The sequence below is a fragment of the Martes martes genome (genome assembly GCF_963455335.1).
Source record: "Martes martes genome assembly, chromosome: 15".
In the NCBI taxonomy this organism is placed as follows: domain Eukaryota; kingdom Metazoa; phylum Chordata; class Mammalia; order Carnivora; family Mustelidae; genus Martes; species Martes martes.
This window is the reverse complement of record NC_137903.1, coordinates 46,013,277-46,135,172: the sequence shown is the minus strand read 5'-3', so window position 1 is coordinate 46,135,172 and position 121,896 is coordinate 46,013,277. Positions and strand designations below refer to the sequence as shown.

The window sequence follows — 121,896 nt, the reverse complement described above, 5'->3', positions numbered from 1 at the left end:
TTTATAGGGGACACATAGGAAACTTAACATATAACATACAATATTATCCTTCAGGTTCATTAAGGCTTCTGTCTCACACCACAGACTTCTACCCCAAGTATAAGGATATACTTATTTTATTGTTTTATTTTAACAATAAAATCAAAAATAAACTATTGAGAGTATAACAAAATAAAAAGCTTTTGTGAAGGACACCATTAACAAAATGAAAACCATCAACTGAATGGGAGAAGATATTTGCAAATTATACATCCAGTAAAAGTTTCATATCAAAAATATATGACAAACTTATGTACTTCAACACAAAAAAAATACCCAATTAGATTAAAAATGGACAGTAGACATAAACATATATTTTTCCAAAGACATACAGATGGCCAACAGATACAGGAAAATTTGCTCAATATTACTCATCATCAGGGAAATGTAAATCAAAACCACAATGAGATATCACCTCATACCTGTCATGATGGCAAAATAAAAAATACAAGAAACAAGTGTTGGCAAGGATGTGGAGGAAAAGGAACCCTCATGCACTGTTAGTGGGAATGCAAACTAGTGGAGCCATTATGGAAAACAGTATGGAGGTTCCTCAAAAAATTAAAAATAGAACCATATTATCCAGTAATTCCACTACTGAGTATTTACCCAAAGAACATGAAAACACTAATTCTAAAAAAGTACATGCACCTGTATGTTTATTGCAGCATTATATACAATAGCCAAACTATGGAAGCAACCCAAGTGTCCAGCAGTAGATGAATGGATAAAGAAGGTGAGTGTGTGTGTGTGTGTGTGTGTGCACGTGCATGTGCGCATTGTGCGCATATAAATGGAATATTACTCAGCCATAAAAAAGAATGAACTCTTGCCATTTGCAACAACATGGATGGATCTAGAAAGTATAATGCTAAGTGAAATAAGTCAATAAGAGAAATACAAATGTCGTGATTTCACCCATATGTGGAATTTAAGAAACAAAACAAAGAAAAGAGACAAACCAAAAACAGACTCTTAACTATAGAGTGGGGTGGTGGGTGGATGAACTAACTGAAGGGGATTAAGAGTACACTTATCATGGTGGGCACTGAGTAATGTATAGAATTGTTGAATCACTAAACTATACACCTGAAACTAAAATAACACTATATGTTAACTATATTGGAATCAAAATAAAAATAAATAAAAGGATTGGTTGATATGTGGAATACACTTAGTGCAGTCATAATATTATGCAATACTGGCTGCCAGAGATAACAGAAACCCAAGCAAAAGTAAGTAGGTGCCACATCCTAATGGCTGTGATTTCTGGGCAGTGGAATTAGACCATTGGCACTTAAAGGAGGGAACATGACATTGGGTCACCACACTTTTATGTCTCCCCAGTATCAGCAGGGAGAGCATAGCCTACAGAAGATATACAACCAACTTATGATAGAAGGGAAACATATTCCTAAGGATATTTGTTGGAATGAAACCAAAATACCTTTATTACTACTAGACTTTGGCTACACCTATGGTACAAATCTATGACTATGCCTATGGCTTTGATACTTCCTCAACCAGTTATACGTAACATGGACAACTGGACCAGGATAGTATGTTCTAAGCCAAACCTTGCCCTAACCTACTGGAGTCAAGGGGAAAATAAGGAACATAAAACATGATGAGTTGTGTACAAGAATAGGCAATAAATATAAAAAGAGAAGGAAAAAGAGGTTACCATGGTCAGCAGAAGAGAAAGGAACTATTAAAACAACCAGGGAAATAATTCACATTGACCCTCCTAAAAGTAATCCAGTAAATGCAAATCATACATTAGAAAAGACAAGTAATGGCACATTTGGAAGATGAGACTAATAAAGTCAAAATAATTTTGCAGGAATTGAAAAGAGAACAAAAACGTGCATCCCTAAACTAATGACAGGCTTGAATCCTGATGTTATGGCAACTGATAGGTCTGCGCAGGTCTGTGTCCCCTGGAGTTTTGTAGAAATGATCTCTACTTAGGACTGTATTTGTGGGGGCGCCTGGGTGGCTCAGTTGGTTAAAGCCTCTGCCTTCAGCTCAGGTCATGATCTCAAGGTCCTGGGATCGAGTCCCATATTGGGCTCTCTGTTCAGTGGGGATCCTGCTTCCCCCTCTTTCTCTCTGCCTGCCTCTCTGCCAACTTGTGATCTGTCAAATAAATAAATAAAATCTTTAAAAAAAAATCTAATCCTTTAAAAAAAAAAAAGGAATGTATTTGTGAAGGAAGTTAAGCTGAGTGGTCTAAGAAAATTTTTTAGTTATTTGGCAACTGGATATGGTATCATGGTAGAGAGTTCTTTAGGTTTATGTTGATAATATTAGGAATATGGTTGCTTAAACTGGTCATTAAACTATGGTCTAACAGAATGTGTGTCGAGCAAAAAATACTCCCCAAAGATGAATGAGTGTGATGAAGATGGTAAGTGATGTAGAATCACAGGCTGGATTGATATTTTTGTGAACTTGATAGACTTGTACTGGTCGTTAGACCTTTCATATTAATTACTGTAGACATGAGAAATCACCAGGTGGTGGTTGTGAGTTGGTCTGATAGGATTTCAGATCCACTTGCTTACGTCAAAGACCAAAAACACTTGGTTAAAGCTGTTCTGATACAAGAATGAAGTAAGTTGTGTCAGAATGTCATCTCATATGTTCTCAGCCCTCAGAACTCCGTGGTTCGGCTCATAGGGATCCTGCTGGGAGATTATTAATAAAAACCTGTGAGGAAGCAATTGTGCAAGGGGCCATCAGACTGTAAATAAGAGTTCCTGAGGATGAGGAGAGCGTGCTCCGTCTGTGCAAGGCTACATTTCTCCCACCTAAAATAGCTCTCTGAAGGCCAGGGGGCGATTAGCTCCTGCCTGGTAAAGATAACTCCTTGACCTACAGTGGCAAGAGCTACGCAGTCACCCCTCCAAAAAGACGGTCATCTTGTCTGTCTACACCAGCAGCGTCACTCCTTAGCAACGTGCTCTAGCAAGGGGAGGCTCGCACTCTTGCACTGTCAGCGGGACATCAGCTCTCCCTTGGCTCAGCCCAGATCCCCAGTGCCAACTTCTATAACCATACCTATCCACTAAGACTCATTCCTTTCATTTCCCCTTGCTTGGAACAAGAGCGTGATTAATCTAACACTGTTTTTGGAGTATGTCATTTCTTTAATGGTTAATTAGAAGAAACTGTTCCACAAGCTGTTGGCTCGCCAAATTCTCACAGTGAGGGCGCCTGGGTGGCTCAGTGGGTTAAAGCCTCTGCCTTCAGCTCAGGTCATGATTCCAGGGTCCTAGGACCAACCCCCCCCCACCCCTGGCTCTCTGCTCAGCGGGGAGTCTGCTTCCTCCTCTCTCTCTCTCTGCCTGCCTCTCTGCCTACTTGTGATTTCTGTCTGTTAAATAAATACATAAATAATCTTTTTAAAAAATTCATACAATGAACCAATGCAATGACATTGCTGGCCAAGTCACGGGGTGCCTGGCTGACTTGGTCGGTGGAGCAGGTGACGCTTGACCCCAGGGCTGTAGGTTCGAGCCCCATTATGGGTGTAAAGATTACTTAAAAATAAAAATTAAAGAGGTGCCTGGATGGCTCAGTCGTTAAGCGTCTGCCTTCGGCTCAGGTCATGATTCCAGGGTCCTGGGATCGAGCCTTGCACTGGGCTCCCTGCCAGGCAGGAAGCCTGCTTCTCCCCCTGCTTGTATTCCCTCTCTGACTTTCTCTGTCAAATGAATAAAAAAATAAAAAAATCTTTTAAAAAATTTAATTAATGAAAGTTAAAATTAAAAATCTTATAAAAAAAAAAAAAGACATTGGAGTCCCTGAGCATTATTTGCTTCTCTATATCCATAGGGGGAATCTGCATTTGCGTAGAATTGGCAGGGGCCAGGCACCAACAACAGCCTGCTCCTGTGACCCGGCCTTGCCTGCCATCGCCTTAGCTCAAGTCTCTGGCTATCCTCCACTACACACTGGGCATGAGCTGTCCTCACTCTGTCGGCCACCTCGACCAGCTTGAGCCCATCCCCAGCAAAATGCACTGCCTCAAAGGTGGAGGGAGCCTACCCCCCCCCAAAATTCAGCCGACACCTCTTCAGCCAGTCTTTGGCTACAGGGATCCTTCAGATCTGTGGAGCTCAGGCTCTTCCCAACCACCCACTTACCCTCTAGGGTAGAGAGTGCCAACCCCCAAAAATCTTTCTGAGGCTAAAGCTTTAAACTGGAGACTGTCCGTCCCCATTTGGACTGGCTGCCTGATTAGATCCAGCCTCCCCCCACAGTGGAGGCACCCAGGTGTCTATTGTGTCTAGGAACCAGGACCCCCAGATTTCTACAAATAGAGAGTATCCCGTCCTGCCAAGGCAGCCTCTACCCTGAGCTACACGGGCCCACACATGCACAGTCCACAACCTGTCATCCAACATGGATGACTGGGACATTCCACTCCTATGAAGCTCCAGCCAAACACTAACCACCTGAGCCCACCCACCCCTCCCGAAAACCTTTGATACTCCAACTTCCACTGGCAACTGTCAGTCCCCTTCTGGACCGGCTGCCTAATGGGGTCCCAGGCCTCTCCAGGAATCAAGGCACCCAGGTGTCTCCATTGAGGGTACTCCCGCCATCCCACCTGCCCCTGCTGGCAAGGCAGTCCAGGTCCCTCCAGCTCTGCCTTCCCAGAAAAATCTATGCATTTGTGGAGGTTAAGTCCTGGAATTAGGTACCTATGTGCTACTCCCGGTAGCTCCCTCCTGTGACCTGAACTTCCCCCCTAACTGCCCTGTTTAAGGTCCCTGTCAACTTTGACCTGCATGGCTCATGCATATGCAATCCTTACCCTGTCACCTGGCCCTGGGCTAGAGGGGGTACTCTGGATCCCAACCACCCAAATGGCCTCAGGGTGGAGGGTCCTCACTTTCCAAACATCTTCTGAGGCAGCTGCTGAAATGTGAGCATAGTTTGTCCCCATTCGTACTGGCTGCCTGATGAGGTCCCAGAGTTCTCCAGGAATCAGGGCTCCAGGTGTCTCTTATTAAAGGACGTACCACTGGCAAGCCTTCCAGATCCAGCCCGGGCAAGGCAGTCCGAACTCCTCCAGCTCTGCCTCCCTGTGAGCCACTCCACCCTGAAAATTATTCTGATGCAGCCACTGCAGTGGGCGATGGGCGGTCCCCGCGTAGACTTACTGTGTGCTGTTGTCCCAGGCTTTAGCAGCAACCAAGTTTCCCAGATGTCTCTTATTGGAAGATTCCCAGGCCAGGCTTCCTGATCCAGCCCTGGAAAGCCAGTTCAGATCACTCCGGTTCTGCCTTCAGGGAAAATACGCTCATGCGTGAGTCGACCTTCCCCATTCCCTGGATACTCTGAACTTTGCAGCCTGTGTGTGCAGTCCACACCCTACCAGCCCGTTCCAGCCCTTGTCAGTATGGGCTCTGCAGGCCTGCGGAGCTCAAGCAGATCTCCGAGCCTCTGCAAGCCTCCGTGGAGAGCCCACCACCTGAACATCTTTCTGAGGCTTCAGCTTAAACTGATATCAATCAGTCCCTGTTAGGTCTGTCTACCTATTAGGGCCTCAGGCTCCTCCAGTAATCAAGGCTCCCACGTGCTCATGCTGGAGGGAACTCCAGCCATCCGACCCAACCTTGGCCAAACAAGGCAGTCCAGATTCCTTCGGCTCTGCCTTCAGTGGGAATGTGCATGTTTGCACGTGTTACTCCTTGAAAACTGACATATACCAAGTCCCCCAAGAGCTCCTTCCTGTGACTTGGTCTTGCCCAACTAGCCCTGTTCCAGGTCGACGGCTGCCCTGACCTGTGAGGCCCGCACATGCGCAGTCAGCACCCTATCTGCCAGCTCTCTAGGCCAGGGAAGCTAGGGTCCATGCTCAACCATCGCATAGCCTCAAAGGTGGAAAGTGCCAAGCATCCCCTAGTCGCTGAGACACCTACTGAGAGGGGCGACCGTCAGCCCCCATGTAGGACTTCATGCCTGCTGAGGTCCTGAGCTTCTGCGGCTGCCAAGACTCCCAGGTGTCTCTTTCTAGAGAATTCCCAGGCTAGCCCACCGCACCCAGCCCTGGCAGGGCAGTCCAGGTTATTCTAGGTCAGCCTTCCGCAGAGGTATGTACACTTGTGTAGGCTAGGGTTTGATATTAAGCAGAGGCCTTGTAACCCCAAGAGCTTGCTCCCAAGACCCGGCCCACCCAGACATCTGCCCTGCTCTGGGTCCCTGGCTATCCTGACCCGGGAGGCCCGTACTTGCACAGTATATACCCCCAAAACAAGCCTGGGGCAGGCTGGGCCTCCAAGCCTGTGAAACTCTGGTCAGACTTCCAGGTCTCTCCAAATGGAGGGATACACTGTCTTGCTGGAATGCCCCCTTTCGTGGCAAGGCAGTGGAAAATTCTCCAGCCCTGCCTTGCGGGGGTGGGGGCGGGGTGGGGGGCGGGCAGAGGATATGCGAATTTGTGAAGGTTAAGTTGGGATTAGGCAGAAGCCAGGCATCCCAGTATCCCCTTCCTCTGACTGAGAGTCTCCTGGCACTTGAGCTCTCCACGTCCGTCCCTGGCTGTCCTGACCTGCACAGCCTACAAGTGCACAGTTTTGAAAGCCCTTGGGCAGGTGCCTTGGACCACCACCCCCCACACCCACAGGCCTGTGCCATTCCGGCCAATCCTCAACCACCTGCATGAAGTGTGGAGGGAGGCCACCCTCTGAAAACTGCTCTGAGACAGCCACAAAAATGAGCGGGAATCGGGCCCCACATACTTACCATCGGCTATTATCTGGGGCTTCTGCAGCAATCAAGGCTCCCGGCTGTCAGATATTGGAGGCTCCCCTGGCCAGCCTAGTGGATTCAGCCCTGGCAAGGCAGCTCTGTCTTCAAAGGAAATGTGCACATGCGTGTTGGATAGGGCTTGAAATCAGGCAGACGCCTTGTAATGCAAGAAGCCCGCTTTCATGAGCTGCCACCGTGTTCCAGAACTTTGGCTACGCCGACCTGGAAGATCCGCGCATGCGCAGTATGTACCAGTAAGCCACGCTGGGCGGACTAGACCCTCCACCTGGGAAACCCTGACCAGACCCCAACCACCTGAATATTGTTATAAACTAAGAGATGCAAATGGGCCACAGGATTTACAGCCTACTGGCATCCTGCACTCCCGTAGGAACCAGGACTCCCACTGGTCTCCAAATGGAGGATAGACTGCTCTCGTGACCCGACAGCTGGGCCCTTCCTTGGCAAGGTAGTTGAAAAACCTCCAGTTCTGCCTTCAGAGGGAATATTCCATAATGGGTGGGTAGGCTTTGCTTATCAGATCAATTCCTTTCTCCCTGATAGCTCTCTCCCGTGACCCAGCCTCACCCAACATTGCCTTGTTCCAGGTCGCTGGGTACCCTGACCTATGGAGCTCACACATGGGCAGTCATGTCCCATCGCCCAGACTTGGGCTACAAGGGACATTTCGGGCTTCTTCAGGGGTGGGCAGTGGCATCTTTCTGCCCTGTAGGCTGCATGTATTTGGGACCAGCAAGAACTCCGCAGGCATGGAGGGCTCCAGCTGCCTTAAGTTCTGCTGATGGGGTGCATACTAGTCATAGGCAGGCTCCAGAGCTCAGGGATCCAGAACTGGTCAAGTGTTGGGAGAGGCCAGGTCTCAAGAGTGGGCCCCTGGAGGTCCATGACATCTGCCTGATCGCAAGCCCTGACCTACACAAGTGCACATATTCCTCCTCAGAGCAGAGGTGTAGATAACGGACTGCTTCGACAGGGCAGGCTGGGTAGGCTGGCCGAGGGATCCTTCAGTGAGAAACACCTGGGAGCCTTGATCGCTGGAGGATTCTGGGACCCCATTAGGCAGCTAGTCCAAACGGGACTGACTGTTCCCAGTTTAAAGCTGCCACCTCACAAAGACTTTCATGAGTGGTCTTCCTTTGCTCTGGACCGTAGCAGCTGGTTGGGGAATGGTGCAAACTCCACAGGCCTGGAGAGACCCAGCTGCCCAAGGCCTGTGGATGGGATGCATAGTATGCATGCTTGGGTCCCAGAGGTAGGGAAGCCAGGGACTGGGAACTTAAGTGTCAGGAGATACCAAGTCTCAACAACAGGTTCTTGGGGGGGGGGGGAGTGGGGCGGTTGACATTTGTATAATTCCAAGCCCTAGCCCCCAGAAATGTACATATGCTCCCTGAAGACAGAGCTAAAGAACCTGACTCCCTGGCCAGGGCAGGTCTGGGAAAATTGGTAAGAACATCCTCCACTGAAAGGCCCCTGGAGCCTGGGGCACTGAGAAGCCCAAACCCCATCAGGCAGCTGCTCCAAATGGTGACTGAACTGACTCTTGGTAGGATAAAGTAGCCATCTCACAAAGACGGTTGGGGTGGGCTCCCTTCACACTGGAGGCAATGTGAGTGGTTGGGGACCAGTGTTCCGCATGCCTGGAGGTCCCCCCAGATGCCTCTGGCTGACTGGAAGGGTGCAAATTGTGCAAGCATGAGCCACCCAGGTCAGGAGAGCCAGGGAACTGGAACAGGGTATGGGTCTTGAAAGGCTGGCTCATGGGAGTGTTCCGTCTGGTGCACAAGGCATCTGTGTAATTGCAAGCCTTAACAGATATAAACCTGCGTAAAACCTCTGAATATGAGAGATTCTGAGAGGCCAAGTCACAGACCTGGGTCTTGAGGGAACAACAGATCTGTCTCATTGCAAGTCCTCACCCACCCTAGGCTCCCATTCCTCCTGAAGAGATGATGGCAGGAACTGGATTGCCTTGCAGCGGAGAATGTTCTAGGAGAAACCCTGGGTCCCCATCAGGCAGCAAGTCCAAGCGGGGTCACTGTCAGCTTCGCAGCGACTGTCTCAGGAAATTTGCAAAGGGGTGGGCTCCCTCCATCTGAAGGGGTATGTTATTTGTTATCTGTAATAGTAAAACTCAGAATGGTCTGAGTGAGATACATTCTAAAATGAAAATAGCAAGGGATAGATAAATGCGTAACAATCTGAGGGTTTTGAAGGGGCAGGGGGTAAAGTTGGGCCAGCCTGATGGTGGGTATTGCAAAGGGCACGTATTGTATGGAGCCCCGGGTGTGGTGCATAAACAATGAATTCCAGTACACTGAAAAGTAATGAAAAAAATAAAAATTTTTTTTCAAAAAGAGAGACTGGGGCGCCAGGGTGACTTAGTCAGTTAAGTGACTGATTCTTGATTTCAGGTCAGCTCATGATCTTAGCATTGTGAGACAGAGCCCTGCGTTGGATCCCACGATGAGCGTGGAGCCTGCTTAAGAGTCTCTCTCTCCCTATCTCTCTCTCTCTGCCCCTCACCACCCACCTACTTATGGACTCTCTCTGCCTCGCTAAAAAAAAAAAAAAAGAGAGAGAGAGAGAGAGAGCAATGGGCACTGGAAGAATGTCAGAAATTAATAAAATTGTAACCTTATTCAGTGAGGGAAGAGCTATGACAGAAGGAAGACTACTCAACATGAAGACCCTTCTCGTAGTAGTCTGCCTTCTAAAACATGTAGATGTTTTCCATTTTTTTCAAGTTAGATTAGAAAAATAAGCAGCAAAATCTAAAATTGAAAAAAAATATGAATGCAAATAAACGTAAAACTTAATCTGTTAAGAGAGTCAATCAGATAAGAATCACTTTAAGTTAGGGCATCTGGGTGGCTCAGTGGGTTAAAGCCTCTGCCTTCAGCTCAGGTCATGATCCCAGGGTCCTGGGATCGAGCCCCATATCGGGCTCTCTGCTCAGCAGGGAGCCTGCTTCCCCCTCTCTCTCTCTGCCTGCCTCTCTGCCTACTTGTGATCTCTATCTGTCAAATAAATAAAATCTTTAAAAAAAAAAAAAAGAATCACTTTAAGTTGCTTTTTAAGAAAGTACTTACACTCAGAGTCAAGCATCCTGGGACAAAATAAACACATGACATTTTAACCTTCATTTGTTAGTTTAACTGGTAATAGTAATGTTTGCATGGCACTTTTGATATTATTTTCATGGATATTGAAATATAAGAATATATACATAAAGAGGAAAGGGGGAAATGTGTTAAAAAGAATTTTTTAACCCTATATTGTCATACTTGAATTGGAAAATCCAGTAAGAACTAATGAATTTGAAAATTCATTTCTATTTCAAATTTCTGACAACCAGAAGACCCTGAAAGTAAAGACACTTCAACGGTATTGAACACTTCCAACTAGCATGAATAGTACAACTTGGATTCTAAACTCTGTGCTCTGATAAAAGGGAATCAGAACTTCTTGGAAAAATGTACGGTTATGGGTCTTGTGCGGGGAAGTAGACAGTGAGCCTGGAATGTCATGTTGTACTAAAAAGAAGAGAAATACTCAGACTAATGGGGATATAACAAAGCAATCAGGAGCCAGTTGCAAGACACTCACTAGCCAAATTTGGGATTATTTATGCTTCAAAGAATAATGATTACAATTGATTGCAACAAATTGAGTAAATAAAAATTCACAAATCCAGGCCAATACCATGTTTAAAAAGTCTTTAAAGCAATCACAGAAGGTCACTATTACATCAAGTCCTTACTCCAAAAATTGAAAATAAATAACAAAAATAAAGATTTACCAAATCATACTAGGTGAAAGTTTAAACAGAGTTGATAAATTAGCACTCACCTTTACACAAGAATGACAAAAAGTGCAAAAAAATGATACAATTGATCTTAAAGATCACTATTTTGAAATAACTGGTTTTATACAAGTATCATATATAGATTTTATAAACATTAGGTGAGAGGTTTTGGAGAATAGTATATATACACAAGCGCTAACGTTAACAGCAAAGATAACTTGCCAATTCGAACAGTGTTTCCTTATATGTGAGCAAACTGGCTGTCACCAATGATTCACATTTAGATAAATTGACTCCACTGGTGACAGGTTTCCCATTCGAAGCAGGAATGCACTTGATTTGATGCAATGCAAAGTTACAAGATATCACCTTAAAATATTTTTATCTTAATTATGTATATCTTTATTTTCACCTTAAAGTTGTGTTTTTATAGGAATTTAAAATGTTTCTAGTCAACTGATACTAACTAATTATGTTGTTTGAAATGTATGAACATAAAAATCGTATTTCAGACTCTTGTCATTGATTGTTTCCAAAGCCCTCCATACCAGCAAAATCATGAAAATATTTTTATATCTAAGGATAATCACCAGAGGTCTTTATAGTTCGCAATGTATATTGTCTTACTTTTTATATATCTTTATTTTAAAATTAGGTATCCTATGGTTCAAAGGTGATATATATTAAAGATAGAAAAATTGGAGAATATAGGTAAGTATAAAGGAGTTAAACAGCCCCTCTTCCCTCTATTATCTCTAAATTCAATTACAGTTATAAATTTTTGTGCTTTCTGCCAGCCTTTATTCTAGAAACATTTATTCAGTATTCAAAGCAGTGTGTGTGTGTGTGTGTGTGTGTGTGTGTGTGTGTGTATACTTGATATTGGACTTTTGAAGTCACTTTTAATGTAATAATAGTTATGCCCCTAATTAGATTTGAATTCCTCTTTATGATTTGTTTGAATTATTATGTGTGCTAGATATACATAAGAGATCATGCATTTCATCATTTTTTGGCATATCTGTCTATCGAGAGATATAGCAAACTAAATAACTTCTTACATCTTATAAATAACATAGGTATGACACAGTTAGGTTTCTATGTGTTGTGAAGTGAAATGACTTTGAAGATGAGTGCAAGCATTTCCCCCCCATTTTCTCTGAAATAGCCTCAGGAAGCCTCAGGAATTATGGAGAAATCTTTGAGAAAGTTAGGAGAAGGATGGAAAGGAGCAGGCATTGAAGTGATCACAATTAATTTCTTGCCACAGATATTCTATAACTAGGACACATAGCATTTTAGTTCACCAAGTTTTAATGTGTTTTTAAGAAGTGATTCATTTGTCCCTCAGGTTATGTCTATCATCCACATACTGTTTAACACAAATTCTGATTTATGAATAAAAATGAGTAATAGTTGAAAAAATGAGAAGAACTGGATTCATAATGGAAACTTTAGAATAAATGTACACATTTTAATTTTAGGACTGTATCTTAGTCATTGCTTTATACACAAGTGGGATACACCAGTTTCCCTTCCTGACAGGTTGTTCGAAATGAGTCATCTTGTGACTTTCGATGATATCCAAATTTACACGTAAATTCAATAATATCCCCTGTACTAGAATAAAATTTTTTGTCATGTCTCCATCGCAACTGTATGTTATGTTTTTCCATGATTTCTTCTGATACCACGCATGCATCTGAAAGTACAAAAATGAACATAAAACATTAGGTAGCACGCAAATATTTGCCACAGAATTTCAGATTTTCAAGTAGAATATTCTAAACTGGCCTAGCACTTCATTCTCAAAAACTTTTCCAAACTAACTAACTGAAAATCCATCATGTAGACTTAAATCATTTTAAACAAAGGATGTAAAAATGAGGTCCTGTGTTTAATGTGTAATAATTAGGTATTATAATCAAAGATACAAAATGTCAGCTATCACATGAAGAGCTTTTATTAAAGAATCTTTCACTGCTGTTATTGCTTGAACAAGAATTTTTCCAACTTGATTTCCTCATATATTAATATTTGGTAGTCAAGAATTCAACAGAATTGTTGTTTGTTAATTCATGAAAATTCTATAAATAGGAAAACATCATATTCATTATATAAATTTTCCCAGGATCCATGAGAATATTAAAGTATTTACCTAAGCATTTTGGTGGTTCTGACCACTGTCCATTACTACATATTATAGTCCTGTTTCCCTGAAGCGCATAGAAGGTCTGGCATTGGTACTCAACTGATGATCCCGGAGCATAAACTTTTAATGGGAATGAGGTAATGTCTCCATTGTCGATGGGCGGAGGGGGCCCACATTTTCCTTCAGGGTCTAAAAAAACATTATCTGACTTATTGGAAGACCAAAGAAAAATACAGAAAAGCAATAAAAATATAGCACAGTCCTTAATATTAAGACATGTGATTTCTACTAGCATAAAGGATTCATTGAAGGAATTTTAATCACTTAAAAGGAGAGTTACATTTTTAAGCCCTTCCTTTCACCCCACGTGAAAGCACCCATAAGATATTAGCAAATATATCTGCTTTGCCTTATTTCAGTATTAAAAAATGCTTTTCTTGTGTAAACCTGGCGATTCACAGACCTGTACCCCTGGGGATAAAAATACATTATATGTTTATTAAAATAAATTAATTAATTAATTAAAAATTTTAAAAAATGCTTTTCTTAGAGAATATAAGCTGAACAGATGGATAGCTTAGATACAGAAATGTCATTATTTTTATATACAACATTTTGTAGTGTCTATTGGATCTCTAGTCATTTTTTTTATTATGTTCAGTTACCCAACATATAGTACATCATAAGTTTTTGATGTAGTGTTCAACAATTCATTAGTTACACATAACACCCCGTGCCCATCACAACACGTGCCCTCCTTAATACCCGTCACTGGGCTACCCCTTCCCCCGGCCCCCTCCTTTCTGTAATTCTCAGTTTGGTTCCTAAAGTCCAGAATCTCTCATGGTTTGTCTCCCTCTCTGATTTCTTCCCATTCAGTTTTCCCTCCCTTCTCCTGTGGTCCTCTGTGCTATTCATATGTTTCACATATGTGTGAAACCTTATGACAATTGTCTTTCTCTGCTTGCCTTATTTCACTCCATGTATCCATGTCAAAGCAAATGGTATGATCTCTAGTCATTTTCTATTGATTTTCATTTTTATTACAAAATAAACATCCTCCCCTTTAGTAAAATTCAAAGAATTGCGAATTTGTATAACATGAAAGGGAACTGCTGGCTTCCTGTTCTGACAAGATGAGGTAGAAACATTTCTGCTTCCAACATAAAAAGAGATGCCCAGGCCTAGCAAGACAGAGGTATTTCTTACGGTACCTGAATTACTCCAGAGAAACACCAGAGAAGAAATCTAAGACCACCCTTTTCTCCACCTTGATCGAAAGAGGCCAGATGAAGAAATCAGAGAGGGAGACAAAACTATATCACATGACAAAGTATGTGGAGGAAATACTTAAGAGCTTTATGTTAAAAATGTGGGGAGAGTAAATAGACCTAAATGGAAGCAAGTTTCCCGTATTTCACTTGATGTGGTAAAATGTCAATACGGGAGGGAGTGATAAGCTGTATGTGTGCATCTTCATACCTACAGCAACACTAATAAAACTATACAAAGAGAAACATTCAAAAACAATATAGATATATAAAATAAAATTATTTTTAAATGTTCCAAAAATCCACAGGGAAGGCAAGAAAACAGGAATGAGAAACAGAAGAAACACACCCAAAACAAATAATAAAATTGTCGTCACAGCCCCTAATCTATCAATAATTACTTTAAGAATAAAGGGTTTAAATACTTCATTTAAAGGCTGAAAATGGCAAGGTGACGTATAAACAAGACCCAACTATACAGCATCTGTAAGAAACTCTCTTCAAACATGAAAACATAGGTGGGTTCAAAGTAAAAGATTAGAAAATATATATGCCAGCCAAAAGTTGACTTGAAATACTAGAAGGGGCCAATATAAAAGCACCTTTATTGGGTCTCTCTTTATTTCCAGAACTCTAAATACTAGGTACTTCTATGACCAAATATTTGGACTTTTTTTTTCTGTATTCACTAATCCCCTGGATAAACCCAGCTAGTAAGCTACCTTGAAATATAATCCACATGCTGAAGAAGCCCCAATTTACATCACCTTCTATAATCACACCCCAGCTGCCTAGTCCATGTCTCAAAGCGGAATTTCATAGAGCTGTCAAATGTACTTAATGTAGCTTTAATACATTTGTTCCTCCAGAAATAACTGAGTGTCTTAATGTTTGGGACAGGGAATTCTCCGTGATTCCAATTTTTCTTTTAATCTGGCCAAATCCCTCACTCATGAAACAAATATACTACATTACAGTTCAGCCTGCCCCCCCAAAATTGAATTTTAAGTACCATCATTTTATTTGTATTTTTAAAAATATTCCATAGAAGAGAAATGGCAGCTGATGGTGATGGTGGTTCAGACAAGACTGAGGACCAGAAAAGGAATGTGACCTCCCCAAAGTCACAGAGTAATATTTGGTAAAGCTGGACAAGAACCCAAGCCTGTAGCTGAAGAGACCAGAGGTCTTTCTGTTACACTCTTGGGAAGTGGACGATCTTTGCAAATCATCTTGTGGGGAAAATGCCTAAAGTCAAAAGAAGCCAGAAATCTCCTCCAGATGGTTGGGAGTTGATGGAGCCAACACTGGATGAATTAGATCAGAGGATAAGAGAAGCTGCCAGAACCTCATGAGGGAAAGAGGAAAGTGCAATCTCTGTGGTCTATCTTCAGGATCCACCACCAGAAAACCTACTATATTTTTGTCCTCTTTTAGAAGCGGAAAGCCATAAGCAGAGAACAATATGAATATTGTATTAAAGAAGGCTATGTGGATAAAAACCTGATTGCAAAATGGAAAAAGCAGAGGTATGAGAATTTATACTGCCTGTGCTTCATTCAGACATGGGACACCAATTCTGGGGACAAACTGCAATTACTGGGTCCCCAAAAGCAAGCTGGAAGTGGGCCAGATCAACACAGGTACACACTGTGCTGCCAGGGCCACTGCTGCTCTGGCTGAGGGCCTGAAGCTTGAACCCTCTTGACCCTGAACTTTGGACTTCCCAGGTTTCAGCCTCTTGCACCAACCCCTCTCCGGGAAGCCCAGCTCTTCTCCCAGAGTGGTGCTCCCAGCCTGAGTTGGAGCATAGTCTCTACAGGTAAAGGCCTTCGTGCTTATCAGCTGTGATTTGTAGAAATAAAACTTTTAACTTTAAAAAAAATCCCAAAGTACCACTTCATGTCATATTTATAGCAACATAGTTTATCTTCAATAAGTTCTCTAAAACTTGAGGGGAAATGAGATAATCTTCCTTCACACTGAGGTGGTTCTGTCCAGGTTCCATTTAAACATATCACTTTGGGGTCTCCAGGGTGGCTCAGTTGGTTAAGCATCTGACTCTTGATTTCAGCTACAAAAACAGATTTTTTTTTAAAATAACACCTAACTTATCATAGAAAAAATACTATGAAACACTGCAGACTGCCTATCAATCAGCAAAGGCTAAGTGGGTAGCTTTGATTTTCAACCAGCCCTAACAAACCAGGTAGGGCTTGCCCTTCCCACGTCAGCAGGGGCTGATTGCTTATGCTATTCTTATGTCTACAGTTGCAGCAATAAATTATCCTCCTCTCCCATGGTATCAGTGGAAGCCAAGTGCATAGTTGGAAATGCACCTTGCTTGGTACTCCCAGTCCAGGGAGATGTCAGCAAAGACAAGGGATAGGACTTTTACTTCTGTCCAGCACTAATAATGCATTGCCTCCTTTACCTGCAAGAGTTTTATCTGTGGAGGACTGATCAACTAGAAGGTTTAAATAAAATCCTAATTCTCATTACATTATATCCCAATGGTCCAGGATACAACTGGAAATTACTCATCAGACCAAGATTCAGGAAAGTCTCAAAAGAGAAAAGAAAATGAATATATGCTAACTCCAAGATCATTCAGATTGAGGAACTCTTTGATATCAAATTTAAAGAACCAAATAAGAATTATATGTTGAAAAATATGTAAGATAACATCTAAAAAATCCTCACTGGAAGGAGCTCAGTAGTAAGTTAGAGATAATGGAAGAATGAATCATTGATGTTGAAGATAGATGAATAGAAATTATCTAATCTAAAAATAGAATGGAAATGTACAAAATTAACAGACTGCAGGGACTTGTGGGAAAATAAATAAGACTGGCATTCTCTAAAAGGAAAGGATGTAGAGCTAAAAAAAAAAAATACTGAAATAAATGTAGTCAAGAATTTCCCCAAATGTATGTAACATATAAATATACTTATTTAGGAAACTGTGCAAGCTCTACTCCATATTGAGACACATCATTATCAAACTGCTGAAAATTAAAGAAAAAGAAGAAAAAATCCTAAATGTAGCTGGAGAAAAATAATGCAGAACCAATAGGCAAACAATGATTCAAATGTATCCAAAACTAACAAAGCCAGGACAAGTGACCCAAGATTTTGAAAGTGGTGGAATAAAAGAACTCTCAACTTCAAATTCTATATCCTTTAGGAATATAGGAAAATAAGATAGTCTCAGACAAAGGAAAACTGAGAGAATTTGTTGCCAGCATAAATACCCTAAAGAATGACTGAAGGAGAAATCTCTAAGCAGGAAAGAAAATATAACAAAAGAGAGAAGGGGAGGAGGGCAAGATGGCAGAGGAGTAGGGGATCCTATTTCAACTGGTCCCCTGAATTGAGCTGTATATCTACCAGACCACTCTGAACACTCATGACTTCAGCCTGAGATGTAAGAAGATACATCTGGAAAACTGTCAGTTTTCCACTTGACATTATAGTCTGTGAATAAAGAGACACTGACTCTTGTAGAGCACTGATCTCCCATTGTTATGGTCCTGCTTGCATATACAAGTTCACAATAAATATTGATTAGATGAATTAATAATTAGGGGGAAAATATGAAAGGCTAGAATAGACACAGTTCCTTTGGAGGTTTTGATTATTCTTTAGGAATCTTATTATTCCTTACTCACATCCAGTAACTTCTTTGTTTCCATTAAAAGTATGAGAAACTCCAGCTCAACTTCAGTTCCAATAGATTCCTGTTTTTGATGTAATTTTTTTATGAAGGAATTTTCCATGTTCTAAATTATATCCTGGAAACCTGGATTTCAGAAGTATAAAGTTCTAACAATGTGGAAATTATCAATATGTTTGTGCTAGTCTTTAAGTGAGATCAATTTAGCACTTGCCAAAAAAGATAAGTGCCAAGTAGCTATGTTCCCTGGCAACAAGATTGTGCACATGTGGTATTTTAACTATTACACTATGTAAAATTTAATTTATCCTCATGCTGTGTCAACTGATTTTGCATAATTTCATCATAAGCATCAAGTTTGTGTTACTAAAACATGCAAGGGTCTTTCAAAGATTTTCATTGTGTTCTTGACTACTGTTTTCTAATATTACCAATATTTAACTCATGTAAGTAGACAAAATGTTTTCCTAGTGATTATCCAGAGACTTTCGTATCTACTCAGATACAATTGGAAGCCTAAATCTAAAAGGGGGGACAATCACAACTGCAATGTTGCATATCTTTCATGCTGCTACATCTTTATAAAATAAAAAAGAATACAGGATCCCAAAGGACAGTATTTTACTTACCTACTTGATTGCATTTAGGAGGAAAAGACCAGCCACGTTCTGCACATCGGATACTCTTCTGATTATATGGAAGCCTGTAACCCTTATTACAGACAATTTGTACAGTGTCACCTTCCTGGTGTATCCGTCCTGAAGATGCCGAATGACCATTTTCCACCCAAGGGAAAAAGCACTGCCCTAAAAATCCAAAAGGTGGTGAATATAAATCTTGTAATGAAAGAGTATTACATTTTGCAAGCTTCAAAAGAGAAATCAAGAACAAAAAAATCGATTTTTAAAAATTAGTTCACGCAAGTTTAAAAGAAAAAAATATGTAACATCAGCAATCGCCACGTGCATATATAAAACTTCTTACATTTGCAAAATTCCTCTAGATATCAGAAAAGTTCATTTTTATTTTTCATTTGATCGTCTAAATTGATTTCTGGAGAAGGAGATGATTTTTCTCTCCTTTGCCTTTGTTACTTTTCTCTTTCATGACACTGCCTTCTTCATGTCTGCTTTTTCTCTATATACATTGAGAGGGTGAGACGGACATAATTTTAAAAACAAAGATGTAATCAGTAAAAACCACAAAATTAAGGAAAGTAGCTTAAAAATGTTTCTTGAATTTTCGAAGGAACAGCACATTTTGAATCTGTTATTACACATACAAATAAACTCTTTTTTTATTTTTTATTTTTTTATCTGAGAGAGGGTGTGTGAGCACACAAGTGGGGGAGCAGCAGGCAAAGGGAGCGAAAGAAGCAGGCTTCCTGTTGAGTAAGGAGCCCCATGCAGGGCTCGATCCCAGGGCCCTGGGACCATGACCAGAGGTGAAGGCAGATGCTTGAGCAAATGAGCCACCCAGGTGCCCCACAAATAAACGCTCTTGAGAAAATCTACATTCATACAATTACCAAATGAGTGTGTTTAAATTAAATTGTAGCAGTTAACAGTATTGACTATTAATATTTAAAATGAAAGATCAGATATTCCACAAAAGTTTGTTCTCGTTTTTTTTCTGATTTGATTCCACAACCAGCTTCTTATAAATGAGGAATGACTATTTTGCCTTTGCTGGCTCCTCCAGCCTCCAACTCTATGACAGTCTAAACTCTGTGAGCCCCCCCACCCCAGCATAGCCCTCATCCCCATCTCCCCCACTAAATGCACTGAATAATTCATAGAGATAGTGACCAGGTATTTACTCACTGATACACTTTGGTGTTGGTGACCATCCCTCCTCTGTGCAGATTATTTGAGTCCAGAGTGATTGTGAAGGAGATGCAAAACTGTGATCACAGGAATAGTAGAAATATTTTCCTACAGCAACTGGGAATCTGTATTTATATCTGTCTTCATCATATATGTTTCCATGTTTTATTTCTGGGAAACGACAAGTTCCTCCTTAAGAAAAAAAAATAGTATCATACATGAATAATTATATTTTATTTTAATAATATTGATGAATTTATTATTCTATTTAAATTAATCGTTCCACTTATGTTTGTGATTCAAGAACTGGGACAATCTATAACTAAGAGTACAAAGCTATATCCAAGATTAAAATGTAAACACTGAAGAAAGAATAAAAATGGTTCTATCCAGTAAACTGCTCAGATTTAAGAATTTCACTTGGGATGGGATGGTCAGGCTATTGATAGTTCTCTATTCACTTCCTGTGTCTCTTCTTCCTGTGTCTTCTGCAGATCTCCCCTCAAAAATCTTTGCTCTTTCTGTCCCTCTTCTCCTACTCTAGGCAACACATTACATAGGATATATGAGCATATACACATACGAAACTGCAACTGTAAAACGAGTGGCTTAAATATCAGGAATTAATTTTCTTGTAATTCTAGAGGCTAGAAATCAGAGATCAGGTGTCAGCAGGAATGGTTTCTTCTGTGACATCTTTCCTTGGCTTGTAGATGACCTCTTCTCCCTCGGTCTTCACATCGTCTTCCCTTTATGCATCTGTGTCCTAAATTCCTCCTCTTATAGGGACACCAGTTTTATTGGGCTAGGATCCACTCTAATGACCTTGTTGCAATTTAATTTCCTCTCTAAAGACCCTATTTCTGTATACAGTCTCACTCTTGGGTCCTGGGAGTTAGGATTTCAGCATTTGAATTTTGCAGGAACACAATTCAACCCATGCCAATAAACATGCAAAGATGTTTTCTGTATATAAAACAGTGTGCTTCCACTGAGCTAGTTCATTTCTCCTTTGAGAAACATTGGTGCAAACCAAACTTATAGGGCATTCATCTCAAAGGCTACTTTCAGAAAGAATTGACTGAGGGAGGGTAGTTTTAAACTAGATGAGATGTTTTGTTGTCTTTTTTTTACTGTTGCTAGTAAAGGGAATTGTCTGGATATGGTCTTCAAGAGCACATAAAACTCTGTGTACAGCAAATTACCAAAATGAATTTTAGTAAATTCAGGAGTAAAGCATTGTGATTTATAGTCTATTCAAAAATGGTGCAATGGAGTATCCTAAAGCACTTAAGAGTTTCATTTATAATAATTTGGAAATGAGAGTTTTTTATTTTAAAAGAAAGAGCCTTAAAAAGATATTATAATGAAGAATTTATAAAGACATTAAGGAAAGAAAAAAATGTAATTTTTATAAATAAAAATCCTAAAGATTTTCGTATGCAGTGAAAGGCTATTAGAACTAGTACAAAAAATTGCTCTCTAAGGTTTAAAAATCTACCAATTATATTTATTGTGTCATGAGATAAAATTTTTAAAAGCAGACCTCATTCTAGAGATTCGATTTTTTTTTAACATTTTTATTTACTTATTTGACAGAGACCACAAGTAGAGGCAGACAGAGAGAGAGGAGGAAGCAGGCTCCCTGCTGAGCAGAGAGCCCGATGTGGAGCTCGATCCCAGGACCCCGGGATCATGACCTGAGCCGAAGGCAGAGGCTTTAACCCACTGAGCCACCCAGGCGCCCCATGTCATGAGATATAATTTTTAATATACAAGGACTGAATTCAGAGATATAATCTAGAAAGTATATTACTTGAAAGATGAAAACAAATTAGTAAACAATGTGCTACATTTAATTCTCTGAAAATTAGTTATGTACTCAATATTTACCAGTGGACTCAGAAATGTAAATTAAAATGTACTGTTTTGATGCTAATTTTATTGAAAATTAAATTGATCATAATTGTTTTTAATAGCTTTAGTTTTGTTAAAGATTTGTTTATTTATTTATGAAAAAGAGTGCAAGCAGAGGGAGGGGGTAGGGGAGAGGGAGAGAAGCAGACTCCTCACTGATCCCAGAGCCAGACATGGGGCTTGATCCCACCACCCTGAGACCATGACCTGAGCTGAAACCAAGAGTCAGAATGGAGAAAGCAGTTTCACCAAATAAAACATAAATTACTTTATTTAACTAAGCTACTAGCTTAGGACAAATACATATTCTGTACTATAAAGATAGATATTTTTATATTTTATATTTTAAGTAGTTTTTATTAAGTGATAAGTATATAAAGGTATACTTAAAAAATATATACCTACATATTATGAATAATAACACAGACTTTAAACTTATTCAAATCCACAATATTTTTTTAAAGATTTTTTATATTTATTTGAAAGAGAGAAAGGGAGTGAGAGAGAGCATGAGCAGAGGAGGGGGAGAGGCCGATTCCCCCACTGAGCAGGCAGTCCAATGTGGGACTCAATTCCAGGACCCTGGGATCATGACCTGAGTTGAAGGCAGTTGCTTAACCAACTGAGCCATCTAGGTGCCCCCACAAATCCAAAATATTTAAGAAAGACTTTATCTCAACCAAAAAGCGTCCTCTTGCATTAACAGAAATTACTATTAACTGCTGATCATTACTGATTAATTCAGATTTTTAAGTGACTTTCAATAGTTAAAAATATGACAAATATTACACTTCTCCTAAACGTTAAGAAGTTTTGAATTATGAATTCATAAAACTATCACCATAACAAGATTATGTAGATATCCATTTCTTGCATTAAAAATAAGAAACCTCCATATATGTTGAGGTCAGAATATATATTTCCAAAGGTTGTGTGAGCATACTCACACATCTCCATAATCAGCCTTGAGTGTCCTTTTCCTGTCACATTTAGGAAAGAGAAAACAGAATTTATTTTATTTTCCTGTTAGATAAACACAAGATAATTTTCCTATAAAGTTATGCTCTATTATGATGCCACAATACAGACTATTTTTACTAGTAAATTCATTAAAAAAATAGACACATGAAAGTAGATATGATATGAAGTTACATTTAAGAAAGAAGGTAAGTGTTCAGATCTGTTTTCAACTTACGTTGTCCATGAGCACAGGAAACCCACAAGATGAGAATAACACTGACTAGTAACAACATGTTCATAATTCCAATGCTATATTAATATAAATATTACAGTTGTGCTGTTTGGAGTTGCAAATCTCGTACATTAGCAGTTATCAAGTGTGATCCTGACTTTAAGTATGCTAGCATGAAGCTCGTTAGTTGTGATTGCTCAGTAAATATCAAAGTTCAAAGAAGTTTGCAAAGTCCCTCAGTTTCTATTGGTTAATTGTTTCACAATGATTTCTTGAATTCATTTCCAGCTACACACTGTACAACTTTCTTTACAGACAATAATAGACTGGCTCCAAAAGTGATGTAAAACATGAAACTTTGAGTTAAACACACATTGAAAATCAATACGGCTCTGTTCTCAACCGGGTGAATTATATGCAAATAACTGAGTCCCTGTCATTGTATTTTTCTCTTGTCCTTTACTTACCTTCATTACTTCATTACTTAGGGGTCTATGAAAACCAATGTGTATATTTGGACCCCATTCCATTATCTGTATTTTCTTATGCTTAGGGAAATACTGTTTCACTCTTAAACTCACATTAGGTTATGCTACTAAGTATAAGAGCTTCAGCATATTCTTGGCACTGAAACATTTTTTAACTAATGTGCTTTAAGTCACCTTTTATTTAGGGTACAATATGTTCAGATGCATGTAATGATTTCCCTTTTCATGTAGGAATATAGCTCAAATGTCCTCACAGCTGTCCTTTCACTGATTTATTAATTGCATTCTTTATTTTTTAGATATATATTTACATGTATATAGCCAATTATATTTGTCATCTTCTAAAATACAATTATTTAATATAAGAGAATTGTTTTCAAGCAGATAATGAATATGGAAAATACAATATTATTATAAGGGAGGAGAAAATAAATCATTCATCAATGTCATATAGTTAATGCATTGAAATTTATTTACTTCCTTACTATAACTACTTAGCTTGAAAATATTAAATAACTTAGTAATATAATAATTAATACTTCCAGAATAGCAAAAGAGCTTAAAGTAACAGATATAAACTTACCATAAATTTCAAAAATGAACTGATTAAGTGAGTAAATGCAAGCAGAAAATGGATAGTTTCCAATCTTTGAAAGAATGGAATTAAATTGTAAACCATATTTATCCATTTCATGAATTTAGAACACACCCACATCTGTTTGATACATGGATGACAGAGCTAAGGCAGAAAGCAGGAGTCTCACTTGTGGGACAACTTAGTGATCTGAGTATGGGGCTGAGAGAACCTCTGCCAGGTGAAGAGAAATGTATGGAGCCCCATCAGGGAAATCCCTATTAATCTCCATAAGTCCCCTTAAATTATTTCCTAATCTACATGAGCTTGAATGGGGCAAAACTCCAAGCAGCCAGTGGGAAGAAATTGCTGCAAGGATGAAAACTTTGAAAAATTCAAGTAGTACCTAGTGTAGAAGAGAATGAGTTTGGAGGGGAAGGTTTAGGGACTCTGGTTGGTTAGTTTGTAGATCAAAAACAGGCTTCTGGCTGGGCTCCTTGCTATCTCTAAGATTTAGTAGTCTCTCCTTAGCCAGAAGGCTTTGTAAGATCTCAAACCATCATAATATACAGAAAATGTTTGGTTTTGTTTTTTTCTGGGTTGGTCTTTTTTTTTTTTTTGCTTTTTTATTTAATTAACATATAATGTATTATCTGCTTCAGGGGTACAGGTCTGTTAAATTCATTTCTTCCAATAGTTACTCTGAATGTAAATGGATTAAATGCCCCAATCAAAAGACACAGTGTATCAGAGTGGATAAAAAAGTAAGACCCATTCATATGCTATGTGCAAGAGACTTATTTAAACCCAAAGGCAACTCCAGATTGAAATTGAGGGGGTGGAAAACCATTTATCATGCTAATAGATATTAAAAAAAAAAAGCTGGGTTGTCAACCCTTATATCAGACAAATTAGATTTAAAACCAAAGACTGTAATAAGAGATGAGGAAGGATACTATATCATAATCAAATGGTCTATCCAATAAAAAGGCCTAACAATTATAAATATTTATGGCCCTAACATGGGAGCAGCCAATTATATAAGCCAATTAATAACAAAATTAAAGAAACACGTTAATAATGAAACAATAATAGTAGGGGACATTAACACCCCCAACTCAAAGTAATGTACACATTATCTAAGCAGAAGATCAGCAAGGAAACAAGGGCTTTGAATAATGCACTGGACCAGATGGACCTCACAGGTATATTCAGAGAATAGAACACACATTCTTCTCGAGTGCACATGGAATATTCTCCAGAACAGATCACATACTGGGTCACAAATCAGGTCTCAAGTGGTACCAAAAGATTAGGATCATTCCCTGCATATTTTCAGACCACAATGCTTTGAAACTGGAACTCAATCACAAGAGGCAATTTGGAAAGAACACAAATCCATGGAGGCTAAAGAGCATCCTACTAATGAATGAATGGGCCAACCAGGAATAAAGAAGAATTTTAAAAATTCATGGAAACAAGTGCAAATGAAAACACAACTGTTCAAAACCTTTGGGATGCAGCAAAAGCAGTACTAAGAGAGAAGTATATAACACTATGAGTCTTTCTCAAGAAACAAGAAAGTTCTCAAATATACAACCTAACCCTACACCTAAAGGAGATGGAGAAAGAAAAGCAAAGAAAGCCTAAACCCAGGAGAACAAGAGAAATAATAAAGATCAGAGCAGAAAACCATGAACTAGAAACCAAAAGAACAGTAGAACCCATGAAGGTAACTAGGAGATGGTTCTGTGAAAGAATTAATAAGATTGATAAACCCCTGGCCAGACTTACCAAAAAGAAAAGAGAAAGGACCCAAATAAGTAAAATCATGAATGTAAGAAGAGAGATCACAACCAACACCAAAGAAATACAAACAATGATAAGAACATGTTATGAGCAACTATATGCTAACAAGTTAGGCAATCTGGAAGAAATGGATGCATTCCTAGAGACATAAAAATGACCATAACTGAACCAGGAAGAAACAGAAAACCTAAACAGACCCATAACCAGTAAGGAGATTGAAGCAATAATCAAAAATCTCCAAACAAACAAGAGCCCAGGGCCTGACAGCTTTCCAGGGGAATTCTGCCAAACATTTCAAGAAGAATTAATACCTATTCTTCTGAAGCTGTTCCAAAAAATCCAAACTGAAGGAAAACTTCCAAACTCTTTCTGTGAGGCCAGCATAATCTTGATCCCAAATCCAAAGACCCCATCAAAAATGAAAATTAAAGCCCATATCCCTGATGAACATCCTGATGAATATGAATATAAAAAATTCTCATCAAGGTACTAGCCAATAAGATCCAATAGTATATTAAAAGGATTATTCACCATGACCATTCCTGGGCTGTAAGGGGTGGTTCTACAACTGCAAGTCAATCAGTGTGATACACTACATTAATAAAAGAAAGGACAAGAACCATATGTTCCTCTCAATAGATGTAGAAAAAACATATGATAAAATACAGCATTCTTTCTTGGTTAAAACTCTTCACAGTGTAAGGATAGAGGGAATACACCTCAATATCATAAAAGCCACATACAAAAATCCCACAGTGAATATGATTCTCAATGGGGAAAATATAAGAGCTTTTCCCCTAAAGTCAGGAACATGTTAGGGATGACCAGTCTCACCATGATGGTTCAACATAGGACTAGCCTCAGCAATCAGATAACAAAAAGAAATAAAAGACATCTGAATTAGCAAAGAAGAAGTCAAACTCTCACCCTTTGTAGAGGACATGATACTCTATGTGGAAAAGCCAAAAGATTCCACCCCCAAAATTGCTAGAACTCATACAGGAATTCAGTGAAGTATCAGCATATAAAATCAATGCTCAGAAGTAAGTTGCACTTCTATACACCAACAACAAGGCAGAAGAAAGAGAAATTAAGGAGTTGATCCCATTTGCAATTGCACCCGGAACCATAAATTACCTAGGAATAAACCTAACCAAGAAGGCAAAGAATATGTACTCAGACAACTATAGAATACTCATGAAAGAAATTGAAGAAGACACAAAGAAATGGAAAAACATTCCATGCTCATGGTTTGGATGAACAAATATTGTGAAAATGTCTATGCTACCTAGAGCAATCTACACATTTAATACAATCCCTATCAAAATATCATCAGCTTTTTTTGAAGAAATGGAATAAATAATCCTAAAATTTATACAGAACCAGAAAAGACCCTGAATAGCCAGAAGAATGTTGGAAAAGAAAACCAAAGCTGGTGGCATCATAATTCCAGACTTGAAGCTCTATTACAAAGCTGTAATCATCAAGACAGTATGGTCCTGGCACAAAACAGTCACATAGATCAACGGGGCAGAATAGAGAGTCCAGAAATGGACCCTCAACTCTATGGTCAACTAATCTTTGACAACGCCAGAAAGAATGTCCAATGGAAAAAAGACAGTTTCTTCAACAAATGGTGATGGGAAAATTGGACAGCCACATGCAGAAGAATGAAACTGGACCATTTCCTTATACCACACACAAATATAGACTCAAAATGAAGGAAAGACCTTAAAACGAGACAGGAATCCATCAAAATCCTTAAGGAGAATAGAGGCAGCAACCTCTTCGACCTCAGCCACAGCAACTTCTTTCTAGAAACATCGCCAAAGGCAAGGGAAGCAAAGGCAAAAATGAACTACTGGGACTTCATCAAGATCAAAAGCTTTTGCACAACCAAGGAAACAGTCAACAAAACCAAAAGACAACGGACAGAATGGGAGAAGATATTCACAAATGACATATCAGATAAAGGGCTAATATCCAAAATCTATAAAGAACTTATCAAACTCAACACCCAAAGAACAAATTATCCAATAAAGAAATGGACAGAGGACATGAACAGACATTTCTGCAAAGACATCCAAATGACCAACATACACATGAAAAAGTGTTCCACATCACTCAGCATATGGGAAATACTAATCAAAACCACAGTGAGATACCACCACATACCAGTTAGAATGGCTAAAATGAACAAGTCAGGAAATGACAGGTATTGGCGAGGATGTGGAGAAAGGAAAACCCTTCTACACTATTGGTGGGAATGCAAGCTGGTGCAGCCACTCTGGAAAACAGTATGAATGTTCCTCAAAAACTTGAAAATAGAGCTACCCTACGACCCAACAATCACACTACTGGGTATTTACCCTAAAGATACAAATGTAGGGATCCGAAGGGGCACATGCACCTGAATGTTTATAGCAACAATGTCCACAATAGCCAAACTACTGAAAGAGCCTAGATGTCCATCAGCAGATGAATGGATAAAGAAGATGTGGTATATATATACAATGGAATATTATGCAGCCATCAAAAAACCCCAAATCTTGCCATTTGCAATGACATGGATGGAACTAGAGAGTATTATACTAAGCAAAGTCAGTCAATCAGAGGAAGACAATTATCATATGATCTCACTGACATGAGGAATTTATAAACAAGACAGAGGATCATTGGGGAAAGGAGGGAAAAATGAAACAAGATGAAACCAGAGAGAGAAACAAACCATAAGAGACTCTTAATCTCAGGAAACAAACCGAGGGCTGCTGGGGGGAGGGAGGTTAAAGGGAAGGGGTGACTGGGTAATGGACATTGGAGAGAGTATGTGCTATGGTGAGTGCTATGAATTGTGTAAGACTGATGAATCACAGACCTGTACCCCTGAAACAAATAATACATTATATGTTAATTTTTTAAAAAAGAAAAATTATACCCTATTCATCAATTACTTACATAGGATGAATAACAGCTATTATAATTTGTAACCCAACTATAGCAATCCTAAATTTATTAGGCTACATTATAATAACACATACTATATTTATATTACTTAAATATAACTTACCTACCACAATACTATTGCTCTCATAATATGAAATAAAATGCCTTGATTATCATATTTATTCTTCTCATTATATTAGCATTAGGAAGCCTCCCACCACTTTCAGGATTCTTACCCAAATGAATAATTATATAAGAAATAAAAAAATTAAAAATACATTATTTTGTCAACATTAATAACTATCATCACAGTACTTAATCCATATTCCTATATACAATTAATTTACTCCGCATCACTAACTGTATTTCTAGCAATAAACAACATAGAACTAAAATGACAATTAGAAAACATGAAACAATCTTTTTATCACCACTAATAATAGTTTCAACATTATTTCTCCAACACCAATATTATCAGTGCTGGACTAGGAATTGAGTTAGTATAGACCGAGAGCCTTCAAAATCCTAAACAAATATAATTTAATTCCTGAAAAATAAGGATTGCAAGACTTGATTCTGCATCAATTAAATGCTAATCAGACACTTATTAAGCTAAGTACTTGCTAGATTAGCAGGCTTTCACCCCAAAAATTTTTAGTCAACAGCTAAATGCCCTAGTCAACTGGCTTCAATTTACTCTCCCTCTGTTAGGGGAGAAAGCCAGAAGGAGTCCAGCAGAACTGAAGCTGCAATCCTCCATGGAGATAATATTATATGACCACCTGCCATACAATGAGTCTTAGGTTTTATTTTCTTACCTAGAATAGGAGATCTAACAGGGATTGTTCAGCTAATTCATCCTTGGGTGTTGTTCTCCACAACACATTTTATGTAGTAGCACATTTTTGTTATGTCTTATTGATAGGAGTATAGGAGGATTTGTTCACTGATTCCCATTATTCTCAAAATATACACTCAAGTCAACCTGAGCAAAAATCCACTTCATAATTATATTTGTAGGTATTAACATAACTTTCCGTAACACTTTCTTTGCTTTTCAGGAGTACCAAGATGTTACTCTGATTACCCAGGTGTATATATACAACAAAAAACCCCATATCATCTGTAGGTTCATTTATCTCATTAACAGCAATAAATGAATAATTTTCATAATTTGAGAAGCATTTGTATCTAAATGAGAAGCAGCAATAGAATTAACTACTTAATCTTGCATGACTTCATGGAATTCCCGCCACCCCCATATCATACATTTAAAGAAACTAATAACCTACTTACATAAACTTTAAATACGAAGAGAATCCTCCAACTGGTTGCAAGCCAATATTATAACCACTATTTGTTTCCTAAATGAGAAATTAGTAAAAATAGCATAACTTTGTCGAAGTCAAATTATAGGTTCAAACCCTATGACATTCCAACTGAGTCTTCAAGATGCAACATGACCTCTCATAGAAGAACTTTTAAACTCTTGTGATCATACACTAATCATATTTTCCTAATTAGCTCTTTAGTCCCTTATATCATTTCCCTAATATTAACAACTAAATTAACTCACATAAGCACAATAGTTACACAAGAACTAAAAAATAGTCTGAATTATCCTATCAGACATTATCTTAATCCTAATTGCCCTACCATCACTACAAATTCCTTACATAATAATTAATAACCCTTCCCTGATTATACATTAAAGCTATAAATATATAAATTATGAAGACTTATATTTCAATTGCTATATAATTCTTATATCAGGCCTAAAATAAAGAGAATTATAACTATTAGAAGTTGACAATTGAGTAGTTTTACCTACAGAAATAACTTAAGTATTCATTTCATCCAAAGACTTCTTACATTCATGGGCTGTCCCCTCTTTAGGCCTAAAAACAGATGACATCCCCAGACATCTAAATTGAACAGCCAGCATATCTACAGAACTACATTTATACTATAGACAATGTTCAGTGACATAGCCATATGTCTATGTCTAGACATATGCTTGGCATATGTCTAGACACTGGTTTGACTGTAGGTCAAACCAGTTTTATTCCTATCTTTGAACTAGTTCCAATAAAATATTTCCAAAAATGGCATGCATCTATACTGTAAAGTCATTAAGAAGGTAAATAGCCTTAACCTTTTAAGTTAAAGACTTAAAGTTTAAACCTCTCCTTTAATGATATGCCACAACTAGATACATCAACATAATTTATTACCATTATATTAATAATTATAGTATTATTATATTTCAACAAAATAAATCAAAATATCTCCATCCTTCAAACCCAGAAGTAAAAGCAATTAAAACATCAGAACATTTCACCTCTTGAAAAACAAAATAAATGCAAATGTATTCACCTCTTTCACTACTCCAACAGACTACATTATTCTATTAGATCCCTAAGCATTTTGTTTCCCATACCTAGTCAACTAATTTATAACTAATTTCTATGCAACCATGATTAATTCAACTTATATTTAAACAAATCATAACCATACACAATCATAAAGGACAAATTTGGACCCTAATACTTACATCATTTATTTATCAGCACAACAAATCTCTTAGGCCTTCTACCACACTCATTTATACCTATCACACACTCCCAATACATTTAGGAATGGCTATCCCTCTATGGGCAGGAACAATAAATACTGACCTCCACCATAAAACAAAAGCATCTTTAGTTTATTTCCCACCCAATGGAACACCTATTCTACTTATTCCTATACTAGTTGTCGAAATCATTAGCCTGTTTAGTCAACCAGTAGTCTGGCCAAACGATTAACAGCTAATATTACTGCCAGATATCTAATTCACCTAACTGGGGAAACAACTTTAGTCATTTTATCATATTTATTATTCTTATCCTACTTACCATCTTTGAATTCACAGTAGACTTAATTCAAGCTTATGTATTTATTCTATTAAGCCTTTACTTACATGATAATACTTAAAGATCCACAAATGTATGCATATCACATGGTAAATTCCAGTCCTCTCTGGGACCCCTCTCTGTTCTTCCCATAACTTCTGGTCTGATAATATTCCATTTTAACTCATTCCTATTATACTTAACCAGTATACTAACCATTTACCAATACTGACAGGACATCATTCGAGAAAGTGCATTTCAAGGCCATCACACACCAACTGTCCAAAAAGGACTATGATATGGAATGATCCTGTTTATTATTTCAGTAGTCTTTTTTTTTTACTGGTTTCTTCTGAGCTTTTAATCTTTCAAGGCCAGCTGCAAAACCTGAATCAGGTTGTTGCTGACCACTCCTAAATCTCCTGGAAGTATCACTTCTTAATACTTCAGTTCTATTAGCTTCTAGAGTCTCCATTACTTTAGCTCAACACAGGCTAAAAGAAGGAAATTGAAAATGTATATCCCAAGCCTCTTTGTTACAGTTTTCCTAGGAATTTATTTGACATTACTGCAAACCTCAGAATATTATGAAACACCATTTATAATTTGAGATGGAGTTTATGGCTCACTATTCTTTATAGCCAGGTCAGACAGATTGTATGTAATTTATCAATTCTACTTATGTCATTGTCTGCTTTATATGTCAACTAAAATTCCATTTTACATTTAATTACCATTTTGATTTGAAACAGCTTCCTGGTACTACATTTCACAGACCTATATGTCTCTATCTACTGATGAGGATCTTATTCTTTCAGTATTAAATAGTAAAATTAACTTCCAATCAATTAGTTTTTGTATAACCTGAATACAGATTAAGGATTCTTACAGAATAAGGAATACGGATTAACAAACCTTATACTGACACTATTTACCAATGCACTATTAACTTTATTACTTATATTTATTGCATTCTGATTTCCTCAACTAAATGACTATTGACTATGTAGAAAAATCAAGCCCATAAAATGTGGTTTTGACCCCATAGTTCAACACAACCACCCTTCTCCACATAATTTTTCTTAGTAGCCATTCCATTTCTATTATTTGATCTAGAAATTGCCTTCTTCCTACCCCTACACTGAGCATCCCAAACAAACAACCTAAAAATTATACTTATTGTGATGTTACTTCTGATTTTATTACGAGCCATAAACTTAGCTTATGACTTCAAAAAGTTTAGGTGAACTGAATATGATAATTTAATTAAAGCAATTAATTTTGACTCACTAAATTATGATTAATTTCATAAGTACCAAATGTTCTTAGCTTTTAATATTATTTTAGCATTTGCAGTATCTTTTAAAGGACTACTAATATGTTGATCCCACTGAATATCCTCATTATTATGCATAGAAGGTATAATATCATTATTCATTATAGCAACTGTAATAATGCTTAACATTCACTTTACATCAGCTAGCATAATGCCTATTATCTTATTAACATTCACAGCGTATGAGTCTACACTAGGACTGTCATTATCAGCTACAGTATCCAATATCTATGGTATTGACTTAGTACGAAATCTTAACTTTCTTCCATGCTAAAAATTATTATTCAAACCATAACGCTGGGGCGCCTGAGTGGCTCAGTGGGTTAAAGCCTCTGCTTTCGGCTCAGGTCATGATCTCAGGGTCCTGGGATCGAGCCCCACATCTGGCTCTCTGCTCAGCAGGGAGCCTGCTTCCCCCTCTCTCTCTGCCTGCCTCTCTGCCTACTTGTGATCTCTGTCAAATAAATAAATAAAATCTTTAAAAAAAAAAAAACCATAATGCTAATGTCATTAACATGATTATAAAAAAACATAATCTGAATTAATACTGCAACTTAAGCCTGTTAATCAGCTTTATCAACTTATTCTCCTGGATCAACTTAAGGATAATAGCCTTAACTTTTCACTAATCTTCTATTCTGACTCCCCATCAGGAGCTCCGCTAACATGAATAACATGACTTCTCCCATTACTACTTACAGCCAGCCAATGTCATCTGTCCAAAGAATCACTAACCTGAAAAAATATATATATCAAATACTAATTATACCACATTCCTTCTTTTATTATGTTCAGTTAGCCATTGTATAGTACATCATTAGTTTTTGATGTAGTGTTCAATGATTCATTAGCTACGCATATTACAAAAATTCTTAATTAAAACTTTCACTGCTAAAGAATTGGCCCATTTTACATTTTATTCAAAGCAACATTAGTCCCAACCCTAACATTATTACCAACTGAAGAAATCAGACAGAACGATTAAATGAAGGACTTTATCTCTTATTTTATACACTAGTAGGATCACCTCCACATCTCATCATGCTAATTTTAATCCAAAATCATATAGGTTCATTACATTTTCCAATACTTCAATACTGAAACCAAACAATACTCAGTTCTTAATTCAACATTTTCCTATGACTGGCATGCATTTTTGTAAAAATATCTCTTTATGGCCTGCACCCCTGATTACTAAGACCACATGTAGAAGCCCCAGTTGCTGGATCCATAGTATTTGCAGCCATACCACTCAAACTTAGGTAGTCAAATTACACTACAAATTACAATACTAAACCCCTTAACCAATTACATGTCTTACCCTTTCCTTATGAAAGGGTGATGAATAATACAACCAGCTTCATCTATTTACATCAAACAGGCTTAAAACCACTCATTGCATATTCCGCTGTCAGCCATGTAGCCATGTCAGCCATTGTAGCCATTCTCACCCATGAGTTCACAGAGGAGCTACTGTCCTAATAACTGCCCATGGCTTTACCACAACAATACTACTTTGTCTAGAAAATTCAAACTATGAGTTATTTCACAACTGAACTATAATTCTAGCTCATGGACTGCAGATACTCCTTCCACTAACAGCAGAATGATGACCACTAGCAAGCCCTACCAGCTTAGCTTTACCTCCAACAATAAATTTAATTAGAAAACTATTCATAGTAATACCATCATTCTTGAACATTACTATAATACTACTAGGAATCGATCTTGTGATTACTGCCTATATTCCCTTTATATATTAATCACAAGGCAAATAAACATATCATATCAATAATATTAAACCATCATTTAGGGGCACTTGGGTGGCTCAGTGGGTTAAAGCCTCTGCCTTCAGCTCAGGTCTTGATCCCAGGGTCCTGGGATCGAGCCCCAGGTCAGGCTCTCTGCTCAACAGGGAGCCTGCTTCCCCCTCTCTCTCTGCTTCCCTCTCTGCCTACTTGTGATCTCTGTCTGTCAAATAAATAAATAAAATCTTTTTTTAAAAAAAACATCATTTACACAAGAATATGCCCTCATATCCTTATTTATTGCCCCTTCCACTTTTATTGTTTAATCCCCAAATTATTTTGGGACTTATGTTTACTTAAAACATTAGATTGTAAATCTAACAATAAAAATTTATCTTATTTTATCAAGAAAGTATGCAAGAAGTGCTAATTCATACCTCCATATATGATAATATGGCTTTTTCAAGCTTTTAACCAACAGAGGTATTCCACTGGTCTTAGAAACCAAAAAGTGGGTGCAAACTCCAAATTAAACTAATAAATCTATTCACCCCTTCTATATTAACTTTACTATTTATGTTAATTTTACCAATCATAGTAACCACCTCTAACATCTTCAACAATCTATATCCATACTATGTAAAACCTATGATTTCATATGCCTTCATTGCCAGCTTAATTCCCACAATATTCATTTACTCATGCCAAGAAATAATTATTCCAAACTGTTACTGAATAAATTCAAACCCTAAAACTATCACGTAGCTTTAAATTAGAGTATTTCTCTGTAATATGTGTATCAGTAGCTCCTTTTGTTACAGGGTCAGTTAGAATTCTCAACAAGAGGAGTGCCTGGGTGGCTCAGTGGGTTAAAGCCTCTGCCTTCAGCTCAGGTCATGATCCCAGGGTCCTAGGATCGAGCCCCGCATTGGACTCTCTGCTCGCCAGGGATCCTGCTTCCCTGCTTCCCCCCTCTCTCTCTGCCTGCCTCTCTGCCTGCCTCTCTGCCTACTTGTGATCTCTCTCTGTTAAGTAAATAAATAAAATCTTAAAAAAAAATTCTCAACAAGATAGACACATTCAGACTCCAATATTAACCAATTTTTTAAATACCTACTTATATTCCTTTTAAGTATACTAAACTCAGTCAATGCCAACAATCTTTCTGGCTTTTCATCAAATGGGAAGGAGCTGGAATATATCATTTCTACTAATCAGGTGATGCTATGGGCCAACATGATACAAACAGTGCTGCCCTCCCAGCAATCCTATACAACTGTGTTGGAGCTATTGGATTATTATACCAATAGCATGACTTCTGTTTAATTTAAATTCATGAGACTTTCAGTGAAGTTTTATACCCAACCTCAATCATATTAATCTTCTAAAAATTGGACTTTTTTAAGCCACAACTGGCAATTCTGCCCAATTTGGCCCTCAACCATGACTTCCCCCAGCCACAGAAGGCCTGACATCCATCTCAGCCCTACTTCATTCAAGTATAATAGTTGTAGCAGGTATCTTCTTACTAATCAATTTCCAGCCAGATAGAAAATAACAAAGGCATTCAAACCCCAACACTGCCTAGAAGCGATCACCATGCTACGTACAGCAATCTGTGCTCTTATGCAAAATAAGTTTTAAAAAATTTTTGCTCTCTCTACTTGAAGTCAAGTAAGATTAATAATACTGACTATAGGCATTAATCAACTATATTTAGCATTTCTTCACATTTTTAAAAAGATTTTATTTATTTATTTGATAGAGAGAGAGATCACAAGTAGGCAGAGAGGCAGACAGAGAGAGGGGGAAGTAGGCTCCCCACCACGCAGAGAGCCTAATGCAGGGCCTGATCCCAGGACCCTGAGATCATGACCTGAGCCAAAAGGCAGAGGCACACTGAGCCACCCAGGTGTCCCAGCATTTCTTCACATTTTAACACATGTGTTCTTCAAATCTATGCTGTTTATATGTTTTGGGTCCATTATAAAAAACCTAAATGATGAACAAGACATCTGACAAAGTTTATTTAAACCAGGCAGCAATAAGTAGGATTATGAATAGGAATACCTATAGGACTGGGTAGACTTAATTTCACCATACATTCCGGTTTTTTTAGTGCCAGAATTTTAAAAAGGTCAGAATGAACCAATAATATTAACAAAAATAGAATTATTTGATCATTCAAACATTGTAATGGTAAAATATACAAATGGCTCTATATATTTAGAAATCAGAAGTATCCTGTTTGATGACAATTGATTATTTTCAATGAATTGTGCTGAAAATAGAATATTCGTTTGCATCCTGTCCTTACCTACACACTGAGGTAGAGATCTCCATTTTCCCAAATAGCACGTTATCCCATCTTCTCCAGATATCCTGAAACCATCTTCACAAATATAACTTAGTTTAGTTCCATGTGCATAAAGCGTGGGTTTAAATGTTTCTTTCCTTTCTTCTGAAGAACTAGATATTTTCACGACTCCATGTTCTATATGAGGTGGTTGAGAACATGGAGTCATTTCTATATGAAGAACAGAGATCAAAGAGTCAAGCACCAATACAAAGATTACATAGAAAAACACAACTGGGGCACCTGAGTGGCTCAGTGGGTTAAGCTGCTGCCTTCGGCTCAGGTCATGATCTCAGGGTCCTGGGATTGAGTCCCGCATTGGGCTCTCTGCTTGGCAGGGAGCCTGCTTCCCTCTCACTCTCTCTGCCTACTTGTGATCTCTCTCTGTCAAATAAATAAATAAAAATCTTAAAAAAAAAAAAAGAAAGAAAAACACAATCAAATCCTACTTGGGCTTTCAAAATAAGGACAATATGAGCAAATTAAATCATTTAAAACTGAAGTATTTGCAACTTGCAAGGATATATGTCTCTGTAATATCTATGCTGCTATCCTCTGAGGTTCAATATGCCCCTTCATTCTTGTCTTGCTCATCATGAGGATTAAAAGGGATAAAAGGAAATTTCCTCTCATGTCTACATAGGAACCCAAAGTTTTTGTCTGTGAAGTAGTGAATGAATGCTGATTAATTTGTATACTTAGATTGTAATATACTGTTTGAAGATAAAATGGAATATAGAGAAAGTCTTCCTCTTGTTCATTTACAGAAAGCACAGGGGAGTGTTAATCTCATTTGAAAGAACATAATAAAGCAAGTTATGCACTACTGACCAACACAGTGTGGTATTGACAGCCATCTTCCATCTTTGATTATGGGTGTTGGGTAAGGGAAGTATACCATGAGCCTGGAACATTGTGTTGTGCTATAAAAAAAAGAAATATGGCAAGCACTGTGTATTGTTTAAGACTGATGAATCACAGGCCTGTACCCCTGAAACAAATAATACATTATATGTTAATAATAATAAAAAATAACTTTAAAAAAGAAATGCTCAAAGATTAATGGGGATATAACAAAACAATCAGGAACTAGTTGCAAGAAGCACTCACTAGCCAAATGTGGGATAACGTAAGCTTCAAAGAATAATACTACAACTGATTATAACAAATTGAATAAAAATGCATGAATCCACACTGATACATTTTTCAAAAAGAAAGAAATGAATCCTTAATGCTGTCATAGGAGGTCACCATTACATCAAGCCCTCACTCCAAAAATTGGAAATTAAAGAGCAAAAAAAAAAATTCACTAAATCTTGTTAGGTGAAAGTTTTAAAAAGAGTTGGAAAATTAACATTCATCTTTATACAAGAATGACAATGAATAAGCACAGAAAGGTTATAGAATTGATATTTGAAAATTACTACTTTGCAACCAACAATGCAATAATTGATTATTGGCCATACTAATTGTAGGTTAAATGTTATAAATAGATTCCATAAACATTAGGTGAAAGGTTTTAGACAAATAATATATATACCAATGTTAATATTAACAGCAAAGATAACTTCCCATTTAAATGTGAGAAAATTAGTTGTCACTTGTGTTTCATATTCAGATAGATTGGTTCCATTGGTGATGGGCAGGTTTTTCGTTCATTTTTTTTTAATTGACAAGTTTTTATTTCTTTTTTTTCCCTCAACTTTTTATTTAAATTCTAGTTAGTTAACATGCTTAGAATGCCACCTGATTTGATGCACTATGAAGTAACAAGACCTTAAATTTTTTTACCTTAATTATTTATATCCTTATTTTCATCTTAAAGTTTTTATGTTTTCATAGAAACTTAAAATGTTAGTCAACTGATTTTAACTAATTATGTAGTGTGAAATGTATGACCATAAAACTCATATTTCAGACACTTGTTGTTGACGGTTTTCAAAACCCTCTATACAAGCAAAGTCATGAAAATGTTCTCAGATCTGATGATCATCACCAAAGAGGTTTTCACAGGTCTCAACATGTATTATCTTATTTTAAATATATCTTTATTCTAAAATAATACATTCTTGTGGTCCAAAGGTGATATATGTTAAAGATAGAAAAAATAAAGAATACTGTTGAGTGTTAAGGAATTAAATACCAACTCTGACCACTAATATTTCTAACTATAGTTATTGTAAATATTCTATTGTACTTCTGCTGACCTTGTTCTATAAACATTTATTCTGTGTTCAAAGTATGGGGTGTGTGTGTGTGTGTGTGTGTGTGTGTGTGTGTGTTTATATTTGATATCATGGATTTTTTTGCCACTTTTCATGTCACGTTAAGACAGTCATGCACACAATTACATTTTTTTTGCATTTTCTTTTTTTTTAAATTTTTTAATTTTTTAATAAACATATAAGGTATTTTTATCCCCAGGGATACAGATCTGTGAATCACCAGGTTTACACATTTCACAGCACTCATCATAGCACATACCCTCCCCAATGTCCATATCCCCACCACCCTCTCCCGATCCCCCTCCCCTCAGCAACCCTCAGTCTGTTTTTTGAGATTGAGTCTTTTATGGTTTGTCTCCCTCCTGATCCCATCTTCTTTCATTTTTTCTTTTCTTACCCACCAAACCCCCCACGTTGTTTCTCCACTTCCTCATATCAGGGAGATCATATGAAAGTCATCTTTCTCCGATTGACTTATTTCGCTAAGCATAATACCCTCTAGTTCCATCCACATCATCAAAAATGGCAAGATTTCATTTCTTTTGATGGCTGCATAGTATTCCATTGTGTATATATATATATATATATATATATATATATACCCCACATCTTCTTTATCCATTCATCTGCTGATGGACATCTACGTTCTTTCCATAGTTTGGCTATTGTGGACATTGCTGCTATAAACATTCGGGTGCATGTGCCCCTTTGGAGCACCACGTTTGTATCTTTAGAATATATACCCAGTAGTGCAATCGCTGGGTCATAGGGTAGCTCTATTTTCAGTTTTTTGAGGAACCTCCACACTGTTTTCCAGAGTGGTTGCACCAGCTTGCATTCCCACCAACAGTGTAGGAGGGTTTCCCCTCTCTCCGCATCCCCACCAGCATCTGTCATTTCTTGACCTGTTAATTTTAGCCATTCTGAATGGTATGAGGTGGTATCTCATTGTGTGTGTATCATTTTGATTTTGATTTCCCTGATGCCGAGTGATGTGGGTATTTTTTCATGTGTTTGTTGGCCATCTGGATGTCTTCTTTGCAGAAATGTCTGTTCATGTCCCCTGCCCATTTCTTGATTGGATTATTTGTTCTTTGGGTGTTGAGTTTGATAAGCTCTTTATAGATTTTGGTACTAGCCCTTTATCTGATATGTCATTTGCAAATATCTTCTCCCATTCTGTCAGTTGTCTTTTGGTTTTGTTAACTGTTTTCTTTGCTGTGCAAAAGCTTTTGATCTTGATGAAATCCCAATAGTTCATTTTTGCCCTTGCTTCCCTTGACTTTGGTGATGTTCCTAGGAAGAAGTTGCTGCAGTTGAGGTCAAAGATGTTGCTGCCTGTGTTCTCCTCAAGGATTTTGATGGATTCCTTTCTCACATTGAGGACCTTCATCCATTTTCAGTCTATTTTCATGTGTGGTGTAAGGAAATAGTCCAATTTCATTTTTCTGCATGTGGCTGTCCAATCGTCCCAGCACCATTTGTTGAAGAGGCTGTCTTTTTTCCATTGGACATTTCTTCCTCCTTTGTCAAAGAATAGTTGACCATAGAGTTGAGGGTCTATTTCTGGACTCTCTATTCTGTTCCATTGATCTATGTGTCTGTTTTTGTGCCAATACCATACTGTCTTGATGATGACACCTTTGTAATAGAGCTTGAAGTCTGGAATTGTGATGCCACCAACTTTGGCTTCCTTTTTCAATATTCCTTTGGCTATTTGAGGTCTTTTCTGGTTCCATATCAATTTTAGGATTATTTGTTCTATTTCTTTGAAAAAAAATGGATGGGATTTTGATAGGGATTGCATTAAATGTGTAGATTGCTTTAGGTAGAATAGACATTTTCACAATATTTGTTCTTCCAATCCAGGAGCATGGAACATTTTTCCATTTCTTTGTGTCTTCCTCATTTTCTTTCATGAGTACTTTATAGTTTTCTGAGTATAGATTCTTAGCCTCCTTGGTTAGGTTTATTCCTAGGTATCTTATAGTTTTGGGTGCAATTGTAAATGGGATTGACTCCTCAATTTCTCTTTCTTCTGTCTTGTTGTTAGTGTAAAGAAATGCAACTGATTTCTGTGCATTGACTTTATATCCTGACACTTTACTGAATTCCTGTACAAGTTCTAGCAGCTTTGGAGTGGAGCCTTTTAGGTTTTCCACATATAGTATCATATCATCTACAAAGAGTGATAGTTTGACTTCTTCTTTGCCGATTTGGATGCCTTTAATTTCTTTTTGTTGTCTGATTGCTGAGGCTAGGACTTCTAGTACTATGTTGAATAGCAATGGTGATAACGGACATCCCTGCCATGTTCCTGACCTTAGTGGAAAAGCTTTCGGTTTTTTGCCATTGAGAATGATATTTGCAGTGGGTTTTTCATAGATGGCTTTGATAGTATTGAGGTATGTGCCCTCTATCCCTACACTTTGAAGAGTTTTAATCAGGAAGGGATGCTGCACTTTGTCAAATGCTTTTTCAGCATCTATTGAGAGTATCATATGGTTCTTGTTCTTTCTTTTATTAATGTGTTGTATCACATGGATGGATTTGCGGATTTTGAACCAACCTTGCAGCCCTGGAATAAATCCCACTTGGTCGTGGTGAATAATCCTTTTAATGTACTGTTGGATCCTATTGGCCAGTATTTTGGTGAGAATTTTCGCATCTGTGTTCATCAGGGATATTGGTCTGTAATTCTCTTGTTTGATGGGATCCTTGTCTGGTTTTGGGATCAAGGTGATGCTGGCCTCATAGAATGAGTTTGGAAGTTTTCCTTCCATTTCTATTTTTTGGAACAGTTTCAGGAGAATAGGAATTAATTCTTCTTTAAATGTTTGGTAGAATTCCCCTGGAAAGCCTTCTGGCCCTGGGCTTTTGTTTGTTTGGAGATTTTTGATGACTGTTTCAATCTCCTTACTGGTTATGGGTCTGTTTAGGTTTTCTACTTCCTCCTGGTTCAGTTGTGGTAGTTTATATGTCTCTAGAAATGTATCCGTTTCTTCCAGATTGTCGAATTTGTTGGTGTAGAGTTGCTCATAGTATGTTCTTATAATTGTATTTCTTTGGTGTTTGTTGTGATCTCTCCTCTTTCATTCATTATTTTATTTATTTGGGTCCTTTCTCTTTTCTTTTTATAAGTCTGGCCAGGGGGTTGTCAATCTTATTAATTCTTTCAAAGAACCAGCTCCTAGTTTCATTGATTTGTTCTATTGTTTTTTTGGTTTCTATTTCATTGATTTCTGCTCTGATCTTTATGATTTCTCTTCTCCTGCTGGGTTTGGGCTTTCTTTGTTCTTTCTGCAGCTCCTTTAGGTGTAGGGTTAGGTTGTGTATTTGAGACCTTTCTTGTTTCTTGAGAAAGGCTCGTCCCACTATATATTTTCCTCTCAGGACTGCCTTTGTTGTGTCCCACAGATTTTGAACTGTTGTGTTTTCATTATCATTTGTTTCCATGAATTTTTTCAATTCTTCTTTAATTTCCTGGTTGACCCATTCATTCTTTAGAAGGATGCTGTTTAGTCTCCATGTATTTGTGTTCTTTCCAAATTTCCTCTTGTGATTGAGTTCTAGCTTCAGAGCATTGTGGTCTGAAAATATGCAGGGAATGATCCCAATCTTTTGATACTGGTTGAGACCCGATTTATGACCCAGGATGGTCTATTCTGGAGAATGTTCCATGTGCACTAGAGAAGAATATGTATTCTGTTATTTTGGGATGGAATGTTCTGAATATATCTGTGATGTTCATCTGGTCCAGTGTGTCATTTAAGGCCTTTATTTCCTTGTTGACCTTTTGCTTAGATGATCTGTCCATTTCAGTGAGGGGAGTGTTAAAGTCCCCTACTATTATTGTATTATTGTCGATGTATTTCTTTGATTTTGTTATTAATTGGTTTGTATAGTTGGCTGCTCCCATGTTAGGAGCATAGATATTTAAAATTGTTAGGTCTTCTTGTTGGACAGACCCTTTGAGTATGATATAGTGTCCTTCCTCATCTCTTATTATAGTCTTTGGCTTAAAATCCAATTGATCTGATATAAGGATTGCCACCCCAGCTTTCTTCTGATGTCCATTACCATGGTACATTGTTTTCCACCCCCTCACTTTAAATCTGGAGGTGTCTTCGGGTCTAAAATGAGTTTCTTGTAGGCAGCATATTGATGGGTTTTGTTTTTTTATCCATTCTGATACCCTGTGTCTTTTGATTGGGGCATTTAGCCCATTAACATTCAGGGTAACTATCAAGAGATATGAATTTAGTGCCATTGTCTTGCCTATAAGGTGACTGTTACTGTATATTGTCTCTGTTTCTTTCTGATCTACTACTTTTAGGGTCTCTCTTTGCTTAGAGGACCCCTTTCAATATTTCCTGTACAGCTGGTTTGGTGTTTGCAAATTCTTTCAGTTTTTGTTTGTCCTAGAAGCTCTTTATATCTCCTTCTATCTTCAGTGATAGCCTAGCTGGATATAGTATTCTTGGCTGCATGTTTTTCTCGTTTAGTGCTCTGAATATATCATGCCAGTTCTTTCTGGCCTGCTAGGTCTCTGTGGATAAGTCTGCTGCCAATCTAATGTTTTTACCCTTGTATGTTACAGACTTCCTTACCTGGACTGCTTTCAGGATTTTCTCTTTGTCGCTAAGACTTATAAATTTTACTATCAGGTGACGGGGTGTGGACCTATTTTTATTGATTTTGAGGGGCGTTCTTAGCATCTCCTGGATTTTGATGTTTGTTCTCTTTGCCATATTAGGTAAATTCTCTCCAGTAATTCTCTCCAATATATCTTCTGTTCCCCTCTCTCTTTCTTCTTCTTCTTCTGGAATCCCAATTATTCTAATGTTGTGTCGTCTTATGGTGTCACTTATCTCTCGAATTCTCTCCTCATGGTCCAGTATTTGTTTGTCTCTCTTTTGCTCAGCTTCTTTATCCTCTGTCATTTGGTCTTCTATGTCACTAATTCTTTCTTCTGCCTCATTTATCCTGGCAGTAAGAGTTTCCATTTTTTATTGCACCTCATTAATAGCTTTTTTAATTTCAACTTGGTTAGATTTTAGTTCTTTTATTTCTCCAGATAGGGCTTTTATCTCTCTGGAGAGGGTTTCTCTAATATCTTCCATACCTCTTCCGAGCCTGGCTAGAACCTTGAGAATCGTCATTCTGAACTCTATATCTGTCATATTACCAATGTCTGTATTGATTAGGTCCCAGCCTTCAGTACTGCCTCTTGTCCTTTTTTTTGTGGTGAATTTTTCCACCTTGTCATTTTGTCCAGATAAGATTTGCTTTCTCCTGCTGTGGAATTCCGCTGTTCTTGCTGAGCGAAGTTGGTTTTGGCTGGGTTTCTTGTTGATCTTCTTGGGGAGGGGCCTGTTGTAGTGATTCTCAAGTGTCTTTGCCAGAGGCGGAATTGCCCCGCCCTTACCAGGGGCCGGGCTAAGTAATCTGCTAGGGTCTGCTTTCGGGAGCTTTTGTCCCCTGAACGCTTTCTGTAGAGTTCCGGAGGATGGGAATAATAGCGGCCTCCCAATCTCTGGCCTGGAGGAGCCAAGAGCTCGGGGTCCCCGCTCCTCAGTGCACCCTCAGAGAAAAGCGCCCAATCGCTCCCGTCTCCCTGGCCTCTGGTCGCGCTTGGAGAAAAGCGCTCGGTTGCTTCCGTCTCTCTGGCCTCCAGCCGCGCACATGGAGAAAAGTGCTCACTCTGTCTCCCTGGCCTCCGGCCGCGCTCCGAGCTCACCCAGCCTGCAACCGTTTCAAGGTAACCTCAGGCTGAGAGCTCACTCCATGGCTCTGTCGCTGTAGCCGGCTTCCCCGCTCTAAAACCTGCGAGCTCTGCGGCACTCAGACACCCCCGGTCCTTCTGTGACCCCACAGGACCTGGGGTTATGGTGACCCCGTGTGGGCTTCCCCCTGGTTTAGCCTCCGGAGCGATGTCCCTCCGTGGAGCAGACTTTTAAAAGTCCTGATTTTGTGCTCTGTTGCTCCGCCATTTGCCGGGAGCCGGCCCCTCCCCCTGCAGTCTATCTTCCCATCGCTTTAGAGTCACTTCTTCACAGGTCCTACTTTTCAGAAAGTGATCGATTTTCAGTTTCTAGAATTGTTGCTCTTCTTCTCTTCGATTTCCCGTTGGATTTGTAGGTGTTCACAATGGTTAGATAAGCTATCTATCTGATCTCCTGCTACCTGATGTCGTCTCAGCCTGCTACTTCTCTGCCATCTTGACTCCTCCCCCACAATTAGATTTTACCTTCTCTTTATGATTTAATTTTTATGTGTGCTAGAGAGTCATCTTGTAGGAGACCATGCATTTCATCTTTTATATATATATATATGCAAAAGTAAGTGATAACTACTTATATCTTATTACTAACATAGATATGATATAGTTAGGCTTTATGTGTTTTTGAAAGGACATTACTTTGAACATGGAGAAAAGTATTTTCTCTCATTTCTGCTGAAACAGAGTCTCAGAAAGCCTCAGAAATTATGGAGGGAGCTTTGAGAAAGTTAGGAGAGAGATGAATAGAAGCAGGCACTGAAGTGATTGAACCTAATTTCTTGCCATAGATATTTTATGAATAGGACACAGCATTTTGGTTTGTCAAGTTTTAATGTGGTGCTTTTTAAAAATTATTTATTTATTTATTTGAGAGGGGGAGAGAGAGCGAGTGCACAAGTGGTGGGGGAAGGGATAGAGGGAGAAGGAGAAGCAGACTCCCCACTGAGCAGAGAGATGAGGGGGGTCTCAATCCCAGGACCCTGAGATCATGCCCATCCCACTGAGCCACCCAGAAGCCCCTAATGTGGTGCTTTTAAGAAGTGATTCATTTATTTTTGTGCCAATACCATGCTGTCTTGATGATCACAGCTTTGTAATATAGCTTGAAGTCAGGTATTATGATGCCCTTGGCTTTGGTTTTCTTTTTCAACAACCCCCTGGTGATTCAGGGTCTTTTCTGGTTCCATGCAAATTTTAGAATTATTTGTTAGACCTCTGTGAAAAATGTCAACAGTATTTTGGTAGGGATTGCATTAAAAGTGTAGATTGCTCCAGGCAGCATAGACATTTTCACAATGGTTTTTCTTCCAATCCATGAGCATGGAATGTCTTTCCATCTCTTTGTCTTCCTCAGTTTCTTTCATAAGTGTTCTGTATTTTCTAGAGTACAGATCCTTTCTTTACCTCTTTGGTTATGTTTATTCCTAGTTATCTTATAGTTTTTGGTGCTTTTGTAAATGGAATCAACTCAATTTCTTCACTCACATTGTTAGTGTATAGAAATGCAACTGATTTCTATGCATTGATTTTGTATCCTGCCATGTTGCTGAATTGCTATTTGAGTTCTAGTAATTTGGGGATGGAGTCTTTTGGGTTTTCCATATAAAGTATCATGTCATCTGTGAAGAGAGAGAGTCTGGCTTCTTCTTTGCCAATTTGAATGCCTTTTATTTCTTTTTGTTGTCTAATTGCTGAGGCTAGGACTTCTAGTACCATGTTGAGAGTACCAGTGGTGAGACTGGGCATCCCTGTCATGTTCCTGACCTTAAGGGAAAAGCTCTCAGTTTTTCCCCATTGAGAATGATATTCACTGTGGACTTTTCATAGATGGCTTTTATGGTATTGAGTTATGTTCCTTCTATCCCCATATTTTGAAGAGTTTTAATCAGGAAAGGATGCTGTATTTTGTCAAATGCTTTTTCTGCATCAAGAAGATCATATGGTTTTCTCTTCTTTTGTAGATGTGATCTATCATCCTGACTGGTTTGCAAATGTTGAATCACTCTTGCATCCAAGGAATAAACCCCACCTGGTTGTGGTGAATAATCCTTTTAATGTACTATTGGATCCTACTGGCTAGGATCTTGCTGAGTATTTTGGCATCAATGTTCATCAGGGATATTGGTCTGTAGTTCTCCTTTTTGATGGGGTCTTCAGTTTTGGAATCAAGGTAATGCTGGCCTCATAGAAGGGGTTTGGAAGTTTTCCATCCATTTCTATCTTTTGGAACAGCTTCAGTAGAATAGGTATTATTTCTTCTTTAAATGTTTGGCAGAATTGCCCTGGGAAGCCATCTGGCCCTGGACCCAGTGGAACAGAATAGAGACCCCAGAAATGGACCCTCAACTCTATGGTCAACTAATCTCCAACAAATCAGGAAAGGATATCCATGGGGAAAAGACAGTCTCTTCAATAAATGGTGCTGGGAAAATTAGGCCATTCTCTTACACCATACACAAAAATAAGCTCAAAATGGGTGAAAGACTTCAATGTGAGACAGGAATCCATCCAAATCCTAGAAGGGAACATTGGAAATAACCTCTTCGACATTGGCCACAACGACCTCTTTCAAGACATGTCTCTAAAGGCAAGGGAAACAAAAGCAAAAATGAACTTTGGGGACTTCATCAAGATAAAAAGCTTTTCCACAGTGAAGGAAACAGTCAACAAAACTAAGAGACAATCTACAGAATGGGAGAAGATATTTGCAAATGACATATCAGATAAGGGGCTGGTATCCAAGATCTATAAAGAACTTCTCAAATTCAGCACCCAAAGAACAAATAACCCAGTCAATAAATGGGCAGAAGACATGAACATACACTTCTCCAAAGAAGACATACAAATCGCTAACAGACACAGGAAAAAAATGTTCAACATCAATAGCTATCAGGGAAATACGAATCAAAACCACAGTGAGATACCACTTTACACCAGTTGGAATGGCAAAAATTAACAAGACAGGAAACGAGTGTTAGCAAGCCTGTGGAGAAAAGGGAATCCTCTTATACTGTTGGTGGGAATGCAAGCTGGTGCAGCCACTCTGGAAAACAGTATGAAGGTTCCTCAAGACGTTAAAAATAGAACTACCCTATGATCCAGCAATTGCACTACTAAGTATTTGCCACAAAAATACAGATGTAGTGGGAAAAAAGGGGCCATATGTACCCCAATATTCATAGCAGCAATGTCTACAATAGCCAAACTGTGGAAGGAGCCAAAAGATGCTCTTCAACACATGAATGGATAAAGAAGATGTGGTTTGTATATACAATGGAATATTACTCAGCCATCAGAAAGGATGAATACCCACCATTTGCATTGACATGGATGGAACGGGAGGGGATTATGCTAAGTGAAACAAGTCAAGCAGAGAAAGACAATCATCATATGGCTTCACTCATATATGGAACAAGAAGAGAGTTGAGGACCACAGGGGAAAGGATGGAAAAATGAATGGAAAGAAATCAGAGAGGGAGACAAACCTTGGGAGACTATGGAACTAAACTGAGGGTTACAGAAGGTAGAGGGGTGGGGGGATGGAGTAGCTGGGTGGTGGGTATTAAGGAGGGCACATGGGGTGATGAACACTGGGTGTTATACACAATTAGTGAATCGTTGAACACTACATCAAAAACTAATGATGTACTATATATATGCTAACTGAATACTAAAAATTTTTTTTAAAAATAAAAATATGAAATAGATTCAAATGAGAGTATAACATCCTGTAAATGCATGCTCTAAGTATACATACATTTCAATAATTATCTGCTAGGGTACCAATGGTCTAAACTGTCAAGGAAAAAACTGATTTAATTTTATTCTTTTTATTTATTCATTCAATATTTCAATGTAATATTTTTCTAATTTTATTAAAATATAATTGACAAAAAACATGCTGTAAACTCAATTTGTACAACATGATGATCTGATACACATATACAGTGCTAAATGATTACCATAAGATTAATTAACATTTTTATCACTTCAGACAACTACCATTTTTGTGTGTGGTGAGAACATGTATGATCTATTCTCTCAACAACTTCTAAATATATAACATAGTTTTGTTAACTAAAACCATCATGCTATACATTAAACTCCCAGAACTTAATCATCTTAAACCTGAAGTTTGTACCCTTTGACAAACATCTCCCCATTCCTTGGATTTATTTTTTAATGGAACATATGTGGGACCTGGTTAAAAAGGTATATGTATATCCATTCAATAGGCCCTAAGTGCGGCTTACTATGTGCCAGGAATTGACCTAGACAGGATTCCATTTGTTATTTAACTTAATTTGTTTATTTCCCACATCATACCTGGTTTTAAAAATATTTACTGGCTGCCCCCCAAAAAAGTGATTCATTTGCCTCTTAGATTATAATTACACTATCCACATAATATTAAATACATATTCTGAGTTATGAATAAAAATTAGTTAATACTTGAAAAACTAAACTGAGAACTAGATTAATAGTGAAAACTCTGAATAAATACACATATTTTAATTTTAGGACAGCACTTTAACCATTGCTTTATCCACAAACAGGATATGTCAATTTCCCCTCCTGACAGGTTGCTTGGAATGTATGATATGGTGTCTTTCTACGATATCCACGTTCACATACAAATTCAACACTATCCCCTGTTCTTGCATAAATTTGTTTCTTAGCAACCCATCGTAACTGTATGTTATACATTCTCATGATTTCTTCTGATACCACACATGGCTCTGAAAGTACAAAAAATGAACAAAAAAACATTAAATAGTAAATACATATTTTCCCCAGAATTTTGGACTTTCAGGCAGAATCTTCCACACTGGTTCAGGGCTTCATTCCCAAAATCTTTTCTAAACTGGGGTACCTGGGTGGGTCAGTGGGTTAAAGCCTCTGCCTTTGGCTCAAGTCATGGTCCCAGAGCCCTGAGATCGAGCCCCACATCGGGTTCTCGCCTCAGCAGGGAGCCTGCTTCCCTTCCTCTCTCTCTCTCTGGCTACTTGTGATCTCTGTATGTCAAATAAATAAATAAAATCTTAAAAAAAAAAAAAAAAAAAACTTCCAAACCTCCTCTACCCTCTTTCTGGGAAAAAAAAAAAAAAAATCTTTTCTAAACCAACCAATTGGAAACCCATCATGCAGATTTAAATCGTTTTAAACAATGAATGATGTAAAAATGAGGTATTATGTTCAGTATGCAATCATTAAGCATTATAATCAAAGATTCAAAATATCAATTATGAATTAAATTATGAGTTAAAGAATGTTTTTCTGCCTGAACAAGAATTTTTCTAATTTTATTTCCTCATGTATTGATATTTGATAGCCAAGCATTCAACAGAATGACTGTTTGTTAATTCATGAAAATTCTATTATAAATAGCAAAATACTGATTTTCCCAGGATCCATAAGAATATTAAGGTATTTACCTAAGCATTTTGGTGGTTTCGACCACTGTCCATTACTACATATTACATTCCTGTTTCCCTGAAGTGCATAGAAGGCCTGGCATTGGTACTCGACTGATGATCCTGGAGCATAAGCTCATAATGGCAATGAGGTAATGTCTCCATTGTCGATGGGCGGAGCAGGCCCACATTTTCCTTTAGAGTTTAAAAGACATTATTTGATTTATTGAAAGGCCAAAGAAAAACAGGTTAAAGTGATAAAAAATATAGTACAATAATTAATATCAACACTTGTAATATCTGCTGTCATAAATGACTCATTAAAGAAATTTTAATCACAGGAACTGAAAAGCACATGTTGAAGCCCTTTTTTATTCCACATGAAAGTACACAGAAGCATTAACAAATACATCTGCTTTGCAATACTGTAATATGAAAAATGTTTTTCTTTGTGAATAAATGCTGGATAGAGGGGTAGCTAATATAAATGAAACTTCCTTGCTATATACAACACACTACAGCAACTGTTGGATCTCTAGACATTGTTTATTGATTTTCATGTTTATTACAAAAGAAACATCAACTTCTTTAAAAAATTCAAAGAATTACACATTTGTGTAATGTGAAAGGGAACTGCTGGCTCCTGTTCTGGACAAGATGATGTAGAAACATTTCTGCTTATTCCTTCTGCTAAATATAACTAAAAATCCTAATGTATTGCAAAAATCCAACATGAGAGATCACGAGAGATATAGACAAAAAGTCAATCTTTCAAGGACCTCAGAATTCAAGGAATCACACTGCAGTGATTTATTTGGTTTTTCATTTTGCCTTCTATGGATCCTGGACTAGGTACTAAAGAAGACTAACCCAGAAATGATATCAAGTTCAGGCAAAAAAAAAAAAAAAAAAAGTCCCAAGAATTTCCTTTGTGTCTTTGTGCTCCCTCTGCCTGCGTCTCTCCCTGCTTGTGCTCTTTGTCCCTCTCTCGCTGACAAATAAATAATAGATAAAATCTTTTTTTAAAAAGTTCCAAAATCCACAAGGAAAGAAAACAGGAATGAGAAACAGAGGAAACACACATAAAACAAACAATAAAATGGCTGACACAGCCCCTAATCTATCAATAATTACTTTATGTGAAAATGGTTTTTTTTTTTAAGATTTTATTTATTTATTTGTCAGAGAGAGAAAGAGAGAGCACACACATGAGCAGAGGGAGCAGCAGGCAGAGGCAGAAGGAGAAGCAGACTCCCAGCTTGAGCAAGGAGCCTGACGCTGGACTCCATTCCCAGGACCCTGAGATCATGACCTGAGCTGAAGGCAAATGCTTGATCTACTGAGCCACCCAGGCATCCCTGTGTAGATGGTTTAAATACTTCAGTTAAAAGAGTAAATATGGTAGGGTGGACACATAAACAAGACCCAACTATATGGCATCTAAAAAAAAACTGACTTCAAACATGAAAACATGGTGAGTTCATTGGGAAATATATATGCCAGTCAGAAATTGATATGAAATACAAGTGGCTAATATAATGTCGCCTTTGTCGGCTCCCTTTATTTCCTGAACTCTAAATACTAGAGTGTCCTATGACTTGTTCTCAGACTTTCTTTTCTGTACACACTAATCCCCTGGATAAACTCAGCTAGTAAGCTACCTTGAAATATAATCCACATGCTGAAGAAGCCCCGATTTACATCACCTTCTATGAGCACATCCCAGCTCCCTATTCCATGTCTCAAAGTGGAATTTCTTGGGTTGTCAAATGTACTGAAGGTAGCTTTAATACATTTGTTCCTCAGAAAATAACTGAGTGTCTTAATACTTAAGATAGGGAATTTTCCAAGATTTCCACTGTTCTTTTAATCTGGCCACATCTTTCATGAAACAAATATACTACATTACTTAGTTCAGCCTGAAAAAAAAAATGAATTTTGATGCATTCGTAACATACTCTCTGACCAGGTAGATACTTATGCATCTCCTTTAATATAATAGTGTTTTTCACTCTGGGTAGATTCACACAGGAAAGATCTGAAAAAGAAAAAAACAGTATCTCTAATGTAATCATTTTAAGTAACAAATCAACAAATGAGTTTCCAAATATATTTCAAGGGGGATTTAAAATCAATAATTAATTTTTCATGGAAGACTGCTAATTTTAAAGAATTTATATGTAAGGGGCACCTTGTGGCTCAGTCATTGGGCATCTGCCTTTGGTTCAGGTCATGATCCCAAAGTCCTGGGATCAAGCCCTATGCTGGGCTCCCTGCTCAGGGAGGAGCCTGCCTCTCCCTTTCCCTTTGCCCCTCCCCCTGCTTATTCTTTCCTTTTCTCTCTCTGTCAAATAAATAAGTAATCTTTAAAAAAAAAAAAAAGAAAGAAATTTATATGTAAGATTGCAGAAAAGGAGATAAAGCAATACTTTTATAAGATTTAAGCTTCTATGAAAATAAGAGTTTCTCTGGACATTTCCCTTTGAGTTTAAGAAAATCAGTATTACAAGTCATATAAATTAAAAATAAATTTATAAACCAAAAGAAATCATAATAAAAAATATTATTTGACTCAGAATTTGGCTTTCAATCATCTTATTTATGAAGGTAATTTCAGGTCCTTAAAAAAATAAACACAATAGGCACTTCCTTAGAGAATAAATCAAGAATTAATGTACTTTGAAGAATACCATGGTTGAAGGATAAAGATGGTTAACTGAAGATCCAAACAGGAGATATGGGAAAATAACAGAAAAAAAATGTAATTTGTAAAAACACTCTTTAATGATTTGCGGGGGGGGGGGGGGGGGTGGGGGGGTGCAAATGCTTAAGGACGCTCTAATGAGTAATGTATAATTCCTCACTGAAATTCAGGAGGATAAAAAGTGTCATAAGCTATAGCTATGGCTCCTAAACTGGAGTGTACATTGAATGCCTTGGGAATTATTAAGACATTTTCAGGGTTGCATGCTTATGTTCTTGACTCGATAGGTCTGAGTGAGTCTGAGAACTTGGATTTGCATTTCTATTGATTTCCAAAAGATGCTGATGCTGCAATTCCAGCAGCCACACCATTGGGCTGTAAGATTACTCAGTGGGTATAGAACTTCATTCCTTTATGTTAAGGCAAAAAACCTTTGTTCTGGCCTTAGAAAAATAATCTATGTCCATTTTTTAATGATGCTAGAGGCATCTCTACATTATATTCTTAAGACACTTTAATAAATAGATTTCATTAAAGTACCTCTGCATATTGGCCTTCCTATCCAGTGGCTCTTAAAACACTGTACAATATTGGATCCATCCAATTGGTAATATTCTGGGCATTTATAAGTCACTTTTTCTCCTGATCTATACGATTCCTTCTTCGGGCCTAGGAGTATAGCATCACCAAAGTCAGGTAAACTAGAACAATACATCTTTGAAAGAAGAAGATTAGGTACTTGTTTAGTAAATCTTTAAAAACACATAATGACCAAAAACTATAATCTAGAACAACAGGTACATATTAAACCAATGAATGCTGTACAACATTTTTCTTACAACTTGAAAAAAATAAGTTAGAAGTCTTGACTTAATTACATTAAATGGTTCTTTCTATTTTTTTGTTTAAGCTTTTCTTTAAATTCTAGTTAGTTACCATATAGCGTAATACTGGTTTCAGAAGTAGAGCTTAGTAAATGGTTCTATGTTTATCTAAAGTATAACAGGGGAATGGTGATGTAAAAAGCCTAGAGAAATATGGATATATGTAATGCTTGAGACCATACTACTTACATTTGAGTTCTTTTTTGCCTATATAGGACACCTGCATTATACATGTAGTTCTCATTTCTGCTTCTGTCAAAATCTGCTATCTTTAATTATATCAAATATCTTGGAAAATTATATACATATAAGGAGAAAACTGACAGACTAACAGTACATTGAACAATGATGTGATTGAGGAGCTGTGATATAGGAACAGAAAAAAGAAGTATGAGAATATGTAACAGAAGTTGTCCTAAGTGCCACAAGATTATAGGAAAGTGAAATAATTTGGCTCATGTTGCCAACCTTTTATTAGTAGGGCTATTAATTCTCTTCCAGAATCCAGAACTTTCCAGAGATACCTTGTTAAAGTCTAGTATTATTTAGTTTCATAGTTGTACAACTTATGCTCTGAATTAAGGGTAAAATTAAAGACATTCTACTTAGGCATTCTGGAGGATGGGACCATTTTCCTCCTAAACATTTTATAAATGCAGGTCCACTAATCCCAAAATCTTTGGCACAGTTTTAAGTGACTTCTTACTCCATACTGGTAACTATCTACTGTATGGTGGTTAACAATGAAGTCTTTTAAACAATGAAAAGAAGTTAAAAAAAAAAAAAAGAAAAGAAAAGAAAAAAAGTACTCCATGTTTCACAAACTCTGAAATTTATTTTATGTACTAGTTGTCATATTTTGTAGTTTTATTTAAAAAGAAAGGACTACATAGGAGCTATGATCATATCACAGAGAAGGTGCACAATTGTTTCAAAAACCAGCATTCTGGTATGTCCAGCTGCCAACCTGAGCAAGAACTTGAAACTAAAAATGTCAACATATTTATCAAAGAGACTTTCAGTGCTTCTCAAACCAATAATGAATAATTAAAGTAAAAGCATTGAGAATTAATCATATTAAGAAAAGTACCATATATTATAGGAAATCAGAGGGATTTTAGAAAAAAACAAGAAATTTTTTTAAAAACCTCTTGGCAGAACAGACACTACAGCTCACATAAATAGAACATGACTAGGTAAACTTATATAAATAGGTAGGTTTAGTGTTACTATGGATCAAGTTTTAATTTTTTAAATGCCATAATTAAAAGTGATTCAATAAAGAACAATGAACTGAACAAAAATAGGATTGGTTTGATTATACAAAATTGGGTTTGGTAAAATACATAAACATACAAATGATTTTAAATATATAAATATAAGTGATTTCATCTATTTAGAAACCTAAAGGATTCTGTATCATGACTTTGACGACTGATTATTTTCAATGAATTGCACTGAAAATAGAATATTCATTTGTATTCTGTCCTTACCTACACACTGAGGTGGAGAACTCCATTTTCACAAATAACATGTTACTCTATCTTCTCCAGATATCCTGAAACCATCTTCACAGATATAACTTAATTTAGTGCCATGTGCATAAAGCGTGGGTTTAAATGTTTCTTTCCTTTCTTCTGAAGAACTAGATGTTTTCATGACTCCGTGTTCTATATGAGGTGGTTGAGAACATGGAATCTTTTCTATATGAAGAACAGAGATCAAAGAGTCAAGCACCAATACAAGGCATAGGTAGAAAAAACACAATCGAATCCTACTTGGGATTTCAAGATAAGGACAATATGAGCAAATTAAATCATTTAAAACTGAAATATTTGCAACTTGCAAGGATATATGTCTCCGAAATATCTATGCTGCTATCCTCTGAGGTTCAATATGCCCCTTCATTCTTGTCTTGCTCATCATGAGGAGTAAAAGAGGGATAAAAGGAAATTTCCTCTCATGTCTATAATAGTAACCCAAAATTTTTGTCTGTGTTTATTTCACAGAGCATTGAGTGAATGCTGACTGATTTGTATACTTAGGTTATAATTTACTGTTTCAAAATAAAGTGGAATATAAAGAAAACCTTCCTTTTGTTCATTTACAGAAAGCACAGGGGAGCAATAACCACATTTGGAAGAACATCATAAAGCAAGTTATACGCTACTGACCAACACAGCGTGGTATTGACTGCCATCTTCCACCTTTACACACAATTTCTTCTGCATCCTGAATTACATAATTTTCTTGACAGACAACAGATATTTTTTCTCCATCCTGGTAATTCACTGTGGTTGTCATATCTTGGGCATTGGGAATCTGAGGTGGAGGTGGGCATTACTGTGTTTGTAGCTCTAAAAATATTAAAATTAGATTTCTTGATTAAAAGTCATAGGTTAAAAATATCAAAAGGGTAATTAAGCAGAAAACTCAAAATGATATATCATAAATGATCACATAATAAGGGCATGTTTTGGGTTAAAATATGTTACACTCTCCAGCTCGGACAGTACTTAGGTTCATCACATTTTGATTTATTCTCATGGTTTTCTTTGTACTTTCTCCCTTTCTGTGACCAATCTTGCATAGTTTATATAATTAATTATTTCTAACCATTAGGATGTTCCAGCTGAATTACTCACTCAGTATAGCACTGAATAAAGACTGGTAGAAAGACCTTAAACCTTCACAGGATATTCTACCAAAAGGTGATTAGCCACAGGAAGAATTACATTGAGTTAGCCATCAATTGATTTGATACAAATTCTTGGCCAAGATAAGAATGAACAAATTCTTGGCCAAGATAAGAATGAAATATGTTCAACTAGTGATTTATAGTGTGTTGTTTAAAACCCAAAACTCCCCTGGAGGTACCATTTACTTGCTTGCCCACGCTGTTTAAAGATATTTAGACTGATGAACAGGCTGATGACAGCCTGCCTTTAGTTACAAGACCAGTGGGATATAAAAAAACCTCTCTGTAAACTGTCTGAATTCCCATAGAACTGAGACACCTTGGTTATGTCTGTGCAGTTAATAATTTGAAGGCAAAGCACATCCTGGTCAACTAAGGAAAGATTCTGGATGACTATACCTGGAAGGTTTTGGATCTCTCTATGATTTCTTGATTTTGCTTTCTCCTGTCACACCATATCTTTATTTCATTAAAAGTTTTCTGTGAGTATACACTGGGAACTTGTTGATAGCCTTTCAGTTGTCTACATTTTATATTCAATTCAGTGAACTATTTGACTGAGTAGATTTCATTCATGCTACTAATGTCAAATTTTCAAGTTGATATGAGTATTGTATATTTCATCAAAAATATTTCTTCTTTGAACACCTGGGTGGCTCACTCAGGTAAGCCTCTGCCTTTGGCTCAGGTCATGATCCCAGGGTTTTGGGATCAAGCTGCTCAGCCGGGAAGCTGCCTCTCCCTCTTTCTCTCTGCCCCTCTTCCCACTCTTGCGTGCATTTTTTCTCTCTCTCTCTCCAAAAAAATCTTTTAAAAAATATTTTTCTTGTATTTATTTTAAGTATCTTGACATATTTTTTCTTTTTTTTTTAAGATTTTATTTATTTATTTGACAGACAGAGATCACAGGTAGGCAGAGAGGCAGGCAGAGAGAGAGGGAGGAAGCAGGCCCCCTGCCGAGCAGAGAGCCCGATGCGGGGCTCGATCCCAGGACCCTGGGATCATGACCTGAGCCGAAGGCAGAGACTTCACCCACTGAGCCACCCAGGCGCCCCTCTTGACATATTTTTTCAATGTATTCTCTTCTATGTCTGATGTTTAACCATTTTTTTGTCTAATAATCTAAACATGTACTTCCTCTTGATAAGTCTTGCCAGAGGTTGATGTATCTACCAGAGTTCCCTAAAAGCTAAGTTATTATTCTGTAAACCAGATATTTGTGCTTTTTTTAGCTTCTCATTATAATAATTTATGCTTTAATTATTCATTCCTTCCAAGTTCCTTAGGTGCATTTTTTTTCTAAATTCTTAATGATAATTCTTAATGCTTTTATTTTGTTCCTTGTTTTATAATGCATGGTTTAAAGCTATAGTTATTTTTGCCTTTGCTGTGTCCCATAGATTTCAATGCGTACTGCTATCATTGTCATTTTATGTATTTTCTGTTACTTCTATTATATATTCTGTCTGTTATTAACTACCCATTTCATTATATAAGCAGATACCTTATATAAACTCATAAGCTTTCCTTGAAAATTTTATGGAAATGAAAAGACCAGAATAAGTAAAACAGTTTTGAATAGCAAGAACATAATTGGAGAACACAAATTAGACTTCAAGACTTATTATAAAGCTGTAGTTACCAAAACAATGTGGCAGGAATAGGGATAGATAACAGATATATGGGCTCATAGAAAGTCTAGAAACAGATCAATATTTACATAGCTAACTGATTTTCATTTCAAAGTCTTTTCCACACATATTTCTAGAACTGGCATCTACATATTTTTTAAATCAACCCCATATATTACACTAAACTCAAAAAGTAATATAAGATGGATGATATACCTAAATATAAATGCTAAAACTCAGAGCACCTGGGTGGCTCAGTGGGTTAAAGCCTCTGTTCTCAGCTCAGGTCATGATCCCAGAGTCCTGGGATTAAGCCCCACGTCAGGCTCTCTGCTCAGCGGGGAGCCTGCTTCCCTTCCTTTCTCTCTGCCTGCCTTTCTGCCTACTTTTGATTCCTGTCTGTCAAATAAATAAATAAAACCTTTAAAAAATTAAATAAAAAATAAATAAATGCTAAAACTCTAAAGCTTCTAGAAGTTAATGTAGAGCATCTGTGTTTCACTGCACATAAATATTTCTTATTTCCTTTTTAAAAAGAACTAAAAATATGTTGAACTGTAGAGAGTAGATTGGGTTTTTGTATTGGGTATGACACTACTTTCTTTGTATTCTAGGCTTGAGAAAATTGGTTAAAATATTGAAAATAGTGAGATAAGGTGTCCTACAGATAGAGACAAGAGATACAAATATGGAGAATAGAAAACTAGAATAAAGCCTGTACTATTCAGTTGGAATTGGTGGTGTTAATAGGATGCAGAAGTTTCAAGACTGATAAACACACAAATAAATAGATGACTAGAGAGATACTACATACATAAGTACATACATGGATAGATAAATAAATGGATATATAGATAGATAGATAGATACATTCTAGTTATAGGCATAGGTACATTTGTGTATAATAAAAGGTGTTAAAAGCAATGATATTCCAATATTAATGAGTACACCTACTGCCCAGATGTTAATTTATTTTTTTTAATTTTTTTTAATGCCATCCTTTGGATAGCCTTTAAGATTTTATTTATTTATTTGACAGGCAGAGATCACAAGTAGGCAGAGAGGCAGGCAGAGAGAGAGAGAGAGAGAGAAGAGGAAGCAGGCTCCTCACCGAGCAGAAAGCCCAATGTGAAGCTCAATCCCAGGACCCCTGGACCATGACCTGAACCGAGGGCAGAGGATTTAACCCACTGAGCCACACAGGCTTCCCCAGATGTTAATTTAAAGCCAAGTTTCTGGGTGGTTTGTTATATAGCTGACTAATACACATGATACAATCAGTATTTAGAAGCAGTGTTTTGGTTATTTTTTAAATTACCTTCCAGCTTGAAAATTTTTGAATAATAAATAGCTAATTTTTTAAGACACAAAGATCATTCTTTTACAAATTAGAGATCAAATAAATTCTTGAAAATTTTATAAATAAGAGCTTACTTGTGCAGGCTATTTCAGGATCCCATCTTCCATTTATGCAGATTGAGTGCTTGTGCTCTGATCCTCCTTTACATTTGTAACTTATGTTGGTGTTATGATCAAATTCAACCTCCTCATGTGATAATTTACATTTCTTAAGTTCATTTGTTGCTGTAAAATTAAAATATTCCCTTGAAAAGACTAATTATAAAAATCAAAACAACTACTATGTAAAAAAATGGCTATAGATATTTGGAACAAATAATCCTAAAATTTGTATAGATCCAGAAAAGTCCTGGAATAGTCAAAGGAATGTTGAAAAGAAAGCCAAAGCTGAAGGCATCACAATCCTGGACTTCAAACTCTATTACAAAGCTGTAATCATCAAAACAGTATGGTACTGGCACAAAAACAGACACATAGAACAATGGAACAGAATAGAGACTCTAGAAATGGACCCTCAACTCTATGGTCAACTAATCTGTGACAAAGCAGGAAAGAATATCCAATGGAACAGATAAAGTCTCTTCAGCAAATGGTGTTGGGAAAACTGGACAGCCACACGCAGAAGAATGAAACTGGACCACTTCTGTACACCATACACAAATATAGACTCAAAGTGGATGAAAGACCTCAATGTGAGACAGGAATCCATCAAAATCCTCGAGGAGAACAAAGGCAGCAACCTCTTTGTGACCATGGCCACAGCAACTTCTTGCTAGACATACCTCCAAAGGCAAGAGAAACAAAGGCAAAAATGAACTATTGAGACTTCATTGAGATAAAAAGCTTTTGCACAGCCAAGGAAATAGTCAACAAAACCAAAAGACAACCAACAGAATGGAAGAGGATATTTGTAAATGACATATCAGACAAAGGGCTAGTATCCAAAATCTATAAAGAACTTATCAAACTCAACACCCAAAGAACAAATTATCCAATCAAGAAATGGGCAGAAGACATGAGCAGACACTTCTCCAAAGAAGACATCCAAATGGCCAACAGACACATGAAAAAAGTGCTCCGCAACACTCAGCATCAGAGAAATCCAAATAAAAACCACAGTGAGATGCCACCTCACACCAGTCAGAATGGCTAAAATTAACAAGTCAGGAAATGACAGACGTTGGCAAGGATGTGGAGAAAGGGGAACCCTCCCACACTGTTGGTGGGAATGTGAGCTGGTACAGCCACTCTGGAAAATAGTATGGAGTTTCCTCAAAAAGTTGCAAATAGAGTTACCCTATAACCTAGCCACTGTACTACTAGGCATTTACCCCAAGGATACAAATGTAGTGATCCAAAGGGGCACCTGCACCCCAATGTTTATAGCAGCAATCCCCACAATAACCAAACTATGGGAAAAGGCCAGATATCCATTGACAGATGAATGGATAAAGAAGAGGTGGTATATATATGTGTGTGTGTGTGTGTATATATATATATATATATACACACACACACATACACACACACACACACACACACACACACACACACACACACATAGATACAACGGACTACTACTCAGCCATCAAAAACATGAAATCTTGCCATTTGCATTAACATGGATAGAACTAGAGGGGATTATGCTAAGTGAAATAAGTCAACCAGAGAAAGACAATGATCATTTTATATCACTGATATGTGGAATTTAAGAATCAAAACAGAGGATTATAGAGGAAGAGAGGGAAAAATAAGACAAAATCAGAGAGGGCGATAAACCATAAGCGACTCTTAATCATAGGAAACAAACTGAGGGTTGCTGGAGGGGATTGGAGTGAGGGGATGGGTAACTGGATGATGGAAATTAAGGAGGGCACGTGATGTAATGAACACTGGGTATTATATAAGATTGATGAGTCACTGACTCTACCTCTGAAGCTAATAATACACTATATGTTAATTAATTGAATTCAAAATTTTTTAAAAAGTATTAAAAATAGCTATAGAGTCCATAGTCTAGTGAAATTAGAATTTATGCTCATAAATTTCACTGCATCATCCTGATCGTATTACATGAGATGGGCTAGCATGTATGAGTATAAGTCCTATATCCAGTCTTTGAAATATCAGAGATAATATCCATCATATCACAAAGACATTTTGCACTTTGTGAATTGGAAGACCATAAAAGGGTTTTGTTTTTTGGTGGTATTTTTTTTTTTGATGATGTATGTAGTGAGTAATCATCACATATCTGAATTTGGTCTCATTTTTGAAATCTGTCCAAATGTTCACAATTATTTGTTTCTTTATTTCAAGTATCTCTAAATTATTTTTAATCCATAATCTTAAATATTAAAATAAGAGCAATTATTTGTGGAAATAGAATATATGAAATTGCCAACTTAAATACATTTTTTTCAAAAATGGTAATGTGATATGATTTTAACAGTACATCTAAGATGTGTTATATAGGCTATAAATATTTAAGCAAATATTCTGTATGACACCAAAAGACAAAGATATATACTTGGAATAAGAAATTGGGTGTTTACACAGAAAAAGTAAAAATAATCCTAAAGTTTGCATGGAACCATGAAAGACCCTGAATAGCCAAAGAAATCTTGACAAGGAAGATGCTAGAGGCATCACAATCCCTGATTTCAAACTATTATAACAAGCTATTGAAATAAAAAAAATATGGTACTGGCATAAAAATAGATACATAGATCAATGTAACAGAATAAGGAACCCAGAAAAAAAATCCACATATACAGTCAGTTAATTTACAATAAAAGAGCCAAGAATATATAATGGGTAAAGAACAGTCTTTTTGATAAACAATGTTGGGAGAATTGAACAGCCACATGCAAAAGAATGAAACTGGACAACTATCCCACACCAGACACAAAAATTAACTTAAAATAGATTAAAGACTTAAATGTAACACCTAAAACCATAAAACTCCTAGAAGAATACACAGTAAGCTCCTTGATGATGTTTTTGCATCTGACTCCCAAAGCAAAGGCAACAGAAGCAAAAAAATAAACCAGTGAGACTACATCAAAGTAAAAAGCTTCTGCACAGCAAAGGCAACCATCAAAATGAAAAGGTGACCTACTAAATGGGAGACAATATTTGCAAATCATATATCTGATGAAGAGGGTTAGTAGCCAAAATATATAAGGAACCATATAACTTAATAACAAAGAAAACCAAATAATCTGATTAAAAATGTGTGTAGGACCTGAAAAGTTTTTTTTTTGTTGTTTTTTTTTTTTTTTTTTTTGAGAGAGAGAGATAATGTGCACACATGTGAGCTGGGGAGGGGAGGGGCAGAGGGAGAAGAAGAGAGAGAATCTTAACCAGGCTCCATGCTCAGACACTGGGCTTGATCTGGCAACTCTGAGATCATGACCTGAGCTGAAATCAAGAGTTAGATGCTTAACCAACAGAGCCACCCAGGCGCCCTGAAGAGACATTTTTCCAAAGAAGGCATGCAGATGGCCAACAGACACATGAAAAAACAGACACACAAAAAGATGCTCAACGTCTCAAATCATCAGGGAAATCCAAATCAAAACCACATGATGAGACGATGAGATATTGCCTCACACCAGTGGCTATTTTCAAAAGACAAGAAATAACAAGTGTTGATGAGGATATGAAGAAAACAGGGGGCGCCTGGGTGGCTCAGAGGGTTAAGCCTCTGCCTCCGGCTCAGGTCTGGATCCCAGGGTCCTGGGATGGAGCCTCGTATTGGGCTCTCTGCTCAGTAGTGAGCCTGCTTCCCTGCCCCCCTCTCTGCCTGCTGCTCTGCCTACTTGTGATCTCTGTCTGTCAAATTAAAAAAAAAAAAAAAAAAAAAGGAAAAAGAAAACAGATCCCTTCTGTCCTGTTGGTGGGAATGTAAACTGGCACAGCCACTTTGGAAAACAGTATGGAGTTTCCCCAAAAAATTAAAAATAGAACTATCGTATGGTCTAGCAATTCTACTCCTAAGTATTTATCTGAAAAAAATGAAAACACTAATGTGAAAAGATGCACGCCCCCTATTTACTGTAGCATTATTTACAGTAGCCAAGATTGGGAAGCAATCTAAATGTCCATCAACTCATGAATGGATAAAGAGGTGGTGTATAAGTACAATAAAATATTATTCAGTCAATAAAATCTTTTCATTTGTGACAACATGGATGGACCTTAAGGCATTATGATAAGAAAAATAACTCAGACAGATAAATACCATCTCATTTATTTATATGTGGAATCTAAAAAACAAAACAAAAGTTCATGGCTATGAAGAACAAATCGGTTCTTACCAGAGGTGGGGGTGAGTGAAATGAGTGAAAAAAGTCAAGATACAAACTTGCAGTTATAAAATAAATAAGTCATGGGGATGTAATGTATGGCATAATGACTACGGTTAACAATACTGTGCTGCATATTTTTAAGTTTCTAAGAAAGGAGATCTTGAGGGGTCCTGAGTGGCTCAGTTAAGGCTTTGACTCTTGATTTCTGTTCAGGACATGATCTCAGGGTCATGAGATCTAGCCCCACCTCAGGCTCCATAGAGCCTGCTCAAGATTCTTTCTCTCCCTCTCCCACTGCCCCTCCCCCACCCCTGCTCTCACACAGGCTTTCTTTCTCTCTCTCAAAAACAAAAAAAAAGTAGATCTTTAAAGATCACGTCATAAGAAAAAATAAATTCTGTAACTATGTATGGTAATGGATGTTAACTAAGCCTATTGTGATCATTTCACAATGTATACAAATACCAAATCATTACCTTGTATACCTAAAACTAACACAATGCCACATGTCAATTTATATTATAAATTATAATTATAAATTATAAATAAATATATAAATTAAGATCCACCTAAAAAAAATTGGTTGTTTAAAGGCATGAAGTGTCTTCTGTATATACTTTTAGAATCTTTGAGAAGCAATTTTTTATACCTAATCTATAATCCAGTAATATTATAATGCCATAATAATAAATTTTTGCTTACTTCAATATGTTAAGTATGGACTACAAAAACTTTTTATATAGCTATATATTTCAATAACCCAACAAAAATGGGATTCCTTTTTGAAGTTGATAAAATCTCTTTGTAGGTCTTTCAAGTATTTGTTAATAGTTTAAATGCAGAGTCAAGCAAAGATGAAAGTCAAGTAATTGGCCAAAGAAAAGTAAAGATTTTATAAAGCAACTTAAAAAAGGAGGGGGGGGAGGCTAATTCAAAACAAACTAGAGGCTCAAGTTTAGCCCTATTTTTAGAATGGGTCCAGGGTGTTGAACAAGATAAGACAAAGTACTCTTCAAGGCAGGGTACGTGAAGGAAGATCTGTAATCAGGAGGAGTGGTATTGGTTGTCATCATGTCCAATTTTTTACAGGATTTCTTTATTAGGAGAAAATAAACATATGGAGAAGAGTGAAAGGAAGAATGAAGGTACAAAGTAAACATTGAGAGGGGGAAACAGGAGCAAAACCTAAGATAGCCGAGAAGGTTCTATTGCACTTAATATAGGTTGAAGATTAATGTTAAGAAGGCAAACTCTGAGACAAGGGAGAGCAATCATTGAAGGTGATGTTTTGGTGTAAGTTATGATGAAAGGCTGAGAGTTTTCATGCCTGATATTACCTTGGATTTTTCCCTTATAGGAAAGAAATGAGGTGAGATCATTTGCAGGGATAGACGAGCACAAGAATGAGGTTTGGTCTTGGGGAGACTGACAATACCTTTGACAGGAATGTGTTGAGCAAAATTATGCTAACAAGCAACAACATGTATTGATCTAGTTAACAAACTCCTATCAAATGTCTCCTCTGTGTCAGCCAGTCTTCTGAGTTTTGTGAGAATACATCAGTGGACAAAACAAGTATGAATCCCTGCTCTCATGGGGAGATTGAGTCTAAACCAAAGCTTCTACTGGGATTCATAAATGCCTAGAAATCAGATGAAGAGGAGAGACTGGACATCCAGGGCTCTCTTCGAATGCAGAACCCAGGAAAACCCTTGGAAAGAACTCAATCAAAGGGAAAAGTGAAAGAGAGCCCCCAAGATTCTCCAAGTTAGGCCTTCAAGGATGGGATGATTCATACTTACACAATCAGAATTTTTTTTCCTGGCCCATCTTCGACTACCTCCCTTGACTGAGTTATGCTCCTGCCTGAGAGAGCCTGCCACCCACCCTCCCACCCTCCAGCCCATGCCTTTCTTTGTGCTGCATTTGAAATAGGCTGAGAAATCATCATTGTTAGAAGCTTTGAGAGAGGCAAGATTCTGATGGGAGTGGAGCAAATGGGTATTTTCTCAACTTCATTTCAGTTTTCCAGGGCCTGAAAGAAAGAGTGCTATACAAAAGCAAAAATGATATTATATAAAGATAGTTATATTTTCCTGGTAATTGGTGCTCATGTTTTAATCATATATATACCTGCAAGTAAAATTTAGTTTCACATTTATAAACAATGTTAACATCAGGGACAGAAAGATTCATAAGTTCAATTACTAATTAATATTTTTCCTTTGTAGATAACTGAACTATAAACAAATGTTTGAATTCATTATAACTTAAGACCTGACATTTTCACAAATAATCTCTAAATTTCAAAAATATTGTTATATCTGCATATATCTAGAAATGCTATTCGGGGCACCTGAGTGGCGCAGTCAGTTAAGCATCTGCCTTCCGCTCAGGTCATGATCCTGGGGTCCTGGGATTGAGCCCTGCAATGGGCTCCCTCCTCAGTGGGGAGTCTGATGCTTTCTATCCCCCTGCCCCTCTACCCCACTTGTGCTCTTGCTCACACTCGCTCAAATAAATATTTTTTAAAAATGTTTTTAATATTTTTAAATTTAAAAAAGAAATGCTATTCTCACCAACACACTGAGGAAGTTGGGTCCACATTCCTCTAACACATGTAATTGATCTACGTCCAATCAATGTAAATGTTTCTCTGCAATTGAACTCCACTGAAGCTCCATGGTGATAGGGAGGGGAAGAAAATTCAACAACATAGCCGTAATCAAGCCCAGGTATAGCTCCACATGTGCTGCCCTCTGTAAAAATTTCACAAAAATATGTTTATGTTTAAAATATAATTCATGTGGTTATATGAATACAAACACAAAATGTTGATTTAATCAAGTTTGAATATTCATGATTTTTATACATTACCAACACATATAGGCAACGTTGTCCATTTTCCATCAACACATTGAATTTTATTGGGACCCTTCATCGAAAATTCAGGGTTGCAAACATATTCCACCAATTCATTGTGTTCATAATTTTCTTTGTTTGCTTCTTTAGCCTTCCCATTGGGGAGCTGAGGAGGTGCGCCACACAATTTTACTAGCTCTAGAGTAGAAATACAGTAAAACAGAGATATTTTTCTTTAATCAATTTATTATTTGTGACAAGATTTATTATAGCATTCTTAAGCAATCAAACAAACAGAAAAAAGTGTTTACAACAGATACATTTCCCAGTTCTATTACTAATATTGAACTAGCCTATTAAAAGTACATTCAAGCCTAGAAAATACATTCAATATATATAGGCATAAATCTGGCTAGAGACATGTAAAACTGATAAACTGAATGTAAGAAATCATTACAGAGATAATCTAAAGGTCCAAAGAAAGAGAGTTCAGAAGATTTAATATAACTAAGATATCAATATTTCCCAATGATCTATAGATCCAATATTACCCCAATCAAAATCATTGCAGATGTTTTTGAAGAAATTGACAAACTGAGTCTAATATTCACATGGAAATGCAAAAAACTTAGAATGGCTTAAAAAATGAAAAAGAAGAAAAGTTTGAAGGGCTAACATTATGTGTTTTCAATATTTATTACAAAACAGTAATTAAGAAGCTGTGGTTTCGGCATAAAGACAGATGGTAAAAAACAGAATGGAGTTCAGAAATAGACTCACATCTATATAGACAAATGATTTTTGACATAGATGCAAAAGGCAATTCAGGGGGAAATGATCATTTTTTTCTACATATTGATATAGAAGAACAATTGGATACCCATATACAAATAAAATCAGAGTTTTGATTCTATCATATCTCATACACAAAAATTAATTAAAAGTAGAGCATAGATCTAAATATAAAACCAAAACCTTTAGAAAACATAGGAGAAAATCTTTGTGAGCAAAGATTAGCAAAATGTCTTAGATATGACACATAAAAAAACCAAAGACACAGAAAATATTTTCTGACTACCTTACAATCCTATAAACATAAGAAATTTCAAGGGTAGATTATAAACCTTAGTAAAACCCTGAATTTAGTTTTGAAAGTATAGCTCAGACAAATAGGAAAGTGTAGCAAAAAAATATGTTCAATGATCTAAATATTCTAAAGACATGTCCAAACCAATTAGTAAATATGGCTGTACAAGTATATTAATTATATTGCATGCAACATCTTACCCAAAATAAATTTTAAGTACCATAATTTGAGACAAGAGACAAGCACTTGATCAACCTATTTTAGCTTTGATTAAGCCATACATGTGATGGGCCTGACCAAAAGTTGCTTACTATTGTTTAGACACAATCAATGAAATGAGTTAAGGCCAATGCTATTAAAAATGTCCAATACTGAAAAAAAAAAAAAAAAAAAAGTCCAACACTAATGGCAGAATTGCAGGCAGAAAGAAAAGTAACAAAGTCCCTTCAGTGTCAGACACCCTGTAAATATTTATGGATACTTCTACTACATATTTCAATAAATAATTGGAAATTAATTTCTAATTCTTATTTCAGCAATTGTAGGATAAATATTCACCTTTACATGTTGGAAAATTAGGGGACCATCCAAAGTGGTAACACTGAACTGAATCTGGTCCAACTCTTGTGAATCTTTGTCTGCAGGAGAATTTCAATGTGTCTCCAACTTTATATTTGTCTTTTCTGGGCTCAACAATTAAGTATTTTTCTATTAGAGGAATCTTACATTCTCTTTCTATTAAAAAAAAGATAAAAGGATTTAATAAGAATATACAATTAATCATTGCCAAAGTAAATTTCACATGTGTCACACAACAATGGGGGAGAGGCAAGGTATTACATATACAGAGGAGCTTCTGATAAATTCTCTTCTTTGAAAACTGTTATATATTAGATTTTATATGCCCTCTAAATCCATACAGGACTCTGAGAAATATTAAGGTGTTGAACAGAAATAGACATGTCCTAAAATTTATTTGTGCAGTCAGTTTGCCTATACTGTATCAGATTTTTATCACTGACATTTATAAAATCTAATGTTATATTTTTTAGACTTTCAAAACAGAAAAGCAGTGTCTCACATTAAAAAAAAACTCATGATACAATTTTCAAATTGCACACTTAAATAAAAATTGGTATTTTTGTTTAACATAATTGGAGATCTAGAACTCTAAAGAGAAACAGTTCTAAAGTATTTTAGTTAGAGGAACATTTAAAAATCTTAATCAATACTTTATAAGTGAAGAAATCAAACTGAAACACAAAACAAAATGAAGAAATGTGATCAAATCCACATAGTCATATTCTAGGTGTCCTGAATATTTATGCAACTACCTATTCTTATTATACCTATAATTATAGTAACTGTTAATAAATTGTTAATTGTTCTGCTTCAAATTAGCAAGGTGTAAAATTATTCCTTAAGATGTGTGATATTTGTGACATTGCTAAGTACTATCAAAAGCTGCATTTTTCTGGGGCGCCTGGGTGGTTCAATGGGTTAAAGCCTCTGCCTTCGGCTCAGGTCATGATCTCAGGGTCCCCGCATCGGGCTCTCTGTTCAGCAGGGAGACTGCTTCCTCCTCTCTCTGCCTGCCTCTCGGCCTACTTGTGATCTCTGTCAAATAAATAAATAAATAAATCTTAAAAAAAAAAAGCTGCATTTTTCTTATTAGGAATCCTCCTATCTTGCTAACTAATTTAAAAAATTAAAAACTGAAATTTAAAAATTAAAGTCACACTAAAAAGAATATTTATACTATCTAAAGTCAAGTATTTATACATAAATCATAAAACTAAGACAACTATTTTTAAAAGTAATGCCACAGGGTTGAAGGTAAGATGACAGAGGAGTAGCAGACTGAGATGACATCAGGTCACAGGAGTTCAGCTAGATCGTTATCAAACCATTCCGAACACCTACAAACCCAACAGGAGATCGAAGAGAAGAAGAGCAGCAATTCTAGAAACAGAAAATTGACCACTTTCTGAAAGGCAGGACGTGCACAGAAGTGAATCTGAGGGACAGGAAGATAGACCCCAGGGGGAGGGGTTGGCTCCCAGCAAGCAGTGGAGCAACGAAGCATAAAATCAGAACTTTTAGAAGTCCGCTCCACTGAGGGACATCGTTCCAGAGGCTAAATGGGGGTGGACCCCTCACAGGGACAGTGTGGCCTCAGGTCCCACGGGGCTGTCTGGGTGTGGCAAAGCTTGATGGTATCAGAGTGAGGAAGCCAACTACAGAGACAAAGCCGAAGTGTGAGCTCTCAGCTCAGAGTTACCTTAAACCATGACCTGCAACACAGTTGGGCTACTGCTCTTCAAGCAGGGACCCCACAATTGGCAGATCTGGGGAGACTCACCATTCTCTTCTGGAGGAGCAGTGCACCAGGAATCTGCTGGGTTTGGAGACTTCAAATGGGGCTGTGTGCCAGAGACAGAAATGCTCGGTCACAGGCCACGTGAGCACAGAGTGCGGCCAGAGACCAGAGAGATGGAAGGGACTGACTGCTTTTCTGGGAAGGCGCACTGAGCAGTGGGGCCCTGAGCTCTTGTCTCCTTTGGGAAGGAGACTGGGAGGCCACCATTTTCATTCCTGTCCTCCAGAACTCTATGGAAAGCGTTCAGGGAACGAAACCTCCAAAAATGGACCTGAGCAGATTACTTAGCCTGGTTCCTGGCAAGGGCGGTGCAAGTCCACCTCAGGCAAAAACATCTGAGACTCACTGCAACAGGCCCCTCCCCCAGAAGATTAGTAAGAACATCCAGCCAAGACCAAGATCACTGATCAAGGAGAACAGTGGAACTTCAGAGCTAGGGGAAAGCTACGCATGGAATTCATGGCTTTCTCCCCATGATCCTTTAGTCTTGCAAAGTTAAATTAAATTTTTTTTAATTTTATTTTTTTCTTATTCTATATTTTTTAACTTTTCCTCTTTCCTTTTTTAACATTTTTAACTAGTTTATCTTAACAATACCTTTCTTAAAAAGATCTTTTTAAAACTTCACTATTGTAGTTATATTGTATCCTTCATTGTATTTAACCTTATTTTTTGTATACATATAGGGTTTTTTTTTTTTCCTAAAAAATTTTGGGATACAATTTCTTCTAATAGATCAAAATATACCTTAAATCTAGCACTGGGTTCTGTTCTAGTCTCCAGCCTCAGAACATTCTCTCCACTTTTTTTTATTCTTTCTTTCTTTTTCCAACCAACTTATCTTATCAATTCTTTTTTTAGAATTTTTTAAAAATTTTCATCTTTACAGTCATATTCCATGCCTTCATTGTGTTTACCCTTATTTTTGTATGTATATAAGTTTTTCTTTCTTTAAAAATTTTGATAGGTAGTTTCTTCTAAGAGACCAAAATACACCCAAAATCAAGTGGGTGGCTCTGTTCTATTCACCAGTCAAATGAACAAATAAATACACACACACACACACACAAACATACATACACATACACACATACATATATATTTTTTTAACCCCCTGTCTTCTCCCCCAATTTGAGATCTCTTCTGACTTGGTTAACGTACATTTTTCTGGGGTCTTTGCCACCCTTTTAGTATTTTATTCTCTCATTCATATATTCTTCTCTGGATAAATGACAAGGCGGAAAAACTCACTACCAAAAAAAAAAAAAAAAAAGGAATAAGAGACGATACTGAAGCCTAGGGACCTGGTAATATGTCAGATCTAGAGTTCAGAATGATGATTCTCAAGGTGCTAGCTGGGCTTGAAAAAGGTATGGAAGATATTACAGAAACGCTGTCTGGAGAAATAAAATCCCTGTCTGGAGAAATAAAAGAATTAAAATCTAACCAAGCTAAAATAAAAAAAGCTATTAATGAGGTGCAATAAAAAATGGAGGCTCTTACTACTAGGATAAATTAGGCAGAAGAGAGAATTAGTGATATAGAAGACCAAATGATGGAGAATAAAGAAACTGAGCAAAAGAGAGACAAACAACTACTCTACCACAAGGGGAGAATTTGAGAGTAAGTGATACCATAAGACAAAACAATATTAGAATAATTGGGATCCCAGAAGAAGAAGAAAGACAGAGAGGGGCAGAAGGTATATTGGAACAAATTATAGCAGAGAATCTCCCTAATTTGGCAAAAGGAACAAGCATCAAGATCCAGGAGGCACAGAGAACTCCCCTCAAAATCAATAAAAATAGGTCTACATGCTGTCATCTACTAGTAAAACTTACAAGTCTCAGGGATAAAGAGAAAATCCCAAAAGCAGCTTGGGACAAGAGGTCTGTAACCTACAATGGTAGAAATATTAGATTCGCAGCAGACCTATCCACAGAGACCTGGCAGGCCAGAAAGGACTGACGTGATATATTCAGAGCACTAAACGAGAAAAATATGCAGCCAAGAATACTGTATCCAGCTAGGTTGTCATTGACAATGGAAGGAGAGATAAAAAGCTTCCAGGAAAAACAAAAACTAAAAAAAATTTGCAAACACCAAACCAGCCCTACAGGAAATATTGAAAGGGGTCTTCTAAGCAAGGAGAGCCTAAGAGTAGTAGACCAGAAAAAAACAGAGACAATGGACAGTAACAGTCACCTTACAGGCATTACAATGGCACTAAATTCATATCTTTCAATAGTTACCCTGAATGTAAATGGGCTAAATGCCTCAATCAAAAGATACAGGGTATTGGTATGGATAAAAAAAAAAAAATCAATATGCTGTCTACAAGAAAGTCATTTTAGACCCAAAGACACTTCCAGATTTAAAGTGAGGGGGTGGAAAACAATTTACCATGCTAATGGACATCAAAAGAAAGCGGGGATGGCAATCCTTGTATCAGATAAATTAGATTTTAAGCCAAAGACTATAATAATAGATGAGAAAGGACACTATATCATACCCAAAAGATCTGTCCAACAAGAAGATCTAACAGTTTTAAATATCTATGCCCCTAGCATGGGAGCAACCAAATATATAAACCAATTAATAACAAAATCAAAGAAACACATCGACAATAATACCATAATAGTAGGAGACTTTAACACCCCCTTCATTGAAATGGACAGATCATCCAAACAAAACATCAACAAGGAAATAAAGGCCTTAAATGACACACTGGACCAGATGGATATCACAGGTATATTCAGAACATTCCATCCCAAAGCAACAGAATACACATTTTTCTCTAGTGCACATGGATCATTCTCCAGAATAGATCACATCCTGGGTCATAAATCAGGTCTCAACCAGTACCAAAAGATTGGGATCATTCCCTGCATATTTTCAGACACAATGCTATGAAGCTAGAACTCAATCACAAGAGAAAAGTTGGAAAGAACTAAAATACAAGGAGGCTGAAGAGCATCCTACCAAAGAATGAATGGGTCAACCAGGAAATTAAAGAAGAACTGAAAAAAATCATGGAAACAAATGATAATGAAAACACAACTATTCAAAATATGTAGGACACAACAAAGGCGGTCCTGAAAGGAAAGTATACAGTGATACAAGCCTTTCTCAAAAACAAGAAAGGTCGCAAGCATGCAACCTAACCCTACACCAAAAGGAGCTGGAGAAAGTACAGCAAAGAAAGCCTAAACCCAGCTGAAGAGGAGAAATAATAAAGATCAGAGCAGAAATCAATGGAATAGAAACCAAAAGAACAGTAGAACAAATCAACGAAACGGAGCTGGTTCTGTGAAAGAATTAATAAGATTGACAAACCCCTGGCCAGACTTATCAAAAAGAAAAGAGAAAGGACCCAAATTAATAAAATCATGAATGAAAGAGGAGAAAGCACAACCAAGAAAGCACAACAAAGAAATACAAACAATTCTAAGAACATATTATGAGCAACTATATGCCAGCAAATTTGACAATCTGGAAGAAATGGATACACTCCTAGAGACATACAGACTACTAAAATAGAACCAGGAAGAAATAGAAAACCTGAACAGACCCATAAAAAGTAAGGAGATCAAAGCAGTCATCAAAAATCTCCCAACAAATAAGAGCCCAGGGCCAGATGGCTTCCCAGGGGAATTCTACCAAACATTTAAAGAATTATTACTTATTCTCCTGAAACTATTCCAAAAAATAGAAATGGAAGGAAAACTTCCAAACTCATTTTGTGAGGCCAGCATTACCTTGATCCCAAAACCAGACAAAGACTCCATCAAAAAAGAGAATTACAGACCAATATCCTTGATGAACACAGATGTGAAAATTCTCACCAAAATACTAGCCAATAGGATCCAAAAGTACATGAAAAGAATCATTCACCACAACCAAGTGGGATTTATTCCTGGGATGCAAGGTTGGTTCAACATCCACAAATCAATCAATGTGATACAATACATTAATAAAAGAAAGAACAAGAATCATATGATACTGAATGGATGCTGAAAAAGCTTTTGACAAAGTACAGCATCCTTTCTTTTTTTTTTAAAATGATATATCTTAAAGCAAATGTTTCTTTTTTTTTAAGATTTTATTTATTTGACAGAGGGAGAGAGATCACAAGTAGGCAGAGAGGGCAGGCAGAGACAGAGGGGGAAGCAGGCTCCCCACTGAGCAGAGAGCCCAATGCGGGGCTCAATCCCAGGACCCCGAGATCATGACCTGAGCCAAAGGTAGGGGCTTTAACCCACTGAGCCACGCAGGCGCCCCTACAGCATCCTTTCTTGATCAAAACTCTTCAAAGTGTAGGGATAGAGGGTACATACCTCAATATCATCAAAGCCATTTATGAAAAACCCACAGTGAATATCATTCTCAATGGGGAAAAAATGAGAGCTTTTCTGGTAAGCAATCAGACTTCTCTGCTTAGCAATCAGACAACAAAAAGAAATTAAAGGCATCCAAATCATCAAAAAAGAAGTCAAACTCTCATTCTTTGCAGATGAAATGATACTTTATGTGGAAAACCCAAAAGAATCCACTCCGAAACTGCTAGAACTCATCCAGGAATTCCGTAAACTCTCAGGATATAAAATCAATGCACAGAAGTCAGTTGCATTTCTATACACAAACAACAAGACAGAGGAAAGAGAAATTAAGGAGTCAATCCCATTTATAATTGTACCCAAAACCATATGATACCCAGGAGTAAACATAACCAAAGAGGCAAAGAGTCCGTACTCAGAAAATTATGAAGTACTCATAAAAGAAATGGAAAAACACTCCATGCTCATGGATTGGAAGAACAAATATTGTGAAAAGAACAAATATTGTGCTACCTAGAGCAATCTACACATTTAATGCAATCCCTATCAAAATATCATCAATTTTTTCAGAGATGGAACAAATCATCCTAAAATTTATGTGGAACCAGAAAAGACCCCGAATAGCCAGAGGAATGTTGAAAAAGAAAACCAAAGTTGGTGGCATCATAATTCCAGACTTGAAGCTCTATTACAAAGCTGTAATCATCAAGACAGTACAGTACTGCCACAAAAACAGACACATAGATCAATGGAACAGAATAGACAGCTCAGAAATAGACCTTCAACTCTATGTTCAACTAATCTTTGACAAAGCAGGAAAGAATGTCCACATTCTTTCTTTGGAAAGAATGTCCACATTCTTTCTTTGGAAAGAATGTCCACATGTCTTTGGAAAAAAGACAAGTTTCTTCAACAAATGGTGTTGGGAAAATTGGACAGCCACAGGCAGAAAAATGAAACTGGACCATTTCCTTATACCACACACAAATATAGACTCAAAATGGATGAAAGACTTCAATGTGAGACAGGAATCCATCAAAATCCTTGAGGAGAACACAGGCAGCAACCTCTTTGACCTCAGCCATAGCAACTTCTTCCTAGAAACATCACCAAAGGCAAGGGAAGCGAGGGCAAAAATGAACTATTGGGACTTCATCAAGATCAAAAGCTTTTGCACAGCAAAGGAAACAGTCAACAAAACCAAAGGACAACTGACAGAATGGGAGAAGATATTTGCAAATGTCATATCAGATAAAGGGCTAGTATCCAAAATCTATAAAGAACTTATCAAACTCAACACCCAAAGAACAAATTATCCAATCAAGAAATGGGCAGAGGACATGAACAGACATTTCTACAAAGCAGACATCCAGATGGCCAACAGATACATGAAAAAGTGTTCCACATCACTTGGCATCAGGGAAATCCAAATGAAAACCACAGAGAGATACTACCTCACACCAGTCAGAATGGCTAAAATTAACAAGTCAGGAAATGACAGATGTTGGCGAGGATGCAGAGAAAGGGGAACCCTCCTACAGTGTTGGTGGGAATGCAAGCCGGTGCAGCCAGCTGGAAAACAGCATGGAGGTTCCTTAAAAAGTTGAAAATAGAACTACCCTATGACCCAGCAATCACGCTACTGGGTATTTACCCTAAAGATACAAATGTAGCGATCCGAAGGGGTACGTGCACCTGAATGTTTATAGCAGAAATGTCCACAATAGCCAAACTATGGAAAGAGCCTAGATGTCCCCCAACAGGTGAATGGATAAAGAAGATGTGGTATAGATATACAATGGAATACTATGCAGCCATCAAAAGAAATGAAATCTTGCCATTTGCAAAGACGTGGATGGAACTAGAGGGTATTATGCGAGCGAAATAAGTCAATTGGAGAAAGACAAATATCATATGATCTCCCTGATATGAGGAATTTGAGAGGCAGAGAGGGAGTTTGTGGGGTAGGAAAGGAAAAAAATGAAACAAGATGGGATCAGGATGGAGACAAACCATAAGAGACTCATAATCTCACAAAATAAACAGGGTTGCTGGGTGGAGAAGTGGTATGGAGAGGGTGGTTGGGTTATGGACATTGGGGAGGGTATGTGACATGGTGAGTTCTGTGAAGTGTGTAAGCCTGACGATTCACAGATCTGTACCCCTGGGGCAAATAATACATTTTATGTTAATAAAAATAATTAATTTTAAAAAACGTAATGCCACAAAAAATAACTCTGCAAATTTGCTTTTTTGCTTTAATGTTGAGTTTTATAGCTGGGCTAAGAAGGTCATACTTGATGAGAACTACAAGGATTCTTTCCTAAAATTCTATTTCAATCTTCTACATAGCAATTCTTGTATTTGTATGTACATTTGTTTATATACTTTGTGTTTATCTCAACACATTGTGAAAAATGCTGCCTTAACAACACCAAAAAACAGTAGTAGTAGTAATAATAATAATAATTTAAAAATCTTGGCTGTTGGTTATTTTCCAAGTGTTATATAGAGTTACTGACTTTTAAAATATAATATAAAGAAGAGTTTGAATGGGCATACCCTGAATTAAAGATATTTATCTTTATCAAAAGTCAAAATCATAAATCCAGACACTGATACTTGGAAATGCTAGTACAATTTTTTTTAAGTGTACATTTATTTAAGACTGTTGGAAACACTATTTGACTTAAGTGGTTTATGATAATAATAATTCTTGTTTTTTTAAAGATTCTATTTATTTGAGAGAGAGGGAGAGCATGAAGGGGGCAGGGAGAGGGTAGGGAGAGGGACAAGCAGACTCCCCACTGAGTGTGGACCCCAATACAGGGCTCCATTCCAAGACCCTCAGATCATGACCTGAGCTGAAGTCAGATGCTTAACCAACTGAGCCACCCAGGCGCCCCAACAATAATTCTTTGGAAACCTCTCTGTGAAAGAGAGAATGCTCAGGACAATAAACTCAGATATCAGCCCATCTTTGTGCAATTTTCTGCTACATGATAGAAGGAAGTTATTTGAAAAGAACACTAAACTGCCACTTGTTCAATCAACTTTGTAAGGTCTTACCATGCTGGTGACTTCTTACCAATGGGTTCACAAGGTCTTAAGTTTTATAAAATTTGTAATAAAAGCCTTATTGGCCATATCAGTTTTTACTGCTGTCGCATTCTTCTGACATGTGGTGACATTGTTAAAGTCACAGCAATTACATATTCATAATTTTGAATTCTTTTTTAAAGAGGGACCCTCAACACTGTATAAGCTTCTGATTTCATAAAACCTGAATCGGCTTCTAGTCCCAGAAAAGAAACTGACGCTCATCTTAAAAACCTCTGCTTTTACTTGGAAGAAAATCCGAGCTCTTTATGATCCATTTCCTGCCTAAGCTTCCAATGTAACTGACATCTCTCTCCCTGTGGCAATCCAGACTTCAGGCTTTTTGATCTTTGGATTTTCTAAATAGCTCAAGTTCTCTGCTGTTTCAGCTGTCCCACAGACCCCCATCTCTATCCTGAAGGGTTTTCAACCTTTTTTTGTGCACATGCTGTCCTATAGAAAATAGAGCCCTCCATCCCCACCCTCCCGTTTTCTAAGTTCTTGGTTTCTCTTGTTTCTTTGAACACAGTTATGTAGAAAATATATTTTAAATGTTTTTATCATCATTATTTGGCTTAATTCATTGGGTTTTTTGTTTGTTTGTTTGTTTGTTTGTTTTCATATTGGAATGAAAGCTCCTAAAAAGCAGAGCCATGTTAGTGAGTTTTCACCATTCTCTCCTGGCCTATTTCTAGCTCATAAACAGGTGTTTGTTGACAGCCTGAATTAATCAATTTCAACCAGAACCAAGACACAACTAAGCAAGCCTACCTCATCTCCGTAATAAACTTACTGGGTGCCCCTTTCTTGAAGTCTCTATTTTAAGCCTTTTTTATTTTTCCTAAGTGTTCTTTCTCCTCCTAACTCATGCACCATTCAATCTCAGGTGACTCTGTCTTATAGTTCAAAGGAAAATGGAAACCATCAGCTCCTGCTTCTTTCCAGCATGAGATTCACACACGCTTTCCTTCCTTCTACCTATTACAAAGTTGGAAGTAGCTGTGTTGCCACAAAAGCCTCGTACTTCCACAGAGCTCCCACCCCCACTAGGAAATGTCTACTTCACGTATTCAGTCTCTGTTCTATTCTATTGAGCATTCACCTGGCTCTGATGTCCTCCATCTTTAAAAAAAAAAAAAAATCTTCCCTTTGGTGTCTGATTTCCTCTAGCAATATTCTGCACTTCCTATCCACCATATTCACACAAACGTCTTGAAAGAGTTATGACCACGTGCTGTACTGAAGTTCTCACTAATCATTTTCCTTCAGTAAACTCTATTTAGGTTCTGCACCATGTATTCCTTCCAGAACTATTTCTGTCACAGTTATTGCTGGCCTCCAAGTAGCCAAATCTGTCATATTTTCAGTCTTCTAGATAGATGTATTGACTTATTTAGTCTACAATCAAAGCAACCTATTGAAATATTAGAAAAGTACACATTTTAAAGCCTGTTACAGATAAAGAGGAGTCAACAAAGCTTCAGCTAGACTTGACATGTTACCCTAAGATACATGCTTGGCAAGTAGTGGAATTAGAATGAGAGCCCACCCAGGCTGACCCACAGGCTCCGGGCGTATTTTCTCTTCCTTTAATCACTTTCTTCTCTCCATTTCTATGACAACATTCATTCTTATATTTTTTCCTCCCAATTTTCACAACCTCCATTTTTTCTACCTACATCGCTACCTATTCCTCTTCTGTCTGACACCTAAATGTTAGGAGGCTTCAGGGCTCAGTCCTGCGCTCTCTGTTCTTGCCATTCCACATTCTTTTTTGCACATTCTACATCCACTCATTTTCCCACACATTCAAGCTCTCCTTCTAATTCTGGACAGCTTTTGGCAAACACAAAAGAGATTCATGCGATAGTCCACAGAACTCGTCAAAGTCAGAAAATAAAGAGCTCCTCTCCAGACCTGCAGAAATTAACTCTCAAGGTGGGAGGGGTAAAGCAAAACCTCAAGAGCAAAATAGCTGAGGAAGTTGTGGGAAACTACAATGTTCCTAAGGAAAACTAAGTTTAAAATAATTTAAAAGCTTTCATTTAGTAAAAATAATAATAACAATAATAATTGTACCTTAATCACAAATCTGTAATGTATAAGACCTATTGGAAACATTACATTAATGTACTATGTTAAAGATAGGCTATTCTCTTTGGGTTTCAGAATACCTTCTCTTCCCAGTTGACATTAAATTAGAAGCATTCACCTTGATTTTAATTATTGTGCCTTAAGAATATCTCCAGATAATTCAAATTTTTTTAAAAGGAACACATAGCATTTTTTAACTCAGTTTTCTTTTTACAAACCTTATTTTCAGATAACTAATAACTGTTAGTTGAAGGCAAGAAGTGTTTTTTTTTTTAATTGAAGTATAGTTGACAATAGTATATTAGTTTCAGGTGCAGAACTGAGTCATTCATCAATTACAGATTTTCTTTAATCCTAAAAAAAAAGAAAGAAAGAAAGAAAAAAGAATACTTGAAAAAAGGTACTTACCATAACATGTGGGTGTATCAGACCAACCAGTGTTACCACAGACTATGGAGCCTGTGGTGTGTCCAAGTCTGCTTTCATAACCATCATGGCATTCAAAGTCCAGCTGGTCATTGAGCTGAAACCTTGTGCCACCGCTCTTGAGTCTGGCATTCACGAACACTGGCATATCACAAGACTCTAATTCATAACAAAATTAAAGATTTTACTTATAATGGTAGTTCATGAACACCCTAACTTAGTAAATCCCATCCCTAGAACAAAAAGCTTGATCAATTAGTATGTGCTAATGAATGAAACACGACACAAAATTAATCTTAAAAGACCCATGATAAATCGTTGTCTTCACATAGCTACCAGAAGTGAAAACAATGTTTCTACACAGGGTTTTCTTGCCATTAAAACCCTCTGAAAATTTATGTTAGGAACATTTTTCTCGATTCAATTACACTTATGCATTCATAGTCTGCTAGTAACAAAACAGGCCATTATAGTTTATGATACTTTTTTCTAGGAAACTGCAATAGCATTTTGTGAATCCCAGCAGTTACAATACATATACCAGAGAAAAATGGGAAATTAAATAAAAAGATTGATGTGTTTATTAAGACATTTTCTATTCTATGATAAGAAATCTTGAAGTGGAAAATATATTACAATTAAATCAAATCACTCTACTAATACCTTTTACAAAGTTCAAATTTGAGTTCTGGAAGGAGGGAGGAGAGTGATCAAAATCAGAAACATGGTTATGCTGGAATATTTGTTAAAACTCAAATGTTTCTTGAAAGCGATACCTGTGTGTCATTGGGCTTGTCTTTTTACTTATTCTATTCTATAAATATTATCTAAAATGCGTGTAAAAAAGAATACTCATGAGCAATTTGTACTTAGGAAAGCTTGACCAAGGATCAAGAAGATGAACTGTGTAAGGATACAATTATTTTATAGGTGGAATGAAACTGCTCTATGGTTATCTCCAGGCATGCCTAGAATTCTAATGCTAAGTCCTGGCCCAGGATGTGTACCTAGTCATTTATAATTCGCTGTTTAAGTATGAAACTCCCTTGGAGACACCCTGCACAAGCTCGTCTACATTTTGGAGGAGTATACAGATTTGTGGTTTATACCTGGTTTAACTGGTTGCACAGACTAGTTTTAAGTACGTAAACATAAAGATGTATGAGACCTCTTTGTAAATCTGTGCACTAGCCTGCCTGAAATTGAGATACCTTGTCTATATCTTGGTGGTTTTGAACCGACAGCTGAAGAACATCCTGAGACATGAGGCTGGATGGCTGTGCTGGTAAGGGTTCAGACTTCCCTACAGTAGCCTTTGTTTCTTTCTCCTCTTGGGCTGTGTCCTTAACCTTTACAAAGCCTGATGTAAATCTATGCTGTGGAGTCCTGTTAATCTTTGTAATCATCAGATACTCTATAATTGATGTAATAACCAATAGAACCTACAAAAATAGTACCAAACTAATAGTAAATTAAGCAAGATCATGATAAAAGGTCAACACATTAAATGACATTGTATTTCCATACAATAGTAATGGGAAGTGGAAAATCAAAACTTGAAATATCATTTGTAACAGTATTAAAAGAAAAAAGCCTGGGCCACAAAAGGAAAGATTTAACAACACCTGTACATGACCTGTAGTCTGAAAATTATATAACTTCCCTGACAAAAATTAAAGGAGACCTAAATAAATGGAGAGCTAAGCCAAGTTCTTAAACTGAAGGAAAAAATATTTTTATAATCAACTATCCCTAAAGTGATATGCAGATTCACTGAATCCCAGCGAAAATCCCAGTAGGCTTTCTGTAGAAATTAACAATACTAAAACTCAAAGAAAATGGAAAACAGCTAGAAAAGCCAAAACACATTAAAAATTAATGTATGAATTTTCAACTGTAGCTACAAAAAGAAAATTCACATACTTACAGGCTGAAGCAATACTAATTTATTTCTCAAAATTTTGTCAGTTCAGAATCTGACAGATATACCACTGGACTAAATTAAGATGTTATAGGGTTGTGTTCCTTTCTTGAGGAAGAATCTGTTTTCTAGTTTTTTCTGGCTTCTAGGGGCTTTTTACATTTCTTGGTTCATGGTGTCTTTCTCCATCTTCAAAGCCAGCAACTGTTTCTCTCTGATCCTTCTTTAACCTCATGTATCTTTCGGTCCATCTGTCTGTCCGTCTGTCTCTTTCTCTGACTCTCTCCATCCCACCCCCCTTTCCATGTGGAATCACCCTGAGCTCATTTAGAAAATCAAGAATAACCTCTCCATGTCAAGGCCTTTAACATTAATAATATCTGAAAATTTCCTTTCTCCATGTAAGATACCATAATCACAAGAACCAGGGATTAGACATGGACATCTTTAGGGAAGGCCATTTTTCTACCTTCCACAATTAAGAACAAATTGGAGGACATTATGCTGGGCATAATGATGTAAGGATAAGTATATAAATTAGTGGGAAAGAATAAAAAGTCCATAAATAGACAAAAACATATACACACCTATATTCAATGGGTTTCTGATAAATATGACAGGTTACCCAGTAAGTAAAATGATATCATTCCCAACAAATTGTGATAAACAACTGAAAATCCCTATGAGAAAAAGAGATGAACCCTATTCCATACACAAAATACCTGGAAATCAATCATAGACATGAATGTAAAAGCACATATGTAAACTTTCCAGGAAAAAGAAAAAAAGCATGACAAATCTTTGCAACTTTAAGTTGGAAAAAATGTCCTATGTAGAACACAAAATAAATAATTAAAAAATGGTCAATTTGGATTTCATCAAAAGTTAAGGCATATGTTCCTGGAAATAAACGGTTAGAAACTCAAAAGATATGACACAAAATGTGAGAAAAAATTTGCCAATCACATACTTGTTAAAGGAATTGTTTCCCAAATATCAAAGTGTCTATTATAGGATGAACTACTTAATTAAATTTGGGGGAAAAATTAAGTTTCACAAAAGGAGATATAACAATGACCATTAAGGAGATGAAAAGGTGTTCACCATCATTAGTCAACCAGCAAAATAAAATTAAAGCAAAATGATATACCATACTATGTACATCATAGTGGTTAAAATTAAAAACCTGACCATCTTGTTAATAAAGATGAGAATCAACTAGAATTTTCATACATTGCTGGTGGGAATGTAAAAGGCTAGTTAACTTGAAATTCAGCATGGCAGCTTCTTACAGATTTTTAATCATGCACATAACCCAGCAATTTTCCTTTTAGGTATTTACCACTTAGGTAAATATATGGTCATTCAAAGACTTGAATTCAAATATTCACAAATAGCTCAGTCATAATTGCCAAAACCTGGAAACCCTCCAAAAGTCCATCAACATTGGAATGAATAAACAAATTTTATATCCATATAATGCTACAGAAGTCCATGATGGAAAGGAATGAGCTACTGATGCAAGAAACAACAGAGAAGAAGGTCACAGACATTATGGGAAAATAAAGCAGCCAGATTTGAGAATCCATTTCTATAAAGCCATTGAAACACAACTGTGGGAAGGAAACTCTAATCTATAATAACAAAAAGAATATTAGTTACCTGGCGTGGTGTTGCTAGGGGAGGCTGACTGGAAAAAGAAAAATAGAACTGATTCAGAAGACGAAAACTGTATCTAGCTTGACTGGGTTTGTGGTTACACAGAGGTATGCATTTATCAAATCACTGGCCTACACACCAATATGTGTGAATGTTATTGAACATAATTCATACCTGCATGAAGATGGTTTTTTAAATGGACATTTGGAAACTAAACATAATAGTTGTCAAAAAACTTGTAAGTGATTAAGTTACTAGAAGAAAAAAAGCCAAAACATTCTGCCTAAATAAGAAATAAAACATGAAAATATATGGAATTATGAGAAAAATGGTATGTTCAAAGAAAATCAAGCCAAATAAAAAGAAACTCCAAACAGAAAGAACAGAAAATATTAAGAAATAAAAACAAAATTAGTGAAACAGGGAAACTGAAGGACTCCTTTGTTCCTTTTCCTGCTTCTATTCCTGCTAGGCCCTGTACCTTCACCCCGCTTTACACATACATTGTAATGCAAATAGCATATGTCCTCCTTGTAAGGGAGGAGAAATTAATGATTTCTCTAGAATAGATAACACCTAAGGAAAGACCAGGTGAGAATGACCTGATGAAACGATCATACGGGTATTTGAGACCACTGCTGTTAGACATCTCAATGCCAAGACCTCCTGACTCCAAGGAATAACAACACCTGGGCTCTCAACTTGGTTCTAACCAGTTCATGGATGCTTGAGAAGATACGTACACCAGACCATTGTCCTCAGTAAAAAAAAACCCAGACCTCAAAGATAAGATTCAAATTCCTTTCTTTTCTCATGTCCCATTTTATCTGCTCTTTTTATCTTCAGTAAATTCTGCTTTCACCCGGACCCTGAGATCATGACCTGAGCCAAAACCAAAAGTCAGTGGCTCAACTGATGAGCCACCCAGGTGCCCCATCTGTCTCTTAATTAAAGTATTTATACCATTTACATTTAAAGTAATTATTGTTATGTCCGAGCCTAAGTCAGCCATTTTAGTGTTTGTTGTGTGTATGTTTCCTCTGCTTCTCATTCCTGTTTCCTTTTCTTGCCTTCCCTCTGGGTTTCTTCAACATTTTAAAACAATATTGATATATCTGTATTGTTGACTATGCTTCTTTGTATAGTTTTAGTAGCACTAGTCTAAGTATTAATATAGACATATACAGCTTATCACTCCCTCCTGGTATAGACACTTTACCACTGCAAGTAAAATGTGGAAACCTGCTTCCATTTGGCTTTTCCCACAACTCAAATTTTGCATACAATGGATATGTCTTATCTGTTATCACTTATAGTGTTAGTCACATCCAGTCAGGGAACAGACCAATCTAGCTATTTCTACCAGTGAGAATTAAATAAAAGCAATTATTTGCAAAGGTGTAGAAATGTCTGCAAGAGGGGCGCCTGGGTGGCTCAGTGGGTTAAGCCGCTGCCTTCGGCTCAGGTCATGATCTCAGGGTCCTGGGATCGAGCCCCACATCGGGCTCTCTGCTCAGCGGGGAGCCTGCTTCCTCCTCTCTCTCTCTCTCTGCCTGCCTCACTGCCTACTTGTGATCTCTCTCTGTCAAATAAATAAATAAAATCTTTAAAAAAAAAAAAAAAGAGCTCTACTAGCCTTTAAAAAAAAAAAAGAGAGAGAAATGTCTGCAAGACCAAATGGGAGGGTGAAACAGCTGGAAAACAGAAAGAGCAGTAAGTATAATATCGAAAAACAGAAGATTTTATTGCTTTCAAGATGGCACCAAAGCTTATACCTGTTGCTCTGTTGTTGGGTCTACTAAAGAACAGGAACAGACTAGCAGGACTTCCAAAACTGATATTTCCTCTGGATCACTCAATCTCCACCTGAATACGTTGTTCCTAACTCCTGTTGGGAACTGCCACACTGGTAGAGCCAGAATGATCTTCCTCGTTTCTGATTTCCTACTACTGCTTCTATAGGTGAAACTCATTGAAAACCAACCAAGAACAATTGGAAATGTGGTTTATATGCTCTAAATCTTAAGAGTACGTAACACTGCATAGAAGTTTGGCTGGGCGCTTGATGACATCAATGAAATAATCAACATAGTCCACCACTGTCCACCACAATAACAGTAGTGATAGTTCCACACAGCATGATCAAATTTGCCTTCCTATAATGAAGACGACTTTGTTCTCTTCCTGTAAATGGGAATCAAAACTTCTAAGAGTCATCCTATTGATATTTGGTGATGTTATTACCTTACTTAGTCACAATCCCACAGAGGTATTCTGTATCTTAAAAGCTAATCAATTTCTTTTCACAAAAGCATAAGGTCAAGGAAGAGAAAACAGTTAAAAAATATACAAATATATCTATAAAAATCAGAACAGAAACTATCCTGCCAGAATCCTCATATAAGTTATTATTTATATTATAAATGTTTTTCTACACCCCATTATATGTTTCCTTCTTCTTCAACCAGCACTGAAACTAGTCCAGGTCCTCTACCTGATGGTGAGGAAACTTCATTTCCAAATTGACAGGGTCCATAGTAACCTTACCATTTAGCAGGTTGTTGATCTCTTCTATTAACCTTTTTTCATAAACACAGAAGTGTAAAGGAGAAGATTCAGAGAATTTTCTGCATTCAAATATAATTTCTCTGTTCTCATCATGTAGCAATAAATAACGACCTTTTGGCAATTCAGTCAATATCCCAGCCTGTGTACACAATCCACTCCTGTGCCTGTTAGTCCAATGACATGAGTGGCCCAAGATAACAACAGAGTTACCATCAACTTCCAGTAAAGGGAAATATTGATTTGGTCCTGGTGAAAGCATTGTATCTTATGACCTGCCTTCTAAATGAGCAGAGTACTATGTTGTAATCCAGGAGAGAGAATGTTATTAGTGATGAAACATCTTAACAGATACAGATACAGTGATATTTTAACACAAATTCTTGGTCAAAAAAGAAAATAAGATAAACAAAATTCTTACAAACACAAAAAGAAGGAAATTCTTTAAGCAAACAAAACAGAGCTGCTGCGATACTATGCTGCCAATATTCCACAATCCCAATTTACCTGCAGCAATGTTAGCAGTTGTGATATTGTGATTTATAATAATACATATTTAGTCTTTGTCCCCACATCTGACACAGAGCTCTTAAAATGCTTGGAATTTCCTAAGTGATGAGTGAGATAAAGGTGTCTTTAGTTATGTATAAGCTGGTTTTTGGAAACACTGAGGATAGGTTCTAGTTGCCAGAGGAACAATCCCTGTCTTTAGAGTTGCAACTAGCTGTTCTACCCATCCCCCACCTCTAGGTAGGGGAAGGGGCCAGAGGTTGGATCTATTGCCAATGGCCATTGATTTAAGCCTTACAAGAAATGATGAAAGTGATGAGGGAACAGAAGGCTGGCTGAGGACAAAGCAAAAGGCTGACACCTTGCAACCTCTCCCCCTACCCCTACTTCTGGTAGGACATATCGTGACATTCTTTGGGAATCTCCCAACTATCTGAATAGCTTGCTAAAAAGGGCAAAACGACCTTGGCAATGGCAAGGCCTCTGGTATCTGGTGTCTTGTAGGTCCTCTTTAGCATATGAAAGTTCTATTGAAACCTCCCTTTTCCTTACTTCCCCCACCCCCCATGGCACATAACCTGCCACCCCTCACAACCGGGGCAGCAGCTCTTCCTCCCCACAGGTCCTGTCCCCATGCCTTAATAAACCACCATTTTGCACCAAAGATGTCTCAAGAATTCTTTCTTGGTCATCAGCTCTGGACCTCACCCCACCGAACCTCACATATATTCTAGAACTTCATCAAAAGGAGTTTCTCAAATTAAAACAAAGTATCTTTCACAGTAACATGGAAACATAAAAATAAACAACACACTGTAAGGTAAGTATAGTAAGTATAAGTTAAGTAAGTATAGTAAGATAAGTATATTGCAAGTCAATAAGGAAACGATGGACTTAAACTACATTTTAGACCAGATGGAATTTATAACCAAACATGGAGCATTTTATCCAACAGCAACAGAATACACATTCTTCTTAGCTCACATGCACATTCTGCAGGAGAGGTCAGGCTATAATTTATAATAAGTATGGAAAACTACTCTTGACATTTCACCTGAATTTTTTTTCTTTATTTATCTCTTACGGAGGGGGGAGGTGTAAGTCTTTGATCTTCCATATACATTTTAAATCAGCTTATCAAAAGTTCCTTTTAATAACCTCGCTTATTTGGAATTACCTTTAAACTTCATAATTTATTTTAAAAAATTCATAGCTTTATGATGCTGTGCCTTCCTATTCCTGAATGGTATAAAATATAAATGTATTTAGGTCTTTTTGAATGCCTACTGGTTATCTTCTATTGTACACTTTGGGGAAGTTTTTAGGTTTTATGAGCTCTGTTTCTTGTAGATAACTTTTTTTTTTTTTTAAGATTTTATTTATATATTTGACACAGAGAGAGCACAAGCAGGGGGAGCAGCAGGCAGAGAGAGAGGGAGAAGCAGGCTACCTGTTGATCAGGGAGTCCAATGCAGGGCTAGATCCTGGAACCCTGAGATCATGACCTGAACCAAAGGTAGATGCTTAACCGACTGAGCCACCTAGGCATCCCGATAACATGGTTGTTATGCCCCAATAACGGGTATGTGATTAAAGGAGCAAGACTGATATAAAGTGAAGGTCAAGCAAAGCTTTATTTCATGCCAAGCATCAAGAATCTAACTGAATGTTCAGGGACGCACCTCTTACAAGAGAGGGCGACCCTTCTCTGTTTCACAGACTAGCTCGGTCGGGCCTGGCCATGCACAGGTGACCAGTGATATTATAACACACACAAGAAACTCCACAGTGATGCTAGGTGACCAATTGAGTTACAATTTACCCTAGTAGGCATTTGAACCAGCCTATCACCTTGGTTGGGATTGGAGCCCAAAAGGCTCCCAAAGGGCGGGGCCCATACTCCTTGGTAACCAGGGAGAGAGTATGCACCCCCACTGATCGGATGTCTCCACCTGGCCTGACCCACCCTTGTATCTGGGCTTTGTTACCTGGAGCTCTTTTCCAGGACTTGTTTTTAAGTGAATCCCCTGGGGGAAGGGGAGCAGGGACAGTTTAACTTTAATGAAAGCCTCTTGCTAAGTAGGTCCTTACAATGGTTATTATTTATTTGAGCTCTAGAATATTTTTTTACCTTTGGTTATTTGAAATTCACAAAACAATACTATATATTAGCTTAAAATTTGGAATGGACTTTATTGATGATCATTGGCTTCTTTTGTGCCATTTTTAAATAACTTAATGTTAAGATTTATTTTTTGAGCTTTACTGAAATATAACAAATCACGTTGCGTAAGTTTTCTTCTTAGAAATACCTTTTATATCAACAACTAACTTTTTTTGGTTTTATAAGTTTATTGCTTTGTGTATGATATATAAACTCCTGTAGTACTATATTAAAATGTAGGTATGCCTGGGTAGCTCAGTTAAGCATCCAACTCTTGATCTCACCTCAGGTCTTGATCTCAGGGTCGTGAGTTTAACCCCTGAGTTGGACTCCACAGTAGGCATAGAGCCTACTTTAAAAAATAAAATAAAATAAAATAAAATGTAGGTGGTACTTTGAAATTTAATAAATACCACTAATAAAAACTGATGCCCCAAAGTGTACATACAGGATGATCCCACCTTGATAAAACAATTAAAACAAAATACATGTTCTAGGGACATATGCAGAGGCAAGCACAGTGCATAGAGAGACAGCAAGGAAATAATGACCAGGGGATCCTGAGTGTTGGTTACTCCAAGTGCTGGGTGGATAAGGTGATTCACAAGTCACCATAATAATCTGAGGTTTTTTTGGTAGGGATTCTAGCTTTCATTTTGACTACTTTGTTTAAGGGAGTTTACACATTATTCATAGTTATGACTTCATATTTTTAAAGACTGGAAATCAGCCACACAAATGACACAAATAAGAATGGTCAAGAACCATGGATGACTAATCTCTGTGTAAATTTAATTTAAAACTCTGAGTTTTAACTTAAAAAAAAAAAAAAAAGACATGGCTTTCTATTGTTATCAGATGGAGGACTAGGTGTCCTAAGAAATATGCAATTGTGAAACACCTACCAACCAGGAAAAAATAGTGCTCACATTACTTTAAATGCACAGTTGTTCTCAGAAGAAAGTGAAATCTCCAGATACCAAATAAAAAAGGAAAGGTGAAAACTTCTCACATAGATTTACTCCTCGTTAAATGTTTTTCTTTTCTAAGTGAAGGGCTGGGTGAGGCATGGTTGCGCTTTTCCTTTACTTTCCAGCCTCTTGACTGCAACACCAAGGACAATATATTGCACAATAAAACCATGCTACAATGCACAAAGATTTTTCAATCTACATAGAAGAGCTCTTCTACTATGTGAGTTGCTTTCTCCCTTGGCGTCTAAACATAAGTGCAGCATAAATGTGCAAGGCATGTAGCTCAAAGACCACCTTAAAAAAAAAAAAAAGAAAGAAAGAAAGAAAGACCACTCTTAGAAAGAGTTGACTAGTTTCTAGAAGATTCATTTTCAACTGAAATATCAGGTAAAGTTTGGTCCAAGTTTCACATTTCCCTTGCATATCTGCATATTCCATCTTCTCTGTTATTTCTCTTGTCCAGAACTATCCTTTTAATGCCAATTCTAATACGGTCTCGGGGACTAGACTATTTAACATACAGTTGGGAATTAGGAAAAAAAGACAATCAAATGACACATCTACCCAACTCCTCAACAAGTACATGGACTCTAGAGCTCCCCCTGTTGGTGAACTGGGGTATTTTCCGTTGAAACAGAGGACTGGACAGGAAACTTTGTTGTGTTGCTGTGCATTGTTGATAATGAAGGAAATTTCCCAAGTATAGACTTAAGTAACATAAAAAACACAGCAAGCAACAAATTATGAAAGGAATACACAGTGATGCATATTCCGCCCATACCTGGAATTTAATGAGGTACCACAAAGCTCATTAGAGGTTTCATTTACAGTAACTTGGAAATAGAGGACTAGAGAACAAAATAATATGGCAGATTTTTTAAAAAATAAAATTAAGAACTTTTATAATATTAGAAATGCTTTTAAATTTTCTTATACTTTCAACATCCGCCAGTGATCTCAGTAAATGAATTAAAATTTGTTGGCATTATACCAGGAATTAAGAATATATTCTACTTTTTATTAACAGAGATATGCCTACTGCCCATTGCTAATTTTGTTAAAATATTAAATTGATGGTAACATTAATGATATTTAGTAGCTGTATTGAGCTATAGTTAAAATATAGTAATATTTTAAATTAGTATACATATTTAAAAATGTATGATTTGATGAGGTTTCACATGTAAATCCATAAAACCATCATCATATATGAGATTATGAGGATGTCCATCACTCCTCAAAGTTTCCTTGCATTATATATTAGAAGCTGAATACGTTCTGGAGTTACAAGCTAGCTTTTTTGTGATGTATTTTCTAGTTAGGTTTTCATGAACATACTTATATATCTCCATAATCCTTAAGTGGCCTTTCACACTGTGGAATTCAGAAAACAGAAAACATATTTTTTATTTTACGCCTCAGTGAATATGTAATAATTTTTACATAAAAGTGTTCCTTATTACTGTCTAACAACAGACTATCTCTACCAGTCAATTCACTCAAAAGTATAGTATAGACACATGAAAGTAGATAAATATACAAGGTAAGCTGAGTGTTCGGATCTGTTTCAACTTACCTTGTCCATAAGAACAAGAAACCCATAAGATGAGAATGACATTAATTAGTAACCACATGTCAGATATTCGCAAGGGCACATTAATACAATCTTCCAGTTGTGTTTTGAGGGGTTGCAAATCTTCATTGGCAGTTATCAGGTGTGACCCTGAATCTAAGTGCATTACAAAGAAGCTAGTTAATTGTTGCCATCCAGTAAATAACAAAGTTCAAAGAGCTTCGCAAAACCCCTAAATAATTCCCATCAGTGGTTTCACAATCTTTCCTTGCATTCGATATCTGATAGGTACATATTCAACTTGATGTAGAACCAGAAATAGACTGGCTCTGAAAAATAATAAAAAACACTAATTTTTAATAAGACAGTTCCAAAAAGTAGGTGAGGTTCTTCCCAGGCAGCTGAATCATCTCTATGGTCATGGGCTTAAGAAAACAAATGATTTTTTTTAAATCACATAAGATCTTAATATGTAGTACAAAGGTTAAAGCAAAATTCTGAGTACTTATATACTCTATAACTAATATGCTTTGAGCCACCTTTTACTCAGGGCCCAATTTACTCTGAAACACATAATGACTTCCCCTCTTAGGAAAAATACCATATAAATTTCTGCCTGATTATATTTGTCAATTTTTAGGATATCATCCTTTGCTATAAAACATTGTTTTTCAAACAGATAATTAAAATCTATAATATTACTATAAAAGAGAAAACAAATCAGAAAATAATTCCAAGCACTAACCTACTCAATATCTTCCATTTCCCCTGACAAGAGATCTGGAAGGAACTCAGCTGGCTGGCCAGGGCTGGGTAAGGTGAGCTGATCAGAATAACCCTCAGGAAGAGACCACTGGAAGCCCTGGTGGCTGGAGAAGCCTGGGTCTACATCAGGCAGCACGTCCAAATGGGGACAGACTGTCATCAGTTTGTAGCTGCTTGCCATGTTCCCAACTGAAGGCAGAGCTGGAAGAATCAGGTCTGCCTTGCACTGTGGGCCCAGTGGGATGGCTGGGGCCCCCTCCAATGACCCTCGGAAGCTTTGAGTACTGGAGAAGCTCCTCACTTCAGCTGGCAGCCATTCCAATTGAACACAAAATTTTAACAAAGTAGGGGCGCCTGGGTGGCTCAGTGGGTTAAGCCTCTGCCTTCGGCTCAGGTCATGGTCTCAGGGTCCTGGGATGGAGCCCTGCATCGGGCTCTCTGCTCAGCAGGGAGCCTGCTTCCTCCCTCTCTCTCTGACTGCCTCTCTGCCTACTTATGATCTCTCTCTCTCTCTGTCAAATAAATAAATAAAAACTCTAAAAAAAAAAAAGAAGAAGAAGAAGAAGAAGAAGAAGAAGAAGGAGAAGAAGAAGAAGAAGAAGAAGAAGAAGAAGAAGAAGAAGAAGAAGAAGAAGAAGAAGAAGAATTATTATTTCAACAGATTAAAGCTGCCCTTTCAGAAAGGTACTTTCACCCTGAGGGTTTTCTGGTGGTTTTAATCTAGTGAGAGTTCCACAGGTCTAGAGTGCTCCCTGCAGGCCAAGACCAGTTGTCAGGGTGTGGACTGGGCATGAGCAGACCCCATGGGTCAAGGTGACCAAGGACCTGGAACAGAGCAATGTCAGGCAAGGCAGATCACAGGAATGGTTTCATGGAGGCACCTGGCATCTGCCACATTCTAAGACTCAACCTGCACTAATGTGTGTATTTTCCCCCACAAGGCAGGTAGGAATAATCTGAACTGCTTTGCCTGGGAGAGGGAGGAAGCAGACAGAAGGAATGGCTGAGCTATCCTACAATAACAAACAAAGGAACAACAAAGGCACAAAGACACAAACGAAACTTCCTTACCGAAAGATTTTTGGGGTATGAACCTGGAGGCTAGCAGGTGTTTGAGGACAGGCCAAGGGCTGGCTGACAGGACGCAGACCACGCATGCACGGGCCACACAGATCAAGGTAGTCGGGCACCTGGAACGGGGCAACGTAGGGTAAGGCCAGGTCACAAGAGGCCATTAATAGGGGTACCTGATATCTTGGCTTACTCAGTATTTAGCCTAGCATGATACAAGGTGACTGTGCTTGGGGAAATATTGGCAATAACAGCCGTAATAATTACAGAATTCCTCGAGCAACAAGAACAAGAAGAACTAGAAGTCTATAGGACACTACCTTACACTGCAGGCGTGAATCCACTATGCATCTTTTATCCACCCTATCAGCATTCCCACCCGGTCGGGGCAGCATGCTACCTGCCGGCCGTCCTATTTTGCCTGTTGCTCACAAATGGATCCCACACTCATGGCCGCTATGGATACTCTTCTGACACCACAGCCAAAATCACTGCAGGAACTAAAAGAGAATGAAAACATGCATCCCTAAAAGAAGGCAGCCTTGGATCCTGATGTTACAGCGGCCAAACGCATGCATGGTAGTGCTCTGCAAGCTTGTACCCCTTGGAGCTTCATAAAAATGATCTCTACTTAGAAACATATTTTCATGGCAGTTAAACTGAGAGGCTGAAGCAGGTTACATTTTGGTGATTGGATATGGTACCACATTAAAGAGTTCTTTGTTATGCTCATATCGGTAATATCAGGAATACAGTGCCTTAAAACTGGACATCAAACCATGGTGTTATAGAACCCAAGGAAAAATACTCCCCAAATTTGATTGAATGTTCATCATTCAGATTGAAAGTAGACATAGAATCAAGGAGTGGATTGTTATTTTTGTGAACTTAGATCTAGGCCCAGCATTAGGTCTAAGGACCTAATTAGTGTGGGAGTGATTTGAAATTACACCGTTGATTGTTTTGTATTGGCTTCAAATCCAATCAAAGACAAAAAAAAAATGTATTTTTAGAAGGAAAGTTGTTTTAATTTAAGAATGAACTAAGTTGTGTCAGGACGACGTCATCATCTGTTCTCACCCAGAACTCATTAGCTCAGCTCATGAGGGCCCCCTCCTGGGGCCTTACGAACAAAACCACACGAAGAAGCGACTCCAGCAAGAGGCCATTTTGACTATGTAGACTGACCGTGCTGGACTGAGTATATGACCCGAGCGTGCTGGGTCTGGGCAAGGCTACACTTTGCTGATGTAAGGTAGCTAGCTGTCCGGTCCCTCAGGCAATTAGCCTCTGCAGAGGTAATGGTGACTCTTACAGCTAGCGGAGAAAGCTAGCCAGCCAGACCTCTCCGCACGTCTTCTGCCCACAAAATCGGCACCATCGTTCCCCTCCAACGCACTCCTTAACACCGACAGGCCTCTTACTTTTGCACTAGCAGCCACACTTCAGCTCTCAGTTGGCTAAACCATGTCTCCCAAACCCCAGCTCATATAGAAGTACACATCAACTACATTTGGGGTTTATTCCTTCTATCTCCCCTGACCTGGACCGTAGTGTGACTCACCTGACATTATTCGGGAGCATGTCATTTCTTTATTGGCTGATTAAAGGACATTATCCTGTATGCTACTGGCTTGTGAAATTCTCACAGTGGACCCATGTAAATACACCGTTGGCCCAGACAAATCCATCTGTGAACATTATTGCTCTGCAAAACACAACAGGCTTCGGGGGAATACGTGCATTTGCATAGGTTGGGGCTGGGACTAGGCAGATTTCAGGTACTGCCACTAGCCTGCCCCTGTGACCTGGCCTTGCCCAGCGTTTGCCCTGTTCCAGATCCCTGAGCGGTACCACCTCCCATGAGCCATCCATACCCTGCCAGCCACCCTTGGCCAGAGGAGACCCTCCAGGCTTGTGAAGCTAGAGCTCATCCCCAACCCCTAGCATTGTGTCAGCTGTGGAGAGAGCCCACCCCGGAAAATCACTGTGAGCCAGCCAGTAAGTGGGTATCGGGCAGTCTCTGTGTGTAGTCCCCGTTTGCTGGGGTCCTAGGCTCCTGCAATAAGAGAGGCTCCCAGATGTGTCTTCTTAGAGGGTACCAAAGCCAGCCTGCCCAATCCAACCCCAGTGAGGCCATCCGGATTCCTCCAGCTCTGCCTTCAAGGGCCTTATGCACACTTGTGCAGTCAAGGCTGGGAATTAAGCAGATGCCAGGCACCCTCACTGGCCCCTCACCATGCCCAGCCTCCCTGGACATTGCCCTGCTCCAGGTTCCTGTCTATCCTGACCTGCAGTGCCCACTTTGTCAGCTGGCCTTTGGCTGCAGGGGTCCTGCAGGACTCTGGAGGTTAAGACCATTCCCAACTCTCTGCTTAACCTCCAGGTTAAAGACCCAACATACCCCCCCCAACACACACACACACACACAAATACACATACACGACTACCTTTGAGGCAGCAGCTTTATAATGGCAACCCTCAGCCCCCATTTGGACTGGCTGCCTGATAGGGTCTGCTCTCCCAGGAGTCTGCTTTTGGAGGATGCCCTGGCCAGCACCCCCAGCCCTTCCCCAGCAAGGCACTTTGGATTTCTCCAACTCTGCTTCAACAGGAATATGAGTACTTGTGGCAGGTAATGCTTGGAAGAAGAAGGATGCCCGGTCCTCCCAACAGAATGCTCCTGTGACCCGGCCTCATCCAACATTGCCCTGCTCCAGGTCCCTGACTACCCTAACCTGTGAAGCGAACTTGGCCTGATTATTTCCGTAAGTGCTGCACGAGGAGCGACTGATCCTATGGGCCTCTTAAAAGCACTGTGTGCCCCATGTCCTTGGGTCTTGGGCCTCAGGGTCTCCCCAGGTCTTGGAGCTCTGGCTGAACCCCAACCTTCTAAATGGTGTCAGGAGAGCCCACCCTCTGAAAATCTTTCTGAGGAGCTGCCTTACACGGGCAACAGTTATGGCCTTTGATACTGGCTGCCTGAGGAACTCCGAACGCCCACCTGGCCGCCTCCTGGTAGCCCAATCCAGAATCCTTCAGCTTGCCCGTCAGGGGAATACGTGTATTTGTGTAGGTTAGGGCTTGGAATTAAGCAGCTCCCGTGAACACCCCAAGAGCCCTTGCTTGGGGGATATCAATCAAAAATCAGAGAAGACAGGGGCACCTGGGTGGCTCAGTGGGGGTTAAAAAAAAAGAAGAAGAAGAAGAAGAATCAGAGAAGACTTAGGGATTCTGCTCAGAGAAGTTCTCTTCTTTCTTGGATTCTTGCTAATATGCATCTACTTTTGCTAATGCTGCATAGGATAAGACCTTGTTTTTAGATAAAGGAAGTAAATTAAAGACTAGGCGTGTGTCATACTAATCTGATCCCTTCATGCAGCCTTTGGGATGTATACTTAAAAACTGGGCAACTTTTAGTTGTGACCCTACGAAAATGAAGATAATGATACCTTCCTGCAATACTGCTTGGCCACAGGTACTCTTTAGACTCCAGAGAAAAATAGCCTAAAAATGGATCTTTGAATTAAAATGTTATCTTGCAACTAGTTTTGTTTTGTAAACAGGAAGAGAAATGGGATGAGATACACCTGTTCAGTTTTTTTTGTTGTTGTAGCAGATTAAGCCTGTGCAAAAGAAATATAAAATCCTAGTTCAACAAGAAGGGCGGGTGAAGAAACCTGTTTCACCTGATTCTGACAAAAAGGACCATTTATCGTGGGTTCGTGCACACACTGACTGCTCCCGCAGCTCCACATGGGGGCGCTGGTGCTCCGCCGCCGCCTCAGCCTCAGCCCCAGCCCCTCCACTTTCCCTAGGGTCAAAACTAGGAATGGTCTTGCTCCCACACTGGCAGTGAACTCCATAAAGGAGGAAGTCATCCTATCTCAAGCAGAGTAATTTGCTTTAAGGTAAGTCCTTATAGGAGGTGTGGACAACCAGCTTTGATTTGGCTCTAAGCTTCCTTTTCATCCTTGGACTGGTTTAACTGGGAAAAGATGCCAGTTTACTGAGAAGACCCTAAAGAATGGAGAAGTTTTTAAAGATTTTTTTAAATTTTTTTATAAACATATATTTTTAGCCCCAGGGGTACAGGTCTGTGAATCACCAGGTTTACACACTTCACAGCACTCCCCATAGCACATACCCTCCCCAATGTCCATAACCTCACCCCCCTCTCCCAACACCCCTTCCCCCAGCAACCCTCAGTTTGTTTTGTGAGATTCAGAGTCACTTATGGTTTGTCTCCCTCCCGATCCCATCTTATTTCATTTATTCTTCTGCTACCCCCTAACCCCTCAATGTTGCATCTCCACTTCCTCATATCAGGGAGATCATGATAGTTGTCTTTCTCCGACTGACTTACTTCACTAAGCATGATACCCTCTAGTTCCATCCACGTCATCGCAAATGGCAAGATTTCATTTCTTTTGATGGCTGCATAGTATTCCATTGTGTATATATACCACCTCTTCTTTATCCATTCATCTGTTGATGGACATCTAGGTTCTTTCCATAGTTTGGCTATTGTGGACATTGCTGCTATAAATATTCGGGTGCACGTGCCCCTTCAGAGCACCACGTTTGTATCTTTAGGATATATACCCAGTAGTGCAATCGCTGGGTCATACGGTAGCTCTATTTTCAGTTTTTTGAGGAACCTCCACACTGTTTTCCAGAGTGGTTGCACCAGCTTGCATTCCCACCAGCAGTGTAGGAGGGTTCCCCTCTCTCCACATCCTCGCCAGCATCTGTCATTTCTTGACTTGTTAATTTTAGCCATTCTGACTGGTGTGAGGTGGTATCTCATTGTGGTTTTGATTTGTATTTCCCTGATGCCGAGTGATGTGGAGCATTTTTTCATGTGTCTGTTGGTCATTTGGATGTCTTCTTTGCAGAAATGTCTGTTCATGTCCTCTGCCCATTTCTTGATTGGATTATTTGTTCTCTGGGTGTTGAGTTTGATAAGCTCTTTATAGATTTTGGATACTAGCCCTTTATCTGATAATGTCGTTTGCAAATATCTTCTCCCATTCTGCCAGTTGTCTTTTGGTTTTGTTAACTGTTTTCTTTGCTGTGCAAAAGCTTTTGATCTTGATGAAATCCCAATAGTTCATTTTTGCCCTTGCTTCTGTTGCCTTTGGCGATGTTCCTAGGAAGAAGTTGCTGCGGTTGAGGTCAAAGAGGTTGCTGCCTGTGTTCTCCTCAAGGATTTTGATGGATTCCTGTCTCACATTGAGGACCTTCATCCATTTTGAGTCTATTTTCATGTGTGGTGTAAGGAAATAGTCCAATTTCATTTTTCTGCATGTGGCTGTCCAATCTTCCCAGCACCATTTGTTGAAGAGGCTGTCTTTTTTCCATTGGACATTCCTTCCTCCTTTGTTGAAAATTAGTTGACCATAGAGGTGAAGGTCTATTTCTGGGCTCTCTATTCTGTTCCATTGATCTATATGTCTGTTTTTATGCCAGTACCATACTGTCTTGATGATGACAGCTTTGTAATAGAGCTTCAAGTCTGGAATTGTGATGCCACCGACTTTGGCTTTCTTTTTCAATATTCCTTTGGCTATTCGAGGTCTTTTCTGGTTCCATATAAATTTTAGGATTATTTGCTCTATTTCTTTGAAAAAAATGGATGGGATTTTGATAGGGATTGCATTAAATGTGTAGATTGCTTTAGGTAGAATAGACATTTTCACAATATTTGTTCTTCTAATCCATGAGCATGGAACATTTTTCCATTTCTTTGTGTCTTCCTCAATTTCTTTCATGAGGACTTTATAGTTTTCTGAGTATAGATTCTTTGCCTCTTTGGTTAGATTTATTCCTAGATATCTTATGGTTTTGGGTGCGATTGTAAATGGGACTGACTCCTCAATTTCTCTTTCTTCTGTCTTGTTGTTAGTGTAAAGAAATGCAACTGATTTCTGTGCATTGACTTTATATCCTGACACTTTACTGAATTCCTGTACAAGTTCTAGCAGTTTTGGAGTGGAGCCTTTTGGGTTTTCCACATATAGTATCATATCATCTGCAAAGGGTGATAGTTTGACTTCTTCTTTGACGATTTGGATGCCTTTAATTTCTTTTTGTTGTCTGATTGCTGAGGCTAGGACTTCTAGTACTATGTTGAACAGCAGTGGTGATAATGGACATCCTTGCTGTGTTCCTGACCTTAGCGGAAAAGCTTTCAGTTTTTCTCCATTGAGAATGATATTTGCGGTGGGTTTTTCATAGATGGCTTTGATAATATTGAGGTATGTGCCCTCTATCCCTACACTTTGAAGAGTTTTAATCAGGAAGGGATGCTGCACTTTGTCAAATGCTTTTTCAGCATCTATTGAGAGTATCATATGGTTCTTATTCTTTCTTTTATTAATGTGTTGTATCACATGGATGGATTTGCGGATGTTGAACCACCCTTGCAGCCCTGGAATAAATCCCACTTGGTCGTGGTGAATAATCCTTTTAATGTACTGTTGGATCCTATTGGCCAGTATTTTGGTGAGAATTTTCGCATCTGTGTTCATCAAGGATATTGGTCTGTAATTCTCTTTTTTGATGGGATCCTTGTCTGGTTTTGGGATCAAGGTGATGCTGGCCTCATAGAATGAGTTTGGAAGTTTTCCTTCCATTTCTATTTTTTGGAACAGTTTCAGGAGAATAGGAATTAATTCTTCTTTAAATGTTTGGTAGAATTCCCCTGGAAAGCCCTCTGGCCCTGGGCTTTTGTTTGTTTGGAGATTTTTGATGACTGTTTCAATCTCCTTACTGGTTATGAGTCTGTTTAGGTTTTCTACTTCTTCCTGGTTCAGTTGTGGTAGTTTATATGTCTCTGGAAATGTATCCGTTTCTTCCAGATTGTCGAATTTGTTGGCGTAGAGTTGCTCATAGTATGTTCTTATAATTGTTTGTATTTCTTTGGTGTTGGTTGTGATCTCTCCTCTTTCATTCATGATTTTATTTATTTGCATCCTTTCTCTTTTCTTTTTGATAAGTCTGGCCAGGGGGTTGTCAATCTTATTAATTCTTTCAAAGAACCAGCTCCTAGTTTTGTTGATTTGTTCTATTGTTTTTTTTTGTTTCTATTTCATTGATTTCTGCTCTGATCTTTATGATTTCTCTTCTCCTGCTGGGTTTAGGCTTTCTTTCTTGTTCTTTTTCCAGCTCCTTTAGGTGTAGGGTTAGGTTGTATATTTGAGACCTTTCTTGTTTCTTGAGAAAGGCTTGTACCGCTATATATTTTCCTCTCAGGACTGCCTTTGCTGTGCCCCACAGATTTTGAACCATTGTGTTTCATTATCATTTGTTTCCATGAATTTTTCAATTCTTCTTTAATTTCCTGTTTGACCCATTCATTTTTTAGAAGGATGCTGTTTAGTCTCCATGTATTTGCGTTCTTTCCAAATTTCCTCTTGTGACTGAGTTCTAGCTTCAGAGCATTGTGGTCTGTAAATATGCAGGGAATGATCCCAATCTTTTGATACCGGCTGAGACCTGATTTATGACCCAGGATGTGATCTATTCTGGAGAATGTTCCATGTGCACTAGAGAAGAATGTGTATTCTGTTGCTTTGGGATGAAATGTTCTGAATATATCTGTGATGTCCATCTGGTCCAGTGTGTCATTCAAGGCCTTTATTTCCTTGTTGATCTTTTGCTTGGATGATCTGTCCATTTCAGTGAGGGGAGTGTTAAAGTCCCCTGCTATTATTGTATTATTGTCGATGTGTTTCTTTGATTTTGTTATTAATTGGTTTATATAGTTGGCTGCTCCCATGTTAGGGACATAGATATTTAAAATTGTTAGATCTTCTTGTTGGACAGACCCTTTGAGTATGATATAGTGTCCTTCCTCATCTCTTATTATAGTCTTTGGCTTAAAATCTAATTGATTTGATATAAGGATTGCCACCCTAGCTTTCTTCTGATGTCCGTTAGCATGGTATATTGTTTTCCACCCCCTCACTTTAAATCTGGAGATGTCTTCGGGTCTAAAATGAGTTTCTTGTAGGCAACATATTGACGGGTTTTGTTTTTTTATCCATTCTGATACCCTGTGTCTTTTGATTGGGGCATTTAGCCCATTAACATTCAGGGTAACTATCAAGAGATATGAATTTAGTGCCATTGTCTTGACTGTAAGGTGACTGTTACTGTATATTGTCTCTGTTTCTTTCTGATCTACTACTTTTAGACTCTCTCTTTGCTTAGAGGACCCCTTTCAATATTTCCCGTAGAGCTGATTTGGTGTTTGCAATTCTTTCAGCTTTTGTTTGTCCTGGAAACTTTTTATCTCTCCTTCTATTTTCAATGATAGCCTAGCTGGATATAGTATTCTTGGCTACATGTTTTTCTCATTTAGTGCTCTGAATATATCATGCCAGTTCTTTCTGGCCTGCCAGGTCTCTGCGGATAGGTCTGCTGCCAATCTAATGTTTTTACCCTTGTATGTTACAGACTTCTTTTCCCGGGCTGCTTTCAGGATTTCCTCTTTGTCGCTAAGACTTGAAAATTTTACTATCAGGTGACGAGGTGTGGACCTATTTTATTGATTTTGAGGGGCGTTCTTAGCCTCTCCTGAATTTTGATGTTTGTTCCCTTTGCCATATTAGGGAAATTCTCTCCAATAATTGTCTCCAATATACCTTCTGCTCCCCTCTCTCTTTCTTCTTCTTCTGGAATCCCAATTATTCTAATGTTGTTTCATCTTATGGTGTCACTTCTCTCTTGAATTCTCCCCTCGTGGTCCAGTAGCTGTTTGTCCCTCTTTTGCCCAGCTTCTTTATTCTCTGTCATTTGGTCTTCTATATCACTAATTCCATCTTCTGCCTCATTTATCTTAGCAGTAAGAGTTTCCATTTTTTATTGCACCTCATGAATAGCTTTTTTGATTTCAACTTGGTTAGATTTTAATTCTTTTATTTCTCCAGAAAGGCTTTTATCTCTCCAGAGAGGTTTTCTCTAATATCTTCCATACCTTTTTTGAGCCCAGCTAGAACCTTGAGAATCATCATTCTGAACTCTAGAGCTGACATATTACCAATACCTGTATTGATTAAGTCCCTAGCCTTAGGTACTACCTCTTGTTCTTTTTTTTGTGGTGAGTTTTTCCAGCTTGTCATTTTGTCCAGATAAGAGTATATGAAGGAGCAAATAAAATACTGAAAGGGTGGCAAAGACCCCAGGAAAATGCACTGTAACCAAATCAGAAGAGACCCCAAATCGTGGGGGGGAGAAAGGGGATAAAAAGAAGTTCAGAAAAATAAAATTAAAAAAAGAAAACAAATAAAGGAAAAATACAAAAAAAGAAATATATATATATATATATATATATATATATATATATATATTTTAGATAAACTAGTTTAAAAATTTTAAAAAAGAAAAGGGTAAAAGTTAAAAAAAAATTTAGCAGAAGAAAAAAAAAGTAAATTAAAAAAAATTAAATTAACCGCAAGACTAAAGAATCATGGGGAGAAAGCCATGCGTTCCGTGCTTTGCTTTCTCCTCCTCTGGAATTCTGCTGCTGTCCTTGGTAGGTGAACTTGGTCTTGGCTGAATTTCTTGTTGATCTTCTGGGAGAGGGGCCTATTGTAGTGATTCTCAAGTGTCTTTGCCAGAGGCGGAATTGCCCCGCCCTTACCAGGGGCCAGGCTAAGTAATCTGCTCGGGTTCACTTTCGGGAGCTTTTGTCCCCTGAGCGCTTTCCGTAGAGTTCCGGAGGACGGGAATGAAGATGGCGGCCTCCCAGTCTCCAGCCCAGAGGAGCCGAGAGCTCAGGGTCCCGCTCCTCAGTGTGCCCTCAGAGAAAAGAGCCCAATCACTCCCGTCTCCCTGGCCTCTGGCCGCGCTCTGAGCTCACCCAGCCTGTGACCGGTTCAAGGTAACCCCAAGCTGAGAGCTCACTCTTCGGTTCTGTCTCTGTAGCCAGCTTCCCCACTCTAATACCTGTGAGCTCTGCGACACTCAGACACCCCTGATCCTTCTGTGACCCCGCTGGGCTTCACCCCACTATAGCCTCTGGAGTAATGTCCCTCAGTGGAGCAGACTTTTAAAAGTCCCGATTTTGTGCTCCGTTGCTCCGCCGCTTGCCAGGAGCTGGCCCTTCCCCCCGCGGCCTATCTTCCTGTCGCTTTGGATTCACTTCTCCACCGGTCCTACCCTTCAGAAAGTGGTCGATTTTCTGTTTCTAGAATTGCTGTTCTTCTTCTCTTCGATCTCCTGTTGGATTTGTAGGTGTTTGCAATGGTTTGATAAGCTATCTAGCTGATCTCCTGCTACCTGATGTGGTCTCAGCCTACTTCTCCGCCATCTTGACTCCTCCTCCTCCAAGTTTTTAAAGATTTTAATAATTTATTTGAGAGAGAGAGAGAGAGAAGGAACAGGGGGAGGGGCAGAGGGAGAGGGAGAAGCAGAGCTGAGCAGGGAGCCTGACATGGGGCTCCATCCCAGGACCCCAGGATCATGACCTGAGCTGAAGGCAGATGCTTAACCAACTGAGCACCCAAGCACCCTAGAATGGAGAAATTTTTGCCTCTATTTTTGGCTACCCATAATAAAACTTGGGCATGTTTTCAAACCCTCCCACCCTCTTCACATCAGAGGAAGGTAGGATGATCTTCCAAAATGCTCATGCTGAAGCTGGTAAGACTCTTAAAGAAGCCCCTAATAATACACTGAGAGCCCCTGCTGCCTTAGCCATGCCAACAGCCAACTCTAGATGGAGCCCTTAAGACATGGGAGATAGAAACAAGCTTGAGCATTATAGACTCTATATTTAAAGGGCTAAAGGAGGGAGTCCCAAATCAAAGAAGCAAAATAAAGTTCAGGAGATAAAGCAAAAGCCTAATGAAGAGCTTTCAAAATGTTTGGAAATTTTTAAGGTCTATAGGAAATACATAGACATAGACCCAGGGGCCCCCAAGAATTTAAAAATGATAAATAATGACCTTTATTTGTCAAAGTGCTCAAGATATTCAAAAGAAATTGCAAAAAGTAGAGGGAGCCCTAGGCATGTCTGTGTCTCATTTGTTGAAACTGCCTTTAAAGTTTTCAAGGGCAAAAACCAAGTTCAAGAAAGAAAAGGACAGAAGATGAAACAGGTTGTTTTGGCCGAGGGCTGCTCTAGCCCCAGGACCACCTCGCTCTCTGCCACAGGGAAGAGTTCCATCTAAGGTCAGCCATATGGACCCCAAGCCCCAAACCTTAGGGGATATGCCACAGTGGCACCCCACCAAAGTGCCTACTGCAAGCAGAAAGGACATTGGAGAAAAGAATACCCCAGCCTAAGCCAAGCCCCAGAAAAAGGCAAGCAGCCAACCGTTCACCAGATGCCAGAGATCACTGGTAGTGATCAGTTGTAAGGAAGCCTGGAAGCTCCCTTAGACCTTACTGACCCAGCCAAGATTTCCCATACAGACTCAACGTGACCAGTGGGAATCAAACTCCTGGACTTTTGGGGGGTGGGGGATGGGGGGAGGTGGAAGCAGAGGGAGAATCTTATAGTCTCCACGCCCAGCACAGAGCCCCATGCAGGGCTTGATCTCATAACCCTGAGATCAGAGTCTGAGCCAAAATCATGAGTCAGATACTTAACTGACTGAGCCACCCAGGTGCCCCAAACTCCTGGACTTTTTGTTTGATCCTGGGGCTAGCTATTTGGTACTCAACACTTGGTTTTCCAAATTGTCTACAGAGTGTTAATGACTGGACTTTGGGGAAAAACCTTGAAAAAGTCATTTCTCTAACCCTTAGACTGTCAAATGGGAAAAATACATCTGAAACACAGGGTTTTTGTATTTGCCTCAAAGTCTTGTTCCACTGCTGGGGCAAGACTTACTGACCATATTAAATGCTAGAGTCACCCTTGCACCCAGACAAATGGTCATCAAAGTTTTTACCTGATCAGGCTTACGCCCTCCAAGCAGTACTGTTGCAACAGACTAGAGACTCTGGCCAAGATCCCAGTAGAGATTCTGTGAGATATGTGGGCAGTTGGGAGGATGCAACGGGCAAATACGGTAGTATTTACACATATTAAAGTTTGTTCCGAGTCAAAGGTTTCAGACTTAAAATTGTACTCTCTGAAGAAGCATGCTAGACAAGATGTTCAACCCCTATTCACTGTGTTCCTTGAATGTGACCTCATCTGCCCTTGCCCTTCTCCATTTAACACCCCAGTTTCGCCAGTGTGAAAGCCAGGCATACAAGAGTACTTTTTATCCAAGATTTAAGGGCAATTAATCAGATTGTAGAAGACATCCATCTGGGGGTGCCCAATCCTTGCACCCTGCTCACCACTCTGTCCAGAGATTTTGGTTTGTTCAGTTTTGGACCTTAAAGATGCTTTTTTTTTTTTGGCAATCCTATAAGCCCTGATCCCCAAGATTTGTTCACTTTTGAATGGGAAGACCCCAACACCAGAGTCAAGGAACAATATTGCTGGACTGTTGTTTTCCCAGGGCTTCAGAACCCTCCCACTATCTTTGCCAAAAGCCTGGCCAAGAATTTGAGAGACCTTCAGTTGGAAGAAGGAGCTTTTCTCCAAGATGTAGACAACATTCTGATAGCCACTAAGACTAAAGAAACTTCAGCTCAAAACCCAATCTTAACTCTAGACTTCCTAGCCAAGCAAGGCTACAGAGTCTCAAAAAAGGAAAGGAAGAAAGAAAAGAGAAAAGAAAAGAAAAGGAAAAGGAAAAGAAAAAAAAAAGAAAGGGAAAAGAAAGAAAAAAAGCCCATATTTTCCCAACCATCCATCAAATAGTTGGGTTTTAAACTGTCTCAGGGGCTAAGGAGTCTACTCTGTTAGAAGGGAAGTATGAGGGTGGGTAGCAGGCCCACCATTAGAAGACAGTTACATGGATTCTTGGACATCGGACATATCTGGATATCCATCTCTGAATCAATAACCAAACCCTTTGATGAGGCTCTCAAGGGAGGAAATAATGAGTTCCTCAACTGGACTGTGAATGCCATAACACTTCCCAAGTGATCAAAGAAAAGTTACTCACAGCTCTTGCTCTGGGTCTTCTAGATATTAAAAAACCATTTGGTTTGTTTCTTCACGAGAGACAAGGAATTCATCTTGGAGGTTTTAACCCAGAATCTGGGCCACATCAGACCAGTTGTCTCCTTTTCAAAACAATAGAAATACAGTGACTAAGGGATGGCCCATCTACTTGAGAGCTATGCCTGTCACCCGTGATCTACTGCCAGAAAAAAGAGAAGTTCACACTGGGGCAGTCTCCCACAGTGTGTACACCCCACTATGTGCTTCCCCTCTGGGAGCAGAAAAGGGGTTATTGGCTCACATCGAGAAGACTGGGCAAATATCAGGCCATCCTACTAGGCAACTCAAATGTTACATTAAAGGCAGTTTCAACGCCAAATCATGGCACACTGCTTCCAACCAGTCAGAAGAACCCATACATGACCATATACAAATAACTGAACAAGGTGATTCCAGCTGTCCTGACCTGATGGCTATTAGAACAGCCAGACCTCAAGGTGGTCACTGATGAAAGCAGTTTCATAGATCAAGGACACCGTAGGGCTGGATATGCCGTAATGACTCACCAAGAGGTACTAGAAGCAGATGACCTTCCACCATATACTTCAGCACAGAAAGCAAAATGTAACAAGGGCTCTTCATCGAAGTAAGACTGAAGGAGTGACTCTTTTTACTGACTCCAAATACACTTTTTCAGTGGCCCATGCTTCTAGAACCATCTGGAAAGAAAGAGGACTATTAACTGCAGTGGTAAAGAAGATTAAACATGCCAAAGAAATCTTAGATTTGTCAGAAGCTGTTATGGAACCAGAAAAAGTGGTCACTGTCCATTGTCCCGGCCATCATTTTGTTTGGCTGCCCAAGGAAACAATCAAATGGATCAAGCCACACAAAGTTGCCTAAATCGTCAATGATGGCTTTAATCCCACATACAAACTTGACAAAATGCTGCCCCAAATACTTCCCTGATGATTTAGAAAGAGCTAATGAACAGGAATTTTGTTGGAGTCCTGATTGTTCTCAAGATGCTAATTACAAATATACCCCAAAGAGGTGGATTATAATAATCAGGGAAAATTCCTCATCCCTGAGCATCTTACAGAAGATGTCAAAAGTCACATTTAGGGGCACCTGGGTGGCTCTGTCCGTTAAGTGTCTGCCTTCAGCTCAGGTCATAATCCCAGGGTCCTGGGATCGAGTCCTACATGGGGCTCCCTGCTTCAGCAGGGAGTCTCCTTCTCCCTCTCCCTTTCCACCTCCCCCCAACTCATGCTCTCTCATTCCCAAATAAATAAAGTCTTTAAAAAAAAAAAAAAGCTACATTTTCCAGAGCACCCATTACACGAGAGATGCTACTCTCCAGTGGATTCAAAAATTCATCATAAGACCAAACACACACAGGACTATTCAAAAGGTAATTTAAAAATATATGATATGTGCTAAAAACAACCCAAAGATGGGACCACCCATAAAAGGGGTCTGATCTAGAGGCACTGGACCAGGAGAAGATTGGCAGATTGACTTCACTATGATGCCAAGAGCAACTGGAAACTTCAGGTATGTATTAGTGTTTCTAGACCCTTCTACTGGCTGGGGAGAAACCTTTCCTTGCTGATCTCAAAAAGCTTCTGAGGTTGTTAAAGCCCTCTGAAAGGAAATAGTTCCCAGCTTTGGGCAACCCATGTCTATTCAAAGTGACAACAGAGAAGTTTTGACAGCAAAATAACCCAAAAATATCAGGTGCCTTGAATATTCATTGGAAACTACAGGCATCTTGGCGACCACAGCCTACTGGAAAGACAGGAAAAAGTGAATCATACCCTTAAAAATACATTAGCTAAAATTTGTGAGGAAACTAATTTAACTTGAACTAAGAGTTTGCTAATTGTCCTGCTCTAAGGATGGCCCCTAGAAGCAGGCTCCAATTGAGCCCCTACAAAATGCTGTGTGAGAGACCCTTCCTAAACTATGAGCATGGTATGAGCTTACCAGAGGGAACTCATATTAAGCGACTGACCACCATAAGATATGTAGTCTTTGAAAGCTACTCAAACTACTATACATGACTTTGCTTCTAACAGATTATTATATCCTACGGATGTTCCTCTCCACCACTTGTTTCCTGGAAGTTGGGTCCCATTAAAATCCCAAACAAACAAGCACCTAGATTAACTCCGTCCCCACTGGGTGGGACCATATGAAGTCTTATTGGTAATGAACTCTTCTGTTAAGTTGAAAGGTGTCAAGCCATGGATCCATCACTCTTAAATCGAGATGGTTCCCTGGGAATCATCAGATCCACCATGCCCCACCTGTCAGAATGCCACCGGGAATGGAAACCATGCCATAGAAGAACATAACAACCCAGATCATCCCAATCTTGGCTCGTTTCATACCCCAGACACTGATTTCTCCAAATAGACCACTGAGGCTTTGACAGACCTCCAAGTGCTGTTTAGAAGACAGGCCCCCAAAATATAAATATATGAATAATATTCATGCTATCATTCTCATTGCTTTGATTTAATTACATTGGGTGCTCATATTTAAGTACAAACATATAGCTCTTTTTCTTCTTTATCATATTTCCCTGATGATTCTGACTCTCTAAGCCTGGGAAGATAATTCTATGATTAGGATTTCCCAGATTTGGGCTAATTTGGGAAATCTCTCTAGATGTTGATTTTGTCACCCAAAACCTTATTTGGAACCTTATCATAGCGACCCCTTGCTAACGCCAGTGACCACATTTTCAAAAGTTCCCAACTTTACCATGATATAGGACCAAAAAAGCCTATGCTAGATGCTGAGGAGTAATGCAAAAGCAAAAGGAGTTAGAATCATAAAAATTAATTTCCTGATGGGCAAAAGGAACTCACTTGTTTTCTAAGATTTGGGTTATCTATACTGTGCATTTCGTTACTTGGGTATGTAATAATCAAACATGCTTTCTGATGTTGCTCCAAAACAAAGAAAGACATACTTTGGTCATGCAGGATGTACATGTTAAGGTAAGTACCAGAAAGTATTTCCAACAAAGTGCAAAGGTGTTTCATTCCTCAAGCCCCTTTCCAGCGGGAAGTAGCCAGGGCAATTGTCACTCCAATCCCTCAAGCCTTAGGCGTGATCAAATGATAGGGGGGACTGAAACTGACATGCCTAGTTAACAAATGCTTGATTCTTCTATTTAAGAAAACTCAGGTTAACCAACTAGATTTATGAGCTTGTTTTGTAGAAGTTGACTGACCACCAATAAGCAAAGACTAGAGCAAACCAGGAAGAATTCTTGCAGTTGCACAAAAGGGATCAAGAATGCACAAACATCATCTCTGTGAGGACACTCCAGATCTCCCCCAGTTTATCATGCTTACACTGCCATTTTATGAAGGTGTGTTCCATGAAGAGACTGGATTCCTGAATACACATGCTCAGAAAGGACACCTCCCCTTTTCCCTACATCCAATCAGCATATTCCAGTCAACTTACATACTTTGTGATATCCTGATCTCTTATCCTTAAATACACCCAACCCCAACCCTTTGGGGAGGTGGATTTGAGAAATTTTATGCCATTTCCTTACTTGGTACCCTACAATTAAACCTTTTTTTTGCCACAAAAAAACAATGTCAGTGGTTGGCTTTCTGCACATCAGGCAATGGAGCCTTGTCTGGTAATGTCTTCACAGTATTATCTTTCAATAAAGCACAAAATGTGTTTACTGACAGACATAAATTTTAGCCTAAGTTTCACTGTAATAGGGAAACCAAAAGTGGGTAAACCTGTATGTTTAGAAATTAGTGTTTCATTATTTTTTTAAAAGATTTTATTTATTTATTTGAGAGAGAGAGAACATGAGAAGTGGGACGGTCAGAGGGAGAAGGAGACTCCCTGCCAAGCAGGGAGCCCGATGCAGGACTCGATCCCAGGACTCCAGGATTATGACCTGAGCCAAAGGCAGTCGCCCAACCAACTGAGCCACCCAGGCGTCCCAGTATTTCATTATTTTATTTGGAGATAATCTAGATAGTCAGTGAATTTAACTTAAGTCATCATTTAACAAAACTTTAAAGTTCGTGGATATTTTTAAAAATTGAGATTTTTTTTTAAAGGACATATTCCAGAAAATATAATTGTTGCTAAAGAAGTTATCTACAAACTTATTCTACTTACATCCATTTAAAACATTTGCTCCCAACAATTCAGTTTAATCACCCACAGAAACTTCATGAGACATTAGACAAAGTCAATTATATTCTCGGTTAGTTTTGTTGACAAATTTTGTAACAAGGATATCATGAAGTCATTAAATTAGTAAACCCTAATAGGAGAAAAGTGTAATATTTAATGCTGATAACCTATTAAAACAAATAACCTTAAATTAGCTAATAGATTATTTCTCCCAGATCCTGTAAACCTGAAATATATTTGGATTAAGTTTCTTTTTTATTTTGGAGAATTTTTATGAATACTAAATGTATGTAAGCACTAATTTTCTTAAGCCAATGAAACAGAGCTCTTTTATAAATCTGGAGGTAGAAAAATACCATATCTCTAATATACATAGATACAAATACATTACAAATACATGTAGATAAGCACAGAGATCTTAGAGTTTCTGTTTTAACAATACCAAATAGACTAGTCAAAAAATAACAGTTGGAATAAATTAAGTTTACGAGTTCAGATGGCAAAAGTCTTTTAGGGGTGCCTGGGTGACTCTGTCCATTAAGCAGTTAAGCGTCTGCCTTGGGATCAGGTCCTGATCTCAGGGTCCTGGGAGGGAGCCCCACATCCAGCTCCCTTAGTAGGGAGTCTCCCTCTCCCTCTCCCTTTGCCACTCCCCCTTGTTCATGCTCTCTCTCTCTCAAAAATAAACATTTTTAAAAATAAATAAAATATTTTTTTAATAAAGTCTTTTACTATTTCTAGAGAAGACTTTTAAGAAATTTTTTTTATCCCTGGAAGTAATCTTTTTTTTTTTTTTAATGGATGTTTGGTTTGTTGCCAGTGTTTGACTACTTTTATTTATTTATTTATTTATTTGACAGACAGATTACAAGTAGGCAGAGAGGCAGGCAGAGAGAGAGAGAGGAGGAGGCAGGCTCCCCACTGAGCAGGGAGCCCGATGCGGGGCTCGATCCCAGGACCCTGGGACCATGACCTGAGCCAAAGGCAAAGGCTTTAATCCACTGAGCCACCCAGGTGCCCCCCTGGAAGTAATCTTAAGAGTTTGGGCACAAGAGCCCCTTTAGCTGTTTGTATTTTAAAAACCCTCTTCCCTTTTTGTGTTCTTCACTCTCAGGTGATTGTGGGCTGTGTTTACGTTTCAAAGTTATAAAGGTCATAACTTTAAGAGACAGAGGGAAAAAAATGAAAGGTTTTCTGTTTTGTTTTAGTTTGGGGGTAATTATTATTTACCTTTTTTAAGTACAAGGCAATTTGTTCTAATATCCTGGTGTTTTCTGATACCTACAAACATTTTGAGAGGAATAGGCAAGGTTTGGGGATTGGTAAAAAGATAGGTAAGTTTTGACTTTTTTTCTAGAGTTACATTCCTGGTTTTGTAGAGATCTTCAAGACAAAAACAATAGTTTCTAATTTTCCCCAAAGAACTGGATTAAAGCTTGAATATTAAGGAACTGACCTGCCTTTTTTTTCCCCCCCGGTTTATTTTATTTATGAGAGAGAGAGAGAAAACTTTGTTAGATTCATTTCTTGGCTTTCAACATTTACATGAGTAACCCGTATACTTTGAGCCCAGAGATTGGGTCAGAGTGCCCTTTCTGAGTCAGGATAGGGAAAGCAAAGATAAAATAGGCAGACAGGGCCCGATTTTGATAAGGGGAACTTGTGTTGGATGTGGACAAAAATTTTCACCTGAAGTCTAATTTCTGTTCTTTCCTTTTGTCGAGAGAGTCCCCGAGGCCAGCTGTTACACTAATAAGACAACTGAGAAAGCTCTATGAAGAGTGGGGTTTTTTGTTTTTTCTTTCAAATACAGCCAGTTTAAAGGAGCCGTCATCTGGCCATGCTGAGTAGGATCATAGTGATGTCAACAGTCACTCAAGCCAATAAGGCTCTTTATGGAATGACCCGGAGGCAGTCTTCCAGGCTTAGCATCCCTGGGTGTAGGAGGCATCTCTGGAGAGGGCCTAGATGATGTGGCCCCCATGATCAACAAGTTTACTCCCAAACATTGACTACGGAAACAAAGGCCTTTGTTGTACAGGTAGTAAAAATGGTGTATGAAAACGATGTCTCTGGTCTCCCACAAAAACGTGAGATGCCTCCAATCAGTCATGCTGATCTATGACACTAAGCAGACGCTACTGCAAAAGGACTTTTCCAGCACTAACAAACAATAAATGTTAAGGTGACAAAGATTCCTTATTGGCAAGGACCTCTTATGTCTAATTCCTCAGAGAGCTGGCTGACACAGCCAAAAAGAGTGCTGCTTGTAACTGTACGTCTCTGAACCCCAGTCTATTCAACTACCCACCAAGTTGTACCCAGGTTAAGACACCCTCCAGATGGCAGAGACCAGAGAGAACATTCTCGCTGGTCACAAAGTAAAGGTTTCAGGACATAAAACAAGACAAAAGGTGGGGCGCCTGAGTGGCTCAGTGGGTTAAAGCCTCTGCCTTTGGCTCAGGTCATGATCTCAGGATCCTGGGATCCAGCCCCACATCGGGCTCTCTGCTCAGCAGGGAGTCTGCTTCCCTCTCTCTCTCTCTGCCTGTCTCTCTGCCTACTATGATCTCTGTCTGTCAGATAAATAAATAAAAATCTTTAAATAAATAAATAGACACTGGTCTCATGAGGACTGTGAACGTACCCGTCTGTGAGGCTGGGTTGAATGGCAGGCTGATAAGGCCAAGGCCTGTGTTCCTTCTCTATGATAATTCCTTTCACGACAAATGACACAGAACACAAAGACAAACAGTGACCATCTCTTGGAGGAAATGGGTCAAACAAAGAACACTTTACCAAATTGACCGGACATGTTAAGCCTAAGTAACTAGTTCCACAAACATTGTCTCTTGCTAATCTACCTTTAGAAAGAGATTAAAAGGACCCCCTTCATTCTCATTCCATTAGACCCTTAGAGAGCCAAGTAAGGACTCTAACCTTATGTCGGCTGTTTGCTGCCTGTCCCAGGATCTCAGCTATAGCAGTGTCCAAACCCAGGAAGTCCATCTTGCTGGTTATGCCAGCTGTTGGGGAGAAAAAATATTCTTCCATCCCTAAAGATTCTTCTAACTGATCTAAGGATTAAACCGACCTGAGAGAGATTAACAGAAGGAAAAAAAGTTTAGTTCACTGTGCATAGAGGCCCAACATTAAAACTGAGACCCAAAGGAATGACCGAGCCAACTAGCTTTTATGCTTTTTAGGCAAAGAAACAATAAACCGGTGAATAATAGTAAAAAGAACATTTATGTTTGATGGCTTCAGTCAGTAAGGAATTCTAAAAAGAAATTGGTCTGAGGGGCGCCTGGGTGGCTCAGTGGTTTAAGCCTCTGCCTTCGGCTCAGGTCATGATCCCAGGGTCCTGGGATCGAGCCCCACATCGGGCTCTCTGCTCAGCAGGGAGCCTGCTTCCCTTCTTCTCTCTGCCTGCCTCTCTGCCTACTTGTGATCTCTGTCTGTCAAATACATAAATAAAATTTAAAAAAAAAAAAAAAGAATTTGGTCTGAGGTAGTAAAGTATTAAAAGTAACAAGGTTTGTTTATACAGCCTTGTCGGCGCTGAATTCCCTGCCTCTGGTGATAGGGATGTCTCTTCATATCCTGGTTCAGAGAAAGGTGTCCCAACTTTTCACATGGGCAATTTATTTCCTGTTTTCAAGAGATAAAATGGGGGGCGGGGGTGTCTGTGTGTTCTCCTTGTGCTGACTCTTTCTTATGTAGCTTTATTCCAAAATACTGAATATCCCAAAGGGACATATTTTGGGGCAGACTGCCTTTGGCCCCGCACATGCACATTTGTGTAGATTAGGCCTTGGAATAAGGCAAATACCATGGACCTCCCAAGGGATCACTTGTGAGAACTGGGTTCTCCTGATGTGGCTCGGTTCAGGTCCCTATTTTTCCAGATCTTCAGTGGCCCACAAATGTGTAGTCCGTACCGTGTCAGCCAGCCTTGGGCCATGCACTTCAGATGCGTTCCCAATCAAAGGCATAGTCTCCCGTGTGGAGGGAGCCCAACCCCCCAAAACCCCTGTGAGGTGGCAGCTTTAAACTGCCCACACTCTGTTCCCATTTGGACTCACTGCCTAATGAGGTACGGGGTTTACCAGTAATCTGTTAGTGAGAGCTATATCAGCCAACCCACCCAAACCAGTCCTGGCAAAGCAGTCTGGATCCAGCTCTGGTTTCGGTGGGGGGACATCTGCATTTGTGGAGATGAATGCTTAGAATTAGACAGATGCCAAGTATTCCCAAGAGCCCCACGTCCTGTGACCCAGCCTTACCCAGCGTTGCCCTGCTGCAGGTCCCTGGCTACCCAGACTTGCACGGGTCACATGTGTCAAGTACAGACCCATACGCCAGCCTGGGGAAGTCCCAGCCCTCCAAGCCTGAGGAACACGAGTCACCTTCCAACATAATCTCAGCACAGTCTCTGACGTGGAGGGAGCCCACCTTCTGAAAATCGTTCCAGTGTGGTCACTGCTGATGGGCACCAGTCCTCGTACAGACTATCTGTATCAACAACTATCAAGTTGTTGGGGTTCCAGGCTTCTCCAGGAACCTGTACCCCAGTGTCTTCTAATGGAGGATTCCTTGTCCTGCTGCCCAACCCTTCCCTGGCAGGGCAGTTGAAAAAGCTCTAGGAATGCCTTGAGGGGGGAGTATCCCACAATGGATCAGTAGGCCTTGAGATTAGGCCAACATTTCATTTTCCTAAGAGCCCACTCTCATGAACCAACCCCTCCAGACACTTGCCCTGTGTGAGGTCCCTAGCTACTCTGTACAGGCACAATCCACACTCCAGCAGCTGCCCTTGGGCAGCGAGGGCCCTTCGGTCCTGTGGAACTGAGACCCAACCCCAACCTAACGCTTTGCCTCGGTGTGGAGGAAGCCAACACCCAAAAAATCACTCTGAAGTATTGCTGAAATGGCCGACAGTCAGTCCCTTATGGACTGGCTGCCTGATGGGCTTCCAGGCGTCTCTCGTTGGAGCCCACTCAAACCAGCTCTAGCAAAGCAGTCTGGATTCAGCCATCTCTGCCTTCCAGGGGAATAGTCACATCTGTGCAGGTTAGTGCTTGGAATTAGATTGATGTCAGGTACCCCCAAGGGTCCCCTCAGGTGACCTGGCCTTGACTGACACTGCTTCACACCAGGTTCCTGGCTGCCCTTCTCTGTGAGGCCTACACATGCACAGTTCGCTCTCTGTCCGCAGCCTTGGTCCATAAGGGTCACTTCTGCCCTGTGGAGCTCTGGCCTGACCCCAGTCACCTACGTGGCCTCAGCATGGGAAGAGCCCTTCCCCTTAAATACTTTCTGAGGCCTCAGTTTTAAACTGGCCCATCAGTCCCTAACTAAAATGACTGCCTGACAGGATCCTGGGCTTCTCCAACAACTGAGGCTTTCGAGTATCTATCATTGAAGAACACCCTGGCCCTCCCATTCTGTCCCACAAACGCAAGAACAATCCAGATTCCTCTAGCTCTGCCTTTAGGGGGAATATGCACCTTTGTGTAGGTTAAGGCTGAGCATTAGGCAGATGTCAGGTACCACCAATAGGCCACTCCTATGACCCGGTTTCTTCTGACACAATTTCCGTTTCTTGGCTAGTGTGACCTGCCGACCAGCAAACAGGCAGTCACAGGGCACATCCTGTCAGCCGGCCTCTTACTGCTGGAGCTGCCAAGCCTGTGGAGCTTAGGCTGGTCCCCAAAGGCCAGCACAGCCTTGTGAAGGAAGATTCCAGATTGAGGTAAGCATTGCTAAGAGAGTCGTTCAGAATGGAGTCAGGAGGATATTGAGGAGGTAAACCATAAGCACTCTCCCATTCCAATTCTTGAAACACCATGAACATTTGACTTTTGTCAGTTACAAATGGACCATTTCCCCGAACACATCCTACTCTGGGCTGAAAAAGAGCCAATGGACGCTTGTTAGCTAACTAGCCAATCCTGTATTACATAGTTTAACCCTTTCAGCAGCAATTATAATTTGTTCAGAGTAAGTTAGAGAGCCTTGTCAGTTTTGCCTTTATAAGCCTGCATTCCCTGTTCCCATTTTCATGGGTTCTGTGTCTCCTGGACTGCACAGACCCCAAACAAATACCTTCCCTTGCTTTACAGCCTTGTCATCTTTTTGGCCAACATGACTTGATATCAGAAAAGTGGGATCCAAAGTGTCTGACCTCTGTCTTGGGAACCACAGCAGATTCAAGTGCTTACAAGAGTGTACTGTACTCTGTTATCCCCTCAGTGGCTTTGGGTCATGGTGGTGGTTCCTCTTGGTTCCAAAGCTTTTTGGATAAAAAGCTTTGTACTCTAGCCTACTGAGCACAGGTTTTCAGCCCCAAACTCCCATTCCATGCTTTCTCTCAAAAAAAAGCACTACCCTATACACTATCCACTTTTTTTTCCCTCTGAGAAGACCAGTAAGCTTCTGGAAGGTGGGTTTTCAGGCTCTTACTTGTATCTGAAATACAAACGCATGGACCTATCTTTCCTGATAAGAATTTGCCATTTGTGAAACTTTCTTATCCAACCCTCTTCCCTTGGCCAGCCCTCCCCAAGCCTGCCAACTTAATGAAACTTGTGGGGAACTTCCTGAGACTGATCCCAAGCTTGAACTCACCTCCTCTTCATTGCCTGTCATGGAATCTATAAATATTGTCAACATGTCTGGCTTGCTCTGTACATAAAGCATATATTTTTGTGGACACGATCACCAGTTTTGGGCCTATGAATGTCCTGGCAGCTGGAGAGGCCTTTGTGGCGTGTGTTTTGGGGGGCACTTCACATCTTTTACTGTTCTCAAAATGGCCTCCTGAATGTCACTCAAGAAGAAAAAATTGGGGGATTTTTTTTTCCATTTTTTTTCCACCATCCATGGTGGATGACTGCCCTGATGAGGACCCTTCCAAATATGAAGACAACAGCTGCGGCCACAGCCAAGGCTGTGACCTTCTTGCCAGATATTCAGAGATCGAATATCTTAGAGTCCTGAGTTTGTGGCTTGGGGTAGGCAGGGCAGACTCGGAAGTTATGATGAGAAGTCTTACCAGAACTGTTAACAGAGTAGCCTGCACCACTCTCAGAGCCATCAGAGCCCAGAAAAGACCTTTAGGTTCCCTAGCTTGGGTAGCCCTTCACAACGAGATAGCTTTAGATCACTGACGTGCAGCCCTCGGAGGAGTCTGTGCCACACATAATACTTCTTGCTGTACTTGGGTAAAAACTTCACAGCAAGTAGTATTAGAAACCACGCTGTTGCTTAAACTAGCCACATCCTTAAAAGGGCATTTGAGCTTCACCCCAGGAGGTTTAATTTTAAGTTTTTTGATATTTTTAGCTGGATTACTTTAATTTGTGCCCTGTATGCTATTTTCAAATTGCTTATACTGCACATTTCCTATTGCTGTACTACTACTCAAAATGTCAGTGGTAGTTGCTCAAAGACTCGAAACCATTCATCAGATCTACCATTTGATTAACAGAAATGAGAACCTGATTGATGGCTAGACCTTATTTCCTCAAACCTCCTCATTACTCAAATGTGGCCATAAGACTCACCTAGCACCCTGTTGGATATACTAAATATCAACAAGCTATGAAATGTCCCCTCTCCTGAGAGATATGTTGGACCAGGAGCAGGCTGCCAACCACTCACTCCAGCAATGAAATGGAACTCCACCATCGTGGACTTGATCACAGATGCCTTTCTGCCTGAAGGATCTTGATCAAAAGGGGAAAATGTGGGGCGCCTGGGTGGCTCAGTTGGTTAAAGCCTCTGCCTTCGGCTCGGGTCGTGGTCCCAGGGTCCTGGGATCAAGCCCCGAGTTGGGCTCTCTGCTCGGCGGGAAGCGTGCTTCCCTTCCTCTCTCTCTGCCTGCCTCTCTGCCTGCTTGTGATCTCTGTCTGTCAAATAAATAAAAATTTTTTTTTAAAAAGGGGGGGGGGAATGTGAGAAAAAATTCCAATATGAAGTAAGCATTGTTAAGAGACTCATTCAAAATAGAGTCTAGAAGATACTGAGAAAGCAGAGCCGAGGCTCATCTCCTGTTCAATGCTAGGAACACTATGAACTTTTGATTTGTCAGTTGCAACTAGACCACCTTCTGGAATGTGCCCTTCTACTTCACTGAATTAGAGATAATGTAACATCTGCTAACTAAATAACTAATCCTGTATCCGTCAGTTTAACTGCATCTGCACCAATCATAATTCTTTCAAAACAAGTTATGCAACCTTGTGGCTTCTGCCTTTATAAACCTGTACTCCTGGGCTCACACGTTTATAATTCACATGTTGGTCAACTCTGTGTCTCCCAAGATTGCAATCCCTAAGGCCCTAAATACACATTTGTGGGCTTTACAGGCTTGTGGTCTTGGTCCACAGCCCTCAGGGTGGAGAGAGCCCACCCCTCCAAAATCTTTCCAAGGCTTCTTAAATTGGCCATTTTCAGTTCCCATTTGGATTGACTGCCTGATAAAATCCCAAGCTTTTCCAGCAATCAATGCTCCAAATATTGCTTAAGAGATGGTACCCCGGCAGTCCCAACCAACACTGCCCTGGCAAGGCAGGCCAGATTTCTTCAGCTCCACCTCTAGAGGGAATATGTGTATTTGTGTAGGTTAAAGCTTAGAATTAGAAAGATGCCAGGTAGCTCCCTCCTCTGACCAGCCTCCGCTGGTGCTGTCTTTTCTCAGGACCCTGGCACCCTAGCTAACTTGTCCTCCCACCACCCCCCAGTCCAGGCACGCACAGTCCAAACCATGGTAACAAGGCTTGGGCTGCAAGGAGGTCTTCAGGACCAATGAGTTTGGGCAGGACCCCCATCACCAGAATGGCCTCAGGGTATGGAGAGCCCCTGCCAGGAAAATATTTCTGAGTCTCCGCTTGCGACTGGGGGTTGCCGATCCCGAGTTGGACTGGCTGCCTGAAGGTGTCCCAGGCTTCTCCAGCGATGGAGGCTTTCCGATGTCTCTTCTTGGAGGGTATCCTAACCATCCTGTGTGGCCCACCTGGCTAGACCTTTCCAGGTTCCCCCAGCTCTTCCCTCAGGGAGAATATGTGAATTTGTGCAGGTTAGTGCTCAGAATTAGCCAGATGCCTTGTGCCACCAACAGCCCATGCCCGGGACCTGGCTTCTCTAGCCACTTGCGCGTCCTTCTCTAGACCTTTGCAGGTCCCGGACTACGCGGACCGACCTGCACGGCTTGCACATGCGCAGTACGCACTGTGTCGCCTAAGTGTGGCTGGGGCCGCCGGAGCCACCCGCATAGTCTTCTGCGTGGAGGGATCCTGCTCCCGAAAATCTTTCTGAGGGGGGAACTTGAAGCTGGTGAGAGTCCACATGAGGACTGGCTGCCTGGGGAGCCTTCGGCTTCTGTAGCCGTGGAGGCTCCCAAGTGTCTCTTATTGGAGGATACTCTGGCCCGTCTGCCAGGCTGGATGCTGGTCAGGCAGTGTGGTTTCCTCCAGCTCTGTCTTCGGGGTGACTAGGGGCATTTGTATAACACTTGAGATACTTGTACCCCAAAGAGCCTGCTGCTGTTGACTAGGCCTCTCTCTACACCTGCCCTGTTTCTGGTATCATGGCTACCCTGACCCGAGCGGTTTGTGCAAGTGAAATCCACACCTTGTCAGCACCCCCCGCCCCCCTCCCCCCGCCCCGCCGTGGTTTGCAGGAGCACTCCAGCCCCTGGAGCTATGGGAGGACCTGACCCCCTGAACGGCCTCCGGGTGAAGGGAGCCCACGCTGGCAAAATATTTTTGCGGGGGCCAGTTTAACTGGTGATAGTCCCCATGTGGGCTGGCTGCCTGAAGGTGTCCGAGGTTCTCCAGCAATCCAGGCTCCCAGGGGTCTCTTATTGGAGGGTATCAAAGCAATCCGGTTTGCTCCAGCTCTGCCTTCTGGGGGAATATGGACATTTGTGTCCATTAGGGCTTGGATTAGGCGGATGTCCTGTACCAGGGTAACCCACTCCCCTGCCCCAGCCTCTCCAGACACTTGATCAGTTCCAGGTCCCTCATGACCCTTACCTGCTGGCTTCCCCATGTGCAGAACGCACGCCGTTGGCTGCTGGGGGTAGGGGGGTGTGTGGCCCTCCAGGTCCATGAGCTGAACCACCTCCTGGGGGTTCTCCAGAAGTCCAGACTCCCAGGGGTGTCCTGTTGGCTTACTCCATCCTGTGTCCCGGGTCACATGCTGGCAATGGCCTCAGGTATGCAATTTCCTCCAGCTCAGCCTTCAGGGCGAATATGTGCCAGGCACTCCAAATCGCCTGCTCCTGTGACTCCCCCTCCCTACAGCCACCTTTTCCCAAGTTCCCGGGGCAAAACGGCTCCTTTGACTGACCCTCACTGCTTGTGCATGAGTGGGCTATACTCTGCAGCTGGCCTATGGCTGCTGGAGTATTGCAGGACTTCGGGGTTCAGGTTGGTCCCCCCACACCTGCATAGCTTCCAGGATACAGAGGGCCCCCTCCCCCGAAAATCTTTCTGAGGTATCAGTGTTAAACTGTCATCAGTCCCGGTGGAAAAAAAAGGGTTTTCCCCCTTGCTTTTTTTCCCTCCTCCTATTCTTACTAGAACCTGCACCCCACCCTGCACATGCTTCCAGCCACGTCTTCCTTGTGTGGAACAAGTTAATGATGTCTTTGGGGTCTTCCAGCACAGTGGTTTCTAAACCACGGGTGCTAGACATCTTGACGCCAAGACCCCTGGCTTCAAGGAATGAGCGACTTATGACAGACACCTGGATCTTGTCCTCATCCCAGCCGCTTCCTGGTTGCCCGAGAGGACACGCACACCAGACTGCAAACACAGATAACACTTTCCTTACCGAGTCTCCTGGGTGGTGTGTCTCCATAACTTCAGTAAACTCTGCTTTCACCTCCTGCTGGCTCTTGTTTGACTTCTCTGCTGTGGGGACCGCCCAGGCCCCAGGTCCTTGGACCCAGCCTGCTGGCGTCATTTTGACCATCCCACACTTGCCACGCTGGTGATGTAGTTGAGTTTTCTATAGCTCTGTCTTTAGGGGAATAGGCTCATTTGCATAGGTAAGCCTTGGAACTAGCCAGATACCAGGTACCACCCCCACCCCCCCAGAGCCATTTTTTTGTGAACTGACCTCGTCCAACATTGCCCTGTGCCAGGTTCCGGGCTAGCCTGAGCTATGAAGCCTGCTTATACGCCATATGCGCCAATAAGCTGGCCTTGGGCAGACCCAGCCCTCCAAACCCATACAGCGAAGGCCAGGTGCCCTGAGTAGTCTTCCGCAACTCGGGATCACACCTCCTGAGAACTGCTCTGAGGCAGCAGCTGCAAAGAGGGACAATCAGTCCCCACGAGAACAGAACGCCTGATGGGCCTGTGCCT

The 121,896-nt window shown here is 39.0% G+C and overlaps 1 protein-coding gene across 1 annotated transcript; it reads right to left on the bottom strand.

Annotated features, from left to right (window-relative positions):
• Window positions 1-11,929: 11,929 nt before the first annotated feature.
• On the bottom strand, window positions 11,930-119,523 carry LOC308355943 (complement factor H-like; the record flags this gene model as incomplete). The annotated part of the gene is given in 22 exon segments (XM_080824498.1): window positions 11,930-12,335; window positions 12,792-12,974; window positions 18,362-18,538; window positions 19,556-19,750; window positions 22,671-22,745; window positions 22,748-22,772; window positions 23,135-23,159; window positions 50,304-50,431; window positions 52,195-52,274; window positions 53,481-53,609; window positions 55,318-55,345; window positions 55,349-55,527; window positions 55,999-56,164; window positions 56,168-56,181; window positions 59,588-59,737; window positions 66,405-66,584; window positions 66,703-66,885; window positions 68,333-68,509; window positions 80,093-80,269; window positions 86,238-86,369; window positions 114,974-115,137; window positions 119,279-119,523. Coding segments are annotated over 22 exon segments (3,009 nt in total). The 3' UTR covers window positions 11,930-12,138.
• Between the last annotated feature and the right edge of the window lie 2,373 nt (window positions 119,524-121,896).